Genomic DNA, 144179 nt, shown 5'->3' on the forward strand with positions numbered 1-144179 from the left:
TGACTACCTCTTGAAGCTCATGGAGAGAATGCCAAGAGTGTGCAAAGCAGTAATCAGAGCAAAGGGTGGCTATTTTGAAGAAACTAGAATATAAAACATGTTTTCAGTTATTTCACCTTTTTTTGTTAAGTACATAACTCCACATGTGTTCATTCATAGTTTTGATGCCTTCAGTGAGAATCTACAATGTAAATAGTCATGAAAATAAAGAAAACGCATTGAATGAAAAGGTGTGTCCAAACTTTTGGCCTGTACTGTATAAATAAATATATATTAGTAAAATTGGTAAAGTTATTAAAAGACTCCACAGTCCACCTTAAAAGAAAAAAAATATCAGTCGACCTTAAATATGCACACTGAGGGGGCTCGGTTGAGTGACGTCGCTCCCGCTGATTGGTTGAATCTTCGAGGTATGCGGGTATGCAAATAAGCGGGGTGGGCTCGTGGAAACGAGTAGGTGACGTCAGTTCCCCCTTCGCATAGAGCGAAACAAACATGGCGATAGACTCGAGTGGACGGGGGTTTACGCTAACTTTATTCGTCTTTTCTTGTGTTTTTGCGGGCAGGCAGGCCGAGGAAGTGCTGGCGGAGCCGAGAGTCACCCCCCGGATACTCGGCATGAGGCTGGAGACGAGCACGACTCCGGCTGGGACCACCGAGAGAGGGGTTATTCAGGTGACCGAGGGCAGCGACATCCAATTCAGGTTCTACGGGCTCGACTTGCGCCCGAACACTTCGCGACTCATCAAGTTCATAGAAATTTACTCCAGCGATAAAGAGGATGATGATTTCGGCACGGTTATGTCCCCCTTCAATAGGACTTGTCCCGAACTCACCAAGGATATAGAAGTAAAGGGGTCCATGGTTGTTACCAACCAAAACACCTCCGGGGTGGTCAGCCTCCGGATCAAGCAGCTCCGCAAGAGCGAGGTGGTGAAGGTGTTCGGCTTGTGCGTCCGTGACCCCCTGGAGAAGGAGGAGACGTGGTACCTGCTGGATGACCAGGACGGCAGAGTGCGGGTGGTGGAGGTGGCGAAGTCGTTGCTGCCCATCTGGCTGCAGGTGATCCTCATCTCCTTCCTGCTCGTGCTGTCCGGCATGTTCAGCGGGCTCAACCTGGGGCTGATGGCGCTGGACCCGATGGAGCTGCGCATCGTGCAGAGCTGCGGCACCGAGAAGGAGAAGAAATACGCACGGAAGATCGAGCCCATCCGCAGGAAGGGTAACTACTTGCTGTGCTCGCTGCTCCTCGGGAACGTCCTGGTCAACACCACTCTCACCATCCTCCTGGACGACCTCACCAAGTCCGGGGTCGGCGCTGTGGTCGCGTCCACAGTTGGCATCGTTATTTTTGGCGAGATCGTCCCGCAGGCGCTGTGCTCCCGGCACGGTCTGGCAGTCGGGGCGAACACCATCTATGTCACCAAGCTGTTCATGCTGCTAACTTTCCCTCTGTCGTGGCCCATCAGCAAGATCCTGGACTGCGTCCTGGGCCAGGAGATCGGCACCGTGTACAACCGGGAGAAGCTGGTGGAGATGCTGAAAGTCACCGAGCCGTACAACGACCTGGTGAAAGAGGAGCTCAACATGATCCAGGGCGCGCTGGAGCTCAGGACGAAAACGGTGGAGGATGTCATGACGCCCATCAGCAACTGCTTCATGATCCACAGCGACGCCGTGTTGGACTTCAACACCATGTCGGAGATCATGGAGAGCGGATACACGAGGATACCTGTGTACGAGCACGAGCGGTCCAACATCGTGGACATCCTGTTTGTCAAGGACCTGGCCTTCGTTGACCCGGACGACTGCACCACACTCAAGACCATCACCAAGTTCTACAACCATCCGGTGCACTTTGTCTTCCACGACACCAAGCTGGACTCCATGCTGGAGGAGTTTAAGAAAGGTTTGTGGAAATTATTTATAAGTTAGAGACACATCTAAGAGAGTGATCATTGAGGCAGTGCTGTGGGAGATAGTCGCATCTTTTACTTTAGTAAAAGTAGCAGCACTGCAGCATGGAAATACTCCTGCAGTCAAAATCTTACTTAAGTAACAGTACAAAGTATACGCATCAAAATATTAGAGATGTATTAATGTGTACATCACTACATAGAATTAGCCACTCTTACCAGCTGCAAAGAAGCTTAACTTAAAACCAAACATCATCATTTATTCACTGATTTATATTTTGTTTTACTAATCCAAATCTGCAAAGTAACTAAAGGCAATTAAATCTAGTAAGAAGTACATATTTGCCTCCAGAATGTACTTGAGAGGAAGTATAACAAGTGAAGCCACAAAATTATACTGAAATACTTGTACTTGAGTTAGTGAGGACAGGAGGCAGGGATTTGTGTCAGGTGTTGCTATCTTTCTCACCTGGAAAATACAGGAGGGGCAGAATTATCGACACCATACAGTAACCGTGTAATTTATGTGGGTGTAACTCATAGTATTTGGTTGTTTATGAGACTGTCAGAGGTGCAGGCAGTTCAGACACGGAGTGATGACACATGAAAGTGGCTGCAAAAGTCTTAAGTGTCAAAGTGAGTTCAGTGGCTTGACCTTTGACCTCTGTGTGGAATTGGCCAAGTGATAAAAGAAGTTTCCATCTTGAGGATTGGGGATGTGTTGATTTATCCTACCTGAGGTTTTGTTGTTTGTGTTGGTAACTGAAAGAATAACCAATACGTGGTTTTTGTTTTATGGGTTTTATTTAATCCAGAGTGTCAGGACGGAGTTCAGCCTCGTGCAATGAACCTGACATGACTCGGCTGTGGTTGCTATGTGCATCAGGCGTTTTATTCGGAGACAGTATCTGTCTGCCAGACTCCCTCGTGTTCAGAGTATCTGAGTTGAAGTCATATTAGTTTTACACTTCAAGCTGGCGTTTGGCTGGTTGTATTTTCTCTAAGGTTCAGGAGGAATACTCAATTAAGCTGACATCTTTATCACTCACTATGTTCTGCCTGTAGACATCCTTGGTAGGATCACAAAAAGAGAAAGGTTTATTTCCTACAGAGTGAGGAAATGGTGCTGTTAATTTAAAGCTGTGTCTCTGACTCAGCTGACAACACCACGTTGAGGCTTTTTTCAGGAATCAAATGTAACTGTGGCTGCGTTTTGCGATGGGCGATATCAAAAACACTTCCCTGATTTACTTCTCTGTTCTTGCTTTGCTGTCTTTCCTCTTTTAAAACACACACACACACACACACACGCACATGTGCACACTCCCTCTCTCAGGAGGACGTACAGACACTGACGCCATCCCCTGCAGGGATGTATTTTTCCTCTCTCAGGCATCTCGTATCAAGGTCACAGACAGTAGAGACACTTGCTGTGTCTATATCTCAGCGCAGCGAGGAATGAGCGATTGCCTCTCTGTCTCTGTAGTAGCATGTCGTAGTAATGAAGGTAAAATGTGACTGAAGTTTGTCGGCAGCATCAGCTCCATGTTCATACCAGTATGATGAATGCATCGTAACTTACTAAATGCTTTTATTTCACATCTTTCCACCGTGACTTATCTCAGATCAGCCGCTGTAGATTGACTTTTGAGATGCTGTAGTGGTGCACGGCGCTGTGTGACATTTGGCCAAGAAATGGCTCTGCGGCTCATCTTAGTAGACTTGGCTGGTGGGAGGGTTTGGCAACAAGCTGCAGTGCCTACACACACACACACACACACACACACACACACACACACACACACACACACACACACACAGAGTCCGGCTGCACAGAGAGTTGAAAACAATGTACACTGGCTCAAAGCTTGGCAGAGAGATTTACTGTAAAGTAGTGATGAGAACACTCAGTTTCAAAGTGTTGAGTTTGAGGTTTGTGAAAATTCAGGAGGCCCTCAGTGACGACGTTTACATGCACAACATTTTGCACAATATTCCCATTTACATGCAGCTGATCAACGTGCCCTAACACGTCGTTTAACAATATAGAAAAGTGGAACAACTGGACTGCTTGTGCCATTTTGCTTCTTTGCAGCAAAATATGATTTTTACAAAGTCTCACTCTTTCATTCCTTCAGCCACCTTCTTGAAAAGGTCAGCATTGGGATATTTGCGAATATCCAAAAACCTGTTAATATCAAAGTCTTTCATATTGTTTGAAAGTAGGTGTCTTTCTTCTTCTGACAGGAAATGTTAGCTTCTCTTTTTTGCATGCATCTCCACCCAAGAGCAAACTATTCGCTGGTTGGTTTGTGTACAACGCACAGAGCTGACCGTAAACAGATAAGAGGCATCAGAACAACATCAGCTGAGATGCATATTCTGAATGTGCTGATTCTGAATGTGATTAGGCCTGAAAAGGCCTAATTTTAAATATCCAAATGAAATATGCCCGTTACATGACCCGTATCAAATAAGTGTGCGTGTAAACATATTCAATGCTGCTCATTACTGGTGGTCAGACATGGACAACACTATTTTTTTTGAAGATCTCAAAGTACTAATAAACATTTTCACAAGAAATGATGTCAAGCAAAAGAATAAGGCTGCAACTAATGACTATTTTTATTGTCTATTAACATGTCCAGTAGTTTGTGGATTAACCGATACGTTGTTTGGTCTATAAATGTAAGAAAATGGTGTAAAACATTGGTAACAGTTTGCCAAAGTCCAAGATGACGTCCTCAAATGTCTTATTTTGTCCACAACCCAAAGATATCCAGTTTTCTGTCATAGAATAGTAAAGAAAACAGAAAATGTTCGCATTTAAGACGCAAAAATCAGAGAATATGAACTTTTTTTTTCTTAACAAGAACTACTCAATTAATTTAATAGTTGACATTCAATCAATTTATCGTCGCAGTTCTACTTGGTAAAAGCACTATGATTACTTTAATACCAGTGAAAGTCACGTTCAAGGTAAGCTCAGTTGAATTTAGACGTCAGATACAGTTTTAATTGCATTATCAAAAGGTATTGTACATTGACAGCTTACTGGAAATAAGACTCAAGTGCTCCAATATAAATGTGAAAACATAGCACATCTCAAAATTCCAACTCAACGAGGACAAAATACTCATATTCACTCATGTATTTGGCTCACATCACAATATGACTCAAGACTGAAGTGCTGTTGCTGTGTTTTGCAAAGCTGTGGGCAATGCAACTGCTGCACTGTCTTATGAATCTTGAACAGCTTGAAACCAAATGTTTGCAAAATGCATAAAGAGAACCTAACAGGTAAACTGCGAGGCACGACAGAAACATTTAGATAGAGGATAGTGTGGGTGTGTATGTTTGGAGCATCTGTTGCAGGTGAAGGTCAATGTAAATACGGGTAGCTCAAAAATTAACCCTGTGTTTCTGTTGGATCGGTGCAGTCCATCTAAATGTGGCCATTGTTTTCGCTTAGTCACTTCATCAACACTTTTACTCTGATTTTTGTAAACACAGAATGTCTAGTAGCTTGACTAACAATGAGTACAGTGAGACAGAGCCAGTGCCAGGTGGTTCATGTGAAGAGGCTTCAGCTCCAAAGAGAGAACTCCATAATCTGGAGGTACATAATCGAGGAACTGTTGAGATAATTTCCTCCTAAAGCAGCCTGTTTCCCTCTAACATTAAGTATGCTGAAGATGTCTCTGGATTAGAAGCTCCTTTTAAATAGGAATTGTGCAAATTTGCAGGAAAGCTCAATCAGTCTTCTTTCAGCATTGGCAGTATAAAAACAAAATCGGGGAGTGCAGAAAAATGGCGCCTGCCTACTTTTGTTTACACAGAATGCGCCTTTTTCGGGGCAATGGGGGGCGTGAGCAAGTAACAAAACATGTAGCTCAGCATGTGATGTAACAGTGACGTGGGAGGGAAGCCGCGGCTGGTCAGTCCTTCGGCGAACCCTCATAAGTTGGTCCGTCCTTCACCGTCCCCGTCATCTGACGGTTAATGGCCTCTTCGTTTGCGAGGGCAAGGAGGGCGTGCAATTCCTTGTCTCCCCAGTGGCTCATCTTTACAGTGTCTGTCAGGTTTGCGTTTCCCTCTTGCTACTAGCTGCTCATTCCTGCTATCAGCTGTTTCCTGTTTATCCACCGCCAGTGGCTCGCACGTGCAGCGTCATCAGCAGCTCCTCCCACAAGTCTTCAACAGCCCCTCCCGTGGCGGAAGGGCGCCTCGTTCTTTTTAACCCAAAAAGGTTCCGCCAATATGTCTACCCTACGAGGCGGAAAATTGGGCACCTTGGATCAGCTCGCCAATCCAGCTCTGTGTGTCTAAACGCTCTCAGCTTGCCGGCAAAACGGCCCAACATTCGCCGAAAATCTGGCAGTGTAAAAGGGGCTAGAGACTAACATGTGGGATATCTTTGATCCAGCTGTGTGAAATGTGTGAAAATTCATAGAATGTGATGAGGGGAAAGGTCCAAAAACTTGAGTTGAGTTTCCCCTCCCAGAAACCATGTAAATGCATAACCACTAGGTTTGAGTGGCACTTCATGCATAGAGGAGAGACTGCATGATGTATTTAGTGAAGAATTACCGGGCTGAAATGTGACTGTGTTATCTTAGCAGGTTGTTTGTGGTTGTTTGTGAGAGCAAATCTTATCTATTTCCTGCGTTTCACCTAAATCCTCATCAAGTGTCTGGTAGAGTTTTGCCTAAGAAAACATAAGGGAGATGATAATTTCAAATGTTCTTATTCAAAATGATAAGCAAACGGGCAAAGTCAAGAACATAAACAAGAAATTTATCTTAAAGACATGATAATTGCTTGCTGAAACTATTTAGTGGATGTTGAAAGTCGTACTTCGTTCCAAAGAAGTTGTAAAACAGTTCTTAGCCTCGACACTGTGACCGCGTTAATGTGGTAACATGCAGGCTTGATTGGCTTCTCCTCTGACCCGACTCCCCGCTTACATCTCAAGTTCCTGGAACTTGCTGCTTGGCATCAGTTACCACGGTGATGACATCCAGCAGCGTCAGTGTGTGTGCATGACCTGTTTCTTTAGGTTGTGCTCTTCGTGACAAAATCTACTCTGTCGGCACAAGATTTCGAACTGTTTCCCTTTGAAGTTCAGTTCTGAATCGAACGCTAGGAAAGTCATCAATACTTTAGATTCTGACATTTCTGCTTCACTCTGTGTGTGTGTGTGTGTGTGTGTGTGTGTGTGTGTGTGTGCGCGCGCTCAGCAGCCTTTTCAGTCAACATGATGTGACCTTTCAGGTGGACTATGAAATGACCTTTTTAGATGAGATGAAATTTTAATGACAGTGGCTGTCATAGCAGAAATAGCCACAGCAGACATCAAAGAAAAAAAGAAAGCATAGGAAACTTGTATGTGTATCGATATATGAGGATGTAGATCGTAGAAAATAGCGGTGCAGGTTGTAGAGCAGGCTGAGAGCTATCAAAATCCCGGATAAAATATGCCTCTCGTGTGCTCTTCATCGCATGCAGGGTGGTTTAAATTCATGCACTCTGGACATCAGGCATAATTTAGAAAACACACAAACACAAGTGAACCATGAATTCACTGGAGGCACATCACACTCTGTCAACAGACTGTCACATGTTGTACCCTCAAGCAGTGTATTGTAATAGCCTGCATTTTGGCCTCAGGGTCTTTAAATAGTGCCAGGATAGGATCAAGGGAAAGATGTATAAGACAATCCTTCCTTTGTATCTTTTTGTTCTAGTTTTACCATTTTTTAGGATTACTGTGCAGCCAAAAAATGCTATTGTGATTAAAAAAGGACAACAAACCTCATTTTCAGTAGCAATCTTATTCCTTACTGTAATCGTTTTAGCCATTTTAATCAAAATCTTGAAAACTTAAGTAATTAGTTGAACAGAATATTACTCGCCAGGTATTTTGGTCATCATTTTAAATCACTTTAAGCAAAATCCCACTCAAAAATCACAGGTACCTTCTACTCAAATGCCAATATTTGCATTGTACTTGTTTTGAGTGATTATTAAAGTTTGGCTTTGTCATTATATGGACTAAACGATTTTTCTGTTAATCGAGAAATTAACTTGCATATATGTTAATTATCAAAGTCATTGTTAGTTGCAGCTGTAGTTGAGCACACAGCCAGTGGATATCTGTAAGAGGACAATGTTAACAACAGCTCTCTAGTGATGGCACTGAATACTGCACATATGTGGGTCATGTAAACCGAGTGCTAATTCTCATGGTCACTTGAAAGTCACTAATGCAGGAATCAGTTTTGCATTTTGCATATTTGTTTTTGCCTATCACTTTTGGACTTTAAAGCCATGTACATAACTTTTTTCATGTATTAATAGCTGCCAGTGTGAACGAATAATAATGTATGTTAGAAACTGAGACCTTCCCCGACTTTTTCAGTTGCCTTTAACATCCTGTGGACCCTGTGACGTCTTTGTAAAGGTGTCGGGATGAATTTTCCGTGTGGATGTTCCTGAGTGTTTTGCCTCTCTCCAGCTCCACTACAGCGCTAACAGTGTGCAACAGCAGCAAATGTTAGCTAAGAAATGCAGTCTGCTAATATCAACAAACGACCAGCACCCACCACAACACAGAGTCCTCACTTGATGTTCCTGTTAGTCCCGTAGAGAAAAAGATTGGACTTCCGAGTGATGCTGGTCTGATCTCAGACCGCCCAAAGTCCCTGCTGTATCAGCACACTTGTGTTGGTTGAATTTGAGTTGCTACTGCAGCTATGGTCCAAGCTGCTTTCTGCTCCCCTTTTGGGAATGTAGTGTCCTGGTGGTGGGGAGTGAGGCGGAGGGTCTGGGGGCAGTGCTAACTAGCTAATTCTTGTCTCTTTTGTGACCTGATAAACCATCAGATTCAGTGCCCCATGTCACAATTTTAGTCTCCACTGGTGCTGAAAAGAAATCTCAACATTAGAGGAAGTGCTGACATGTGAAATTTAGTGTGATATTGTGGTTTTAGCAGGTTATGAATAACTAACGTCAGCTCGCTTGCTAATGCAGACAAATTGTGAGCTGGCTAACATAGCAAAATACAGTCAGATCAATGCAACATAGCTTAGTTGCAGCTAGCAGGCAACCTTAGCTTGCTCTCTAATGTTATTGCTAGCAAAATCCTACCTGAGTGGTACGCATGATACTAACTTATGTATTATGACAAATGGTGTTGATCTAGCCAACAATAAATGATGCAAGTGTACAAAGTGCATTGCAGGAATGAAGTTATTCTTTATGACTGTAATAGGGCTGCAACGATTAGTCGACTAATCGATGCTTATCGACTATTAAAATAATCGGTGACTATTTTAGTAGTCGACTAATCGGTTTGAGTCATTTTTCATAGAAAAGTATTTTAAAAGTACCCAAAATACTCTTATTGCAGCTTCTTACGTTCAAATATTGGCAGCTTTACACACTCTCCCATGACGGTGAACTAAAACCCTTTGGCGTGAGTACAAAACAAGACATTAGATGATGTAATTTTGGGGTTTGGGAGAGACAGAACAACATTTCTCAACATTTTAACACATTTTTCCATAAAATGATTAGTCGAGTAATCGAAGAAATAATCGACAGATTAGTCGACAATGAAAATAATCGTTAGTTACAGCCCTAGACTGTAATTTATTTTCCAGCATCTTATCAACATGATGCAGGTCAATCACGGTCAGCCTCATGTTTGTCACTGTTTTGGCCGATGCACAGGTGATCTCTTGTACCTGTAGAGTCTTGTACTTGTACTTTAAATTACAATATTTATCTGGCAAAAGTTAAATGTCTTGTTTGATATGGGACATCACAGGACAAAAGGCCACAAAGTTTTCCTGGTTATTTTTGTCGATATTTCAGTTGTAAATAAGTAGTTATTACCGCACTTCTTTGCACTATTAAGTATGGTTTGTGAAACTAAATAGGATGGGATGTGAGTGAGTATGCAGGTCAAAGACTAATAGACTAAACACAACATTCCTCTTGAACACTTTGAGCCTCTCCAGGAAGTGAACCAGCTTGTGTTTTGTTTGTGGTTGTCAGGACCGTCTGCATTGTCTGCTGTTTATCAGTGTTTGGTCACTTATCAGGCCACCCCACCCAGCCTCGAGGGCCCTGGCATGTGTGTGCTACGGTTTAATGACCGTTTGTCTGTTAGATAGTGCGATAGATCTTGAAAACATTGATATTTAAGTGTAATTTAGTCGGCCAACCACTGGTTTGATTCTGGCATGGATTAAAGATGTTTTTAAAGTAGGTCACAACACTTGTTTCAGATCGTATCACAGTGACAGAAGTTTTACAGAAACAGTTAGTTGATTCATTGATAAATGGGAATTTATTGAGTTATTTTTGAGGTTGTTTAAAAAATACAAACATTCACTGGCTCCTTAAATGTAAAATTTTTGTGCTTTTCTCTTGTGTTGGACAGAACAGGAACTTTGACACTTCGTACTCTGGAACCATTTGATGGCCGTTGTTCAGTAATTTCTGGCATTTTGTAGACTGCTTTAGGCTTGTGGAGAGCCCTTAAACTAGGCAACAGATTTGATGTAGTGGAGTAATGTCATCCTGAGCAGACCTTCTCTCTTCTTTGTTGCAGTAGACATCATACATGTTAAGCCCAGTTCAGACCAAAGATTCGCGACGAGATGAAACCGTTTTAGGACATTGCAGAGAAAAGTTGCAGCGGGGTGAACTGTCCTGTCTGAGCTCACCTGAAGTCGGCTGATGGTGTCACCTGCAACCAGTGTTGCCAGGTGGGAAATGTAGGATTATCGTACCAGAGAGTCAAAATTATCGTATTTTGAGGGAAATTATCGTACATCCGTCATAACCAAAATAACAATCCTACCAATGCGCTATAGGCAAATATAGTCACTCTAGTGTTTACTTTTTTGGTTTACTTTTTTTCCATTTTCCTTGCTTCTGTTTTTCCTCTTCTTCTTTTTCTGTTTTAAATCTCATTCTCGCTCGATTTCCTGACGGGTCCTAGCGCCTCGTGGGGCGGGTACAGCTGACCATTCAGCCAATCGTGCTCATCGTTCAGAGACAAACGCCACCCGTATCTCACGCTAAGCAAAGTGCGATTGGCTGGAAACATGTCACATGGGAACAGATGCCTTCAGGGCTCACAATAAAACTCTGGCATACTGATTACAACCACACATTCATGAAATGGTCAAATTATCGTACATTTGGCCTTTTTTGGGATTACTGATCGTACATTGTACGGAGGGCCAAATTATCGTACAAATACGATAATTATCGTACACCTGGCAACGCTGCCTGCAACCCAGTTTTTCAAATCACCAGCGGCTGGTTTTAGAAAGTAAAGCACATCACCTGTTTCAACAGCCAGTTGGCTTGTGTAGTCCGCTGGTGAAGTCAAAGTGACGGCATGTTCGCTTGCTGCGTTTTTGTTTTTCATTTTTCATCATTACTATAAATGCAGCTGTAGCCAGTATCTCACCATCACTATCCTCATTCATATTTTAAAAAGCTACAAATTATACTCAGCTACAAAATAAACCTAAAAAGCTGCAAATTAGAAAAGAAATACAGAGAGTTGTTGCATAGAGATGATACTCAGAATGGCACATTGCAAGTAGTTGCCTGTTTCAACTTGTCTCATTGCAAATCTTTGGTCTGAACTGTGCTTTAGTACATGTAAGTCCCTATGCGTGTGTGTGCCCCACTGGCTAGCTAACCGCCAGCACTCTGCACTGTGCTCCTACGAATGATGTTGTTGCAGATGCGTAACGCCCACCCTCTGCGTCTTTCCAGTTTAACACCGTTAGCTCTGTTAGCACTGTTCGCACAGTTTGTGTCGTTAGCTGCTACCTGCCAGCTCAGCCACTCTGTATTCAGAGTGCAGACAATCTTGGGCTGGATTCTGAATCATAAATATGCTCTGAATGTTTATACAGCTCCTTGAACTGTTTGCTTTGTCATGTGCTCTGACAGATTGGACTCAGTAACCTTTGAACCACACTTACACACCCATTTATGAGAGGGATCTTGTGACACTCCCTGCGTGTACACACACCTATACATATATTTGCTTCACATTTGACCACCTCCATTTACTACATTCTTTCCTCACCCCCTCGCCTGAACTCTTAATCTAACCTAAACCTAATCTTAACTCTAATCTCAACCTTTAACCCAAATCCTATACGTGAACCTGACTTTTTAAGACGCGGGGGATCAGGAGTGTTTTCGCCGTTGGACCCTTTAAGTATGAAAGAGCACATAGTTTTACAACTTTTTTAGTCAAAGATTACCCAGTCTCAGCCTGATAAGGTCGTCACAGGGCAGACCTGAATCTCCACTCCTCTTTTTGTATAATGGGTGTGTCTCATTCACTCACTCTTCCCTCCATCTCTCTCTCCAGTCACCCCGTTTCTCCGTGTCTCTGCCCATCTGCTCTTGTTCTTCAGATTTCTGTTTTGCCTATCAAGTAGAGAGCAGTTTGAATCACTCTCAGCAGCGACTGAACGTGATCGAATACTAATAATCTCTATTGCTGCAAGAAAAACTATTTTGTAGAAAGCAGCTATTGGGTTATGCAATAACCTTTATATTCACATGGAGGTGTGCCGGTAAAGTGAAAACATGGGAGGACTCGCAAAACAAGAATCTTGTAGATAACTGAACAGCCTGGAAACCAGCCCCTCCTAAATTATTCACTGAAAGCTGTTTATGAATAAATTGAGGCAGGAAATGGGCCGTGCAGTTGTGGCATTGTGCTTTGTTGTATTAATTGTGCAAGGTTCAGAAGATTGGAGACTTTTGAACTCTTATCTGCCTCCATATTTTCTTATTTGTTCAGTACATTTGTTATCTGAAATTAATATAAACTGTCTTCTGGACTCCTGATTTAACCTCGCCCATTTTCAGACTGATGGCTGTCAAAATCTACCCCTAAACATACAGTATGTGTTCAGTTTTTGATCTGAAACTCATCAAATATGCGGTACAAAGTCAGATCTGAACACTTAAATCTGTGTTTTGTTGAGGGATATGAAGGTAGGGCTAGCATTCGAAGTGTGTTAGACACAAACAAATTTGGAGAAGTGTTGAAATGGGTGTGGTATCTTTTATTGTGCGTCTTTGTCTTTTCAACATCAGGTTTAGTCCACAATTGCATAAGAAAATTGCTGTGTTGCACCCTCAAAAACAAATGAAACATCATTCTGATTCAGCATTTATTAAAGAGGGCCTATTATGTTTTTCCTCATTGTGTATATCTGTGTCATATACACAGTGTTACAGGATGTTCATATTTAACGTGGCCAAAGTATCAGATAATGACGTAAACATATGTAGAAGTAATCCCTGTGAGCAAAGATCTCAGGCTTCAGACCCCTCTGAATACTCTGCTTCCAATATTTTTTCTCGACTTCGGCTACAAACTGACGTCAGCTCGAATCAGATTTCTTTATATGGTTATCTACTCCAGGTATGTTACTGCAAGTGCTTACTTTACATAGACTGCTACATGTCGCTATGTGCTGCCGTTGGGGAAACCTGGAATCGTGGTGGCAGATGTGAATTTCTGTAAAGGAGAAAATACTGCTATACAGTCTCTCCAGGAGAGATGCCGTGTCTTTTAGGGCTGTAACTAACGATTATTTTCATTGTTGACAAATCTGTTGATTATTTCTTTGATTAGTCGACTAATCATTTTATGGAAAAATGTGTTAAAATGTTGAGAAATGTTGTTCTGTCTCTCCCAAACCCCAAAATTACATCATCTGATGTCTTGTTTCGTACTCACGCCAAAGGGTTTTAGTTCACCGTCATGGGAGAGTGTGTAAAGCTGCCAATATTTGAACGTAAGAAGCTGCAATAAGAGTATTTTGGGTACTTTTAAAATACTTTTCTATGAAAAATGACTCAAACCGATTAGTCGACTACTAAAATAGTCACCGATTATTTTAATAGTCGATTAGTCATCGATCAGTCGACTAATCGTTGCAGCCCTAGTGTCTCTAACCGCCTGGAAAACACAAGGACGCTACTCTGTGCCAACTTTCAAGGACATGGAGTGTTGCACATGGTTGCATCTGAGGTTGCTAAGCGACCATAACCAGTATCATAGACTAACCAGAAATCCTGAGTGCAGAGCCGATCTTCTTCCAGGTGTTGTTTTGTAAGCGTGTATTAGGGCAAAAATCTTGTCTTTGGGACAGATGTTCCACTCTCTGGGCCGAATTCACGAAAGGATTGCGTGGCTTTTGCGGACGCTAAACCGGTAAAAATGGAGCAAACAGATACCGTCTAATTCACAAAGCACAAAATTGCCCCTTTCTATGCAAATGAGCCTCATTGATAAACAACGTCTAATTCACAGCTCCTCTGTGGAAGCCTCTCGCCCAGACTTTCCAGTGATCGTGGCAGCAGTGATCGTCTGTTAAATCAGTCTGTAAATAATATTTTGACATTATTATTATAATTATTATTACTTTAATGGCATCCAAAGATATTGATGCTTTGAACAGGTGACAGTCTGCGGTCGTTCTCAAAATGCACTTCTGTCACGCAATTTATTTTACGAAACGGGGGAAACAAACGTGAACAAAAACGGTTCCATAATTCATATTAAATTCAAAAGATAACGAAAAAACAGCTACAAGTGAGAGGGAATAGTGATAAAGTGGTCAAACTTGGTCAAATCCACAGCCTCAACCCATCCGACACTGTTAGACAGACTCACCAGCAGACATCACTAGGCTACATGAGGGTATAGCCTACAGTATTCAGTACTTTGCCAAACAAAGTCTAATTAACTAATACCAGCGCTAATAGCCACACACAGTTAAGTGAAACAAATAACTTTGCCATGTGGCTTATTGCAATCAGGGGCAAATCAGGGGCAAACTGCACTCAGCTGCCAAACTTTGTGGGCGTGTTTGCGCTGGTATATCATTAGCGCAATATCCTTTGTGAATAGGACGTTAAGACGGAGCAAACTGTGGGTGCAAGTGAAGTGCAATTCAACGTGCTATCAGCGGCCGCAGTTCATTCTTTGTGAATTCGGCCCTCTGTGTAGGTCTGCACCAAAGTGATCAACTTCTTCTTCATATTTACCACGGATATATCTGCTGACTGTGGTTGGTTGGTCCTTGTCACATGACATGTGGTGTGCGCTGCTGTGTTTCAAAAGTTGAACTCAGTTTATCTCAGGGCACAGCTGTCGCGCAATGAACAATAGGTGCTTTAAAACGTGTGCACGCATGGCAGCATCGCAAGTCTACATTAAAAACAAAGAATTTGAGGGCGCAAAAAACGCTGCAAGTGTACGGCCCCTAAGACTACTGCTGCAGGACGGGGAGCTCTGTGCCTAGTAGTTACACATACACACGTTGACAGAGCTAACTGTTAGCATTACACAGCTAACGTTACCCAATGGTTATTGACGGGTTTAATGACAGAGTTGAGCCGTTTTGGTGTCAGTTTGAGATTGTCATAACCATTAAAGAGCTCTGTGTCGGATGTTAGCTACTTTGTTAGCTTGTGCTAACTGTGCAGAAAGCTGCAAGTAAACTTTCACATGTAGCTATATGCTAACGTGTAATCTTTGTTGCCAATATTGTTAATTTCACCCAAATTTCAGATCATATTCCTGCTGAAACGTGTCCTGTTGTGTTTAGAAGCTTTTTACTGGTGATTTTTCACAGTAGAAATTGCCACTGTTCTCCGTTATAGTCATTATACAGTCCAGCTGCAATGACGGTGCAGGGACGGCTTTTTTGGAGGGAAGCTTAAAGAGACTGGCGCTGAAATGGCGTGTCTCAGTCATAAGGTGAAGACTGGTGTTCCAGCACAGACATTATAAGGAAAATAAAGTGTTTTTTTTAACCATTAAAGCATGTAAACATGTTCTAGTAGAAACCCAAAATACAAGTGTGAACCTGAAATGAGCATCATAGGTCCCCTACAAGAAGTGGACGGAGTTGGAGTTGGAAAGATGGAGTGTCTGGGTGCCCAGTAGCTCAGTGGGTCGAGCAGTATAAAAGCAGTGTCCTTGCCGCAGGCTCGAGTCCAGCCCACGTCGTCCCCTCCTTCTCCCCCCCTCATGCTTCAAACTGTCCTGTCACTGAAAGCAAAAAGCCCCAAAATAATCTTAAGAAAAAAGACATGATGGAGTTCAAACTTAAATGTGTGTGATACATAAGGTTTTGTGTCCTCTTCACGCAGGGGTCATTAAGGCTTCCTGCTGTTCCTGTCAAACAAGTTAGGAACAGTAATGCTAGAGGGGTTAGCAGAACCAGACGCAGCTAGTACTCTGGGCAACCAGATTCAGAAGCTTTCTCTGCCACTGTCATTGTTCTGCAGGTAGCTGTGTGTGTGTCTGTCAACAGATATTTGACTTTCTGTTTTTTAAGAGACAACCCCTCAGGTGTTCTGCGTCACAGGGTAAAAGCACACGCACAAACCAACATTCACTCACTCACTCACGCTTTATATCAGCTGACTCCCTGTCTCCAGTGCTCTGATTTCTTTTATGGAAAGCAAAACTTGAATGATTGATTTAGGTCTGCAACCACCAGTGTTTTATACTCACTGTTGCGGGTGACAGCTTCTAAAAACACACTTCTTAATCTAAAAGACAGGCAGCTACACAGACGGATCATTCTTTCATCTCTTAAATAGGTTCAGTGCCAGATATGAAAATATATTCTTACATTGCCAGCTGCTATTTTTAGGCTATAAAACACATTTTGTTTCACACAAGAAGCACTTTTTTTCTCAGTTACTGTCACACCGTCTTCCTCGGCAGATTAAGTTTACACAGTTACAGAAGTGAAGGAGGTGGACAAATTTCCATTTTTCTGAGCACTTTATAGGGAAAGATTCACCCTGAAGTCTAAATACATATTTTACCTTTTACCTGTAGTGCTATTTATCAGTCTAGACTGTTTTAGTGTTAGCTGATCAGTGTTGGAAATATTCGCCTTAGAGACATCTGCCTTCTATTGAATATAATGGAACTAGATGTCACTCGGCTTGTGGTGCTCAAAGCACTAAAAAAATACATTTGAAAAACTCAACAGCAATGTCTCTTGACCCGGTTACTCAAGATAATCCACAGACCTTGTTGTGAGCAGTTTTATAGGGATGTGCGGTAACATTGGTACGTTATCGTTATTGGCCAATAATGGCTTTAAAATGACCTATCAGAATCGGCTAACATGCTTTTCTTAATTTGCACAATGAATGAATATTACATGCAAGTGCTGCACGATTAATCTAATCGCATTCACGATGTCAGGCTGTGCGATTACATAACCGCATAAAAGGCTGCGATTTGCGTGACTGCCTATCTTGTAGTGTGTGGAGTTTGTTGACATTACACCCACAAGCTATTCTGCTGTGCGCAGAACGTATGGTCAGGTGTGCAGCAGTGAGTGACCAACATAGACACTGAAGAAGAGCATGAGCATGACCATGAACACGCTGAGTTGGTGGTGAAAAAAAACCCAACGTCTATTATATGGTGATACTTTGGATTCAGGTACGGTGACCTTGAACAGAAAGACGTGCTGTGTAAAACTTTAAAAGTTAAAGTCGCCACGTCCCGCGACAACACGACCAATCTATATCAGCACTTGAGACAACACAGCACAGGGAAAAGTAGGAAGAGTGCATGCGAGGGAAAGCCGAGCCGTGTAACATTAAAGACAACGAGACAACTGAAAGCCACCAGAGCCTCATAAAACAACATCCAAGCACAGTTACACAAACATTTGTAAGTGCCACGGGGAAATCAGAGACTCCATAACAAACTATATAATAACAAATGCAAAACTGAGCAATTTTGCTCGGGCTCAGCCCACTTGACATGCTGCTATGTTGTGTTACGGCCTATTCACTTGCTGGAATTTGTCATTTACGTGACAATGCCTTAACACAACACAGGCAACTGAGTGCGTGTATGGTGCCATGCTGCGCTGCTGTGCGAGCAGCTTGACTGTGCGTAACAGTTGATGGTTATTTACACTGTCCATCACAATAACTATGTCAGGTCAGGTCAGTGCCTCCCTAATATAATGTAGGGGAAACAGTGAATCAAGCAAGAAGACTAATGATACCATTTATTATTATACTGTAATCGCAAATCGCGATATTGTCCACCACAATCCCAATCGCACATTTTTCTCAAATTGTGCAGCACTTGAAAAGTATTGTGTTTCAGGTCTCAATCTGCTGGTGGGCCATCACGATAAGAGTATGCATGTATAATATGATGTTAAATCCACGACAGAAGAGACTTGATGATAACTAAAATTAGGTGGGGATAAAAGTGGATATCGCTCAAATAAGTTGCCAATTGGCACATCAGATATTGGCAAAAAATCCAGTATTGTGCATCCCTACGTTTTGATGTATTGGACAATTTTTGCTCTACTGAACGACATCTACCAACGGTATAACCACTCAGAAGGAAGCGTGCATCTACTCATAGACGAGAGGCTCGTGCTCGTGACAGTGCGAGACGTAAATATTAATGGCGTCCTCCTCTGCTGAGCTGTAACATCAGTTAGCTCAGTGTTGCCAGGTGAGCTAGCAGTAGATGCATGCTTCATTCTGCGCGGTGATACAGTTGGTGGGTGTAGTTTGGTAGGAGGAAAATAGTTCCTACTTTAATTGTGCTTTTCTTAATAAAACACCATACAATCATTAATTAAGAACATCATGCACAGAAATGTAATATAAAAGAGACATAAAAGAAAGTATAAAAGAACAACGTTAAATATTTAACTTATCACTACACCACATTTTGCAAATTCTTTATTCTTTATTATTCAGGGTTCGCATTAGTTGCTAACACAGTAACGACCGGGGGTCCACACAGAACGCAAGACAAGATATTAAATGATCACATGATAAATAATCCTCAACATCAATAAAATTAAATGAAACAAAAACAAGAGACAATATTGGTAATCTCACATTCACAGAGTCTCCTCATCAGTGGAGGTAGCAAATGTGGCCTGTCTTGGAATATGGGTGGACCTGGACTTCACAAACCTTCACTCCGCCTTATCGAGACTCCAACAATCAGCACCTGGAAATCAGTAGCAGACAGTTTTCTCCCTGATTCTCTCCCTTCTTATCAGCCGCCTGCTGCTTCGCTCTCTTTTCCTGTCTTGTCGCTGTAGCTTGAAGTGCTGACGGTGCAACCGCAGTCCTCTCAACTTCAGCTTTTAGTGTGTTTGTTTTGTGTGTGTATGTGTGTGTGTCACACCAACACGTCCAGAGAGTTGTGTGCCATAATGATATCAGTCAGCATGAAGAACGAGCAGCTCAGCACAAATGACTGGATGTCTCCAACACAAGCACGCACAACTGCCTTGTCTATTTGTTTGAATGGAGGTTTTGCTACACATCATATTACATAACACTGGGCCGAATATAAACGTAGTATATCTCTTGTGTCAAAAACTATTTTGGAAAAAGAGAGCGGGCTGGAGGCATTTCAGTTTCAGATTTTATGGGCAACAAGGTCAGTTTGGTATCGGATTTTTGGTGCTTTCGCCAAGACGATACTCTATATATACATACTGGCCTCAATATTAACACATTTTCTGCACACAAACAGCTCGGCATAAGTTAAATAAAAATTTTAAAACAAAAAACAAAGAGAATGAAATCAGGCAACACCTGATCAGTTATTTTTATTATCAACTAGTATGATGAATACATCTTGATTAATCGTTTGTTTTAAAAGATGTGAGACAATTGTGAAAAAATGCCCATCAAAGTTTCGTAAAGGTTCGGACACACCAAACCAAGATCAAAGAACGAGTGGCAACAAAGGCCGACTGTTGTCTGTGTCTCAGCCAAAAAGTTGCACTTCAACACATCACAAAAACCACAGTGCACATACACTCTGCGCCTGCGAGAGGAGGCGGCGGTCGTCTGTATTCCATCCATCCATCCATCCATCCATCCATCCATCCATACACATCTGCCTATCCGATATTTTTTGGGGCATATTAGCCTTTAATCGATAGGACAGGCAAGTGTGAAGGGGGAGAGAGAGGGAGTGACATGCAGTAAAGGGGCACAGGCTGGAGTCGAACCCGGGCCGCTGCGGCAACAGCCTTGTACATGGGGCGCCTGCTCTATCCACTAAGCCACCGACGCCCCACTTTCCATGTCCTCTTGAGGATCCCCAAGGTGTTCCCAGGCCAGATGAGATATGTAATACCTCCAGCATGTCCTGGGTCTGCCTCGGGGCCTCCTACCAGTTGGATGTCTGTGTTCGTGTTTCAAAAAGGGAAACAGGAAGACTGACAAGACACATTCAAGATGCTCTTTAGTCAGTTAGCACATTAACAACACAATCAAGGTTGAAAGAACGAACAGTATTTACCGTGCGTTAGCGAACAATAACACAAACAGTTATGAGCTGTTTCTGCTAAGGGGCTCAATGGCTAAAAAATTATCTTAAAAATAATCTTAATCTTAGTTTGTTTCGATCTCGCGCCCCCTTAAATGTAGTCATTTTGTCCTGTCCTCACTTCTGTTTCTCTTGTTGTACACTTAGCCAAACTGCCAATCAGAGTGACTTCTGTCACTGACGAGCTCTGCTGGCTCCAACGTCGATTCAATATTCTGAATCAGCCAAAAAACCACTGCCAAGGGCCAACGTTGCGAGCCACACTGCATAACTCACCAACAGCCTGACATTGACCCATGGCCGACAGTCAGCTTGTTGTCTCAGGACCTTAAGTTGACATACAACAATACTAGAGCTGCAAGAGTTAATCAGTTGATTTGTTGAGGATTAGAAAAATAATCTGCAACTATTTTAACAATGGATTAGTTGAGGTTGCTCAGCATTCTCTGATTGCAGCTTCTTCAATTTGCTGCTTTACTCTGTTTTCTATCTTTTTAAACTGCATATCTTTAGGTTTGGGGGCCGTAGCTTGGACAAAACAAGACATTGGAAGAAGTCCCTCGGGCTTTGGGAAACTTTGGTGGATATTTTTCACAATTTTCTGACATTTTATAGAACAAATAGGATAATGAAAATAATCTTTAGATGCAACCTTTGATTGATGCTGCAATAACTTCCAGCAGCTGTATAATCCTGACTCAACGGTGAATCTTCTGTGCACTGTTTTGGTGTCTAATAAACCTTCAGACTTCAACTTTATGGTTTATATTTCATCTCCTCATGATGCTCTTTGGCAGCACGTCCACACCAATGCGCCCCCCTTGAATTTATTTTTTGTATGCAGTGCTGTTCCAAGTTTGAATCCAGTTAAAAACTTAACATGTCAACACCTCTGCTGTAGCCAGAAGTAGTGAGCATGTCAACACCAGATGCAGAAAATAGTTTTGTTTCAAACAATCAGAAATGAATCTGTTATGCAAAATAAAGCTGTGTCTTTACAGCCTTAAGACCAGAGTAGATGTAACTGCACCAGGCTTCAGTTTTAGCTGGAAAAACAGGTTGGAAGAGCTTGAGCTGTCCCACACAACAAGCGTTTGTGTGTGTGTGGACTGTATTTATGCAAGTGTGTGTGTGACTGTGTATGAGCGTGCATATTTGCAGCCATGCATTTTTGTTTCATCCCCGCACAGTGTGCATGTTTTGCAGCTGGTGGCTGTGGTCACTGCCGCTGATATGTGGCCGGCCGGTTGTGTTTTGTGCATGGGAGGTGTGCGTGTGGCATTCCTTTCCCATACAGACTCATCGCTCTCCCCCTCGCCCTTTTGTCGTCAGTGTTTCATGTCAACAAACAGGCCAGCTCGCAAGCTAGTGACGGAAGAGCCAGAGGGCAGAGAAACAGACTGAAGGTCACCCAACCTGCTGGGAATATCTGTGTGTGTGTGTGTGTTTGATTATTGATGAAATGATACTGACAAAAGCAAACAAATCCTCAGCTATTAAGAGCTGCGAGCAGGTTATCGAGTACTGGAGCGGACTCGATAAGATTGTGTGAAGGCAAAACCACTACATCACCTAGAAAACATGGCTCTAAACTGCTGAGGATGTGTGGAAAGGTGTTGTTCGTATCCTTGTCCATGTTGCGTTGTGTCAGAGAAAGAGAAGCTGCAGCCTGAAGCTCAGCAGAGTTTAGTGTTTGTGACAAAGGTCAACGTGTTTCTCGGTTCCTGTTTCAGCAAACTGCTCTTCTCTGCTCTCACACAGTTTGCTGTGTCCTGATTTTGGAGGAAATCTGTGGGTGTTCTTCTTTTTTTAGCACAAAATGTTAATAATGAAAGCCTTATTACAAGTCAATTATAACCCTATCTACAGTACAACGCTACTCATAGATAATCATTTAAGGCATTTGTTCAAGCAGAAACGTCAAACATTTTCTCATTCCAGCTTCACAGTTGTGATGATTTGCGGCACATATTTGTTTAAGTGATGGTAAACTGAATACCTTTGGATTCTGGACTGTTTGTCAGATGTAAACAAGCAGTTTCATGACTTTTGATCGACATTTTTCACAATTATCTGGCATTTTATCGACCAAATTATAAATCAGTTATCTATCAGATCAATTAATAATGAAAATAATACTCAATTACAGCCAAAGAGAGATTACAGGGTTCAACGCCAATTTGTTTTCTTTCCACTTGATTGGTTGGGCAAGTGGGTCAGCAATCTACTTGCCCAAAGGCAGTTATCAAATAACAACAAGAATTAAAAGTAATTGTCTTGTTTAATCTTTCGCCCACATCATCTCATGCTACCCAGCTAAACTTATGCTTCCAGGATAATTGAAATGTTCACTTTAGCTTGAGCTCATAAACTTTGTCTTTACATGGTTGCTATTTTCTTGTAAATGCCCGATTAGTACCTTACATGTGCAACTCTCAGGGAAGTGATATGGCTCACTCCTTAGCTGATTCTATCATCAGGTCTGGAAAAAACAATGTGTGAAATTCTTTTTCTTTTTTACCACTTGCTCGATCAATCAATCCCTGTTGTTGAGCCCTGGATTTATAGATGGATTATTGATACCCTGGGGAATATTGGTTTGTAATAACAGCCACACAGTCACATAAATTAATAAACTCTTGAAAGGACATGTGAGGAGGAATGTGTGCTATACATCATGAACTGGAGTTTAACAGTAAAGGCTGAACTGAAACGAGCCCCATGCACTGACACCAAAGATAAGTACTCTGTGTAGGTATTGGAGATAATGGCATGTGCGGGTATGGCAAGATGCTGCTTTGGTGTTGCATAGATCAAAATGAAATTGACTCTGGCGGTACGTTAAATTGGTAGTTTTTCCGTTTGTAGTTTCAGTACCTACATTCAGTCTGAAATTACATGATGTCGTCAACGTTTAGCATTATTGGCTCACTAGGTAGAGCGTCACCCTTGCACAGTTTCTCACTGTCTTTTACTTGTGGATGTGAGAGTGAATGGGTGAATGGCTGGAAAACAAACACTGAGAATAAAAAGCTGAGAGCAGTAAATAAAGGATTAGCGCACTAAACTGAGTTTATAGGAAAAAGTGACGCGAGTGTCTTCGGAGGTGACCAGTCTAAACACTTGCCAAAGTCAAGAAGCACTGACGGCGGTCATTGTCACCTCAGCTCACAGCCTGTAGACAGGATGAGTGATGGAGGGATGGATTTTACAAAAAAAAAAGCCCCTCACTCTGCTGTCATGTCACATTCTCAGTTGGATAAGTGACAGCTGTTTGTATTTTTGTGTGAGCCTGAGGTGAGCGTGCTGCACTGAAACACACATCTCAGCAGCTGCAGACACACAGGAGCTGGGTGACTTTGTGGATTTCTTTAAATTGTAGACTCAGCTGACACAGGTCAGACACCAGATGCATGAAGCAGCCTGTACTTGGCTGAACTTCCTTGTACACTGTGTGTGTGTGTGCGTTTTTTTGTGTGTGTGTGCTCTGAAGGAGTCAATAGACTCTCAAGTGACTCTCCAGTAACTGGGGGTAAGTATGTCCCCCGGGGTCCTACTTCCTCTGAAATATTGACTCAGCACCACAGGGAGAGGTCTCGCACACACACAGAGTGCCTTTTCCATTACATGATGTCTCTATTTTTGTTGCTACAGTGATCTTGTGTGGAATGAACAACGATGAGCCAATGAATGCACTCAGAGGCTTTCTTACTGCAGGACATTGTTGACTAACGTTCTCAATCCTTGTAGAATCACACCTTAACATTATATCACTCCTCATGTGATGTACCTCCTGATGAAACATGATGTTGAAGGTTGGAAATGACACATTAAGACATACATTTTAAGTTAGAATCAATTGAGAATCAGTGATGATGATCTGGTGTGCGCTACAGGTGTCAGCTGCCTTGTGTCAAACATTGAATGGAAAGGGTACCTAAGGTCATCACTAAAGACGCACTGTTTTCCAGGAAGTTTAAGCATTTCATGCAGTCCTCAAGTCACTTGCAGACCAATTAGGTCCTAGTTAGAGATGTCCACTTCAAGTTTATTTGGCCTACATTTGATCCAAGCCCTTTAATATTGGGTATCTGTAGATACCAAGTTTGTTCTGATACTTATTAGAATTTTTGGGACAGTGATGCTCAGTGAAGCATACATAGTAAAAGTAGTTATACTCATGGTAGCAGAAGGTATCAACGCATTCTCATTGAAGAGTTCGTAGAAAACTGACAAACTATTGGACCTCAGTACCAAGTGAGATAAGACGCTTTAAGATGAAATCATGGCTAAAATCAACCCAGCCTGTACCCATGAACTCAAACACTTGATCGAACGCTATGAAATCTTGGGAACTGCCCATTGGTTCGACATCCCATTGTTCCGACCATATTAAACTCATTGTTCCGAAGTCCATTCCGAAATCATCATGATGCCCTGTGGTTAAGGTCTGGTTAGGTTTAGGCACAAAAACCACTTGGTTAGGGTCAGGAAAAGATCATGGTGTGGGTTAAAATGAAAAAGAAAGTGACAAACACATAAGCCGTGAGCCTGCTCCGCCTCAAGCCGGTCGTGGCGCACCATACGCCCGCCGCGAGCCGTTCAGCACCGCGGACAGTCGGACTAATGGGATGTCGAACCAATGGGCTGTCGAACCAGTGACATGGACCCGAAATCTTGTTGTATGTTAATGTTGTAGTTGTATTATTGTTGCTACAGTTATTGTTGCGATGATTTGATGTTGTGTTGTGTTGCTGCTGTTATTGCTGAGGCCGTTGTGTCATGAATATGTTTGATTTTGTAATTGTGGTTTTTATACAATAGTGTCTCTTAGAGAGAGAAATTATTCTCTGTTTCCAGCCCAGGGACTACAGATGAAAGTTAGCCTATAGCTAACTCTGGTGCAGCTAAGTAGCTGTGCACTGTCCATGTGAAATAAATAAATAAATAACTAAAATAAAGTACAGTAAATAAACATCCTACGAAAAATGCATGCACAACAGTTCATTTAATATCCAATGAATTACCACCTCATGAAAGACATTACATCATTAGTCTCTATATACAGACTTTACATTCAGTGAATGTAGAGTCTGTAGGCAAACCCCGGAGATCTTGCCTCTGGAAGAAGAGCGGAAGAGCCCTGGTGTCCGGTTGTAGGCTGATTGTAGTCCGCATGATATTGACCGATCACGTTTGAGCCGGCTGCAGTTGTTGCCAGGTTAAACAGCCCGTGCGGTGAACTAACGAGGCGGAACATAATTGGCGTCACTGCAAACTCTGAATCCATCGCAATGGTTTAGCATATTTACTTATATATAAATGGAAGTCGGAAACAGAAATTCGCCTCCTCCGCCCAAATCAAACCGGAATGCCAAAAAAAGCTGAAGGCTGTATCACCGTCTGCCGGAAGTCAGACGCCGAATACAGCCGATGGGTTCCGAGAATTAATTAACATACAGTTACGTAATTAACACAAATTTATGAAGGTTAGCTTTAGGCAGTTAACGTTATAGTTAGGTTTAGGAAAAGAAACATGGTTTAGGTGTAAGTAAGTTAAGTTACTGAGGTTAGGTTTAGGAAAAGAAACATGGCGAGGATGTACCTTAAAATGACTCAAAGTTCACAAGCTTCCAAACTGAAAGTTTGTTTTTTTTTGGACCCATCCACCACCCCAACCTGCCTACTTTCAAGACCACTTGGGACTGCTTCTTGTTAACTGCCGTCAGCGCATTGGTCTCATGATTTGCTGCCTTTCAAAACATGTGGGATATGTACAAATTTAGGTGCATTACTTTTCAATGGAAAACATACGAACAGTTTGTGAGAACAGCCTTAATTTATACAATGTCAATCGCATGTGTGTCTGGCATATTGAAATCACAGCCATAGCTACCAGTCTGGCTCATTATATTTCACAAACTGCTTGATCCAAGTACTGAAAGGCTCTGATCATCTTAAATCATTAATATGATATGAACTTAAACTGGGAGAGTTTAGTTAGAGAAGATATATCACTCTGTTGGAGGTGCTGGAACTATAAAAGCACTCTGATTGTGCAGTGGTGTCACAGAGTGGACGTTCTTTCCTCACGAACAATCAGAGCATGAAAACAGATACACACACCCAACTTGTCATCAAGTTACTCATGGATTAAACGTTAATTAGCAACAGCTGATATGACGGAGGAGGTATAGCTGTAGCTCGAGCAGCTACGTGACTCACCCACCATACCTACATGTCAGTCCACAATCAGCCCCCTCACCCCTTGGCTTGGACGTGAAAGCCCTTACAAAAATGCTACGTTAGCGATTAGCTAGCTGTGGAGTGTTAGGCTAAAAGAGAGTCGGTTAAGGGTAAGGATAAGGGTTACATCTAGTTATTTTTAAGGTGAATCACGTCTTCATGTAAAATTAATTATAAAGTGGATTATTGCTGTGTTTGGCCTCAGATTTATTCACTACAATGACGTGTTGCCACAGTTTGTGACGTGATGACTGAACCTACGTGACCTCACTCGAATAGACAGACAGTGATCTCTGTGGCTCAGAGTTCTTCAGCTGTTGATCATAGGGTTGGTGGTTTGATCCCTGACTCCTCCTCTTTACGTATTGAAGTATCCTTGTGTAAGAAACTGAGCCCTGTGGTGGGACTGATCAGTCAGTTGATTGATCGATTAGTCTGTCAGATTGTACAAGCCATTATTAACAGTACCAAATGTCTGAACCTCTAAAGTTGGTTTGCCTCTTTTCTTTTTCTCATGAATGAGTTTTTGTCAGACAAAATAATCTCCTTGAAAGCATCAGTCTGTGCTGGGACCTTGTGAAAAGCACTATAGGCTAAATGATGAATGAATTTTCTAAAAAAAGATCCTCGATAAATGAACTTAAAATGAAACTAATCATCTCTCATGCCGTTACAAGAGCTGTTCAGACTGTTTGTAACTTCGCCAAAGATGAATGTCCAGCCTCGCGGCTTCCTCTCGAGACTCAAACGTCCAGACTAAATACACAGTACATCATCCGCCCACCCCGGCATCTCATGTCATGACATCACAGACTTCCACTGTAAAGCCGACCTTGTGGGAAATGGATTCCTCAAAGTCCCTCTGCGCTATTCATGTAGTAAAACCAAGCAAGGTCAAAGCTGAGAATGTGTGGAGTGTGTTTGTGTCATCGTGCCAACTGCGCCCGCTTTGCCAGGACATGCTGACATCAAGGACACACACACACACACACACACACACACACAACAAAGACAAAACACTTATAGCCTTTGGTCTTGTTTTAATTGCTGGTCATACGAGCTCTTTGTAAATCCCATTGATCTGCTGCTCTCTTTTTGGAAACAAAGGCAGTTGATGGACCTTTATATGATTTCTCGCTCTCCCCGCCTCGTCTTCTCTCTTGTTTTATCCCGACTTTGAAGCTTGTGGTTTTTTTGGGGGGGAGAATGATAATAAAAAGTGTCTGTATCAGTGTCCTCCTATATTTAGGAATCAAAGCGTCTCACCTGTCCTGGAGTTCAAACCCAATCTCTTAATGGTGTGTGTGTGTAGTTTAAACCAGTTGCTCTCATTTGTATTCCCATATATTTGTTTGGATGGAGGGGAGAAGAGTATCCACTGGGGGGACCAAACCCCCAGATATCCTCTGAGTGCTTCACTCTGGCAGCATCATTAATAATTCAGGGAGTCTGCAGCTGGCCAGCGTCCATCTGCACTTTGAACAGTTTGTCATGTGAAGAGTTCAGCAGGGTTTGTGTGTCTTAGCGTACACGTGTGTGTGGTTTTTTTTTTTGGTTTTTTTTTCATGTATAGAAACGCTTGTGGCCAAAGTCCAGACCCAACCCCAACTGTAACACATTAACAGGTTATTTGTGGTGTAAGCAGAGGGAGTGGGCTGATGGGTTAATGTTAGATCAGAGCTGTTATAAGATTGCCATTCATCATGATATGATTGTTTGTGGTGATGGAGGGGCTCGGCCAGGGGTGTATGCTGGACTGTACATACCTGGCCTGAATCATATCAGCTTCAAGAGTCCTGTAACGTGTGGCTACAACTAAAAGCTGTGATAAGAAACAGCTCTTTGTTACATGAGCTGATGTAAGAGCATGAACTTTTTAAGCATGAGTGTCATGTTGTATTAGAGCTGGGCTAGATCCCTTAAAAAAAAAAAGTATCATTAAAATCTCTGGCAGTTTGAGCGTATGTCACAGTCACACAGTTTATTTTTCATGACTGGGCGTAGTGGCTTATTCTACTGACTAAGAATTTTCCTAGTCGACCAGTAGTCATCATTTAGGGCCATATGTCGACTAGTCGGCTGCATATTTACGATATTAATTTAATTATTAAATGATATATTTTGGTGGTTTGAGTTGAAGGTGTGAGAAAGAATAGTATCAGTAACATTGTTAACACTGTGCTACATTACAGAGAAATACAAAACCGTACTAATGAACCTTCATTAATATAGGCCTATATTTTATCTACAAGTGCACGTCACACACTGAGCGAGCCGCCTGTTAATGACGCTGTGGGATAATGGGCATGTAGCTACTTCCATGTTTCAGATTATACGTCATGTTTGTAGTCGACCAATGAAGATGAGTTTACATATCACCTTGGGTTCGTCCTTCACCTTCTCAAAATGATCCCACACTTTGGATTTCCTGCCCGACATGTTATTAACTAGCCTGTGGAATAACCGCAGGTACCAGCCCTGGAAAACACGAGGTCGGGCGCTGGGTGCTGCTGCCTTTTTTGTGCCAGCATTCAGGTTGCATCTAAGATAGCTAAGCAACCTTAACAAGCATCATATAGCCTGTTGACCTGAAATCCTCAGTGCGGAGCTGATCTTCTTCCAGGAGCTGTTTATAAGTGTGTAGGCCTATCGTCTGTGGGACAGATGTAAAGCTCTGAGTAGCCCTGCACTAGCATGATCGACTTTTCCGTGTTTATCAGACTGAATATTTACTGAAGAAGGGAAAGATATCTGTCAGCTGTGATTGGTTTGTAACCTGACTCCTGTCTGACTGCTGAGCGTGGCCTCTTGCTGTGTCTGTCCTTTCACTGGACATGGTCCAGTCATACAGGTTTTGCCACCAGTGAAAAGTTACCAATGAAATCTTGCCGACTAATGACCTTTCTGGTCGACTATTAGGGGGCAGCCCTAGTCATGAGTACATAAAATATAAAAAGATTTCAGTTTCATCATAGATATATTAAAGTGTTTGATTATAGGGTTGCTTGGCCCCACAAAATTATACAATATATGGAGGAATCAGCATGGAACTTATGCAGAATGTAAAAAAATGTATTGTATAAAATGCAGTGTAATGAAAATAAATATACATGCCAACAACTTTAACATTTCTTCCTTTTCAAATCAAAGTATTTTTAAGATTGTTGTATAAATACAGTAACTAGAGCCTTCAGTATATCCATGATGACATTAAAATGTTCTTTAATTTTATGTACCCCTGACAGCAGAATAAATCACTTTACTCAAAGTATTCAATACAGCATCTCTCTATCAGTTTAATAAAAAGAGAGGCAAAGATTTCTAAATTACCTGGTATACTGTAATACCGCCCAGGCCGAAAGTTAATCATCTGCTCATTGAATTGCTTAAAATCTATATGCTGTCATATTGTCATCGTGTTTTTATTGAGGCATTACTTGCACATCACATCGAGCTCACGAATGAATGTCTTTCTTCTGCTTTAGGAAAATCCCACCTGGCCATCGTCCAGAAGGTGAACAACGAGGGGGAGGGAGATCCCTTCTACGAGGTGTTGGGGTTGGTCACCCTTGAAGACGTCATCGAGGAGATCATTAAATCAGAGATTCTGGATGAATCGGATCTTTACAGTGAGTTTATCGCGTCTTATTGTCACACTTGTTTTTATTGTATGTGCAGATGAGGCTATTTTGATCTCAGTTTAAGTCATGCAATAATTTATTACAGTTTTCATATCTGAATTATTGTTGTTTGTCTTTGAGATAAGCGTAAACAGACTATTTTTTAGGTATTTAGACGATTAAACACTAATTAACAGAACAGCTAAGAAAATCCTGAACAGCTTGGTCTCACTCTGCTTTTGATCCTAAATAAATGTATCTGCTGTTTGTCACTTCTCAGCTGATAACCGCACCAGGAAAAAGGTGGCGCCCAATAAGAACAAGAGAGACTTCTCTGCCTTCAAACACGAGAGCGAATCAAAAGTGAAGGTCTCTCCTCAGCTGCTGCTGGCCGCCCATCGCTTCCTGGCTACAGGTGGGGGATGGACTGCTGCAAGCAGGCACACACACACAGGCGTGCACACTCACTCAACACAGTGTTACAGCCAGTAGATTATTTATAACTTGTAAACTAAGTGTGCAGTTTAACATAGGTGTTCAAAATGTAGCCACAACATGAATATCCTCAGGATGTCAGGACGGGATGGACTCTGTCTTCTCGCCATCTGACAACCAGAGCAAGTCCATACATGCAGGGAGGAGGTTTAAATGTGTTTATTTACTCGGAAGGTCTATTTAAGATCCGCACAGTACGCCTGCCTGAGTACTCTGGACCTCTGCCAGCTGGTGTGATGCCTCGCCATTGCTACAAATCACTTGAGAACGTGTCGCAATCTGTCTGCTTAGCAAACGTTAGTGGATATGCTCTGCCAGCAGCAGTTAGCACTAGCCACTGCTAGCATGACGTAGCACTTCCTCATCTCTCACAGACACTGTGGTGGAGGAGCACGCCAGAGTCTAATACCTCTGCAGGCATAACGTCAGTGTCTGTTGACTGTGTTTCTGTTTTCTTTTTCAGCGTGAAGGTTTCAATTTTCTTTCCTGATTCAGTACACAGGGATGGGATCTTTAATTTCTCGTATTTCAGTCCAGGAAGTTTCTTTTCCTTTTTCTGTTGTTGTTCGCATCAATCATTATTATACCCTGCTCTTTTAGCCTGATCTCTGTTGCCATTGATATCTAATACAAGATGAGAGATATATTCCACACAGGTAAAGTCAGTGACTTAAAAGGACTTGTGTGTTTTGCAGCAGCAAGCTCTGTCAGTCTGTATATGTTTTTTGGCGCTATAAAAAAAAAGCAGGAAACAAACCAGGAAGATATAAAACCCACAGGCCATGAAAGTGACATAAAAGTCATTGAAAAGTCTATTCAACCTGAGTCAGAAACTTCAATCCTTCTTCTTCTTCTGTTTTTTTGAGTGAAATGGGTGAACTTGTTGACTTAATACGTAAGCCAGAATGAAAGGAGTTTGTTTGCTTTTTCACATGATGAATTCCAACCTTGGTCATATACGCCTCACCTCTCACTGTGTGTCGCATAGGGTTTTGTTTGCAGGGTGGACTGTTTCTTTGTTCTCAGTTTGGGTGGGGTCGAAGGCACTTATGGTGGAGCTGTGATTGCAACAGCCCGGCCTGTGACAGTTGAGAAATTCATGTTAACCAAATACATGTCACCAGATATTTTTAAAACAAGGAAAATTCTCATTAATCAACATCACTGTACATGTGCTTGTGTTAGCTAGAAGACTAGTGTCACCACTTGGACTGCAGAAAGATGATGTATCCAAAACTCAGTCTTAAATTATCTTAAAAAGGTCTTTAAAGGCATTAAATTTAAGGGTAAACATGTACACTGTAAACTGTGGAACAGTGTCTGAAGACTGATTTACATTACGGCTGCTCATGATTATTTTAATTACTGATCATCATCTATGAATCGTTTTGTCTTACATGCAAAGACTGAATGTATTGGAAGCTCTAATTTGTTTTATTAATATATATAACGTCCTTCTGTGTCGTGTAAACAATGAGATGCTTAATGTAGTTTTTGACTTGATTACATGACACGTGATCCTTGTAATTCTTTTAATTCTATTTGTGAAAGCTCAGTTTAATGCTGTAAATGTATTACGCTCCCTTGTTAAGTGCAGGATTACCTGTTGTAGAACAGGTGTACTTGGCACATCAGTTTATGTAATTGTTTGTTTTGTTTTGTTGTACCACACACAAAGACATGAGTGACTAATTTAATTGTCATCTGAATGATTGATGTCAGCAGCTTGGTTGCGATAAGAAAGCACGTGGCACTCAGGTCTGTTCTGAAACAAGTGGTGCATCATGAGAATTTAATTTTTTGAGTACTTTTTATTGTCATCATATCATTTTATGCATCTTACTAATTTCGATGTTCATGCACTGATGACATTTCTTTCCTTTTTTAAGTGAGAAATTATCTGAATCGGTGTGTCACGCAATGATACATCAAAAAAGCTCTGATGTTCAAGGATAAATATAAATAGATAACCACAATTATGCTACAGGTTTGAATTTTAAAGTATGTTATCGTAATTTTGGTGTCATGGAAAATATCTTTGAGTCCATGTCATATTCGAGGTTCTGCCTACTTTATATTTCATGGGTCATAATCAGTTTTTGCGTGATGTCATTTTAACTCTTGTTTTTTAATCGTCTCTGATGAATGCACTTATCATTTTGTCCCAGTTCTTGAAATTACTTGCCCTTAGATATGGGGGTATTGTCTAAATTAAAAACACAAAGCGGGGGAGTACCATCATTCTTATCGATTCAGATCATGCCTAATTTGTATCTCCATGCAGTTTTAGTTCAAATTTAGAATTTTTGATTGTGTATTGAACCATATCTGCATCCAGAAATATGTTACTATGCTTTCTGTGTTGTGGGCCAGTAAAAAAAGTCTTAATTAATGCACTCGTCACCTAAAAGTAAAACTCTTCTCCTCTTCTCCTGCAGAGGTGAGCCTGTTCAGCCCGTCTCAGATCTCAGAGAAGGTGCTGCTGCGAGTCCTGCGCCACCCCGACGTGATCCAGGAGATCAAGTTCAACGAAAGCGACAAGCGCTCGCCCCATCACTACGTCTACCAGAGGGGCAAGCCCGTCGACTACTTCGTTCTCATCCTGCAGGTACACAATAGTTTTAGGGAAGAGGAGGGGTGAAGCTTGGCTTTTCTGTCTGTGAGTGCTTGTTGCTTCAGTGTGGGTGAAATAGCAGGAGTTCAGCTCACACTGCTGTGTGTTCTCCCAAAGCAGATCGATTTAAAACAGACTGGTGGATTGAAACACTCTCCCACACACTCATATATACACCAACACATATGCAAACAGGACAATATCTTGTATTTTTAGCTCTCAGATGATGTAGCCTCTGTTTTTGCTGTCAGATTTAGCTGCAGTATGTTGTGTCTTTGTTTTGTTGATTTGTCTCAAGTGCGCAAATATCAACTTTTTTGGATGTTGAATGTTCCTTGTTTGAGTTTAGATCCTTCTTGACCGTTGGAATCTGATCTTCAGTTTGCCCGGTTGTCCTGAAAACAGAGATGGCGAATATGAACCTGGTCCCACAGAATATACATGAAATGACCACGCCCTGTTAACACCGCATTACATGATGGTGATGTGTTGAGATAATGTACTGACACCATGGAAACTGTGCCAATGGAAAGTCAATTAGGATCCTTCGTCATGGTAACATAAAAGTATCCGGTAGGTCTAAATCCACTGTAGTTTAGAGCAATTATAAATCTTTGTGGGATGAGTTAAAAGTCGTCTTCCATCTGTTGGCCGTTCAAATGAATCTAGTGCTGGAAAATGATTTAAATATTTTTATATATTTAGGCTGTTAATCTTATTTATGCACAGAGCATCAACAGAGAGGCTGAGGGAGGGAAGGAGACAGAGACACTTTGTCCTTGTCTTGTGTGTGAGACGTCTGTGCTGTCGCTGCATTTTTTAAAACCGATCTGTCGCCTGCATCCAGGCGACAGATCTAGACTACAACTACCAAGATGAACAGCGATGCGCTATGATCCACCTCACACACAAACTAGCAAGCAAATGCTCACGTGACACAGTCAAGAAGAAGAAGAAGAAGAATACTTTATTAATCCTTGCGGAAATTATGTTGTCACAGCAGCAGTATCCCTCAGGCAACACACACGAGACATAATGAACGCAAACAAGACAATAATGATAAAAAGTAATACAGCATAATGGACAAGTAAAAAGGAGCAGGTTAATAGGTATTGTGCATTAGCTACTGAGCATTAAAAAGTCTGATGGCCGCAGGCAGGAAGGACCTCCTGCTACGCTCAGTCCTACATTGCGGTGGTATCGGCCTGTGGCTAAAAGTGCTCTGGCTAAACACCTCCAGGTTGTGCAATGGATGAGAGGCATTTTTTAATATACACTTAAGTTTTCTGAGCATCCTCGCCTCAGCCACCTGCTGAACTGAGTCCAGCTCAGCTCCAATGGTAGAGCTTGCCTTCTTTACAAGTTTGTTGAGCTTGTTTCTGTCTCTGGCACGGGCTCCTTCTCCCCAGCTCACCGCACCAAAGAAAAGTGCACTGGCCGCCACAGTCTGAGCAGCTCTCAGCTCTGTCTCCCACACATGCAGCGCAGAACTGTACTGCACGTGCTCCTGCGGTAACTCATTCATCTCGCAGACTGATTTAGTGTAGCACGTGCAACATATAGACCGATGTCACACTGTAGACTTATTAACAGACAGATTAAACAGAGGAGCAGCTAAACTGTGAGTGAGTGAGTGAGTGAGTGAGTGAGTGAGTGGGGCAGAGCTGTGCTGAGAGAGAGAGGAGAGATGCACACTAGTATGCGTTATGTAATGTACAACAATGTATGTCGATATAAACAGTGTTGTCGAAATTAATATCTTGCTGGATAATTTAAATAATTATATCGTACATAGTTATATCACCCAGCCCTTGTAGTATCAAGAGCAAGAAAGTCTGAAATGTGGACTTCTTTTCACTCGACTCACTTAAGTGCTGTCCGTACTTCCGCCATTTTACAACCTACTTATGTCCCATACGAAACAAGCATAGTTGTTTTAACTGAAAAGACAATATTTTTCTAACCCTAACCCAGTAGTTTTAATGCCTAAACTCAACTGTACAACCACCATGTAATTCCAACACAATAAATGCAACCACCATGTAATGAGGTGTTTAGGGGTTGTGGTAATTTCAGGTATTTATGTGACATCCCGCTGTCAAATAACCATTGTCACTAATCACTTTGCGGACTTCTCATCCATGTCGGTTTAGCAGCTGAGATTTATATTATAATGTTTTGTTTCTTATAAAAACAGAAGAATGGAACTTGGTATAATTTTGTAGCGACCCAGTGCACAGGAAGAAGTAAAAGTTGTAAAGAAAAGACGAATGAATAATGGCCGGTGAGCAATGTCCAGAACACAGTTACAAAAGAAACCTAACAGCAGTTTGTCAGACCCCACTGTGGTGTCATCTTGCAAAATTCAAAATAATAACCCACTAACGTGCTCTTCCCCTCCTGACGTCCACAAAGACCAGCTACATACGTCTGACAGCCTTCTGACTCACTGTGATGAACACATCGTGGCCTCTGAGTGACATATCCTCATTGCTTCAGCCTGGATAAAAGTTGTGCAGCTTCGATTATAAGACTGACTCTTCCTCTTTCTTCCCTTGACCCTTATCTCCACCTCCTCCCCCGTTTCTTCTCTCCACCTGTCAACTCATCCCCTCACCGAGTGCATCTGGAGCTTAGCAGTATTGATCCGCCTGCCTTGTAGTTAAACGCGGCTTTGAGCTACAGTTTGTAACAGATGGCAGTAGGCGTCGCACGCAGCGCTGACCCAACAGGGGTCTCGAAACTGTTGGTAAAGCAAACTGTGTTGGTGTTTGCCTTGGTTTTGTGTTTGTGTGTGTAAAGCAAAATTAAGCTGAGTCACTGAACTACACAACATCCTCCAAGAGTGCTGTTAACTGCCAATAAGAAGTTCCTACAAGGAATCAGTTATTGTGTTTTTACAGTTGATGTGATAAAGGAAAGGCTCAATAACTCCCTCAAGGCATTAAATGGCTGTGAAATAGAAATGTCATGTGATGTTTGGGTTGAGAGTACGCTGAGGGTTGCAAAGGGTCTGGAAATTTCCAGGAAATGGAAGTAAATTTCTGACATAAAAATTGGATGAATTGATAGTGAACTTATTTGGGGGAAAAATACACATGAAATCTGACATGGTGGAAGTCCAAGTGTTGATTGTTTTTCTTTTCTATTAGAATGGTATACAGTTATGTCCGCTTCTAATCTGGTAAAAGTCTGTTTCTGTCTGCATATGGCGCAGGAATGTCACAGTACCAGACATTAAGTAGTCAATACCAATACTAGTGAAATTCCACGATTCTCTATACCTTGTTCGATACCAAGGTAACAAAACAATAAATCCCAGACAAGATCAAAAATTTTTAACGCTCAGAGACGTATTTTGAAGTGAATCATACACTTTTTGACTGTCTGAGAGTTCATCTGCTGCTTGTAGATCATAAGATAAGATAAGATAAGATAAGAAAACTTTATTGTCCATTACATTTACATGAAATGGAGATCTGTCTTTGGCATCCGGCATAGAAAATACAGCATGAAACATAAAGCACAATAAATAGAAGAGGAGACTGTGGTGCATATTTATGTAGAAATATATTTTCTCTTCTTTTTTTCTTAAAAATTTCTTATGCATTGTTATTTATATATTTTTACACTACGAGTAGACGCTCAGAGCTTCATCATGCAGCTTGCGTTTGTAGGACAGTGTTAAAATGTGGCATATCTGGGGCGTCGGTGGCTTAGTGGGTAAATTGAATTTCTCCTCAGGGGGATTAATAAAGTAAATAAACTTAAACTTAAAACTTAACTTAACTTAAACTTAAACTTAAACTTAACTTAACTTAAAGCAGGCGCCCCATGTACAAGGCTGTTGCCACAGCGGCCCGGGTTCGAATCCAGCCTGTGGCCCTTTGCTGCATGTCACCCCCCAAGCTGAGGTGAAGGTGTTGCTGCAGCTGCACTTGTTGCTGCCTTCCACGTCTTCTTGTTGTTCTCACATGCTGGTAGGCAGTCGTCTTCTTCCTTTGGCACGTAACGACAGACTTGAACACTTGTAGGCATTTATGCTGCCCTGTCAGATCTGGAAAAATTGCATCCCTGGTTGCTGCAGTACACAAGATAAACCAGTATTGTCACGTTGTCAGAATTTTGGCAGCAACTTGGTACCAAAGCATCGGTGAGCAAATAACCCCTATACTTCCATTTTATTCCTGTTAATCCCGTAAATTCTGATTGACAGTTTTAACCTTGAATATTCCTGCAATTTCCAACCCTAGTTGGAGTTCATGAGTGTATTTTCATGAAAAGCAATAGGTTCAGAATTTTGGAAACATCTCAAAATTCTTCTAATCAGTGTTTACATTACAGAGAGGGCTGGTGAGGAGGGCGAGGTAGAGCAGGTCATTCACTAATCAGATGATTGGCAGCTTGATCCCCGGCTCCTCCATGTCTGCATGTTGAAGTATCGTTGAGCAAGATACTGAACCCAGATTGCTCCAGATGGCTGTTCCATCGGTGTGTGAGTGTGTTAAAACTGAGTAGCAGGTGGCACCTTGTATGGTAGCCTTGGCCACCAGTGTGTGAAGGTGTGAATGTGACCCATAGTGTAAAAAGAGCTTTGTGTGGTCGGATGACTAGAAAGGCGCTATACAAGTGCAAGTCCAAAACTTTGAGTTGGGTTTCTTAAAATAGCATTCAAATCAAATTTAAGTGTCCTGTCATCTGTGGTTCTAAATGTATGTGTGGATATAAACACGTCAGTAACACATATACGATCAGTCTGGACATGTGCATGGTGTTTTTTATGCGTTGTGACTGTGTGCTTCCTTGGAGTCGTATTGATTTGTGTGCTTATGCTTAAATTATGTGTGAATTTGGTGTCAGATAGTTCAGTGATTTTTAGGTCCAGCAGTGTTTGCTGCACAGTCCTCAAAGGACAGACATCTCCTGCCACATACCTCTGGTCAGCCACAAAAATTACAACTCTGAGTACGATAGGAACTGTAGAAAAAGGCCCAAATTCCTCTCCAGGTAGTGAGTTACATTTTTATAAATCTCTTTACGAGGTTTACTTCAGGGCGGCAATACTCTCTCTTTGTCTCTTCCCTCATAAATATGTCCTGATTTTTCACAAGCTGGATAAAAGCCAGCCGTTACAGCAGCCATTGTAGAATAAGATAAGAGACATAATTTGTGTTTGTAGTTTGACAAAATTTCAGGTTGTCAAGCTCACATCAGTTACGCCAAAGATAGCACACAGCATGAATTGAATTCCCACTAATCTGCAATCTGCAGTGGTTGCATATATTGTGTTGCAGCTGAGTCTGTGAGTTGTTTTAACAACAGTCACTTCTGATCCAAAGTCGATCAACTCTACAAGGAGATTAGCTGGCTACTTTAAGGGTTTTAAGAGCCAGATTTGGTGGAGTGCCAAGCTGGAGGTGGTTAGAGTCACAACAGCTCAAAATGTTTGTAGTTCGGTCCTGTATGGAGCATGTCAGAAGACTGATTTTGGGTAAATTACAGCATGTTCTCGCCCACATAGTCTTCGTAAAGCAGTCCTGCGTGATATCTGATTCAGCAAATATTAACTTGACCTTTATTTGAACTTAATGTCTCTTAAAGATTTACAAGCCATCAAGTGAGTGATTAACAATGAAGCCACAGAAAACTGCACACAGAGAATTACACAAGGAAAGAAGCCGTTAGATTGTGGGTGTGTGAGAAGTTAATGTGGGAATCAATTTGGGGAGTTTGTTCCTGACCTCTAAGAAAGCCTCAAACTGCTGCTGTTGTTTTGAGTTTATTGGTGGTCTGTAATGAAGAAAATGGGGCAGTAGGAAAAATCTTGTAAACACTGTGAAAGAGTCTATAAAAACTACACTACTACTAAACCACAGTGAAAATCTGATCAGCTCTCTCTTTATTCCTCCAGTGTTCATTCATACCAGCTGCATGGGTGATTATTCAGCACGCTATAGTTACAGGATGTGAGTAAATAGGAAGTCCTGCGTTAACGTCCTGTCATTCAGTGCTTTTACACTGTCGGACAGTATAACCTGTTCAGCAGAATTCACTCTCTAATAGCATTGAATGATGACACAGATGGGGAATAAATGGATGAATTCACTATGAGAGAGAAGGGTTGCAAAAGGTTGGAAAATTCTGGTAAATTTCCAAAGAAGTTGAGCTCAGGAATTTTGTAATTTTGGCTCCATTTCAATGTATTTATTGTACCTTTTCTTAGCGAGCTCATTTTAAGGGAAGATATACATAAAATAGCAATACTAGGTCAAACATAATGATTTTAATGCTGCAATATCTAGTCACCAAAACGTTGCAGCGTTAAGATAATTATTTTTGCAAGTTAGACAGTGTGCGGGACTCTTTCTACAAGTTTTATTAGTTTAAAGTATCCCCATTTAATTGAATTGTAACCATGCACTGCATTCAGCAGCATACCCTTCCATCACATGTACAGGTTTAATTAATCTATTTCTAATCATTCTTTGTCTTAAACATTTCTTTTATAAATTATTTGTTCACTTAAACCCTAACAATGTTAAGCTAAGTGGGGCAAAGGGGTCAAATGTTTACTTCACCCTATGCAAATTATTTTGTTCGTGGTTATCAAATTATAACAAAGTCTTACCTTAGTTAGTTCGTAGACTTTTTCATTGGCATTTTCTCGTTTACGAAGCTATTCTTGGCCTACTTACAGCATACTTATGTGTGTACATTAAGCAAAAAATTGAGAATGGCTCTGCTCTCCGTTCTCAGAATGCAATTTTATTGTCTGTACCAACGATACGTACAGAGTTTGGCAAGCATTTAAATATGCAGCTCCTTATATAGGGGATCTTCTGCAGAAGGACTTAAAGTTGCACTCTTTGGTTCCTCCCGGCTGTTTCAAAGCACTGTTGCAGGTTTTTGTACACAGTCACAGTGTATCTTAGCAGGTCTTTGTAATCATGTGTAGTTGCCCTTTGCTGCACGGATCATTTCTAGGATATATTGACATACATTATGGCTTTTCTTTGTTGTAATCTTATTCTGTATTTTATATCGCCTGTTTTAGAAAGGTACATTTTTATTTTGTATGTATTTTAGTTCTATGTTGTCTGTTGAAGAAGAGATTTTTAGTCTCAAGGGTTTTTCTGGTTAAATTAAGGATGAATAAAAAAATTTGTTGTCATGACAAACAATCCTGTTTTATCTGCCTTGCTGTCAAACTTGTGGCAACTGCACAATATGTAGCTGGAGTTTCGCCCACATCCTCTAACAGCACCCAGCTAAACTCCTGTTCCCAGGGTTGTCGAAATGCTCGCTTGCGCTCCAGCTCGTAAACTTTGTCTTTACCCAACACCAGTTTCTTTTAAGTGCCTGATCAGTGCTGTGTATGTGCAGCTCTCAACAGAGATGAAAATGAAGTGAGATGGCTCGCTGCTTAGCTACTTCCATCATCAGCTCCAGAAAAAACATTGTCTTTAATTGTTTTTTACCACTTGCCTGACTGGGCAGGTGAGTTGCTGGATTTCTGAGCTGGATGTGTCATTGTACTTGCCCTGGGCAGTCCTTTTTGTTGAGCCACGCTGAGTTTCATTCAGCCCATAATGTCAGCGGAAATTTAAAGAACCTTTTCCATTTAGTTATATCACTATGTGGTATGTATTTACAAATGATTTGATTTATTTGGCATATTAATGGATTTTGTCTGCTTAAGTTTTTAACTGCATATGACATGGTTAATACAGCCTGAAAAATAACCCCTTTATTTTCATCTCATTCCCCTTATATCCTGTTCATTTCCATGGAACATTTCTACTTTAAATGTTCCTGGAATTTCACAACCCCAAGCAGGACCAAGCATCCCTTCATTAAGGCTTCAATGGCAAAATGAATTTTAAATTTCATTAGTGATGCAGCCTGAGCAAGCAGGGATTTCTTTCTCTGTAAATGTGCTGTCATGTCTGAAGTAAGCATTAACGTTAAACAAAGTGATAGATGAAGTAGGGCTGGGCGATATGACCTCAAATCAATATCTTGATTCATTAAACATTTTACCTCGGTTACGATATTTTGTTTTGGGCCCTCATAGTTCACTGACAAGCTTTGTACATTAAATATGCTCAATATGCGCCCTGTTCAGCGTCGTCTTCGCAAAAGCCAGAATGTGTCAGACACGACATTTCTCTTCGGTACAAGCTGCTCAATTTGCTCAGTTGGCTCGGTGAGTTCTCCTCCATGATGCTTCCAGGTTGCGGACAGGACGGGACGGAGTCACGTAACTACACACGCAGTAGTATGTTTTTAAGGGGACAGAACAGGAACACACACAGTGGGGAAAGTATTTACAGAAAGAAAAAATAAACAATATTACTGACATAGGCAAGCTGCATGGCAGCTGGAGTCGGTTTAGATTAATTTTCGATTAATTGCCCAGCCCTAAGACGAAGCCAGCAATGACATGTATTCCACATCTGAAAAGGGCGTCAGTAAAGGCAGGGGGAGTTGAAACGGGGAGAAGAGGAAGGACAAATGAGGTTTCAGACAGCTGTGACCTTGGACCGACAGACTGAGAAGGGAGGAGAGCTGCGCTGCTGGTCCTAAAGGATATGCTCTTCACTAATTGATCCCCATTATATAAGATGTCAATAGAGGGAGGGCACCACTCCCCTGCTGTCATTCAGCTGTCAACACACTTAACACACTCACACTTCAACCTGAGCATCTCCACCTCCCTCTGCAGGCGCACACACTGTAAACACACAAAACTCACACAGCACCTGTCCGGTATCCACTCTGTGTACACGTACATGCGCTCTCACATCCCACGGGGTGGGAAAATTACGGTTCATTGTCTTAATCTCACTCTTTCACACACTTTCATTTCCCACACGTCGGTTATGTCATTGTCCCCAAACAGTCATTAGCTGGTTAGTCCAGTAATCTGGGGATCATTTCAACTTTCTCCCCACCGCTCGCTCCTGGTGAGATTTTCACAGTGGGAGGCCGGATATCATTGAGGATGTTGTGGAGAGACCCCACATGTGGAGTAATCCGCTGAGACCTTTTTGGAGTGGGGCGGCATTTAGTGTCAGCTTGCCAGGGAGGGAATTTTCCACCGGAGAAAGAGAGAGCGATACTGTCAGAACCAGTCGTTATGAATAGTTCTAGCTAGTGAGTGTGACTCTGCAGAAAATCCTCTGGGTTTAAGTTAAATTTTAAAAGTAGTAGATGGACTGATATCCTGTCTTTATTCTGAAGGCTTTGCTGTCTGTCAGGTGCCTCAGATTATGTCTAATTCAGGTAAACAGCATTAAATTTAAGATCTTAGACAACATGAGATCCAGGTGGTTCCAGGTGTAAACCCCTCTCCTCACTGGGATTTTACATAGATACTCACTTAGAATAGAACAGGGACTATTTTCATTAGATCCTGTGCTGATGAATATTTTATACCCGTAATTACAGATACACTGCAGACAACTCAATAAATTATTAATTTCCAGTTTCTCTGAAGAGTCTTTGACGAGCTTGTGTGCGGACAACTTGGAGAAAATTGGGAGTTTGTGTTCTGCTCATATTTGTCCTGTAAACAAAGTTATACACTCACATTCCAGGAGCGCTTATTTGGAAAGAGAAGAAGGGGAGAAACAGACAGAGAGAGGAGGAGTGGGGAGAGAGACAGAGATGCACAGAGATTGTTTTAATTTGACGTTTGAGAACATCAAACTAATTAAAAAATATCTGCTTAATAGCGTGGTGTTGGTGTGGAGGGAGTGCTTGCAACTTTTTTGCATGTTGAGAACTGAAAATTAATGACTTGCTTCACAGAAGTAAAACCTCGTGTAGACTGTTGAAGTGGAACTTAATTTCAACTTAATTATAATTTTCATGCCTGCGTGCTGGTGATAGCCGTGGCTGGAGGCATTATGTTTTCGGGGTTTTCCTTTCATCCCATTCTCATGAACACAATATCTCAAGAACATCTTGAGGGATGTTTTCAACTTTGGCACAAAAGTCCACTTAGACTCAACGATGAACTGACTAGATTTTTCAAAGGTCAAAGGTCAAGGCCACTCTAAACTCGTCTTTCTTATTCTTGTGAATCCAATATCTCTTGACCTTGCATCTGTTTCATTTTAGTGAACTTAATATCTCAAGAGGGTCTTGAGGGAGTTTCTTCAAATTTGACACAAACATCCACTTGGACTCAATGATGAACTGACGAGATTTTGGTGGTTGTAGGTTAAAGGTCAAGGTCACTGTGACCTCATCTGTTTCATTCTCTTGAACGTGATATCTCAAAAACACTGTGAGGGAATTTCCTCAAATTTAGCACAAACGTCCACTTGGACTCAGCGAAGAACTGATTAGAATTTGGTGGTCGAAGGTCAAAGGTCATTGTGACCTCACAAAGCATGTTTTTGGCCAAAACTCAATAATTTATGCATGAATTATGACAAAACTTCACTCAAATGTCTAATAGGAAGCCTGTGCCCAGGGTGGAGGATTTGAAACCAGGGTGTGGGAGCCCTTCTGTGCGTGGTTTGCATGTTCTCCCTGTGTCAGCGTGAGTTCTCTCCAGGTGCTCCGGCTTCCTCCCACAGTCCAAAGACATGCAGGTTAATTGGTGACTCTAAATTGTTCGTAGGTGTGAATGTGAGTGTGAATGGTTGTCTGTCTCTATGTGTCAGCCCTGTGATAGTCTGGTGACCTGTCCAGGGTGTACCCTGCCTCTAACTCAGTGTCAGCTGGGATAGGCTCCAGCCGACTGTGATCCCCACCTCTTTACTGTGACTCCTCTTTACTCTTTACTGTGACTCCATATTTTTCTTCAAAACTCCTGAAGTCCATCACTCTTTTGTTGTGTTCTTCGTTTCTTTCTTTGTTTCTTTGTTTCCTGAACCTCTGACTGAGCTGTTGGCGATAGAGTTGCATTTTCAGTATTGTTAGCAGCAGGTTTTGCTGAAAAAGAAGAATGCACTGAGTAAAAAAGACAATGGCCCTCATTTATATGTATATAAAAAAAGGTAGTACAGAAAACTGAAGGTACGATTAATTCCACACAAAACTCCGCATTTTTTTATGGAGGCTGCGATCAAATCTCACGTCAGGTCTCAACTTGTGTATGCAAGTTTGAGTCAGCGTGAACTTACAGTACAGCATAGTAAGTTAGTAGACCACATTCGGACAGGCATTTATGTATTTGCAGCCACATATTAATCACTTAAATTGTACAGCTACCACATGGATGCACTCTCTCTATCACAGCTCGCAGCTGCCTGGCTCTTTGGGACTGGCTCCAGGCTGATAGACGGATGAACACCACTGACAAACCAAAGTGTGCTCAGATCAATTATCATTAAAACATCATTAAAAATAAATAAATAAACCCTGCAATGGCGTAAATATTTAAATACTAGTTGCCTATGGGTTATTAAATTTTTACTGGTGTCTGGCTGGAACACAGGTGGTGCGTCTGTGTCTCCTTCGCCACCTGTTATGCCTTTTCTGTCTTCCTTTCATGGCATCTTTCATGCCGCCAAATAGAACCAGGTGGTTGGATTCGACCTGAGACATCAGCGTTTCTATTTCTAGCTAAGAAAAGTATCTCCTCTCAGCCGTATTACGCCTCTCCATGTCGCAAACTCCCGAGGCGAGGCCCTTAAACCAGGAATATATTGGGGCGGGATATGTAAATGTTTTCAGCCGCCACATTTATCAGCACCTGATCGTTCCTTACCTTTCAGGAATCCTGCACAAACCCTATCGTAAGATGATTTCTCGTATCTACGCAAAAACTGTCCATCAGTAGGATAACAGTGCAAAGCTGCATTTGTGGATTATTCTTTAAAACCAGGAACCAACAGAATGACTGCTGGTACCGGTACTGAGGCACAGAGGTTCGTTGTGGTGCTCAAAAATCAGACCTGGCAAACTGACAGAGGAAAACGAGCGGAGCAAATGCTCCTGATTATATGTATGTTTGATGTGTGGGAGTCCGATAGTAGATTCATGAGAACTAAAATCCTCAGATACACATAATTCAGTGTCCTTGTTCCACTCCTTTTATAGTGTGTGTACATTTGCGTGTGTGTGTGTGTGTTTTGCTGGTTGTGATCTTCACTGTCAGCAGACAGGCCGTTTGTTTATGACCAGTGTGATTCATGAGTCTATAAAGATGCTCTGTTACTCTCACAGAACAGAGTCAGTTGACTCGGGCAGAGTTAGATCATTGTTGTGTTTCCAGCTTCGGGAAATGTATGGAAATTTGAACTCGGTCACTTCAAGAATTTGAGCAATGTTTTGATTAGATCAAGTGTGGATGAATGGAAAGAATGATGTTTAGGCCATATACTAAATTAGCTGTGTTGTCTTTGCTTTGTCGTTAACTGGAAAAAAACATTTGGGAACCATCACACCACTAATTTGTGGCATTTCCTTTCTTTGTATGTCTCTGTAAGTTTCCTGGTGGACAGTCTTTCTAAATCTCCTTTTAAGTACCAAGCACCATACGGTAACAGGGTTTGTACAGACAGGGGCAAGTCAGATTCAAGGACTCTGAGGCAGTCATGTTTTATTGGGGCTGTAATCAACCGAAGAAAATCTTGGTGCACTGAAATTCTACCTGCTCCTCAACCAATTGCTTCATAGTTTAAAACATTTATCTCATGTTTCATAGAGTCATTTATCTTTCTGTTCTCAGAAATATTCAAGTACCTTTTCAAGGACAAAGTTAAAAAAAAATATCTGAATTTCAAAGTATACCAGCACTTAAATTTCTGAGTGTACATCAAGTACCTCAAGCACCTTGTATGAGCCCTGTTGTATAGACAGCTGACATGTACACCATGAAGGCCTGAAGAAAATACACTTACAGAAGATACAAATACAACCTTGCATGTTTCCCACCAGGTACAATTTAAGTTTTTTTTTCTGCTCGACAGCTTTTTTTATGATCGGGTAGTTTTTAATAAAGTGCAAGGCTTCACCTAATAATCTTTAATAATCTAACATTCAATTATCTGAGATAAAATGATATCATTAGACTGATTATTCTGTGTGACCAGAACAAAATCCCACCCAAATATTTCTACATTTATAATAAGATAAAACGGGAAACTCATATTTCACAAGCTAAAGCTGAACAGTTACTCAGTTATCAATATTATCAGTGATATTATTAATGTTGTGCATGTGGTCGAGCGTTTAAACTCTGTTGTTGATGTTACATTCCTGGATAATTACGTCACAGCATATTTGTGAGCAACTCTTCCTGTTGTGGACAAGAGCTGGAAGAATGTCTGTCCTGTGAGAATAAGAAATATTCCTGGACTTAAAAGGAGGCAGTCTGTGTGTGTGTGTGTGTGTGTGTGTGTGTGTGTGTGTGTGTGTGTGTGTGTGTGTGTGTGTGTGTTGAGCTCTGATGAGCCCCCGCAGAGGTCTGAGGAGGAAATACAGTCACAGGTTTCTCAATAACTTATAACAAACCAGTAGGGGCCTCCGCCTGAAACCACACACACACACACACCTCGGGACTGTGTGCGTACGTGCGCATGTGACATTGTGGTTGTGTGAGCGTGCGGTCGTGTGTGCGACAGCCTCCGTGTTTAGTGGTTTGTGACCATGTGTTTGTCATAAAATGAGCCGCTGACTTCAGTTAATGGTCGGTGTCAAAACTGAACAGTTTGTGCAAAGTCACTGAGTCATTTATGCTGTAACACACACACCACACACTTACACACAGTGAGATGTAACAATGTGAGTCAGTGTTCACGTACATCATTCTAAAGCCTGGTTTGATTTGAAGTGTCGATGGTGTGAGGTCTCGCGCACACACAGACAAACAAAGCATGGTTTCGTATTGCCTGGTTTTTGCCAGTGACCTGTATTTTCCTTCACGTGGAGGCCCTGTTCTAATACTTTAACCTCCCCTCCTTGTTCAGTGACAGATAGAGGCCCAGTTCCAGCACTTTCCTGATCGATGCTTCCTTGTTTAGTGAACGGATGTCTCCCTTTCAAAACTCTAAGGGTGCTTTCAGACCTAGAGTTGTCTTGCTTTGGTCCGAATCAGGGACTAATTTTGTTCTCACGGCAGCACAAATGCCTTGTGTGAGAAAGCTGCTCTTGATTGGTCAGAATTTCCATGTGGGAAAAATCCAGGAAGTAAACAAAACGTTGAAGAAGAGTACACTTGCAAGATAATGTGACACTTTCTAATGTCACAATGGAGGGACAACTACGCAGGTTGATTTTAGCGCTGCTCATCGTGGACTATATTGCTGTCATTGTTCATTTTAGTCAAACCATACAGTTTGAAAACGAGGCGCAGCTCCAACTAGAAAACAATGTTTTGATGCATTGGATGTGCTGAATGTGCATATTAAGGCAGTACAGGAGGAGGTGCACATTAATAATCCTCCAGGACTGTAACATGCTCATGTTTAACCCAAACAATGTGTCATGTGACTGCACCTTCACCTACACCTTCTCACCACAAACAAACCGCACCAGAGTTCATTTGTAACTGGACCAAGACCACCTCTTCAAGAAGGTCTCAGTCAGGTTGCTTTGGTGCACACCTGAGTGTGATTGCTGTGTTCACACCTGCCCAAACCAGCCACACTTAGGAGGCAAACAAACTTGAGTTTGATTGAACCGAACCAAACAGAGCAGGTGTGAAAGCACCCTTACAAACTCTCCTTTTTGATTAACTGTCAAGGCCCAACTTCAAGACTGTGACTTATCTCTCAAGACCTGGTGTCACTTAATTAAAATGTTTCCTTCCTCATTATCCTCACAGACATTCTCAACCCAAAACTGTCTTTTACTTAATACTTGCGCTTACCTGTGCAAATGTAGGTTAACCTAACTCACTCTAGTAACCATATTATGACTATGACGTCTGCATGAGGAACAAACGTACCGTTATACTAACCTGCAATACTTGAACAGGTAAAAAGGTGATTTGTCCAAAAGTCTGTTTTTGATTTGGTGAAAAACTGTGTTGAAAAGGTGCTAAAAAGCGTCACGTGAAGGTGTCTTATACCTGTAGACAGCCTGATTATGCACATGCAGTCACTTGGCTGTTGAATAGTGTCAACAGTGTGCAGAAACTGGTAACATAAAATTTAGTTGAACACCACTTTAAAGTGATCTCCCTTATTTTGTTTTGGTTACATCTGTAAATCCGGAGAACAAACACAGTTTGGCTAATTCCAGTTCCACTGGGTGTTATTTTCATAGTTGTTGACATCATTTCCACTCGGTGATAATAACACTGTAGTCACTGAGAACATGGCTACATTGGGAAAGAAACCAGATGATTAGGGAGGCAGGTTTTTAAACAAACAAACCCCAGACTGTTTAAACACATTTGGAAGAGAAAGCAAAGGCAAACAGTATAATTATCAGCACAGTTGTGGCTGTAAACATCCATTGTTGTTAACAGAACAACTCTCAGGTGGGCTCGCTTTCAGTTAGACCTTCAAATAAAGTGGTTTAGATAATCTGACAAACATTTGCTTGTCTGAACATCGGATGCTTCTGGAAAACTTCATTATCTCTGTAACTGTTCAGTGTTAGCATAACTGAATGGCCAAAACTATACAAATAATACCTAAGTCATAATAAACTGGACTCAAACTGGAGTATAGGCTAATTTAGGGAGTCATTCCTTCTCTAATGTTCACAACATTTTACAGTTTTGATCTCCAGGCCTCATTTCAACACTTTAACAAGCTCCCTCACCTCACCCTCTTACTTCCCCAAAGGCTCTGCCGTAGTACTTTCACTGACAGTCCTGCTCCATCATGACTTCACCTTTCTGCCGTCTCTGACCTTCATTTGTTTTGTCACTGAAATAGAAACTGCTCAGACTCCTCAGTCTAGTTTTACTGATCACTCAGGGTCACACAGAGGGTTGTGTTTGAAAGTTGTTGGCGCAACATACATCACCGCCCTTATGCGCGTCAGTTTGATGGATAGAGTCTGTCAGCGGGTGCACAAAGTTTGAGCCCACGTTGTTTTATGAGTCATAATGCACTGACTTGAACTTTGGCCAAGACCCACCCACAGCGCAGGTCCTCGCACATGTCTGAGCAAAAACACACAACCAGGAACTCACACTCCTGCTGAACTTTGAGCGGAGTTAGAAATGTGTAAGAGATGGTGCTCTACTGTAATGATGTCAAAGTACCATGTCATGTGAGGTTTATCACCATCTTCACTATCAGTTTTCATAAAACCTGCGTGCTTGTATGCTTACTGGAGTTTCCTTGAGAAACATGGGTTTAGATCAATTTGAATTTAAAGGTGTCCTGATCAATGACCTTAAAGAGGGGTAGAGTTAGAGTTTTTACAGAGGCACGCACAAACCGAGTGTTATGACAAATCATTGGCAAGATGAAAATGTGTTTTCCTTGTAAATAAAGTTAGAAAATTGCAATAACTATCGTATTATCTTAGTTTAATGTCGTGTCAATGTACTATGGTCTTTTTTTTTAATAGTAAGCATAGCAAAAAATATCACCACTGGTATGCTGATGTCTCGGTACCTCTTGGTAACTAGCTAGCTAGCTAATGATACATTGTTGTTTATGTGTGCATGACAGTCCCACATTATGACATATTTTCATGTTGCATTCTCCGTCTTTTGATGGCTCATGACACCTGAAATTTGTTACCCCTCCTTGAACATCAGTGCAGACTGGATTGGAGCACAGGTTGAGTGGCCTGGCATGAAGCAATGTCCTTTCGTATTATTGACTTCAACAAAGCAAAACAAACAACAAAGTTGATGCATTTGTAACCGCTCCTTGAACATCAGTGCAGGGTGGGAGCACAGGTTGCTAACGTTATCCGACAGAGCACCGCTAGTTGCCCTTTTTTATTAGTGACTTGTTGCATTCCCCTGCTTTTGATGGCTTATGATGCCTGAAACTTAAATTAAGTCCTGCAGCAAAGTTGATGCATTTGTTACCCCTCCTGGAACACCAGTGCAGGCTGGCAGGGTAGGATCACAAGTTACTAACGTTAGCTTACAGAGCACCGCAAGTTGCCTGGCATGAAGCAGCGTTCTTTTTTATTAATGACTTGTTGCATTCCCCCGCTTTTGATGACACAAGACACCTGAAACTTGAATTAAGTCCTGCCGCAAAGTTGATGCATTTGTTACCCCTCCTCGAATATCGGTGCAGACAGGATTAGAGCACAGGTTGCTAATGTTAGCCTACAGAGCACCGCTAGTTGCCCATTTTTACTAATGACTTGTTGCATTCCCCCATTTTGATGGCATATGACGCCCCATATTCAACTAAAGTCCTGCAGCAAAGCTGATGCATTTGTTACCCCTCCTCGAATATTGGCACAGATGGGGTAGGAGCACAAGTTGCTAACGTTAGCCTACGGAGCACCGCTAGTTGCCTAGTAATAAAGCAGTGTTCTTTGACTTGTTGGATTGATTGATAACGTGAAACTTAAGTTGTAAACAAATCACCGGAGTCCATGCTTTTCTATCTTCATCAGATAAATGACAAATTGTGATAACCATTACTGCCATAGTAGCTTTTGTTAGCGTAAACCATCAATGATGATGATCATACTGATGACATACAGTACAGGCCAAAAGTTTGGACACACCTTCTCATTCAATGCGTTTTCTTTATTTTCATGACTATTTACATTGTAGATTCTCACTGAAGGCATCAAAACTATGAATGAACACGTGGGGTTATGTACTTAACAAAAAAAGGTGAAATAACTGAAAACATGTTTTATATTCTAGTTTCTTCAAAATAGCCACCCTTTGCTCTGATTACTGCTTTGCACACTCTTGGCATTCTCTCCATGAGCTTCAAGAGGTAGTCACCTGAAATGGTTTTCCAACAGTCTTGAAGGAGTTCCCAGAGGTGTTTAGCACTTGTTGGCCCCTTTGCCTTCACTCTGCGGTCCAGCTCACCCCAAACCATCTCGATTGGGTTCAGGTCCGGTGACTGTGGAGGCCAGGTCATCTGCCGCAGCACTCCATCACTCTCCTTCTTGGTCAAATAGCCCTTACACAGCCTGGAGGTGTGTTTGGGGTCATTGTCCTGTTGAAAAATAAATGATCGTCCAACCAAACGCAAACCGGATGGGATGGCATGTCGCTGCAGGATGCTGTGGTAGCCATGCTGGTTCAGTGTGCCTTCAATTTTGAATAAATCCCCAACAGTGTCACCAGCAAAACACCCCCACACCATCACACCTCCTCCTCCGTGCTTCACAGTGGGAACCAGGCATGTGGAATCCATCCGTTCACCTTTTCTGTGTCTCACAAAGACACGGCGGTTGGAACCAAAGATCTCAAATTTGGACTCATCAGACCAAAGCACAGATTTCCACTGGTCTAATGTCCATTCCTTGTGTTTCTTGGCCCAAACAAATCTCTTCTGCTTGTTGCCTCTCCTTAGCAGTGGTTTCCTAGCAGCTATTTGACCATGAAGGCCTGATTCGCGCAGTCTCCTCTTAACAGTTGTTCTAGAGATGGGTCTGCTGCTAGAACTCTGTGTGGCATTCATCTGGTCTCTGATCTGAGCTGCTGTTAACTTGCGATTTCTGAGGCTGGTGACTCGGATGAACTTATCCTCAGAAGCAGAGGTGACTCTTGGTCTTCCTTTCCTGGGTCGGTCCTCATGTGTGCCAGTTTCGTTGTAGCGCTTGATGGTTTTTGCGACTCCACTTGGGGACACATTTAAAGTTTTTGCAATTTTCCGGACTGACTGACCTTCATTTCTTAAAGTAATGATGGCCACTCGTTTTTCTTTAGTTAGCTGATTGGTTCTTGCCATAATATGAATTTTAACAGTTGTCCAATAGGGCTGTCGGCTGTGTATTAACCTGACTTCTCCACAACACAACTGATGGTCCCAACCCCATTGATAAAGCAAGAAATTCCACTAATTAACCCTGATAAGGCACACCTGTGAAGTGGAAACCATTTCAGGTGACTACCTCTTGAAGCTCATGGAGAGAATGCCAAGAGTGTGCAAAGCAGTAATCAGAGCAAAGGGTGGCTATTTTGAAGAAACTAGAATATAAAACATGTTTTCATGTTTATTTCACCTTTTTTTTGTTAAGTACATAACTCCACATGTGTTCATTCATAGTTTTGATGCCTTCAGTGAGAATCTACAATGTAAATAGTCATGAAAATAAAGAAAACACATTGAATGAGAAGGTGTGTCCAAACTTTTGGCCTGTACTGTATCAGCGTCTCGAAGGGTTGTTTCATTTCGTCTGTAAATAATATTCAACCATTATTCCTCTGTTGTGAGTGGCAGAGGGGCATTTGAAAACAAGGGGTAGGATTAGTATCTGTAAGGTTGTAGAAACTGTTCTATCCCACGCTATCTGACAGTACAGTGTGTATTCTGTGTGACTTCTTACTCCACCAAGTTAAAATGTTTAAATGCTTTATGTGTCATTTTAACACACTCCCCCAAAATTCAGCCTGACATATTTAGTCTCTTTGGACGCTTTGTTATCTTTACTAGAATTAAAAATAAAGTTCTGTGGGTTTGAAAAATATGTCTGGCTGCACAGGGCGGGCTGCATTGACTGTCCTTCCGGCAGGTCAGTGATTTAAAACTCATAATTATTTATGACATCAAATATTTATTTCTCAATATGCAACAGTCGAAATTAATGTGAGTTAATCTGCCTAATCAGGACTGTGTAGGTGTGTAAAATTAGTGAACAGTCACCTGCTCAGAAGTTCGTGACACTGCCTTTGTCCCAGCCTCACCCACTTCAAACCGGTGAGAAAACCAAGGACAGACACACAGTGTATCATGTGAAAATAACTATCACATTTACATATCTAGCAGATAATTCTGTGTTCAGGTTGCTCATAGTGATAAGCTGAAACTTTAAGGAGTTAAAATCCAGACTAATGAAACCCTTAATGTTCATATGATGTCATTTGTATCGTAATGTACCAAAAAATTAGATGTTGAAATAATTAGTTGACTCCCACAGGGTGTGATGAAGCATTTAGCTTAATTTAAGACAACTTTTAGACTTTATTTACTAGATTTGACAAGTGCTATACAGATAAATGATCACTATAATAGCGCATACTGGATTTTGCTGAGGAAGTTTGTGGGTGTTTTTCCATTTATCATAAACAGAAATTATAAAACCAGTGTTGTAACTGTTCAGCAAGTGTTTCTCAGCACATTGTCGTCTGTAACCACCTGTCAGCTCCTTTGTTCATTGTCTTACATCATCACGTGTGAAAGTCTGCCGTCCTGAAGTGTGACCTTTTGCACATAGGCTTTGACGCAGGGTTTATTGCAGATGTTGCGGACTGAGACTGAGGAGGCTGTGAAGAAAAATCCTCCTGCAAACTCCACAGTTATTCCTCAGCTGAGACATAAGAAATAAGAATGATAAAAGCCTGAGAGCAGGGCTGGTTGTCTGAAATATACTGCAAGTGGTGGACCATGATGACCCATCCATGGCCTCTTTTTTGAATAAAAGCCCAATGTTGGTGCAGTATATTGTTCCAAGAGTTGGCAGGCTGTACTGTCAGTGCAGATCTGGGAAAACGGGTCTGACCGGAGCACCGGCAGGCTTTACACCTCTCACTCCTGTCCTCCGCCTCCCCTCTGTTTCTATTCTTTCTCTCCTCCCTCCCCCGTGCCTCCCTTTTTAAATTAAACACAAGCCACGCAGCAGCATGGATGACTGCAAATCACCCAGAGTCAGCCCTCTGCATGCTCGTGAGGCATGTACGAGTTTTTTGTGTATGTGCACGTGGTGCAGGCTGAAGAATTTGACCCTGGCCAACACTCATATACACGCAGAGCTGACCATATGTTGAGAGGTGATTAGCATCTTTCCAAATCTGCTCATATACTTTAAGTGGAAGAAAGCTGGCGACAGAGCCGGGGGGGTTGAAAGTCACGCTGCTGTAACCTTGCATACTTGAGGGGGCAACTGCAGAGTAGATGCTGGATAAATGTAGGATTCAGAAAGAAACATCAGTGGGCCAAATTATCTGATAGATAAGTTTCCACCGCATCCTGGTGGTTGATTCTTTTTTATTTGTTTGTGTCTGTACCTTTGCAAAAAAGCAGATAGACCAGAGGAGGTTTTCAGTGAATATCTGCTCCTTTCCACAGCAAGTTGTCCTTGAACAAGGCATTTGACCTCTTATTACTCATCAGCCAAAGGTAGAACCCTGTAGTTGCACTGAGCGGGTGTGAATGTGTGTAACTGGATGAATTTGGATCAGTGCGTTTCGGCAAAGGCATTCACCTTTGCCTTAAATTAACCTTTATAGATAAGATAAGCAGTAAATATCTCCAAACATGTTGACAGACAGAAGGGTCGACACTCTGCACAAAACAGCTTCAGAATCAAACCATTTTATTTATTTTTTTTAATTATTATTTTTAATCAAAGCTTGTTAATGAAACACAAAGGAAAGCTCTTTCATGACAACTTTCGCTCTTATTTTGTTCCACTAGACACAACAGTATATACTACACATTTTTTGACAGGTTGCTGAAGCAAAGACTGCAAATATTTATTAGTTCCAGTTTCTAAAATGTGAGGGTTTGCTTCATTTTCCACTTTCACATCACCATGAATTAAATATTTGTGGAGCTGCACTGCAAAATGGAGATGCTACGTTTGGCTCTGAGTATGTGTTGACATGTTTCATGAGTTTTGTTGACATTTTGTAGACCAAACAATTGATTAGTTAAAAAAATACACTAAAATGACATTTTAGATGATGTTCATTATTTGCCGGGATGTTGGAGGGATGGTATACGGCAAAAAAGAGATGCAAAACAGTCAGCCTCGTGCTTTAAATGCATCGTCAGCGTCAGAGTATCGTTCATGTAGATTAGGGTTCAGTTGTGATCAGTGTTGGCGGCGGCTGTGAAGCGTTTGCTGTTGAGCCGCGGGGAGATGTCGTGAGCTTAATTCAGCACAGCGTCTGTGATGGGAGCAGCCTACTTTGTAACTTCAGTGACAGATACACCACCACCACCACCCCCTCCTCTGTTCCTCCCCCCACTGCAATATCCAAGCCAGGTTTCTAAATTGGCACACACCCTAAAATAGCACGAGGGGATGGTTATATCAGATCGTTTATGTTTGTAAATCTCTCTGTTGCACCAGGAGAAATGGACACAGAGCTTAGTAATGGTTGTCCGCTGGTTTTACATACAGATGATTAAAACGAGTACTTGCTTGTATACTTAAAAAAACTCTCAATTTCTCCTTTTAACTTAACTGCAAAATCCCTTAAATTTCTTCACATGTATTCCCTCTGCTTGTTCCAACACTTTTATGATGCTGTATGGGTGAAATATTAACCTAACATGTGATAGATTTTACGTCTGCACTGTTTCATCAAAGGGAAATATTCAAGATGTTTTGTGCATCATTTTTAGTTTGTATCCCTGCAGCCAGTTCTGACGTATTTGATATGTCTGGAAATGTCAAAATCCTGAATTTAACATCATGTTTAACAGGTTTAAGCATGCACGACGTGACTTTTTGCTCCACGATCAAGCTTCTGCAGAGGAATAACTCATGTTGAAATGTCTAAAATGAAATTCTAGCCTAGAATTAAAGATCTTAAATTTGCTTTTCTAATTCAGTCATCGCTGTTTGACACATCGAGCTCCGTGCACTCTCGTTTGTCCCTTTCCCTTTTGTTCCTCTTTTATTTTACCACCTGTTCTGCTTTCATCAGCCCTGTGTGTGTGTGTGTGTGTGTGTGTGTGTGTGTGTGTGTGTGTGTGTGTGTGTGGAGGGATAGATGGAGGGAAGGAGGGATGACAGTGTGGATTAACTGTGCTGTGTTGTTGCTGCAGTTCACACATTCCAGCGGGCCGATTCAGGCCAACTCACTGTACCAACACAGAGGCCTCCTTAACCCCCTTCTGTCCTCTCATCATCCCCCCCTCCATCTCCCTCTATGACTCTAATATCTCCATCCCTCTGCTAGGTTATCTTTACAGAGAACATGTAGCAGCAGGTCCTTCGTCTCCTCATTTGCATCACATCATCCCTCTGGAGTCACATCTCTTTTGAAATGTGTGAATTCTGAGTGCTTAATTCTGTCTGATCGAGGCCAAAGTAAACATGTTTCCTCCCACAAATGATGCAGAGCCTCTCCAGAGAACAATCACTGATGCATACTGTACGCCACCTTGTTTTGACCCATGATTGTAGCTCCCTCTAGAGGCTAAACTGTGTAACTCCACAAAAACTGAACGTCAGGGTTACAAGGCAGTATCATTGTTTTTATGAGTTAGTAATCTTCTAGTCCAGTGTTTTCTGTGGGTCTGTTTACAGCTGCTGCGATTACTCAACGAATAGATCGACAGAAATTTAATCTGTAACTATTTTTATAATATTTTTTGTAATTTTTAAGCTAAATTTGTTGTTTCCAGATCCTGAAATATCAGGATTTTAATGCTTTTCTTTGTCATCAGGATAGTAAACCAAATATTTTGGGGTTTTGAACCGGTGGTCGGGCAAATTAAGACATTTGAAGACATCACTTTGGACTCTGTGAAATTATTACGGGCATTTTTCACATTTTCTGACCTTTTGTCGACTATTTACTGACTCCGGACATGTTAATCTGCAGATTGACTAATAATGACAATTGTTTGTTGCAGTTTTGTAAGATTCAAACCTCCACATGTTTCAAGTTTAAAAGCGCCTTAAGTTTTTTTCCCACATTTAGATTTATTTTTGGCGTTTCAGCTTTATTAGATAGGACAGTCTAGGTGTGAGGGGGTGAGACGGGGGATGGCATGCATGCTGTGGCGGCAAGGACATCACCTTTGTATAAGGGACACCTGCTCTACCCACTAAGCCACTGGGTGCCCCATCCCTTCTTTATTATTGTTATTTTTCAGTATATTAAATATTTATCACCATCTCCCTCTCTCTCTCTCTGGGCTGCTGGTGTCATATTATGTTACACTTGTCTAAAGATAGCTTTAATAAGAATCCTGCTGCAAAGCGAAAAGCAATTTGTGGAAATACTGAGTGACCTTGAAGCCTTTTTAGACTTGATAGCAGTAAAGCTGCAGCCTTTCCCAGCCACAATCTGAATATGTGATGTCATGCTGATGCATAAATGCATACTGGAGTAGTACTAGTGCCATAAGTATTAGTAATAAGTGTGGTAAGGGTGCAGCAGTAGCTCAGTCCATAGGGAATTGGCTTGGATCGCCAGCTCAGGTCCCCTCACAGACCAGGCATGGAGTGTGGACTGGTAGCTGGAGAGGTACAGTACTAGTTCACCTCCTGGGCACTGCTGAGGCACCCCTGAGTGAGGCACCCAATGAAGTATGTCTTTTTCGTCTTTGTAACAATAACGTAAACTTAAATAATGAATTTCTCTCTCTGTCTGTGTCTCTCTGTCTCTGTTGCTCCTTCAATCTATTCCACTTTGAAGTTCGACTACTTCTGCAAACTTTCAGCTCCAGAAACCTTTCAACAACTGTCACTTTATCCTGAAAGAAGAACACAGTACAATAATGAATGTGTGTGCATGTGACTGTGAGAATGATGCGACGAGCGAGAGTGTGTTGGTGCATGTGTAACGTTTAAATGCTGCTAAATGCTCCAAAAAAGTTTCGTTGTATAACACATAATGACAGTAAAGGATCTATTTATCTATCTACGAGACAGTCTGTAAAAACACATGTCCCCCCTTCCCTTCTTTTGCCTCAAATGGCATTGACTACAATTGGCAACAGCCAATCAGAGTCTCTAACGCAGCTGTCAGTCATGTCATTCGCTCCGTGAACTGCGGTCCTTGATAGAGTAACAGTTCAGAGGAAACAAGGACATTTTTACGCTTTATTTGCAAGGCAAGAAAGATACGTTTTAAAGTCAATTTTAATTAAATTTTCATCATCATTTTCAAGTTTTAGCTTGAACCCACCTGTAATAACTGGATGTTGTTCCTACTGTAAGAGTCGTAATGTGTCATATAACACCAGTGTTTGTTTCTGTTTGTTTTTCAGGGACGAGTGGAGGTGGAGGCCGGCAATGAGAACATGAAGTTTGAGACTGGACCTTTCTCGTTCTACGGTGTCATGGCGCTCAGTGCTCCCACACTGGGTGAGTCCAGAACCTCCATCTCTCCTCTCCTCTCCTCTCCTATTAATTATTAATGCACTTTTAATTAATCCACAAAGGTTAAATTTGTTTTTGCAGTGTAATGTCTCAGGTTTAAATGCCTCTGCTGCCACCTAGTGGCAAAATTTTAGAGTACAACAGCCTGTTCTGCTGACATAATGTTTATTTAGTTGAATTACAGTGACTTGAACGTTAGTAGTGTCGTAACCATATTTTTTTTTCAGTGAGTATCAGTAATCCTGTGAATTCTAAGGAATAAATAACTGATGATAATGAAAGATACGAACTACAACTATGGATAATTTATGTTTCTTTACCTCCATTCACAGTGCATTACAACAGAGTGTCATTCATCAGCATGAGAGCACATGCTTATGTTTATGTGGCTGCTTCCTTTTTGCTTTTCCACAACAAAGCATCTTAGGTGTTTTTTGCAGGTGCTGCTGAAGGTCTGTTAAAACTAAAAATATGCTGCAACACATCATCTCTCTGCAGGACATTTTGTCACAGTCACTGAAACCACTGTGGTCATCACTCATCGATATATAATGCAGATGGAGCAGCTGCAGATAAATCATTAACACCCATAGAGGGACAGTGGGGGGACATACCGATGAGGCCAACTGCAGTGCAATATTTACAGATCTCACCAGTTTAAACAGCCCCATCTGGTGACTGGTGTGAAGGTGCTCACTGGACTTTATGTGTGTGTGTGTCTTACTAGTTAAATGTTTTAAATTCATTTTATTTTATTGGCTCGACTGAGGAAGAAATGTAAATGAGACAGAGTCAGATGCTAAAAAGGCACCCTAGATGTTTATTTTTTAGACTTAAATTTTATCAGAATAATTTCTTGTGATCAGGGTTTTCTTCTTTTAGAGAGTCCTGGCCTAAACCGCAGCACATTTCAACCCCATAGCCAGACAAATATTGGCATTGTACATTACTGCAAACCACGGATATGTTACATTTTCATGTTATTATGCAGCAGATAAGTTAAAACTTTATATTTCAGCAACACTGTGGTTAACGTGGTAAGGTGAGGCACAAAAAATGGTGAGGAAAAGATCATGTTTTGGCTGAAAATTCACAGATTTGGTGGCACAATTGCAGCTGTAAACTTAGTGATGTCTCTGTGGCAGGCCGCTAAAAACACCCACGTCAGTAAATCTTATACCGTTGGAAAGCGTGATTGTTTCCCTTTTTAAATGGTGCCACATTTGTAAGGATCCCACATGCATTTGTGGGATGAGCAGCAGAGTTCAGTATGTGGGTTGCGCCCTTGAAAAAATTGCCAAATCTTCTCTGCCAATGCCAAACAGCCTTTTTTCTACTTTTGCTATTGACTCTTGTTTTGAGCTGCTTGTACCCCCAGGTGCTGACAATCATGCGCCCAATTGGCACCTCATTGTCAGGAACTGTGAGCATGGGCCCTGCTACAATGGTCAGGTGGTGTCTGCTCCAAGAATCGGCATGCCACGTTTGACTGATCTCATCTTACGGACTGTTTGTAGGTCTGTTGGTTCTGCTTTTAATGCTCCGGAGGGTGAACAGTGAGGGGTCGGGGTGGGAGGGGCCCTTTATGATCCAGCAATGAGGCGTCTCACCCAAGCGTCACACCATCCACTATCCTCTTCACTTCCTGATGACAAAGTCAGCTTGTATACTGCGTCACTTTAGAAACATTGATGTTACACGTCTACAGAAATGTACAATGCCTAAACTTTTCTCTGGCGTACCACGTGGGTGTCATTTGGTCTTATGACTTTAATTAAGTGCCTGAAGTTTGAGACAGTGTAAGATGTTTTCCATGACACCATGTGTTGTGTTTTCATCTCGTAAACTTGTGGTAAACATGGAGCACCCGGTCCATGTAGCTTAAAATAAATGCAAGGATTTATTTCTGAATATAGCAGATATAATGTGCACACACACACAGTTACACTTCTCTAACATGCCCTCCTTCTTTGGGTTGACCTTGATGACCTGCTTGTGAACATCTGTCAACAGATGTGAAGTCCCAGGAGGGAAAAGTGCTCTTTGGACTGTGTGAAATAAAAACCAGAGCTTTTTGGTCTAATTTAGGAAGGTTTGATTTGAGTTTACTGATGGAGGCTCACATTGACCTTTGAACTCCTCCTCCTCTTGAGCACTTTCTTTCTCTTACACACAAACTGTCACTCCTTTAAAATACAGAAAGTCACTCTTATCTTTCTCCTATCTGCCAGTTTTCCTCTGTTTTGTTTCTGTTGTTCAAATTCAGCTTCTCTGTCCGTCTGTCTGTCCGTCCGTCTGTCTGTCTGTCTGTCCGTCTGTCTGTCTGTCATGTCTCTGCTTTTTCAAAATCTGCTCCTCCCTTTGCTTTCGTATGTCTGTCTGCTGCTCGTCATTAGGGGTGTAATGATCTATCGATCTGGATCGATATATCGATTTAATGATGAATGCAAAGTGAAAACATCGATCCATATCGTCATTCTGAGGATAGGCTTTTTATTTTGAAAGTCTGTCACTGTCAAACAGTGGCAGGCAGACGGCAAGCAGCCGAGAGACAGACAACGAGGATAAGTTAAAAAATAAGGACCAACAGACAGAGCTCATGGCCTATGTAAACAGTGTTATTACGAGATAAAATACGACGTAACGTTACCTGCCTGGACGAGCGTCTCATTCCGCTATAGCTTCTTGCTTTAGCAACATTAGCTGCTCTGTTTTAACAGTGTTTGGCTGAAAAAATGTGCATGCAGGCTGAAATTCAAGCGAGCTGTTCTGTCTGGAGATACAGTGGCTTAAATCACCAGTGAGGAAGAAAAATAATAACGTTACATGGAATTTGTTGAGCTATGAGAAGAGGGAAAAAAGTCTGCTATACTTTTGTTAAATGATCTTGTTGTTGATCTGTGTTTTATGGCTGTTTGGAGGAGTTTTAAAACAGATAGGAGAAAGATGATGGTTTGGGATAAATGAAAAGATTTCTTCCAGAAAGGTCTCTCTGTCAGAAAGCCCAGAAAGTTAAAGGGATAGTGCACCCAAAAATGAAAATTCAGCCATTATCTACTCACCCATATGCCAATGGAGGCTCAGGTGAAGTTTTAGAGTCCTCACAACACTTGCGGAGATCCAAGGGGAGAGGAGGTAGCAGCACAACTCCACCTAATGGAGGCTGACAGCACCCCAGATTCAAACGTCCAAAAACACATAATTGAAACCACAAAATATCTCCATACTGCTCCTCCGTAGTGATCCAAGTGTCCTGAAGCCCCGACATAAAAAGTTGTTTGGAATAACGTCATTTGAACTCTGTTTTTAGCCTCATTGTAGCCTGTAGCTCTGACTGCCTCTCTGTACACATGAGCGCGGTGCCCATGTCTCACAGTCTCGCGAAAGCGCACACACGTGAGCGCGGTGCACAGAGGTGCACTGTAGTCAGTTTTAAATGAACTTAACTTATTATTTATGTGTTGTTTTTATCTGTTATGGCCAAAGGTAAAAAAGAAAGGGGTGGCAGTGTCCTCCGTAATAGACGTATCAAATCAAAATCGTATCGTGGCAGACTTTTGAATATCAGAAAATATCGTATTGTGATGAAACTGGTGATTTACACCCCTACTCGTTATACAGTTTGTTTCATCCTGCGTAGTTTGTCCTCGTGAGGCCCTGAAGGAAAGATGAGCAGGTCAGGATTTTTTCTTTTGCTGTGTTTGACATCTTCCATGATGTGTTCTGTGACGCTGACCAAAAGGGCTGAAAATAAATACTTTAATGTTTCATACCAGAGTGTGTCCTTAGCACCAAGTACGAACAGCTCGTCTGACTTCTCTATATTCATATGGATATTTACTGGTTAAAATCAGACATTTGCCACTTGTATGTTAGTTTGTATGAGGACATTTAACATTTAGAAAGTTTGGTGTCTTTTGTTAAATAAAAAAGACGATCTGCTGCAGAAGCTTGGGTATTTAATCGGCACTAGTGCAGAAAATTTTGAGTCTAGTTGGTGTACTAATCAAAACATGAAAGAGATAAGGGTGTGTCTTGTCTGACCACTTTTTATGTCCTGTAGGTCTGTAATAGAAGCATTTAAAGACACCATGAACACCTCACTTGACACACAGACCACCAGATGCTGATCCCAGAGTTGCTCTTTCCTTTCTTCCTATCCTGTTTTTCATCTCAACACTCAACAGCTCTCTCTTCCAGGTGCTTCGGGCAGAGACAGGAATTTGGGATGTGCATAATTTTTTCATTTTCCGAGCTTCCAGCGTCAGCCTCATTCACCCATTTCACCAAAAACGACTGTCACCTTCAAACAGTGTTTTTCTGACGTGTGATGTTCCTGTTTGAGATTGTCTTCATGTTTGTCGCATGTCCTGGCCCGGTCTGGACGCAGATCTGTCTCTCTGTCTCCCACTGTCTCACTCGCTCTCCCTCCTTCCCCTTCATCCCCCTCCCCCCTCTGTCCCATTGATCACCTCCTCCCTCCCTCCCTTCCTTCTCTCCTCTCAGTGGCTGCACCTCGTCCTCGTCACCTTTCCTTTAAGAGGTTTTCTCTGTTCTCTCGGTTGCCAGGTAAACTCCGGCATGTCTGGGTCCTTTAACACCAAGGACGGGTGGGGCTCGGGAGGAGGGTGGGTGGGGCTTGAGTGGGCGGGCAGGCCTGGCGCTTGATTCGCCAGGTTTAGCTATGAAATTTTTTGTTGTCATAGAGGGTGGATTAATGATCACTGAGGGCAGGTAGTTGCTCTTCGCTGCTCTGTATGGGCTGAAACAATGGATTATGGGTTGCACCTCTTTATGCTCCCCTATCAGTGATACTTTACCACCTATGACTTCACTGATTGCAGCCAATGGTGCAGCAGTTTTACCCCACACACAGCAGTGCAGCAGCAGTTTTCTCCCCCGTGTGATTCAATGTAGATTTACCCTTTAAAGACAGAGAAGAGTTACAAAATAACAACTGCTTTTTGGGAAATAAGCTCTTTGTTCAACCAAACAAAAACCTACTTTACATCTAGTTTTACTGAGTCAACTTTAATTTGCATGAATTTTGCAGAGCAGGTGAGTGGGAGGCAGAGAGGAGGTGGTTGGTCAGTCTATTCTCAGCAAACACGTGTAGGTGGAGGTCAGCGTTCATGTTACTGTGCAGCGTGAATTAAGATTTACTTTGTCACGAAGAGGTTTGTCTGCTCAGACTCAAATTTCCATGTGTGTGTTGGCCAGCAGCTACAATTAAACTGCAGAGTAGAAACGCCAAAAATATGTCACCAGTGTTGCCATCACGTAGTGGTGACATGTAACTAAGTACATTTACTCAAGTACTGTACTTCAGTATAATTTTGAGGTGCATTAACTTCTAACCTACACATTTCTGTGGATAAATATTGTATTTTTTACACCAAAATATTTATTTTTACAGCTTTAATTACCTTGACAGTCAGTCAGTGTAGCAGTTTATTTTGAACATATAAGTCGCAAATAAACAAAATAATCATACGGTAGTAGACAGACATAAAAAAAACAGGTTCCTAAAGAAAGCAAGAAAACTGAAAACAACATATAATTATTTGATTTAAACATCAAAAAATCAGTTGGAGGAAGTACAAACTTATTTATTCCCAGCCATTCTCCATAAATTAATAATAGTCAATTATGTATCTCCTCATCAGTATAAAGCTGTACAATAATTAGTTCTTCTAGACCTTTTCTAATATATTAAATTATTACCAATAATATTTGTCTTACAGCAAGATATAAATAATAACAAGAACATTTCGAAAATAGAAATTCTTATATACACATATATACACAAAACTGATGGTAATAAATAAAAGAATAAATAAAGAGATGACATCATTCATACAAAATATAAATCAACTAATATATTAGAAGTGAAGCTACCCAGCAGTATATAAATTAAATTAAATTATTTCCACCTTTACAAGCTGCAACATTAAAATGACCACATTTAATGCACCACTAAATAAAGTCAGGAATATAAAATGTTTTGTTCTGAAATGAAAATTACAATTTTAATGCAGGACTTTTACACTTGTAACCGAGTAAAAGTGTACGAGTAAAACATCTGAACGCATCTTCTACTGCTGTCATTACATACTTTGTCCAGAAGAGAGCGCTCACAAGTTTATCCTTCAACTGTAAAGAATGTTGCACTGAGTACTTACAGGGGCTGCAATGGTTCGTTGATCAACTGATCAAACATTTAACTATTGTTTTAAACAGAAAAACCTTAAATCGTCTGCTTTCAGCCTCTGAAATGTGAATATTAGCAGGTTCTCATTGTCTGCTTTGATGGTAAACTACATTTTTTGGGGTTTTGGACTGTTGATGGGACTAAAATAGAGATTTAAAGTTGACACCTCAGGCTCTGGGAACATATTGTGGACAGCTTTAAGTATTTTTTTGATGATATATAGACCAAACAATTATTTGAGAGCACATTTAGCACAAAATGAAAGTAATCCGCAGCCCTTGTACAAAATATCTCAAATATCTCACCCTTTGGTCATATTAACCAAAGGGTGCACTCACCAGCAATCATTTTACTTATTACATTTACGTGCTGTATGTGCACAACAGTTTACAACAGCATATTAGACTTCAGATCCTTGAAAATTGCAAGCTGCAACTGGTCTGTCTTGTCTTGTCTGCTGTGGTAATGTCTGTAAAATCATATTAAAGATATGGACGAGGAAGGAGGGCACATTAGGGAAACAGTTGATTTTTATTGTTGTAAGAAAGCACATTAGAGTAATTTAATGACAGGAGAAAGAGATGAAGACATGATATGATTCTCTGGAGACTGGTTGATGAGACTCAGGGGTTCAAGAAAGAAGATTTTACTTTGTTGTTCTGAAATGGCAAATTAAGTCTGTATTTGAAGATGCAGGAAACAGGAGAGCTGTGCAGCTACATGCCAACACTACAGTCAAAGCATTAGAGCTGCAGCTAACGATTATTTTTATTATTCTGCCCATTATTTTCTCAATGAATGGTTTTGTCGGTAAAATCTCAGAGAATGGTGAAAAACACTCCCAGAGTCCAAGGTGACATCTTAAAAGGTGTGTTTTGTCCGACTAACAGTCCAAAAATCCCAAACTCTTTAGTTTATTATCATGTATGACAAAGAAAAGCATCAAATTCTTACATTTAAGAAGCACGAAACCAGCAAATATTTGGCTTTCTTGCTTGAAAAGTTAACAAAAATGATTTTAGATCATCAAAATAGTTGCCAAAAAAATTTCCGTCAATCAACTTTTCAACAAATCAACTAATCGTTGCAGCTCTTCTTAGCTTTGCATGGGAAAACAGAAGCATAGAGGGGACGCAGAGGTGAAACGGGCACCACTCGTGTTGTCGCAAAGTAAAACCGGGCTCAGAGTACTCAGGCATTTTGGGCCACTTTTTCCCCGACCAACTCTTCCTATCAGTCAGAGGAGAAATGCGGCACGGGATCTTGGTCGGTACAAATGTTCGTCCTAGATTATCTGGTAATGTGAGAGGTTTATAGATCCAGGCATAAACCTCCTGAACTGCTCAAAGACTACATCTGCTTCTCCATGAGATCACATGAGGTGGTGCGTTCATGCTCCCTCTGGCACAGTATCCTCAATAATATCCCGTAATGTGTTTACTCTTTAAATCTTGTTGTATGGTCATGTTTGATTTTAAAGAGAAGGACATTTGGGGAGTTTCTCTTTATGTGCACGATGCTACCTGATTTCAAAACTGGTTATGATTTTTAAACTCTGTAGTCTGAGCCTGGCTGGAGAAAGTTGACCAAAGAGCTTATCTAACAAAATGTCAGCACAGTTGTGAAACTGGCGGGGCACTTGGGGACAGGAAATGATCATATGGTACCTCTAAGACAAAACGGAGAGGGATAGGACAACATCATGAGACACCCAGATGGTCCTTGAAGCCCCTCGAGGGCGTTAAGCTGTCCGCTCTTTGCAGCATCGACTTCGGGTTCATCCTAATAGCTTCAGATGGTTTCCTACCCTTTGTTTTACATCAGTATTTGGGTGGTATGAAGGAGAGATCGTCGAGCTATTGAGATGCAGCCTGGGTTATTTATTATTTTTGGTTAATGTTGTCCTATCCGTCGCTCTCATGGTGTACTATAAACTCTAGTTTTCAAGACTCAAAGTGAATTGATTGCTGACGTAGATTGTAGTCCTTTAGAGCACAACAAATAGTTTTTAAAAAGCCATATCTTTCTCTTAACTTGATCACAAATGCCCAGTTCCAAATGTAATCCCAGTTCCTACTCAGTCTTATAATTATGGATGAAAATGTTTGTCTTTTCATTATAAGATGTGGCATTAGGGTAGGAGTGTTATTTGGAATTGGGTCCATCACTTGTCCACCTTGATTTTTTTAAAACACTAACTCACTCTGCGATCACCAGTTCACAAGTAGAAGTTTGGTTGCTGTAAAACATTCACTGATTTCTTGAGTACTGAAGATCCAGTAGGTAACTCCTCCATAGGTTTTAATACTAGACAGAGAAGTTATAAACCATCAAATAAACATGTTTTTTAAAGATGCGCATAAGGTTTTGGTATATTCCTCTCTGAGCTCAGTCCTGAGAGCACATGATCTTAATCGTCTGTCCACGTTTCAAAATAAAAACTGGAATCTGTTCTTATCACGTTCACATGGACGTGTATCTAAATATTTGTGAATATAAAACTTTTGGCTGCGTCAGTTCGTGATGAGTAATGTGACAGAAGCTGAGAAAATGGAAATTCAAGAAACCGTTAACGTCACGCTTTATTCACAAAATAAACAGCTCTTCACTTTGTGAGGTAAACGGCAAAATACACATTTAATAGCACAAATATTTAGATGTTATTCTGACAGGCTCGTTAATCTTATTTAAGTCTCCCCAACAAAAACAGGACTCTGTTAGTCGGTCTCAAGAGTGCTAAAAAAAAGGCCTCAGAAACCTGTTGTTGCTGCAGAAGCTAAATAAGTATTGAGTCCTTTGCTTAGGAATAGTTGTGAAGTTGTAGGAAGGCTGTCGTCATGAAGTCAATGTTGGGGGTGGACCAGATCTGCTGAGAGGCCTCAGCACCCCCTCAGGAAAAAAAATAAATAAATTGAAAACTAATTTTTTATTAGTTATTATATACCCGTGTAGTCATGTCCTCATCATCCTATGATATTATTCATCATGAACAAGTATATATTTACAGTATACTATGCCTAACGCAATAAATAAAAGCTACTGTTACATAAATAATTGACTCTTCAGCACTCATATTACATTCTACTTTTCCACATTTTAATGCATTTGAAAGTAATGAAATAGAGAGAAGGTATAGTGTTATAATTTAGTGTGCTCACAGCAGTTGAGTAACGAATTCTGCTGGGGTGCAGCAACGCCACTTGAGCCCTTTTTGCCCAGAGATCGTGCTGTAGGGCCACTACGAAGTCCCGTCTTTATACCCCCATTGCATTTTTGTACAGAACCAGGGAAGTAAAAGAGGCGTGACAATCATGACATGTAACACAACAGGGTAGGCCTCTAGTGTGACATATAACAAAAGGTGTTGGCAGCGCTTTATAAACAATAATAATAGCTTAGCATGGCAGTAACAGTCATTTACCATCCCTGTTATTCAGCGGTTAATCTCGTCCTCAGCTCAGAGGGTAAGGAGCTCTCGTACCTCATTGTTTTCTCAATTGGCAGACATTTTTGCCAAAATTCTTCTTCTTTGAGTTAGCTGCTAACTGCTATCCACTGCTTTTTAAGTCTCCCGTGTTGGGTCATACGTGTGACATGTCAAAACATCACACTTGCGCTCCACACGATCCCATCTTGCCGGTCGTTCTATTTATATTGACTTCATTTCGGCGCTGTTACTACCTCATATGCTGGCTTAAAGACGAGACAACTCTGTCCCCTGGTTCTGCGATTGTACCTTTAACACAGAACGGCGAGGTGGAATAACTGCGTGATATTCCCGCCTTGAAGAGGCAGTGTAAAAGGGCTTTGGACAAACTGAAAACACTAGAACTGGTAGTTAATTATTACGATTAAATTTGCTCATAATTGTTTAGGACAATGGTTGCCTGTCATAGCACGCCCAAAAAACAACAACAATGTAATTATATTTTTTAATCAGTATATTAAGGGGGACATTTTGACCACATGTGAATATTTGGGAGGGATGTGTTCCCCTCAATATGTGTTATAATTACTGCCTTAAGTTGCAGATGTAAATAAAGAGAAGTTGCCTACTGGATCTTAACAAATAATATCTTAAATATATCAACATAATAAATACTGCCTCATGACTGAGTGAAATCTAACCACTAACTAGAACATTAGCTGTAGATATCCAGGATTAACTAGCTAGCTAGCTTAATTTCCTGAAAGCTAACGCAGTTGACGTGTCCAGGTAAAACAGTTTCCTATGACTCACTGAGGCCCCCTGCTGGAAGACTCACACCTACTGGTAATAATACACAGCAGCTGGTAAAAAGCATGAGTGTGAAGTGTGTGTGTATGTGTGTAACAAGTTGGAGAGTACGTTTTGTTTTGATGAAAACGAGCATGCTCAGCAGTCAGTTGGGTAGAACACATGGCTGTTAGTCATTGTAGTTTCAGTCTGACCGAGCAGAGGTGATAAAAAGGAGGTATTTTCTGTTAATATTTTTTACTATTGTCAGGAAACTGTTAATAATGATGACTCAGAGTTCTGCAGTAAAAGACTTGTCATTTATTGTGATTTCACTGAATTGAGTGTTTTCTCTGGGATGTTGTCCTCCTTTAAAGCTGCAGTTGGTAACAATTATGAAAATAAGTATTTGTCATATTTGCCTCGCTACATACACAGAGTTATAAGAGACTAGGGGTGTGTCATGTCATCTTGTTCACCATAATACCAGTATCATTTTTAATATCATATGAAAAATTCATATTGTGATGCTCACAATATTTTGACTTGTTGACATTGAGATCATACTGTTACCCACGGCAACAACAAGCATGGCTGAAAGCGAAGTTACTACCAACTCTGCGGTGGTTCCAAAAAGAGGAGCAGCTTCAGCAGTGTGGAATAAACTGTGGCATCCCGAATGTTTTATGAACAGCCCCGGACTTCTCCATACACCTTTTTTTTATTTTTCTTTTACTAATTTGTCATATCATCAAGAATATCAAAAAAATACCCTGAAATATTGTGATATTATTTGAGGGCCATATCGCCCATCCCTATATGAGACGAGAAAAAAATCATTCCCCTCCTTCTCATCTTAGTGCCTCACATGGCACTAGGGTACATCCACACATACACCACTATTAGCCTCCTGTTCACTTCCATTCAGTGCAAGTGAAGTTGTGAATAATTTGCATCTTCGCATCGCATGGAGTTCAACTTTGGTGAACTTTGACTGGCGAGGTCACAGCCTCAACCAGTCGCAAAGGAGTATGTGTGGAGGAGACTAGATTGTTGCCATGTTTAACCAGCTGATATGGTATCGCCATGAAGTACAAACTGCCCCCACTGTTGCCAACTCCTCAGTAAGAAAAGTAGCTATTGGCTGTCCTAAAAGTCGCTAAATGACGTCATCGCCTAATTTGCATAATTGTCCATATGCATGTAATTGTAATGGCTGCTGTAGGAGAGAGGAAAAACGTCATGGGAGAGACAAAAACTGAGTAAAAAAACACCCTGAATGTGTTTAGAACTACAAATGAACCTTGTTTCAGTGATTTATATTAGACAAAGAAAATTTTACATTTACAACCCGCCCTGACTGTAAACCAGGTCGGGATCAGCCAGCGGCGGTTCCGCGCATGCGCGATTCACTTGCAGTCTGGATGTGGAGGGGTTAACATCTCCTGCTCTGACTGCTGCTAGGAGGGAGGACTGGGCCGTCTGTGAGTGATTTGGGGTGAGAGAGGAGCCCACGGCAGCATCCGCTGCTCGTTGAGAAGAATAAGAATGATACGTGCTCTCACAACAGAGTCTGCAGAAGTCTTCAATAACATCAGAAAAAGTCGCTAGATTTGTCGCTAGTCGCTTTTTTGAAAAAGAGTCGCTAGAGGGGTCTGAAAAGTCGCTAAGTTGGCAACACTGACTGCCCCACATAGGAGATTCGGCCTGGTTGCTGTGAGTCAGGAGACAGACTCTCTCATTTTACAGCTAAACAGTACACGAAAACATGTTTATGAAAACATTTGAGGTGAGACATTGGTAAAGCAGTAAAAAAAAAAAATCTTGATTCATATGTGATCAGTGCTGCCTAGTTTGACAGTGTGACCTCAATTTACGAGCAGTGATTGACACAATTGACGGCTGCGTTAGAGACTCTCGACTGATTGGTTTAGAAGTAGTTCAAGACGATACTTCTTTGTGAATATAGTGACGGTTTCAGCCAATATGACAAAGTTATTTTTTGTAAAAGTTATCAACTGTAGCTTTAAACCACCCAAAATGGAAAAATTGTTCACATTTGACCCTTTAACACCCGGCCCTGTAGAGACAACATATATGTACACACTGAAACAATCAGCCAATTAATCTATTGAAACACTTTTCAGGTAACAATTGCAAAGATCTGCCGTTACTGGCTTCTTAAATGGAAGTATTTTACAGTTTTTATATTTTATATCACAGAAAGTTGAATTTTGGGGGGTATTGGACATTTTATAGACCAGATAATTAGTTAATAAATCAAGAAAATAACTGGCAGAATAATCAATAATGATAAAAGAAAATGCAGTGCCTTGTTCTTGGATCATTTAAACCAGTGTTTTTCAAATGGGGGAACGGATACCTCAAAGGGTACTTTAGAGTACTGCATAATTCCTAAAATAATTACACTGTAAAATGTTCACTAAAAATGTAAATGTAATCGAGTTCATGTTTACACTTGTCATCTATGTGTTTCTATCAAAAATAGTTTGTGCTGGTCAGAGAGTAGTCTGCTAGAAATAGTGTTTCAGAGGGGGTGCGTTACTGAGAGCAAGTTTGAGTACCACTGATTTAAACAGCTGGGTTTTTGATTAGATATGACCAGAAAGCCATAATTACATTTATTGTATGTTTTTATTTCTTGTAACATTTCATAGAACGTCATATTGGTGAACTGGTTTTAACTCCCCTCTTTGATCACCTGCAACTGTGGGTCATGGACAAAATAAATTAAGCTGCCCTGCCCGAACGCGGTTTAAATAAGTTTACTTTTTAGGGATGTTAGTATTTATGATAATAACACTTCCCTTTAACCCCATATTTAGAATTTATAAACACTGTTTGAACATTCAAAAATAATCGATAAGACACTGTAGTGCAGCTGTCAGTATGTGTAAGGACATTTTCAGGTGTTTATGAATGTATTCTTCAACTAATAGGACTTTTTCTATTATCGGTTTCTATACCAGCCCTCAGGAAGAGTTGTAGTTGTTCAAAAATACATTAATAAACACTTATATCTGCTTACAGGTCCATTATAGTGTGTTATAAACCATTTATTAAATGTTTATGTACTTCTTTACATATGCTTTTATTGTACAGGAAACCTCTGCATAGTGCTATAGCAGAGCTGAACTCCTCCTTTTACATGTTACCAATCTCGTCCTAACCTGAATAAAATGAATTGCGTTTGAGTGATTACAGTATTTAATCCATTTAATTTCCACCTCTGTTATTAAAGGTTCAGTGTGTCAGATTTAGGGGTTTAGTGGCATCTGTCAATGAGGATTGCAGATTGCAACCAGCTGAAACTTCTCCTGCTGAGGGTTTCATTGGTGTTCATTGTTCAGGAGGATTTTACCAGGAACCAAATTATCTGTCGAGGTTTCTTCCTCTCCAAAACAAATGGACACTGTGATTTAAACGGGTGAAACACTGAATGAAGCAGTGTCATGTTAGAAAGCAGTGTGCGGCCTGTCTGCTATGAGCACCTGCTAATGTAATGCTCACCTTTTTTATGGTCCAGACGTTCAGGAGACTTTAACTGGGAGCCGAATTATCTGCAGAGGTCTCTCCCACTTTAAAATCAACAGACCTTGTGATTCAAGCTGATTAAAATCCTGAAAAAAGCAGTTTCACATAGAAAAATCTATCGAGAGCCAGTGTTTGGTTTGTCCATTCTGGGCTACTGTAGAAACATGGCGGTGCAACATGGTGATGTATTAAGCTGCCCTCATAGATGAGGACCTGCTTCCTATGTTGATATAAACAGCTCATTCTAAGATAACGAAAACAAACCATTTATATTTTTAAAGAACACTAAAGAAAACATACTTATTATTTTATATTCTGTTTCTGCCAATATGTCCCCCTAAATCCTACACACTGTACCTTTAAGCTGTTTGTTCGTTTGCATCCTGCACCACTCAGCTTTCAAAGAATACACCTTCAATGTGCTGGATGTGAGTAGATGACAAATTTGGTTGATATGAGGCATCTTTGAGTCACATCTTGTTATGCTGTTGGAAAGTTTTGTGTGTCACTGCCCTTGGGTGTGAGACAGACACCAGTTTGCAGCTGTGATAGTGAAACAAAGGGTATGTAGTAGAGATGAGTGTGTGTGTGTGAATAACTTAACATTAACCTCTGTTTTTTTTTTTAGCCCCTTCTGTCTCTGTTGCTCTCACGGATCTAATTTGTTTAGATGCTATTTTGTGCATTCATTACACTGTGTCACACTAATTACTCATTCATATCATTGACGTTAACCTGCATTTGAACACTGCATCTTGTGCTGTCGAGGTCCTCCATTGATCTGCATCATAGAGTCCTTATTTCATCAATGGCTTTGAAGCAGTTGTAGAAAGCTGCTTTCTGCAGTGACAAACAATTGACTGTTTGATGTATGTATGTATGTATGTATGTATGGATGGATGCAGGATGGGCTGATAGATTCTGTCTGTTCGCTCTGTTTTAAACGCTGTTAATAACCATTTTCCTTTGTGTGTGTGTGTGCAGAGTTTCGTTCGCCGTCCCACCTCAGCGGGTTGAACCGTACTGCCTCTCTGAGCGGAGCTGACCGGTCGGAGTCGCTCTCCGTCAGTGGCAGCAACAGCCAGCTCAACAACAGCATCCCCTCGCAGCAGTACACGCCCGACTTCTACGTCCGAGCTCTCAGCGACTTGCAGTTTGTCAAGGTTAGTTATAAATTCAGTCTAGTGGGAGTGGGAGCAAGTGAGTGGAAACCAGTCATACCATAGCATCGTATGGTATTGTATGAGTATTTATACCACAGCCTTGGTTATTTATTTATGGTTACCAAATCAGTCTTCTTTCAGCATTGGCAGTATAAAACCAAAATCGGGGAGTGCAGCAAAATGCCGCCTACCTACTTTTGTTTATACGGAATGCACCTTTTTTTTTTTTTTTTTTGCTTTGCGTTTGTTTGTGTTTCCCTCTTGCTACTAGCTGCTCGTTAAATCCTGCTATCAGCTGTTTCCTGTTTATCCACCGCCAGTGGCTCGCACATGCGGGGTCATCAACAGCTCCTCCCACAAGTCTTCAACAGCCCCTCCCGTTGCGGAACGCCGCCTCGGTCTGTTTAAACTAAAAGGGTTCCGCCAATATGTCTACCCTATGAGAAAAAATTGGGCACCTCGGATCCACTCGCCAATCCGGCTCTGTGCGTCTAAACGCTCGCAGCTTGCCGGCAAAGCGGCCCAACATTCACCAAAAATCAGGCAGTGTAAAAGGGGCGACTGACTGCATATAAAGATGGACTACGTGTCTCCACTTCCTCCAGCCGTACAAACATAAGCCAAAACATCCTAGATATGGCAGCTAGCTACCATCTTATGCTGGTGACGTCATTTGGAGCCAGAGTCTACACAGTAGCAATCTCCGTGATATCAAGTTTCGCCGTCCAACCAATCGTGAGCAGCGCCAGTGATCACAAGCTCTCTGATTGGCACACACAGCTGTCAATCATGACATCAAACCCCCTTTTTATAGCATGAACAACCATGGTTATAACCAAAATGATCTGAAAAATGAACACTTAAACAAACATCAGCATAACAACTACCCAAAATTTGGGTCTCCAACAGCAGGTCCGTGACCTCCAAGGGGTCCTCAGAGATACTGCAGGGGGGCCGCCATAACTTTCATTTAATTTACAGTTTTAAACATTAATGATTTTGATTTATTTATTTTAATATTTAAAAAGAATAAATTTGTAGAGAAAAAACCCCTACAAAACAGAGACAAACAATAACAACTTAACTTTACACCACTGCACTTCTTAATACCTTATAACCAATATTACTTTGTGTATAAAACAAATTAGAAAACTGAGATTTCCGACAACATCATCACCCTGAGTGTGTTTTACATTCCCTCTAATCTTTTCTGTACCTTGTGAAGAAACCGTCTTTGTACCTCTTTGTAAACTGTCTGATATCTTTACTTTGTTTTCTTCACCCAGTGTGTTCCACAAAATAATAGCCTGTTGCCAAAGAATCCTTGTGCTGTCATGTGAGCCAGCTTAAGGTTAATCATTTGTGCTCTAGTATCTGATCAAAATGGATATGATTCAGAGTAAAGTGATACTCTGGATCAAGTCCCGGGAAATTTTCCTGCTCTCTCAACACTCTGCCTTATTTGTCGTAGCATTCTTTTCTCCAGCACCTGTCATGATAAAATCCGTGTTTACCAGCAGCAAATTCGAGGCAGGCAGAGACATGTGAGCTGGGATTGTGAACACTGCACACAAGAGAGAGAAATGGGTTTTCTCTGCTTGCTCAATAGCATTTAATTTCAGCATGAAGTCAGGACCTGCTTTACATAAACATACAGTCATTTAAATGCTGTTGAATGAAGCAATAGAACTTAGCAAAGACAAATTAAAAACCTAGATGCACAGACGTCCATTAACCTGCAAAAATAAATAAATAAGTGCTTACTGGTTTGAAGTGTGTTACAGTGTAGTGTATTTTTTCCAGGGATAGATTGTTTTCATTCAGAGAATTTCCTCTCTTCGTTTATTTGCAGTGAGTTAGGAAAGAAGATGAATATAACACATCTGTCTGTTCAGTATATAGCTTCTTATTTACTGTACAGACGTAAGAGTGATATCAGTGTAGTCTAATCTCTATAAAACGATATTTGCATGTGTATGTATGCAGAGTCTGTGAGCGATAGGACAAGATTTTGATATCGTAAGTGTTCTAGTTTCTGTTTGTCGTCCAACTAGTGTTGACCAGTCATGTTTGAGCAGCAAGTAAACAGTGTGTATGGAGAGCTGAAAAGGCAAAACACAATTGCAGCCAGTTTCTCCAGGTTAGGTTGCCTTCAGTGTTCATCTTTCGGGAGGTTTTTAGCAGGAGCAAAATTATCCACAGAGGTCTCTTCCTCTCCAAAACAAACAAGCCAGGTGATTAAACTTGTAAAAACACTGAATAAAGCAGTTTCATGGTAAAAATCAATGTTTCTCCTACACTTTTCAACTCGTTGGGAAGAGGCTGCTAGCCCAGGTCCTTTTAATCTGTGCTCACCTTTTTTCACTGATAACTAAAGATACAGACGTTCAGGTGGTTTTAAGTGGGATCTGAGTTATCCGCAGAGGTCTCTTCCTCTCCAAAACAAATGGACTAGGTGATTAAAACTGTTAAAACACTGAATAAAGCAGTTTCATGCAGGGGCTGGAGCCGAGCTGCTGCTAACGTTAGCTTAGCTTGTTTCTCTGATAACTTAGAATCCAGACGTTCAGGACGTTCTTACCAGGACCTGAATTATCCACAGAAGTCTCTTCCTCTCCAAAACAAATAGGTGATTAAAACTTTTAAAAACACTGAATAAAGCAGTTCATGAAACAAATTAGAGTTTCTTTGATGCTGTTTGGCACAGCAGGGGCTGGAGCGGAGCTGCTGCTAAAGTTAGCTTAGCTTGTTCTCTGATAACTTACAATCCAGATGTTCAGGAGGTTTTTAGTGGGGGCTGAATTATCTGCAGAGGTCTCCTCATCTCCAAAACAAATCGACAAGGTGATTAAAACTGTTAAAAACACTGAGTAAAGCAGTTCATAAAACAAATTAGACTTTATCTGATGCTGTTTGGCACAGCAGGGGCTGGAGCGGAGCTGCTGCTAAAGTTAGCTTAGCTTGTTCTCTGATAACTTACAATCCAGATGTTCAGGAGGTTTTTAGTGGGGGCTGAATTATCTGCAGAGGTCTCCTCATCTCCAAAACAAATGGACTAGGTGATTAAAACTGTTAAAAACACTGAATAAAGCAGTTTCACGCAGGGGCTGGAGCGGAGCTGCTGCTAACGTTAGCTTAGCTTGTTTCTCTGATAACTTACAATCCAGACGTTCAGGATGTTTTTAGTGGAAGCTGAATTATCCGCAGAGGTCTCATCATCTCCAAAACAAATGGACTAGGTGATTAAAACTGTTAAAAACACTGAGTAAAGCAGTTCATGAAACAAATTAGAGTTTATCTGATGCTGTCTGGCACAGCAGGGGCTGGAGCGGAGCTGCTGCTAACGTTAGCTTAGCTTGTTTCTCTGATAACTTAAGATTCAGACGTCTGCTGACTAAAATCCTTCATTCGGTTAAAATATATAGTTAAAAATGACCATAAAATGTGGCTTAAAACTGGATAAAGAGTCAATTTATGACAGCTTCTGGCACACAACGCAAAGAGGATATGACACTGCTGTCAGATGACGGAGACCGAATGACACGGACGAGTCCCTGATTAAAATTAGAGATTTTTCGGGGTTTGAAAATAGTTGGAAATGTTTGGGATAATGTAAGTACACAACACAGCAAGATATATGACATCGGTCTGGTTGTTTTTAGTCATTTTAATGTGGAAAAGTTACATAATGTATCTTTAAATTTATCTGCATTCAAATAGAGTGTGCCAGGGCTGACGTCAAAACCCGGAAGTTTAGCATCGCGCTGGTTCCCGCAAGAGAAAGTGAATGTGATTTTTGCATTGCGTTTTGGATTATGTCAGAAAATAAGCTCTGTGGCTAACACAAGTTTATGATACTTACAGGTTTTGTTCGGTGAGATAATCTTCACATATGAACACCTTTCATGCCGCATTTGAAGCTTAAATGCGATCGCCAGAAGTAAAAAGCTAACGTTAGGCTTTAACGGACTACATGACTACTCCACGGTCGCATGACTCTTGACGTCACCGCCACTAAGCTTTCAACTGATTTCGGCCGCTTTATTTTAAAAACATTGTTTAATGGGGAAATCAGACTGTTTAAGCTAAATAAGAAGCTGTAATGGCGGACTGCCAGCACTCTCGCCTGTTCGGGGGTGATGATGTTTAATGTCCCCGACAGGGTTTGTAGTCGTATTGAGCAACTTGTTAGCAACTGCCTTTTTTATGACACGTAAAAGCTTCAGAATTCACAAATAGGGTATTTACTGACGTGTTTTATGTCGTAGAACAAAACCTGAAACTCGCTTAAGCTTTTGTTAACCACAGACCTTATTTGAGGCATTTTACCAAAATCCCATTCAAAAAACGTATTGACTTTTAGACGAGAGAACCGGAAGTACTAAAAGCGCTAACGGAGTTCCGGGTTTACTGGCACACTCTATGCAGATATCAACATTAGCCGAAATGAGCGGTGCAAGGAAAAGGATATCTTAGCCTGCGTATCTGCTGACTACACTGTAATATTGGCCGTTACTTTCAGAGGCTTATCATCGTCAGACTGATAGCTGATGGTTTCAAAGACCGGATCTTAACTAATTCATTCAGCATGAGAGCAAATGTTCCTCTTCCTCTAAGCTTTACCTTCAACACCAACCTTCAGCTTTGATCTCCCTCCTCTTTCCTTCAGATCACACGTGCCCAGTACCAGAACGGCCTGATGGCGTCCCGTCTGGACAGCACGCCGCAGTCCCCAGAGAGCGGCCACAACACGATCCGCCTGGATCAGACCACTCCCCCCGCCACTGCCAACACCACCATCACAGACCTGGGAGCGGACTCCACTCCGACGGAGAACGGACCGGACGAGACAACGCTCCTCCTCCTCAACGAGCAGAACTCACCGCACACAGCCAACCACCACAGCCAGCTGGAGAACAGCATTTGACGCCCCGCCCCCCTGGCCCGACCCCCTCCATACTCTTTGCACGCATGCACTACTACGCTCGAATGTATGCTGAGGAGGGGAGGAGTGTGTGTGTGTTTGTGTGTATGAGTGGGAATGCAGACACACTGACATAAAGAGACAAGCCATGTGCGTGCATATTTTGTAAATATGCAGCAATTAAACACACACACACACACACACACATGCACACGTTTCCATCGTAAACAGACTCACCACAAACCCAACACTCACCTATGGTAGTTCATCGACAGAACAGAGTGTCTGTACGTGTGTGTGTGTGTGTTTGTATGTGTTTGCACGTGCTCCTTAATGTATTAACTGACGACAAAGATCTGAAGGACCTGCTTGTCTGGACCAGGATGCTCCTCCCTCTCATGCCCATCAACGTTTTTCAGAGGCCTCGCTGATTTGCGAACCTCCTCCTCTGTGTGTGTGTTTTTAAATGTGTATGCGTGTGTTGCTTCCAATCACTGTCCCTAATCAGAGACTCAGGGAGACTCCGCCCTCTTCCTCCTCCTCTTCCTCCTCCCCTTTGCCGACGTACATACAACATACATGCAAGTGTGGTCCAACCCGAAAGCCGCAAACCAAACCCACCGCCGCATGTGTAGCAACCCGCGTCCCCTCCTCACCATCCATACAGCTAGAAGACAAAGACGACCCGAGCATGTCAGCGGAGTTCAAACAAAGTAATATATGTTCCGTAGAAATTTATAGTGAGATATTTATTGATGAATTCTGTGTGAGACGGACTCGTGTTTCGAGGGGGGAGGCTTTGAGGTGGATTTCTTTTATAAATTTTTTTTTCCTTCTTGTTTCCTGGATAGAAGCAGTAAGTAGCCGAGAGCCTTTATCCCAGAGTTGTTAAGAGATTTAGCAGCAATAGACAGCCAGTCTGTATCGTGATTAAGACAATCAATATGATGATTATGAATGTGTTGAATTAAATGTGTAGGGTACGTTAACTGTGGCCCCCCTCATGCTCTCAAACAGACTCCTCTCTGTGAAAGGTTTTCTTCCCCGGTGCCTCGATTTTTAGTTTCACCCACGACGGATCTGAAAAGGCAGGTCGTGCAGAGAGCACTTTGAATTGGCAAGCCCTTTCCTGCTTTGTAAGCGAGGGGTGCGTGTGTGTGTTTGTGTGTGTGTGTGTATGTGACCAAAATGGCCGTCACCAGACTTGGTGGGAACAGAAACCACAAGAGGGAAGCTTGATCACATTCTGACTAGAATATACTTTAAGAAATCTGAGACTTTATTTATTGAGTTCGATACGTGTGTGTACATATATTATTGTCGATGACGGGGGAGGAGAAATGAGATTTTTATTTTTGCCTCATTGTGAGATTTTACATGTTAAATGTCATTTTGCATTCAGTGGTTATGTTTGGGTTTCCTTTTTTGTAAATCAGTTTGGGGGAAGGGGGTCACTCCGAACAGCAAACCTTATTGTTGTTTGTATTTTTGCAGCCAAACACGCCGCTTAGCCCCGACATCAGCCAAATTTTTTTTTCTCATGGGAAACAATGTTGTATATTTTCTAATCATCACAATGCATGTTTTTTCACAGAACCGCACACACTCCAGATATATTTTACTGTAACTTCTGAGGAGATTTTAAAGGAAAAATCTTTCCTGAAACTCTTAAATGTTGTGTCTTGTGACAGATTTTTTTCTTTGCCTGATTTCTAGCAGAACCACAGTGGTGTTTCATAGATTTTGTTTTAGTGATGTACAACATGAAACATAAGTCATTCATCAGGTTTTGTGTTTGAAACCAAAGACAAACAGCTGCTCTATAGTCTTGTTATTTCTGCGAAGACATCTGTGGTAGGGATTGAGTTCCACACTAGTAACTACATATACCAGAATGCAATGCAGCCACAGGAAAAGTTGTGTTTTCACCATTTTCTTTGTCTTTGCTTCTGTCAGTATCACTACTTTTTTTTCACACGTAAAGGGTTGGTTCGGTTTTTTTTGACCTGGACCCTTTTCTCCTATGTTTGCTTGTCTACGTGACAAATGGGAACAACAGTTTTTTTAATTTGGTCATGTATTGAGCGAGAGAGCTGCAGTCGGAAGCAGCAAAACAGGATGCAATGTAACCATTAGGGGCATTTGTGCACTGTTAATTTACATACACTAAAAGTGTTTGTTTTTGCCACTGACAGGCTCAGATTGCTATTTCAAGTGTCAGACAGCTTTAAAGAACAACCCGGTCTCACTCCAAAGTCGTCAAAATTCAACGCTTGGGCGGCATTAGACACTAATGACAACATCGGCATGATTCACGTTATAGTTTAACAGTGCTCAGTGGCATCGGGGAAACACGGCTGGACAAGAACTAAAGTGAAGGCGGCGAAAGTCTGAGTAGGGCGGGTGGGAGAGTTGGTGGATGGGTCCAAGAAACACCAACTTTCACCAGGGAGAGCGGTGTTCGCGTCTCGCAAGATTATAAAGCCAAACCTTGTTCTTTTTTTCCTACACCCAACCACGTGCATTAGATGTTGGAGGAAATAAAAATGTCAATTTGCGGTGTTGTACCAATGTAGTTTGTTTATTTTGAAAGAGGCTGTATATAAACTGTAAATTTCCTGTGAAAACGCAAGTTTATTTTGGAAGAAGACAATTCATGTAACAGGCAGAACTTGTCGGTCACCGACCAACACACCCAGGGTACCTTGCATGTCGTATCTGGACGTGGAAGGTCCATGACCAAATGTCGCTATTTGCCGAGGTTTGAGTGAGAATGTGTTGTATGGACTGGTTCCCTACAGATAAATCTTTTGTTTAACCAGAAACACCCCTGAAATCGGCGTTACCATTTCCACCAGACTCCATTTAAATAATCAGTAATTTTATCATGTGAAACACACTTCATTCAGAGTTGACAGAAACAAAATAAAATGCACATAAATCATATTGGTTTGTCTTTCCACTGTTTCAACATCCACCAACTCTGGTTTGGTTGAAATAAACCCTTAATTCACCCAGTTATAGGTGAAAATACGCTGGCTCCATACACGCTAAAATTACTGATTATATAAATGCAGTCTGTTGGAGGTGGCGAAGGTGACTTTGTGCTGGTTCTGGTTGAACAAAATGGGTCTTACTCTTTAACAAAAAGGTCCGTCTCTGTAGGGATCCTTTCCAGAATATTGTCAAACACTTATTTAACAATCTAAGCCTGTCAGTGGCAAAAACAAACACTTTTAGTGGATGTAAATGGATGTTGCGACCTGTCAGTTGTAGCACTGTCGCTCAATACTGGACCAATTCCTAAAATTGTTTGTCTCAAATAATCACTTAGACACATAACATGAGAAAATAAGGTCCTGGTTGAATAATACTTAACTCACCCTTGAATACACATAAATCACAGGTAAATGGGATTCTGGGAAATGTAGGACATTGGGTAAACAACACAGAGTGTAGGTGAAGTGGGTTCACCAAAAACAATTCCATTATAACACTTAATTTCAGAGGCACACTGAAGATTTCTGAGTTTGCAGACGTGGATTTTTTTTTCTCTAATGTTGCTACTTTCCCAAGATCCACAGTGTCCGATTCTCTATCAACAGTCTTAAAATTCCACTTCTCTCGATGAACAAACAGTGTAAAGTTTTGCAGAAGTAAAACTACTGAATCTCTGTTGTGGTTGTACTGAAATATGACATCACCTTTGTCCTGTTTGTTTCATCCTCTCCTCTGCAGCAAATATTATTCGTTCATGAAGAGCCTGAAACTGGATCCCTCCTGTCTTAAAAGAGGAATTCTGAAGCACTTTTATTTCCTTTTTCTAATTAATCTGAAACAAAAAGCGTGACGACACTTGGTTTCATTTCTATTTTCTGATTGATTGGCATGACTTGGTATTTTGAAGTTTTCACACTTGGGAAAGCGTAAATGTCACAAGTGTTTTTAGAGAAGACAAAGAGAACAAAGCTTTTGTACTTTTGAGTCAGTAAATTTCAGGCTCCTCTGCTGATGTAATTTTTTCAAACATTTACATAAATTTTAGCTGAAGAGTTTGCCTTTCAAATGAACACATAAATATCATTCGAAGCAGGCGTAAAGTAGCCATGGGTATTTATTTATTTTGTCCCTTTTTGTGATGTGTTTTGAGTATGAAACGACTTTCTGCCAAAGACTCCAGTGGTGACGATCTAAAGAATAATGAGACCAGTTGTTTTCTGGGCTGATGCAGTAGATCTGAGCTGCTCTGGTGTTTTGTCCTTTCAACGGTATGCCAACAATTTATCTACAAGTTGCAATTATTTTAATGCTTTGTCAGTTAACATGGAGAATACTTTATTAAAGTCACGGTCGGTTTATTTGACCTTAACGTTGGAGGTTGTTATGGAGGCTTGTAACACAGTGTGCCTCACACTGCCTTAAAAACACTTCAGTTTGAGTCTGGTGTCCAGTTTACCTGATCCTTTAATACACTGTGGTACTGTCCAGTTTGATTATGTTTCAACTGGGAAATGGTCACAGTTACATATACTTAAATGTGGAGTTCAGCAACACAAAAATCACAGCAGACTGGATTTTTAGGAGCTTCACTGGTTGAGTTAAACCTCAGTGGGCGAAGCAAGAATGCAGCCAAAGTTGCTTTACTAGCAAAGAGGGCAAATGATGGAAATGTGGTTTTAATACAAATAAGATTAAAAACTAAAATGCTGCTTTTTAGGCACTGGTAATTTTGGGTGTCCCAGCCTGTTCTCATCCCCAAGTCGTCTAATACAGATGCTTGGTCACGCCCCTCTGTGTGTTGTGAACACCAAAGGCACCCTTTAGTGTCTTTTTGAGACACACCAGGTTTCAACTCACTGCAATGTGAACCCATCCGCAGCAATTCTTTACAGAGCAACTGACGTAAAATGGAGAGTCAGAAACTCCACGTATGGCAGGAGAGATGGGTCAAACAAAACAAGACTCATGGTTAATGTCCTGGGTGAATGTGATATTAATTCACGCAGCTTTGTCGCGCACTGACTTCATTTGAAAGACGTTTTTACATCACCTTACGTTATTGTCATGTAAGAAATCTACTTGTTTTAATCTGAAACATGATGGGTTTTTTTTTCTAAATCTAACCAAGTAGTTTTGTTGGCTAAACCTAACCGCACAGTTTCGCAGCACTGACCACATGTAACAGTGTGTTTCAGCTGTGCGTCACAAAGATACGCTAAAGGGTGCATGTGTGTTGCTATGAGACACCGAGGGGTGTGACAGAGCATCGGCATTTGACGACCTAAGAATGAGTACAGATGGTGTTCCGTGACAGTTCCACTGTTTTACGTTTAATTATCGACCTAATTTTTTGGATGAATATTCATATTGTAAGTATGAATAGATCGTTTATGGCAGATTTAAACCAAAAACAAAACTAATTTAAAATTTAAAATGATTGAATTTTTCACGGGCAACTATTGCACACTGTGTCGGCGAGTGGTTTCTCACAGCTGATGACTCTCGGTCTGTTAGACTAGTCACCAAAACATGCTTTTGAAAATTATAGCTAGCTTAGGGCTACAGAAATATAAGGCACTAGAGGTAGTTTATTTCATTTGAATCGCCAGAAAAAAATGTTGGCATTGTACGTTTCTTTAAACCACTGATATGTTACATTTGATCATTAGTATATAGGGTAGCACTGTGGTTAGGTTTAGACACAAAATTGTTATGGTGAGGTAAAGATAATGATTTTGCTTAAGATACCTTTTTTTGGTGGCACTAACCCCACTGGAAAAACACCCATGTTTGGTGGCTTAAAAGCAGCTGGAAGCAGCAATAACTCGCTAAATTACAACTGGTTTTGTTGTTTGTTAGTTTCGAGCAGTTGTCTACCGAGGTGTCACGCCATCCACCATCCCCTCCAACTCACCAAATTTTTTACAGAGTGTTTCTTTAATTTTGAAAAGCAGCAACATTTTCCCAAGGTTTAAAGTCCATGTTCTTATATCCCAAAGATAACTGGGCATCTACTGTACTGGACTGTTGTTAGCATTCAAAAACCACAGCTCCCATGAGACTTTGATAGCATGCTAACAGTTAAAGCCCCAATTGTGCTTTTGGTCACATATCGACCCCAGTGTAAATCTCAAGATTGAATCTATCATCCTGATTTAACCTGTTAAAATCTCATCTAAATATATATTGTTTTAATCTCGCCAGGTGATAAAATCATTGCTGGGGGCCAAACCAAAGTTGAACTCAAAAATTTCCACAAGCTCTGTACTGGAGGCTGTGGCTAATTACTGATGCACTCTGTGGAAATATTGGATTTAAGGATTGGTTTCTCCTTGAGGGAAGCATTGCATCATTTCGGACAGACTTCCCTGTCTGGGAGCTTACGGAAATACCTTAGCCTGCCTGATGACAGGTACAGGAAAAGTCAGGTGTCTGAACAGAGGGCTTTGTGACTCAGTCATTCAGCAATGTTAGGAGTGCTGAGGTCACAAATGGGACTGGCACTGGATGACAATCATGGCATACATTGTTTTTAAAGGATGTTACAGATTTTATTGTCCAGTTCAGTAGACGCGTATTTATCTTTCTTATCTTCATTTATCTTTCTTTTCAAAAGAAAACCCAATCTGAGAAGGTCCCACTGAACACAAAGGTAGTGATTTTATTTTGAAAGGTACTTGATGTTTAACTCAACCAGCGGCGTTTCTTCTGCGACTGCACATTGTTCTCCTTTTTGGCTTTTTTCAAAGGCTGGGTTTAAGGAAGTTGACTCAGTGCGGACTCGTGTCTGGTTTAAAAATAGAAGCACTTTAGCAAGGAAAGCAGTATTTTCCCAAAAACCCACAAATTTGCCAAAGCTGCCAGCTCAAGTTGACTGGTGTTCATTCCTGAACTATTTTTGACACGCACTCTCATTTCAAAGGACTGTCTTTGTTCATTTTGTAGATTTTTATGGCTGATTGTTGTTGTTTTTGTTTATGTGGCCCCTCCCTCCCTCACCTGTTTTAAATTGTACCGGGTTTGGGTTCATTATGTGTGTGATTGTGTGTGTGCGCATGAATGCCTGTGAATCGTATTTTTTTGTACCTCAGAACACTGTCAGTAATCATGGTAAACAACAATCTTTTTTTTTTTTTAATTTGTCATGAATTGAATTTGGGAACAGAGCGAATGGAGCGACCAGCGTTCGGGAGAAATAAACTGATTGTCCTTCATTCTCTCTGGCATGCTGTAACTTAAAAAAAAAACAACAACAGAGAAACAAGATGTAAATACTGTTTTATAATTTCTGTCTTAATGAGTTTTGAAGATGAAGAAAGTTATTAATAAACCTGAGATATATTTCTCTATGGAGCTTTGTGACTGAGTTGATTTCCTCTCAGGACTTTTACACTTTTATTTATTCCACAACAAACAGATAAATAAAAGTGGATAGATAAATGAGCAAATGACAAATAAATAAATGAGCAAACAAGCACACTCTGGTAAACATGACTTAAATTCAGGTATTTTTAATTCACCAAAACGTAACAGGATTTGTTAACTCTTTGATATTGTTTTGTAAGTTTTAATCCTTTGATAATATTACTCAACTATTATTTGGTCGACAGTCAATAGTGCTTCCTTTTTGTGCCAAAGTTTGATAATTAGCTAAGATGATTTACAAAACTGACAACCTTTGCTGCTGTCACAAAGCAGTCGCCCGATTCTTGAATAGCAGCCTCGTGTTGTGGAAAATTAAACATGTTGCCAAGACACAAATAAGTTTAAATAAATTAATTCAATTGAAGCAAGTTTTGATATACACTCACTGGCCACTTTATTAGGTACACTTTGCTAGTGCTGGGTTGGACCCCTTTTGCCTTCAGAACTGCTTTGATTCTCGGTGTCACAGATTCAACAAGGTGCTGGAAACATTCCTCAGAGATGTGTGTCCATATTGACACGATGACATCACACAGTTGCTGCAGATTGTCAGCTGCACATCCATGATGAGAATCTCCCGTTCCAGCACATCCCAAAGGTGCTCTATTGGACTGAGATCTGGTGACTGTGGAGGCCATTGGAGTACAGTGAACTCATTGTCATGTTTGAGATGATGTGAGCTTTGTGACATGGTGCGTTATCCTGCTGGAAGTAGCCATCAGAAGATGGGTACACTGTGGTCATGAAGGGATGGACACGGTCAGCAACAATACTCAGGTAGGCTGTGGTGTTTAAACCATGCTCAGTTGGTACTAAGAAAATCTCCCCCACACCATTACACCACCAGCAGCAGCCTGAACCGTTGATACAAGGCAGGATGGATCCATGACGCCAAATTCTGACCATCTGAATGTGGCAGCAGAAATCCAGACTCATCAGACCAGGCAACGTTTTTCCAATCTTCTATTGTCCAGTTTTGGTGAGCCTGTGTGAATTGTAGCCTCAGTTTCCTGTTGTTAGCTGACAGGAGTGGCATCTGGTGTGGTCTTCTGCTGCTGTAGAGCAGGTGTACCTAATAAAGTGGTTGGTGAGTGTATTTTATCAACTGACTGGCAGTGAAGGAAAACTGACAAAGGTTCTCTCTATTTTTACCAACTGCTTTAGGTTGAAAGAAAATAGTTTTTTTAATATATATTTTTAAAATCTCTATATTTATTGATATATCTGGTTTTATTTTTGTCCCTCCCTTTTACTGCCCTTTGTTGGTCTCAGGCCTCCACTGTTGTTACTGATGAGCCTAATGTAATATTTGAACACTTAACTTTGAGATACACAATCATATTTTCAAAGTTTTTCTTGCTGAATATGTTTCCTTCCTCCTTCCTGTGTGGCGTGTGACATTCTTTGAAACAGATTTACTCACCTGCATGTGTGATGGTAAAACCAGATAACATTAATTGCTGGTGACACATGCTGGTTGTTGATTGCTGCCAGTGTGGCAGGTCTGTAGGACGCGTGTGCGCCGGGTGTGGACGAGGAAGTGAAAACAGCAAGTGTTTTAGGAAGTGGGTTCAATTTTGCTCTTGAGAAATCCCAGAGATGCTGCTCCTGTCTGCTTACATCACTGGGAATTTTGTTTGTCAAACTGGTTCCACAGGATATTACTGACCCGGTCACGAACAGAGATGGAGAAAAGATTAATGTAACTATACAGTATTTAATTACGCTGATGAAACTTCCTTTTGTTTCTGAGGGTGCTGTTACAGTGGAAAAGAGATGGTTTTATTTATCACGAGGTTCATTAATTGGACATCTCATCATCATCTCATTATTGTATTGAATTACATCCACCACCATTTCCCCAGAGGGCTCAACAGAGGATTTAGGGAGATTCCCACAGGTTTTATTGCCATGTTAGCCCAAATTAAACATTCATAAAATCGATAAAAATCAGCAAGACATCAGTATGAAAATACTCCTGCATTCATAATTTTACTGTAGTGAAATTAAAAAGTATTACCAGTAAAATGTGAATAAAGTACCAAATGTAAAGTACTCAAAGAGAAACTAGCCTAAACAAGAGCAATTAAAGACAAATTTACAGATCAGCAGTGCACTTAAACAAGTAATGATTCTTGTCTGTATTAATATAGAAATATAATATAGCATATCATGTAATTAAACAATCTAATGTGGAATTTATACTTTTTGTATGCTGAAACCATTTCCCTCAGTGGAAACAGAGCTTTTATTTACATTTATTTAGTTTAGTTTAGTTTAGTTTATTTAATTTATCAAGGGACAGTGTGCAATAGCATTAATCATTTACAAGAAATGAGGAGATGCACCAGATTTAGCTATCAGTGCTAATTTCCATCTGTATTCCCAACATATAATTCACAATAGACACAGACCGCAATCTAAAATACAAAGGAGAAACCTAAAACAAAGATGAACAGTGGACAGCACAGAGACAATACAGACATACAATTTCCACATTCAAAATGACCAAGTTGTTACAGTGCAGGGAGGAACAACACACAAAACACTAAAAGGCAGTCCAAGTAGAGAAGAGACACAGAGAAGAAACAATAAATTATAAAGACAATAAAGCTTCCACAAAAATAGCATTTTAAGTCTTGTGTGTGATTTATCCTGGCTTCATATGCGCAGAAGAAATCTCTGCTGGTCGCTAGGCTAATTTATACAATGTAAATGTAATGTGTAATGTGTGCTAATAACGTTAGCATGTTATATTTGTTTGGAAAATGTATTTAGTATAAGACAGTTGTTTTGTCAGTGAACCTTGTGAGTTGTAATGGAGCCAAATTATGCGCCATTACTTTTGTTAAATGTTGCTGTTGTCCCTGGTTTTATATAAGAAGACACAATCGCTAGCTGCTAGGCTAATTAATACAATGTAAAATGCCATAGGCGTGTGCTAATAACATTAGCATGATGTTTTTGTGGGGAAAATGTGTCCAGATAAACACACATTAAACACACATTAAACATGGCTTAATAGCTACAATTTCAAACACAAGTACACAAATCAGCTTCACTATAACTCGCAGCATTCACAGACAAACACTTGTCTTTATCTGGACACATTTTCCCCACAAAAACAACATGCTAACGTTATTAGCACAAGCCTATGGTGTTTTACATTGTATAAATTAGCCAACATTCCCCAGGGATAACAGCGACATTAAACAAAGGTAACATTACAAAGTTCGGCTCCATTACAACTTATAAGGTTCACTGACAAATCAACTGTCTTATACTAAACATGTTTACAAACAAATGCAACATGCTAACGTTATTAGCACAAGCCTATTGCATTTTACATTGTAGAGATTAGCTTAGCGAATAGCGGACATTTCCCGTATTCATATGAAGCCAGGATAAATCACTTAGAACGACTTAAAATGGTATTTTGTGGAGGCTTTATTGTCTTCACAATTTGAACAAAAGTAAATAGAAGCTTTGTTTCTACCGAGACACTGAACTGAGTTCACATCTCAACTATGGTCCATTCTGGTTATTGAGACCAGTTTTGAATTTTTGCAAAGTTTTAACTTTTTTTTTTATATATATATAGCTAGTGTGAAAGAGTTTGTGGAGTCATTCTTGGGATTATTCCATTCCATTCATTACTTTGTGTCTAGCAGTGACTCAGTGAAGTGTCTGTCTCCAACCAACATAAGAGTGTTCAGCTGTGCTCATCAGTTTTCTTTCCTTTTCTTTTTTCTTTTGGTGTGTGTGTGTGTGTTTTTCCATAGGTGACACACTCTGGTCTTTAGTTTTAAGATATTTTGGGGGGGCTTTTTGCATTTATTTGACAGGACAGAATGAAAGGGAGAGAGTGAAAGGGTTGACATGCAGCAAAGGGCGGTGGGCTGGAATCGAACCTGCGGCAGCTGCGACAAGGACACAGCTGCAACCCTCTGGTTTCTTTTTACGGGGTTTTGTAATGTGGCAAATTTTTCACATCATACGGTGGGAATTTTTGTAAAAAGGGACAAGGGACCATTATGGAGTATTACTTGAGCATCTGATTTCAAATTCAATTATATCATTTGGGCCTAATTTTGATTTGTAATTTACGTTTTTCTGACTTCATCATTTTGTTAAAGTTAAAATTGTCTCTGGATCTTGCTGCCTTCCAGTCTAAGATGATATGAAACACAAGAAAAGTGATCACTGTTAACTATGTCCAATCAGTCCTGATAGTTTCATCCAGGGGTGTGGTGGTCGTTGATAAGGTGGGTGTACTAGTAGGTAGATGGGTAGGTCACAGAGGAGGAAGTAGGTATACTCTCCTATATTTTCAATGGTGGGTGTTCTGTAAACTGCCAGAAAAAGTGTTGGGTATACCCCATATAGCTGAGTGTACCCTCCACTACACCACTGGTTTTAACTTTTTACATTGTAAGTATTTATTGAGTCGCAATTTTCCCGCAGTGGTAAAATTTCAAAATTGTGACCCATAACACAACTTAATATATTTTCAGATTTCATTAACACCATTGTGTCATTTCCACTTTTGCTCACGTCCGCCACTTTAATAAAAAATAATAATAATAAGGGGATGTGAAAGTGCTGCTCCGACACTGATAAACAGGAGAAAAAACTTGAGTCAGCAGCCAATCAAGGGGAGTGATTCACGCAGAGGAAGTGCACGAACATGTCAATGTGGTTAAAAACACACCCTGTTTATTACAAGCACACACACACACACACACACACACACACACACACACAAATCAAATCTTTCCACTGCTTCCCTGTTGATCAGGTATCAAAACAAGACAGTCCTTAGTGGCTTAGTGGTAGAGCAGGTGCCCCATATACAAGGCTGTTGCCGCAGCGGCCCGGGTTCGACTCCAGCCTGTGGCCCTTTGCTGCATGTCACTCCCTCTCTCTCTCTCTCCCTTCACCCTCATCTGTCCTATTGATTAAAGGCTTGAAAATGCCCAAAGAAAATCTTCAAAAAAAAAAAGATTGAAAGACATTATATAAAGAAAAGCAGGAGTGACTGTGGCTCTGTGTTTCCGTGGTCGGTGGCTTGATTCCTGGCCCTGCAGTCTACATGTCAAAGTGTCCTTGGGAAAGATTCAAAGCTTTAAAGTCCAATCGATGTTTTAGTGTGTGTGATTGTTTATCTGATGAGCAGGTGGCACCTTGAATGGCAGCCTTGGCCACCAGTGTACGAATGTGTGTGTAAATGGGTGTGTGGTTACTCAGACTAGAAAAGCGCTATATGCAATCTATTTACCATTATTTTTTTCACCGTGAAGCGCAGAAGTTAGCTCTGGACTCCATATATCTGTGTCCTAAAGGCAAGACAGTTTTGTTTGTGTAGCATTTTTCAACAAGGCAGATCATGTCTTCTAAGAAAAGACATACATGAACAGCCCCATATTTAATTTGGTAACAGGAAGTGGCAAACAGAAAAGTTTTAAACCTCAGTTTAAGAGTTTTCAGGGAGTTTGTCTAAGCAGATACAGACGAAACGGAGTGATACCACTGGAGACTGTGGGGGCAGGGTAACGTAGTTCAGGAGAAAATTTAAAAGAAATTTAAATAATAGCAGAATGGAACAAATTGGTAATATAGTGAAAAGAATTCTTCGTCCACATGTTGGGATCATAGCGTCAACGGTCACGCCTCAGTTTAATGGTACAATATTACAACCTCTCCCACCGTCGCTTGCTCTTGTGTGAAGCTTTTGATTCTGCCGTCTCGTGCCATCTATTGACTGTATCTATGCCGTCATAAAGGACACATGGAAGTATGAGGGCAGTGACGTGTACAGCGTTTGAAATGGACGTTTCTATTTTAGTACATAAATGGAGTATAAATCAGCCATAAGTCTGTTAGTTTAGCTTAGTACAAAGACTGGAAAACCAGGCTGGTCTCACAACCAACTTGTCGACTCGTCGTGGTCTAACTATTTTTTGGCCCCAAATATTTAACTTCCTGGAGTCTCTGCTGGCCAGCCACAGAGCCACAGGTCGGTCCGCCACTTTGGTCCTCACTACAGGTGTATAGATGTATAGACTGACTTGAAATTTGATGCAGACATTAACTTGTTTTTCAACCAGAAATCGCTTTGTTTCAAGTCTGGATTGTGCCACCAGTTGCGGGTATTCTAAGCCAAAACCTGATTTTTTTTTGTCCACACCGTAACCAATCGGTTTTGTGACTAAACCTAACCACACATTAACCTCAGCGTTGCTGAGGGGTAAAGAAACGTGAAGTTTCATTGTATGCACTACGTAGTTTTGTACAACTGTCCCCAACCTCAAACAACTGTCTTTTAGCTACCATTCTCTATGTTTCTAGCCGGGATAGTGCCACAAGATGCAGTTGTATTTTACCAGGACATCGATCCGTTTCTGGCCGCGATAGTGCCATGAAAAGCAGTAGTTTTATACCAGGACATTGCTGCATATCCAGCTGTGGTAGCGCAACAAAAAGTGGTTGATTTTTATTGGGACATTGTTCCATTTCTGGCCGCGATAGTGCGAAAAAAAGCAGTTGTTTTTTACCGGGACATTGCCCTGTGTCTGGCCGAGATATTACCACAGAAAGTGGTTATTTTTTAAGCACACATTGTTGCGTTTCCGGCCGCAATAGTGCCAGGTAAAGCGGTAGTTTTGAATCGGGACATTGCTGCTTTTCCAGCCAGGATAGTAGCATGAAAAGTGATTGTTTTTTGTTTTGTTTTTTTAAACTAACACAACGTTTTTTAAGCCAAAACCTGATTTTTTCCTAACCATACCCGAGTGGTTTTGTGGCTAAACCTAACCACACATTAGCCACAGTGTTGCTGAGACGTAAAAAAAAAAAAAAAAAAAAGTAAAGTTCATCGTATCCGCTACATAATTATGCACAAATGTAATGTATCTGTGGTTGCAGAAATGTACAATACCATCATTTATTCTGACCATTAGGCTGGACTGACCGATTTCAAACTCCAAGTTCCAACAGTATTCTCCCCTGGCATGCAACACTGTAGGGACATCAGCTTGATGGAAGTTTAAATAATTGAATCCTTCTTGGTCAAAACTATTGTAAATAATATATTTGTTGTCTGAATTATACTGTTATGATGTCAAAATAGCCATTATTGAAGAAAAGAAGAAGAACAACAATATAATAGCTGGTTAAAAACTTTGGAACTGTAGTATATATACTCTGTTTTGGTTCTGTTTTATAATTATTTTTAGTTTTATATAAAGCACACTCAGCATATGATGTAAATGTAATTGCAGCCCTTTCACCTACAGACAGTCTGAACTCACACGGGCTGAACTCTGGCTGGGAGCTGTGGATGACGTAGCTTCTCCCCCTGCATCACACCCCAACAGGGAAGTGAAGAAATATCAGATTCAGCCGCTATTATGCAACTCTAAACAACAAGCAAGTCTACTACGGCTGGTGGAATTTTTTCACATCAAAGCAACCACAAAACCCCAAAGAGCTTGCTCAAAGATGTGAGAAGTTTAGGTCACAGAGGATAAGAAAATTTAGCATTTCATAAAAGGTGTGTATTTTTTGGTATTTCTCAGGAGTAGAAAATACTTTCACCCAGTTGTGACAAATCTCTATGTATCTTCATATTATTATATCATATTATATCATTATTATGATCATTATTATTATTATTATTATTATTGTTATTATTACTACTATTATTAGACCCTTTACATTTTAAATACAGGGTCAGTTGAGTGGTGGAGAATGCCTCCCTTACTTTATTTCAACATCTTATGACCCAAGTGGTGATAATGCCCAAACTTTTACTCACTTTTACTGACTTTCCATCAGCCTTTAATACTGTGCAGCCACACAACCTTAGACTATTTTACCTCTGATGTTTTTTGGAAATACATTTAGTTAGATGAGATTTATACAACTTTTGTATTACAAAAAAAAAAAAGGCCCGCTCACTGTAACGACAAAAACTGGGGGGTAAAAATGCAAATTTGACATACAATGAGAGGTTATCATCAAGATCTTGATGTCAGGATGGCGCCTATTCATTCCAATAGAGGTGCTCGTCTGGCACGTACATGGATGTATTAAGAGATCTGCATACAGCATTGACAGTGGGGCCCTTTTCATTCCTATGAAAGGTGCTCCGTGGTGCATGAAGCCAAAAAACTCCAGTTGCGCGGTAAGAAATGTCCCAGGTGATCAGCACTGTGTCTGAATCACTGAGCCCATAGAGCAGGTGCGCTACAGACTCACAGCCACTGAGCACGGTTGAGTGCGACTGAGCAGCCAGCTGGTGCCGTCCGAGCAACTGGCTTCTGGTTCACTCCACTAACTGTTATCGGACCAAATGGATTAAATCTTGATAGAGGAACAAGTAATTTCACAGGGGTTGTGACACTCAAAAAATCTTAACCCACTGATTTACAGACGTCTCTTTCCCGAATGTAAGTCTATGGAAAAAAGTCTTTTTGGCTCATTGGCAAGACGTGACAGACGCCAGGAAATAATGGCACCAATATTTGGCCACAACAAAAATTGATTTCCAAGCCTGGCACACTTCCCGCCAAAAAAAAAAGTTTACATCTTTTGGGTTTACTTCCATGAAATGTGGCCCACTGAGTATGTGCAGCAGTGTTTCTCCTGCTGGCCCTGCCCAGGTTCCTGCTCAGCTAAAAGACTTAACATTGTGATGACATCATGGATTTTTCTTGCCTTAAAGAAAGTTTTATAAATCTAAAACATGCATGGATCCTTCCTGAGTAAAAATATATAATAGAAAGAATCATAATGGACCTTGATTGCAGTCTAACGTGTCCTGTCAACAGTTTTACAGACATCTCTTTAATAATAGTCTATGGGGAAAATGCTTTTTGGGCCGCAGATATAACTGCAGCTGGAGCGTCTACGTAACCTGCTGACCTTACCCTACATGTCAGTCCATGAGCAGCCCCCTTCGCTCTTGGCCCAGAATTGGAAGCCCCAACAAAAATGCTAAGTTAGCAATTAGCTTGCTATGAAGTTTTTAAAGAGAGGTGGTTAAAATTAAGATAAGGCTAATGGTAAGGGCTGCGTATTGTTACTTCTAAAGTGAATCTGTCTTCATGTATAATGGATTATAAAGTGGATTATTGCTACATTTAGCCTCATGTTTGTTCACAACAGTGTTGAGTTGTCACACGGTTCAGATAACCTTCACGGTGGTGGGTTTGTCTTGAACTAGTGATGGGTGTCGTGTACGCTGCAAACGCAGTGTGTCTGCAGCTATACATGTCGTAATTTTAATTTTTCTGCCTCAATACCGTGAGTGGCCACTTAGTCTGGGGCCGTTTAGTGGCCGTTTTGGTAAGTAACCAGAACCAGGGCGAGACAGACAGGATCTGGAATTCGATGGATGGCGCCTTTCCGTCAAAATAAAAGCACCAAGCTAATAAAAATGTGATGACACTTTCTAATTTAAAGAATATAATTTACAAGAAAAGCCCCAAGCCATTAAGTTAACCTTTTCTTTTATTGTATTTAATTGTATTACAAGTTACTGTCTATTTCAGTTGTCTGTTTTATTTAATAGGCTCTTGATCCTAGTTTGTACATCATACCTGTAGTTTGTAAATGCATTTTTTCGATAAAGTTTGGGGCGGTGGGGGCGGAAGAGAGAGGAAAACTGTGTGATGCTCGCCATGTAGCATGCTCTATTAACCACAACAACAACAATATGGCATCGCCAACATCGCTACCTGACAATGTTACACCTGTCAAAACGGTGAAAGAGGATGCGACGAGACGATGGTGCGCCAAAGTTTTACTTTGGTGAACACTTTTACTTTGGTGAATTTCTCTAGACCAGAATCCAGACAAAATTCAGAGTGAGTGGAAACCATGCTCTTCGCCATACGTGAAGAGCCTGGTGACGCGAGGCTAGTGGCCACTGGGTAAATTGGCTGCAAGGCTGTGGGGCGTTCCTGGGGGCCAGGTTAATGACACCTGGACCATCTGGAGTCCCCGCTGGTTGCCTGGCAACTTCTAAGAGTCCATCAGCACATAAAAAGGCAAACTCCTGTTTTCACACGTACGGATTAAACAAACGAGATACAACATGTTAATTAGTGAGCTTTAGAGGTGCTAAGCTAACCCTCTAGCCTACTTTCTGTAGCATTAGCTTCATATCGAACTAGCTGCCATACAGATTCCCTGCCACAAAGAGAAGTTTAGCTCCCAAAATGTCACTGTTTTGGTTAAAACCTCGTACACTGAGGATAACCAGAGTATGTATAAAAACTGGCACATTATACAATTTGCTGATGACTCGGTGAAATGGAATGAAACAGGAACAGGGGCGTGATGCTGTAGTGAGTGACTTTGTGTCATGGTATCATCATTCCTTCACCTTAATGTGATGAAACTGTAATACAGTTCAGGGTCCTGCAGTCAAGCATGTAGACAATTAAAAATGTCTTGAAACAACTCGAAACAGAAAACGGTTTAAATGGTTTAAAATGTTAAATTTGTGAGAAAGCATAAAAATGTTGTTATTTTCTTACTAAAACTGATTTTTTGTGAGTATGGCTCCACGATGACTGTTTTATTGGAGTTTCATTGAATCTGTTTTTCAGGCTTTAGATGTTAAGAGAATTTGGGGTAGGTCTGGTCATCTGAAGGATTCTTTTTGAATCCTTTTTGTCTTGCTTTAAGATGGTTTCATGACCATTTCTCACAGTCATTTATTCATTTATTCCCCCTTTGAGTCGAATGTACAATCTCAGGTAGACAGATGCATACGTTTGGGGAAATCAGAATCTATCTATCTATCTATCTATCTATCATAAAAATATTCTTAAAAAGACAATATGTTTATAAATGTATAACTGTTGCATGAAATGGCATACAAATCTGATCCCTCATTCATAAACAGTGCGTGACACTGTTATCTACTGTGTGTTTCACAATCACATACTGTACAGCAGCAGTTTGTAAGTTACAGTATTTCATCATCACAGTGGGCGTGGACATTAAGGCCATCGCACTTCCTTTCAGCGCAGGAAAATCCCTGTGGCGGCTGTAGTGAGTGTGTATAAAAACCATGCAGGTCAGTACAGGCAGGCAGAATAACACTGAGAGGACAACTGAAAGGATCCTAGCAAACAAACTGAAAACAAATTCTACTACTTTTATCCACTGACCTGCACAGGTAAAATGACTTTTCTTGTCTTTTCTTTTTGTTTTTATGATCTAGAGCAGAAAAATATGCTCCAGATTAAAACAAAAAAGGATCTTTGCTATATTTTTGTCAGTATAAACTGCTGAAGAATTCATTTTGTTGCTGTCAGCTGGAAATGTTTGCACTGCAGCTACAAAATTTCAGCTTTACTAGATCATTTTATGTTTTTCAAATCCCCATTCAGTCCAGTGTGACTGTGTAAGTGCCTCATAGTAAAGTGTAGTGAGTAGTGAGTCACTGCAGCAGCAGACAGAGACGTACAGTAGCCTTTACAACAGAAAGTAAAAGGAAAAAAGATCATATTTTAGATATAAAAAGTTCAGTAAATGCTGGTAAAACGTAGAGCTAAATCCAGCTGTAAATGTTTCTATAAATGCTTCATGATTCAGTGTCACTGGAAATCTCTTTCTATCTCCCTGCAGACTCTTCTTAACTCAAAAAAAGATGGAATCCCAGATGACATGCAACGTTAGCGAGATGTGGAGCTCCAGGATGCCTGAGGGACTGGAACTTGAGATTTCCCATCATCCACTGACAATGAAGCACGTGGCCAACCTCATCATCGCCACACAGAGGTTTAAGGGCATTATCTCAGAATCAGTGCTGGGCACTGAATTCAGAGATGAACATCTGCTCAGCATCATGCTGGAGAGCATCATGGAAGGTAAAAACACAGACTTTATTTCAACACTACCATAAAAAGACACTCACTGGGCTCATTGCTCTGTTAGAGTTTCAACTCTGCTTCACTTTAAAGTTCCTAAAAGGCTGAGTGGATCTGTGTATATAAAAATGATGATGTGCTGCCTTCTAAGTAGTTTACCATTAGGAAGAGTAGGAAGTGACTTACTGATAGGTAGTGAACAGTTTACATGATCTTGTTGGCCTTCAGATACAAATTGTTTATCACCCAGATACCAACAACACCTGTGATTTCAGCCCCTACACATCCGCCTTCACTCTTTTTGTGTTGGTGTGACTGTATTTCACTGACCTACTTTCCTGTTACATTTGCCGCACCTATTAAAGTGACATCTTTTATTGCTCCATAGAATAAAACGACCAAAATATACTGTCTGTGCAGCTGTACATTACTCAGGAAGGTACTCAGATTTATGACTTTCAAGGATCGCTTGTGCAGGAAGAGACTTTTGCTATTGCAATTCCTGTTGCTTCAAAATCGCAACATGTCTGATCAGATGTGCCTCTTGTTCCCTCAGAGAGAAATGTGTTCGGTTGTGAGGCAACTCCACCGACTGATGAGGATATGATCACCAGGACGCGCGAGTACGACTGCACTGTGGAGGACGAGGAGAAGAGGAGCTTAGTTCGGGTCAATAACAGCCTGGTGCTCCACGCAGTGATGCTGCAGGGAGGAACTGATCTCAAGCAAGGTAATTGCATGTGACAGTTAGATTGAAAATCACTCTCTGGGTCATGGTAGATGTTTAAATTTGGGAATGACAGGTTTGTAGTTCATCTTTCACAAAGAAAGTATGACAGAGTGTGAAAATAGTCTTTCAGCTTTCATTAAACAGAACCTGTGTCCTTTGCTCTCTCCTCAGTTAAACTGAACATGTCAATGTACTTGCACCCTGCACCCAGCGTTGAGGGCAGAACTGTGGCTCTGGGCATCAAGGGCACACAGTATTACCTGACTTGCCGTAAGGACGGTGCCCAGCCAACCTTACATCTGGAGGTAAGACTCGTTCCATGAATCTAACATAAAGATTAAAGGGTAAACTTCAACCCATGTGCCACATTTTTAAAGCCAAAGCAGTGACCAAAAAAACCCACTTATGAGATCTTCCTGGTCATTTAAATTGTCATATTCTGACAGAGACACTGCACGTGTATAGATGAATTTACCTCAGACCCAATGTTGTGCAGTGTGATGGCCAAACCCTCTGACCTTTATCTTTTCACACCCTCAGACGATTACCAAAGACAGCCTGGCATCAATCGACCCGAACAGCGACATGGTGCGGTTTCTCTTCTACAAGCAGATCTCTGGGGTGAATGTCAGCACCCTCATGTCTGTTGCTCACCCCAACTGGTACATCAGCACAGCAGAGGCTGACAACATGCCAGTGGAGATGTGCCAGGAGTCCACCAGCCGCTACAGAGCCTTCACCTTCAGTGCAATCAAGGAGGAGACACCCACAGCGTGAGGTGGATCTGCATCTGAGGGCCCAGCGTTGATCCTCTTAAGAAGAAGATTCAATTGTTGAATGAGTGTAAAATATTCTGCACTTCTTATTATTATTATTTATCTATTTATTTTTACAAAAGTATTACCGCTGTCTGCTGAAAAGACTACTGTAAGTATTACAGAGCGTCTATTTACTGTATGTACCAAGTACACAAAGTAAAAATGCTTGTGTGTTAAGTCGAGCTTCACCAGGAGGTGGCACCATTGTGCTACCAGGTGAGCACCCAGTTTATTTATTATGCTGTTTGACATGGCGTATTGATGCTTTTATCTGTTAATTTAATAATCTATTTATGCACCATTTAACATATATATTTATTTGAAAATCTGCTTACTAATGATTATTTATATGATGTGCTGTGAAATATTTAATAAATCCTTATAACTTATTTGGATTTGCGTTTTGTGTGCTTACTCGGGATTTGGTAAATGAAACAACTCATAAAGGACTTTAACAGGCATTAGCTGCAGTCAACCAGCTGATGCATTTGTAATAATGAAACAAAATAATTGACAATAATCTTTCACTTTGAAAGTGGCCATTCTGCAAGAGGATTTTAAGTATATTTTTCTAGTAATACTTTTGCAGTATTTTACACACAGTATGATACAATTTTTACTGTAAAAAACAAACCCCAGTTTGGAATCTACCACTGACTTGGTTTGTAGGAATACACAACATCTTTACATTTCTTAGAATGACATGAAGTCTTTTAATGATTGTAGCTCCATGATGACTCTCTGTAGCTGCAGTTGTATTTAATCTGTTTTTCAGGCTTTGGATGTTATCATATTGGTAGGTTTGATGACATCTGAGGGATTCCTCTTTAATCTTAATATGCAAAGATACTAATAATTTAAAATGTAATCTGCAAATAAATTAGGATGTAGCTATTTTTATGGATTAAGATAAAATTTTATTGATTCCCATGGAGGAAATTCACAAGCAACCCAACAGCAGTCTAGCCGAAATAAAGCAATCAAATGATCCACCTTTATCAGTAATGAACACATGCATCAATAATTATAATCCAATAATAGCATAAAACATACTTGAAGTACCAAATGTAAAAGTAGTCATCATGCAGAATTGCTCATTTTAGAATAACATATATTATAATACTTTCAGACCTGTGTGTTTAATGACAAAAAGAGTGGAAAAAACTGAATTTCCCCTCAGGGGGATTAATGAAGTATATAAAATAAAAAATAAATAAAAATAGTTTTGTACCTTAATTTAAGTAATGTTTTGAATTATAGACTTTTACTCGTAACAGAGTATTTCTACACCGTGGTATTGCTACTTTTACTTAACTAAAAGCCAGTTGCACAAACATCTTAAAGTAAGATTTTCCCTTAACGTCATGCTAAGGCTTTCTTAAAATAAATCAGTTGCACAAAACATATCCTCTCCTTCAGGTTTCCTTAAAATGGTCACTCAAGTATTTGAGGTTTTCTCCTTATCTTGGTCTTACACTTAAGGAATCCCTTAAGGTTAGTTAAACAATTGCACAAAAGAGTTAAGGTATCACAAAAAGCTGTTAAAAACCCACCTGTACAGACTGGCATGTGAACAAGATAGTACAATTTTGTATCTGGGTATGTACAGTCAGGTCCATAATTATTTGGACAATGATACAGTTGTCATCAGTTTAGCTCTGTACACCACCACAATGGGTTTTAAATGAAACAATGAATACCTGCTTAAAGTGCAGACTCTCAGCTTTCATTTAAGGCTTTTTTCAAAAATGTAGTATGAACCGTGTAGGAATTACAACCATTTCTTCACACAGTCCCCCGACTTTAAGGGCTCATAAGTATTTGGACAAACTAACATAATCATCAATTAAACAGTGATGGACTGAGAGTCTCATCCTACTCTCTAATGTGCTATGTGTGAGCTCAGTCCAGCGTGTTCTTTAATGAAGCAATAGGAGAAGATATTCGGTCTCAGTTAATGTAGTTTATTAAGCAGTAAAGGAATAAAATTACACAGCTCTGGGTCTCAACTTCACGTCCCTGACGAACAACAAAGGTGTGTCAGTTCACGAAGCCTGACCTCCTGTCCTTTCCCTCACCCAGTATATTTGACCGTAACAGAGTGTCATTGTGCACGTAAGGCGTTGTCCTCTTCTCATTGGCAGTTCCACTTCCTCCTTCACCACACCACGCCCCTGCCTCGTGTTAATCTGACTCCTTCCCGCTGGCGGTGGGGGCGTGGTTCCTGTTTTGAAAGACAAGAGAACAACACAACTCCCTACACGTGCTGTACCTTACTATCTGTATATCACTTTCTATTCTTTTTACCATATATGAAACTAATTATCTAAGCACTGCGGTATGTGCTCCTCAGACTTCATGTCTCTTCCTCTCCTGTACTTCTCCACTTCTGCAAAGCAAACACATTCAGATCAGCTGAAATCATCTCAGTATTCTCATTGTTCACACATCTAAAACTTATATAGTGAAACACAACTTATAGTAAAACACATAACATCATTCTATTCCCAACAACAGTCAGTTTTAATACTTGGTTGCAAATCCTTTACAGTCAATGACTGCCTGAAATGTTGGACACATAGGCATCATCAGATGCTGGCTTTCTTCCCTGGTGATGCTCTGCCAGCCCTTTACTGCAGCCGTCTGCACTTCCTGCTTGTGTTTTGGGTGTTTTGCCCTCAGTTTTGGCTTCAGCAAGAGAAACGCATGCTCAATTGGATTCAGGTCAGATGATATGACTTGGCCATTGCAGAACATTCCACTTCTTTGCCTTAAAAATGTCTTTGGTTGCTTTTGCAGTTTGCTTCAGGTCAATGTCCAACTGCACTGTGAAGAATCGTCCAATGAGTTTTGAAGCATTTAGTTGAATCTGAGCAGATAATGGTGCCCCAAACACTTCAGCTTTCATCCTGCTGCTCTTGTAAGCAAGACAAGACTTCACTAGAATAAATACAGAGGGTTTATCACAAGATGCAAACCATTAGTTAGCCTTAAAAATGGAAGGCCAGATTAGAGTTTGTCAAAAACCATCTAAAAAGCCTGTACAGTTGTGGAACAGCATACTATGGACAAATAAAACAAAGATCAACTACCAGAATGATGGGAAGACAAGAGAAGGAAGAAAGGAAGGAACTGCTCATGATCCAAAGCACACCACCTCATCAGTGAAGCATGGTGGAGGTACTGTTATGTCATGGCCATGTATGGCTGCCAGTGGAACTGGTTCTCTTGTATTTATTGATGATGTGACTGCTGAGAAGAGCAGCAGGATGAAAGCTGAAGTGTTTGGGGCTACATTACCTGCTCAGATTCAACCAAATACTTCAAAACTCATTGGACGATGCTTCACAGTGCAGTTGGACATTGACCTGAAGCAAACTGCAAAAGCAACCAAAGACATTTTTAAGGCAAAGAAGTGGAATGTTCTGCAATGGCCAAGTCATATCATCTGACCTGAATCCAATTGAGCATGCGTTTCTCTTGCTGAAGCCAAAACTGAGGGCAAAACACCCAAAACACAAGCAGGAAGTGCAGATGGCTGCAGTAAAGGGCTGGCAGAGCATCACCAGGGAAGAAACCCAGCATCTGATGATGCCTATGTGTCCAACACTTCAGGCAGTCATTGACTGTAAAAGATTTGCAACCAAGTATTAAAACTGACTGTTTAATTGATGATTATGTTAGTTTGTCCAAATACTTATGAGCCCTTAAAGTTGGGGGACTGTGTGAAGAAATGGTTGTCATTCCTACACGGTTCATACTACATTTTTGAAAAAAGCCTTAAATGAAAGCTGAGAGTCTGCACTTTAAGCAGGTATTCATTGTTTCATTTAAAACCCATTGTGGTGGTGTACAGAGGCAAAATGATGACAACTGTATCATTGTCCAAATAATTATGGACCTGACTGTATGTATATTTATGAGTAAGGGTGTGTGTATGTACGCACATACAGCATTTATGTGTATGTATGTATGTATGTGTTTATATGTGGGTATATATTATATTTTATGTATATTTATATTATACTTAAATTGCATTTTCATGTTTTACTTCGTTTTCCCATGTTGTATGGTATTGCACTGTGAAGCACTTTGCAACTGGTTTAAAAAAGTGCTATAGAAATAAATTGTATTAATATTATTATTATTATTTATTTATTTCATTTTATTATTATTATACTAAAAAACTAAAACTAATCGTGTTTGGTGCTGCAGTTAACTGTTAACTGTGCCTGTATGTACCTCTGTTTACATTCTCTGCACCAATCAGGGCAGGATGTCCGCGCATGCGTATCATATCTTTGCAATTTCAAATCTACCAATCAGAGAAGTGGAGGCGTTAACCCCCGGCAATTTCAAACCCGGATGCGCGAGCTCGGTTGTTAAGAAGTTAACGTTACTTTAACGTCTGTTGAACCACCATAACAAGTCTAACGAGCCATTTTTACATCTAATTTGGACAAAGTCGAGAGAAAACACTGAACTGTGACAGATATGGAAGAAGCAGAGACCATCCCGATACTTTCCAGAAAAGGTTAGCGGGCGTAAAGTTGCTTTTTTAAGCTAGCGTTCGTTAAGTTTGTGAGCGTTAGCTGCCCTGTGTAAGCTAACCCATGTTAGCGCTAACGCTAGGTAGCAACTGTGTTAGTAAGTTAACTGTGGGGAACTGTTTTCTTGTCTAGCAGAATTTATTAACGGCTAGTTGGCTTTGTAGCGTTATAATGGGTACGAGGAGTTTTACATTATTCTTGTTAAAAGTCGTGTGTTGTCAGCGTAACGTTAAGTTAGCAGAATGTGCTCCCTTCTTCTGATGCTGCACTTGGATGACAAAGATGGATAAACAATGCGACATTGCTGCATAATTCGGTCGCTGTGCCTCTTAGTCTTTTTCACCGGCCTCCTAATAACGTTACTTTGTGAATAAGCATTACAAACCGGATGAGTATCTTATTTAAAATACAGGACTCTGGTTATGGGGCGTTTCTCATGTTGGTACACATGTTCTGTGAAGGCATGAGTGGATCAGTGTAACGTTAGCTGAAAACATGTAATGCTCTGCCAGGCATGTAATCACCCCTTAAAGTTAAAGAAACTAAAAATAGTCTGGCAGGCTTTCATACAAACAAAGAACATCGCTGGATAGATTGTGGCTAACAGAGAAATAAGTTCTAAATTATTTGGATGAACGAATGACTTTATTTCGAGCAAAACAAAACAAACAAAACATCAACAGACATGCTCCGAAAGGAGTAGGAAGAAGTGTACACTTATATAATCCTATTTACTTTGTTATTATTCATGTCTCATTTAAAAAGTAAATTGTCAACAAGTGTCCCAAACTAATTTACAGCCATTCATACAGATAAATAAAGGACTGCCTTTCTCATATATTATTCTGTCCATTCATTTCTGTGAGTAGTTTGGTATATAAGCTTTAACAGTGAGGGGGAAAAAATACCATGAGTGCAAGACTCAAAATACACACTTTAAAATATTAAATTACATTAGGTTAACTGTTCGTTTGAGCTCTCTTGTGCAGTTCCTCCTCTAAATTTAGATTTTCCACAAGAGTTGACATGTATCGCAGCCAGATGGCAGCAAGTGTGTGTGTAATCTTCAGCTCAGTTACTCATACATTTGGAACGACACCAACATAAACTGAAGGAGCTTTTCTTGATGGTTGGTGAAAGTTAAGTGTCAGTAAAGGTGAATTATCTGCTGTTGTTACAGTTGCTGTTATTCTCGCCCACTAATTTGATAATTGATTTATCGGTTTGTGAAGCTTAAAAAAATATCTTTGATTACAGTTTCTTAAATGTGAATATTTTCTGGTGTCTTTACTGCTCTATGACAGGAAACTGAATATCTTCTAGTTACTCAACAAGACATTTGAGGATGTCATCTTAGGCTTTGGTAACCATTGAGTGATATTTTTCACCATTTTCTGACATTTTATACAGGAACAACTGATTGATTAATTGAGGAAAATAATCGATTGCAGCCAGGGTTGGAAATTAACTTTTTGTCCACCTGCTACTGTGGCTGAGGTTTCCAAAATCTCCCGGCCACTCAGTAGATAACCATTGTGGGGGTTTTTTTGGCTGGGGTGCGAAGCAAATCAAGCAGCCACCCAGCATTTAGCTGGTGCTAATTCCAACCCTAGTTGCAGCCCTAGTCAGCCTGATGTCAAGGTCGCCATCTGCCCATGTCAGTGTGGACCCCTTTGTGGTCACCATGTGCAGCCCATATTTTTGCAACTGCAGCTCTCCATAGACTTTCAGTGTAAAAAGTTTGTACAGCCTTAACTCAGTGTTTCCCATACATTGATCTTGTTAATCTTGTTTCATTGTAGAACAGAGTTGCATGTGCATTTGCTCAGCCTCAACTTGCCCTGCTCTCTCTCAGGTTATCAGACCACATGACCCAAGAGTTAGCTAGCTAGCCACTCCATGGTCAGTCTGCCTTGTTCCCTGTTGCTGTGGACTGCTCAACCGGGATGAAGCTAGGGAGCATTTGTCGGCAGCTGTTGCAGTTCAAATGCAGTCAGCGCAACCCCCCCCAGTGGCATGTCCCACAACACGCTGGTGGCCAGCTGCAGCACTGGATATAACCTGTGTAAAATAGTCAGTTGTTGCAGCTATGGCAGCTATGGCTGCACCTAACGATTATTTTTATTGTTGATTAATCTGTCAATTTATTTTCCCGATTAATTAATTGGTCGTTTGGTTTAAATTGTCAGAAATGTGAAAAATGTTGATCAGTGATTCCCAAAGTCCAAAATGAATAAGAGTTCTGCATCTACACTGAATATACACTATGTTTGTGTGGACACATTTATTAAGTGGTACAGTATGTGGCTGTTTATTAGGCCTAATTTTTCAGATAAAACACGTGGTGTAAATCTTTAATATAGAATTTATAGGTAAAGGGATACTTCTAAGATTTTCAACCATTTTTGGTATCATAAAAATTGTGGGTAGTATGTAAATTAACTACTTAAAACTTCCCTCTGTCATGCCAGCGCCCAGGTCTCCCTGCTCATTTGCCAGCGAAAATGCACGATAAGATGTGCTCAGCCTTTGGGCTAACGCTCAAACCACAAATTGTGCTTCCTCTTTTTTGTATGCTTACAATTATTTTAGCTTACTGTGTAGTTTGAGATTGCTTGTTAACAGCTGTCCACCATATTGTTTTCTGACGGTCGGCCAAAGCCAACTTACACTACTACTACTACACTAAGCCACTAGCAGAAGCGTTTGTTGCTATGGTGCGGTGCAGTGCATTCTGGTAGTTGTAGGTTTTCTGCCTCTTGAGCAAAGGAGAATGCCACAGTCGTTTTCCTCTGTTTTGTGTAGTGATGCAACACCAGTTTAAAAAACATTTTTGTCTTGTCTAGCAGTGAAGTACTTCTTTTAGTATAATGGAAAGTTACAAGTACTGAATTTCTGTGTGATTTTCTGTCATAGAGCTGCGTAAGCAGAAGTTGATGGAATACTTGTCAGGAAAGGGAAAGCTGAAACAGCTCAACTCTAAGTAAGAAAAACGATCATCTGCATTACGGCACAAAAACATTGTGTGTCATTGCGGTCGCTGGTGATGTTGTAATCAATGTAACTAAATTTATCTCGACAGGCCATACCTCCATGATGACATCCAGGTTAAGAGGCCTGTCACGTCTACACAAAAGGTGGGTGTGGCTTTACACAGTTAATAAAGTGTAAAAAACATAATTTCAAAAGAATGATGTCAACATTGACTTCGTGCTGAGTTGGCCTGTTACTCATAGTGATTTGTTTCACTTACAGTTTTCCAATTTATGTTTTTGTTTTTACAGGTGGTCATGGAAAAAGAGAACACAGCTCCAGCGGACAGATTCAGATATGAAGGCACAAAAATTCAAACTTTGGCTGCTCAATCCACAAAACAGCCTGCCAGAGAAGCATTTGGTGTTACTAACAAAGTGAATATAAAAGCCAACATCCCAACTGGGCGGCGAAATAACAGTCATACTGCTGCAACCTCTGGCCCAGCACAGCCAAAACTTAATCAAAACCCTGTGCTGACAAGAACCTACATCGTTGTGTCGTCCAAATCCAACTGGAATGAAGCCACCCATCCTAAAAAGCGGCCAGAAACAGGAAGTCCATCTTCAGGCAGAATCTCTTCAAATGCAGCTCATACAGCTGCTACAAAATCAAACAGCAGATTCAGCAGGAGCTCAAATGCTACCAGGTCATGTCCAGTGAAGACAGCCAGTATCAGGATGAGTCTCGGCCCCATGGTCAAAACAAAGACAGGACTCATTCCTGCAGTGACCCAGCCAAGAAACACTCAGAGTCAAAACTTAAGACACACCTCTGCCACAGCAGCTGATACCACCATCGCCACAACTGCTTCTGTAGCTAATAAGGTACGATCCAGCTCCTTGTCATCAGCTTCTGTTTCCCAGCGGTCTGCTATGGCTCAGAGAAAAACATTACCTGCCACTGCTCTAAACAACCCTGTTAATGAGAGATCAACAGCTGGAATTAAAGTTCAACAACAGAACAAGTTAAACTCAAAACCACTTTTGGGCAAACAATCTCAGCCATCTTGCAAGAGTCAACTAACATGTGGACTGAATTCGGTGTCCACCTCCTCCAAATGCACAGCAGCACCTATTAAGCCAAAGGGAAGAGAGGGGTTGTCAAAAACTGTGAAATCAGCTGGCCAGCCCACAGACAGGTGCACAAAGCAGAGATTCGAGAGTGGAGGGCAGAAAAATGGCCAATCACGCAAAGTTGCTGCTCAGACATCCTCAGGGCCAACGAGCAGGTGCAGCTCCAGAGCAGTCAGTGGGGTTAGGCGTGCTGCAGTGGCTGAGCTGCGAGGGAAAACCATGACATGTAAAGAGACCGATGGCAAGAAGGGTTCAGCAAATGCCCCTCCACCAAAACGAACAGGCGCTCCAGTTATGTCCCAGACAGTGCCACGGCCTGCACGGACCATCAGCCACACCAGTCAGGGCACAGACACAAAGACGCCAAAGGTCCCTGTCAGGGTCCTTCCCCAGACTGAGGGAAAGAAGGTGACCGCTGCCCAGGAGGAAAGAATGTAAGTAGACGAGTACAACTACTGGTAAATGTGTAGCATGAAACTATGATACAGCACCATTGAATCATTACAATGTCAGCATCCACTGTACGTGACCATTGTTAAGAGTTTGGCTTGTGACCGATGAGTGCCACAGGGACACTTATGATTGGCCAATCAGCGTCTAATACCATTAGGAAAAATTGCCATTAAGGGCATGAAATTTAAAATGTTTATTTTAAGATACATTTAACAAGACTTCACCATAAAAACTTTATTTTGGTTAGTAGCAGAGAACAGCAAAATGACTGTCGTAAACATTAACAATGACTAAAACTTTTTACACTGATGAAAATAATAGGTTATTCTTGCATTATTGCATATGTTCCAAAGCCTCTTAGCTTGTCACACATTCAAAAGCTGATAAATTACAAATTAAAAACAAAATGGTACCGCAAAAGCCTACACAACCGGAGTGAAACAGGCAAATGACGAATAGACAGCACTGAGAGGAGGCGGGGCTTTGGGGGCATTGCAGTGGTGTGTGTCCGTGTGTGTGTGTGTGTGTGTGTGTGTGAACTCTCTATTGGAGAGAGGAGAGAATGTGAAAGTAGTATCCTCACTGTGGAAAATTAGTATTGAGTACTGAATTGGAATTAAAATAATCATAATCGATATGTACCAATAGACAAGGCTGTTCTAAATCCACATTTTTCTCGACATCATTTCTTTTACTTTGCACCGCCTCACTCTGAAAACCCTGGCAAAACAAGCACGTTGACATGGCTACGTTTTTTGATAAGGTAAAAAGTTACAATATTCATAAACCGTTGTGGCAGGTCAAGAATTTGAAAACTAAAGAATGCTTTGTCTGATTAGATCGCTGGGCATGTACAGACAATGCTTTTGTTGTTTCAACATCACTGTGGTCTAGTGATTAAATGTGGCCTGACAGAAATTAAACAAGCAAGCGTCATATTCAGTGTTTGCTTCAGCAAAAGGTTTTAAATAGTCTCCATGCTAACCAGAGACACCCTGCTTGCGTTTCGTGAAGTGGAATCTGAACAGACAAATGTTTAAATCACAAATATCCTCCTATATTTGCTTTTTTTTAATCTGTTTTTTCTTTTTTAATGTGCTGAGTCTTTTGGATTCCTGCTGCTTACGGTCTGGCCCTGGTCACTACGTTTTTCTAAAGCCCTGCCCTCATCTAAGCATCGTGGGGTTGCACGCTCATAAACGTCCTGAGTGCAGAAAAATAGGAGGAAAATACTAGCAGAGAGCAGAGTCTCTGCAGATAAATACAGCGCCACACACTGAGAGTGGGTCATAGGTGATGATTGAGAGGGATTACTTCTGTATTAGTCCAAACATTGTTGGTTTAGGAAAATCCTGCATAGTGTATCTTAAAGGGAGATTAAGTTTGGCAAACATACCTCAAGCTTTACAAGTTTTATGGAGCAATACTTAAGCCTTGCTGTACAGCTGTTAGAAAATCTAAATATCGCATTGGTAGTCTGTATCAGAAGATGCTTATTAATGGAGATTTCCCAATCAATTTATTTGTGTCCCAACCCAATCTGAGCTAGTGATGAATCAGATTTGATTGATAGTGATAAAGATGCACACACATTACCCTAGTCTATGGACCCGTGGACACAGACATACCAGCAATCTGGCAGTTTGTTTGAACCGGGCACTCAAAAATATTAATGATCCACATCAATATGCAAAGTGTTTGGTGTATTAACAATACTCAAATAATTTCTCACATATTGTTTGTTAAATAAGTGGTAAGTTTCAAGATAAATGCATACACAGACTCGGAGGTTAGAAGTGCCAACAAAATTTGCACTGATTGGTCGAACAACGAGATGATTTTCCTTTTAGTTATGAAGAAGAAACAAGAGTTGTGTGTCCAGGCGTGAGGGTGTCAACCTCAGTTTGTCCTGGGACTTCTGTTATTCTTTTCTCTCCCAGTGTCTCTCTGCTGTGCTGTCCAATGAGGTAAATAATGTTGCCTTTCAACTATATCCTCTGCTCTGTTGTTTGGTGTCAAGGAGAAAGCTACGCGAATGGCGGGAAGCCAAGGGCATTTCCTACAAGCGTCCTCCAATGCCGGTGAAGCCTCAGGTTAGGCGCACTGTGGCTGTGCCCCAGCCTTTCTGGGCAACCATGAATGAGGAAGACGAAGCCCACTCCCTCATCTGTGCCATGGACCGATCCCTGGCTGACTGCATCAAATTGCTTGGAGAGGTATATGGACTGCAGCCAGGATTTTTTTACTGGTCTCTTTTAGTCTGATGTCACCTCTCACAGGATGTTACATCTCACTGGAAGTTATGTGGTGGATGCACTTTAGAGGGTGGGAGTGTGCAAGGACATTGTTTCATGTGGCTCTGTATAAAAAGAGATTTAACTGAAGAGAAATTAAATCGATGTAAGGCAGTGGTGTAACTAATTTGGACGCACTTCAGAGGGTGGGAGTGTGCAAGGACATTGTTTCACATGGCTCTGTATAAACAGAGATTTAACTGAAGAGAAATTAAATTGATGTAAGGCAGGGGTGTAACTAATTTTTCTGGCCATGTTGGTAGGCAAAGTGTTTCTGAAAGACCAAACTTGAAGACTGGCTTGTGGCCTGCTGTTACACAGGTGCCTGAGATGAGACAATCATTTAAACATGCACAGTTTGACACAGTCTCTGCTGGAAGGTTTTGAAAATGCTGCACTTGTTTGTGTAAAGAATAAAAGAAAAGAACTTCAGAGAGAAGTTCAAATCATGCTTCACTGCGTAAAGTGGGCGTAACTTTCAATTTTGGGTAGTTGGATGGTGACTACATCGGACCACACAACAAACACCTCAGCTAAAGCATACTGATACCCTTTCTCTCATTGTATGAACTTGATGTAAACGTGCCTCGCACCCACAGGGTTGCCCTCCAGACCAGGTGAGGGAGGTCCTCACACGGCTGCCAGCAGTGTCCCAGAAGTTTACCAAATACTGGATCTGTCAGGCCCGCCTGATGGAACAAGAAGGCAACCTGGATGTCCTGCCCATGTTTGAAGAGGCTGTTGGTCTTGTGGTGGAGGTAAGTCATCCATGATATTCTCGAAATAGTGTGTGTTTACGTTCAGTGAGCGGACCTTGGTGTATTACATTTACATATGCGCCAGTGTGAATGAAATACTTTGAATTATCATGTGTTTAATTCACTTGATTCTGTAAATTTATCTAGAAACTGTTTCTCAGTAAAATTTCCCCCCAAAATAGACAACATTCTCTAAGGATTTGCAATATGATGGCAAACCATACAGGGGTTGAGCTAGTGCGCACGATATCAGGAAAACAATATTAATGAATATTGCAGTGGCGATATGACTTGCGATAAATAAAAATATACAGTTACAGGTATACAGTTTTAATGTCTTTCTGCTTTAGGTCTGGGCTGCCAACATAGACCCTGGACAATGAATAGCCTATGCACACTGAATATAGAAATAAAATAAAATGCAGGGAGCACCTGGGACCCACAGGTGCTCATTTGAGTGGGTCCCCTATAAAAAAAATGTGTTTTTTGACATAATAGAGTGTTAAATTGTTTGATGTTATGTGGTTCTAATTATGGTTATATCCATTTATGTTGAAAATGTATCTGAAAGTTAAGTAAATCCCAAATCTTAAAACTTTATCCACACAACCACTGAGTGTATATGTATTTTTACAGTATATGTACAAAACCTTATACAGATGTCACATCTTGAGTTTAGAGAGCACCAAAATCTACCCAGTATAAGATAAATCAGATGACTGAGTTGTGATTATCTCATAGAAATATAAGTATTATGCATAATCTATAAAAATGTCAACATTTTAAGAAATTTGTTTTTTTCTCTATAATTCTGAGAAAAGCTTTTATGTCTTCTTTTCACTTCTTGAGACCACACAAAATGGGAAACAACAACAAAACTCGCCTTGTGTGAGATATATGATATATATGGCAAGAAATGGTGGCCTGGACTGTAAAACATCCTCGACATGAGTCAACACATTATCGATCAGTAGCACAATCACATTATCCCCTGGATGGTAAAGCATAATTGTTACTGAAGCGAGTGACAGAAGCATTTGCTGTCACAGCAGATGTTGAAATGTAAAATAACAGGAATGTCTCTCGTAATATCCTACGTATTCATGAATTTGGATGTTTATGAACCTTAAATTACAAGGTTATTGTCTACCAGTGTTCTCCGGGGACCTTCGTGCTGCCCTGCAGCCTTTACTAGGAATCAGTGGCTCTGAGCTTCATAGAGCCAGGGATGAGAGCAGGTGGGCGGGTGAACAGTATGTAAGTCAGATCTGTACAGAGCACCAAAACAAAATGCTGACACATCATGGACAGTATGATGATAACATCCGAAACACAAGTTTTACTCTCAGCGGTTTCTTCTGGAGAAATACTTAAAGGAGAAGTCCGGTATTTTGCACTTGGACCCCCATTTCTGTTTTTTATGATGAAATAGAGTGGCTAAAACCAAAATAGTGACGATTGCTCCTTTTTGGAGAATTTGGCTTTCCCCTGCCTGGCTTAACACTGCTTTCTATGGCCATGTGTGAATCTGTCCTAAAACCACCCTAAACATTCGTTTTCAAAGCCATGAAACTCACCGAGTGGTCAGTGGTGTTCGTTGATGTTCTGACATAAAAATCATCGCAAACTGTGGTTAGCCATAACAAAGAAGCTAACGTTAAGAACCAGGCTGCTGCTGCTGCTGCACAAATCAACTCCCCTTTACCGTCGTTTGCCCCAGTGACCAACGTGACAGCTGCTGCCAGCTGCAGTGCTTCACTCTAGTCAAAAAAAGGGCCGTTTTGAGTGCTGTGTCCAGACACAAAGCCCTAACTGCAGAGGAGCAAAATTGGTTAATTCTCACTTACACACAAGTGCTCATTTATACTTTTGGCCTGGCTCCTTATTTTAGGAAACGTGTCAGAGAATGGTCATGAACATTTACTTCAAAAACATTGGAAAAGTTGTCTAAATTTATTATTAAAACATGTATGAACTCTGAACATGAGAGGATGGACATTTGTCAACCAACCGGTTAATCACAAAAGCTGATATATCACCTGATAATAAGTTATCACAGATGCAGTACTTTTGATATTGTGTGTATGTCAGTTGATAAGTAAAAAAAAAATTCAGTACAGAAATGCCAAAGATATACTATGTGATTTTATGTTTAGAGACATTGATGCCATTCCACAGTTTGCCCTCTAGAGAGCACTGACAAGTTTATTTTTCAACTGGAAAATGTCCTGCTCTGTGTTTACTTCATATACATCAGAGGACTTGATTCATGTCGTCAGCCTCTGGTCAGTATTTAAAATATATATTAGAAGATGGTAATATTATTTAGAAAATATTTTTGCTGATATTATCAACCAGAAAAGTAATGCACTGCTTCATTAAACTGCTTGTCATATACAAATTCAGACTATTGTTATTGAAACATTTACTTTGTAATCATCCAATCAATCAAACTTTATTTGTATAGCGCCTTTAATACATTAAAAATGCAGCACAAAGTGCTTCACAGAATAAAAACAAACAAAAATAATACATACATATTGAAAACCTGCCCCTCCCACCCCCACATATAAACACACACACACACACACACACACACACACACAGTCAATATAGTCAATAACATACAGAATCCCAACAAAATTATCCAGTGTAGTGACCCTACTGTCATTACTGAGCAGCACCAATACTATCATTTTGCTTGATCTCTGCCTGACCTCTCAGTGCATGGCAGCTAAGTCTTTATCATCAGTGATAGGCCAAAGCAGCAGAAACCCTGGAAGTGGAAACTGCCGCTACGCTCTGATAGCTGACTCGGTTTCCGCTTAAGAAACAAAACTTATCTCAGCTGACATTATGCGGTTTCTTAATTCTAGTTGTCACAGGGAAACACGGCCACTACAGCTGACTGCAGCAATATAGAATCATAAATTGGAAATTGAGGTTGTTATAGACATACTGTCACATGAATGACTATGTATGGAAATAAAGTTAAAAACAGGTGCCATGTTTTACCAGTGGTGTTGACAAATACTGTAATTTGTGATTAGTTTTATCATATGTCTGTTCAACTCAGAAGCTCAATGAATATAAATAACTTTGTAGAAATTGTAAGATGTGTCATATTTAGTCATTAATGCATCTGTCGCCACTCTGACCAGCAAATACGTGTAAACTGAAAGTGTAGGGTTTTTAAAAAATTTTTTTAGCATGGTGCAATCACTCCCCGATTTCGCAAGGGGTTTAATCCTTTCGGGAAAACCTCAGGTGACAGTTTGAAATGTGAACATTTTCCTGTTAGTCGCTGTGAGTAACATTAACAGATCTGTTTACATTGCCACCACTGCTGCACTTGCTTTTTCAACTGTCAAATGCACCGAGCCCATGCAGCCACTATTTTAATGTCTGTTTAGAATAACAACAAAAAAAGAGTTTTGATATGAATAATGATTGTTGACCGACACTTCACTGCACAGTTAAGCCTTTTTATATTATTCCTGACAGCTTTAATGGTTGACATGAGATTAGAATCAACAGTTTATGTTGTTTTGTCATCTAAAATCAGTAATTTCTTCTCTATGTTCCTGTTAAGTTTATGTCCTTCTGTTTTGTTGCAGCCAGTGGATGAGCTGCGGACTGTGGTGTTTGAGATTCTGAAGAAAAAGGATGAGATCCAAGGTAGTTGGCCTGCATGCCCTGTTTGGAACCACTGTAAATTTCAACCACATTTCTGGGGTGTAGTAGACTGGAAATTTCCGCTCAGTAGTAGTAGTCATCAACCTCCAGTCTGGCTGGCTCAAACTGATAAGCATCTATGATTACAGACCACTGTGAGGACATGTTTTAACACTATATTCTCAAAGCACTTCATCGTCATGGAGGTCTGTTTTTAGGTCATTTTGTGTATGATATTGTTCCCCCATTGCGTTTAAAACTGATATAATCAGTTTTTTATGTAATAGGAAAAATCTACATATCATGTAAAAGGTGTGGCTCGTAGAGACGAACTTACACAGAATTATTACCCAACACTGCAGCCCCTTCAACTCTATGGAGGGTTTTAACTCATTATTTTAGTTTTACAGCCTGCAGCATTACTGTTTCAGTTCACACTCCCTCATGTTCCTCAGCTTAGTTTTCAGTGAAAAGCCCTAAAATCCAATTGCTTGCTACATGGCTAGCTTGAGCTAAAGAAGAGTAAAGACAGGACATTTGTCAGGCGGACACAAAAAGACGCACAAATTAATGCTTATTTAATTGATGTTGTAATTTCAACAGTGAAATCTAAATAAAATGCACATTCTTACAAATGATAAGGTTTTTCTGAATAAGATAAATCAGATGTTTATGTTTTTGTCAGTGTCCGCAGAAAATGAGAAAGAGGAGGACCAAATTCCAACAGGTGAAAGCACTCCCGAAAGTATCAACAACCTGATGATGACCCCCAAACCTGTGAGAGCTCTCATCTGGGGAGAGAAAGGAGACTCATCTGTAGTCAAGTACAAGATCACAGCAACTCCTGGGTATGTCTCAGTCATTAGTACAACTTCCAGCAACAAATTTAACATCTTAATGCCGGCCAGTTTGTTTAAGTGTGGAGTAGAATACATTTTGTTAGTGATCCAGACTTTAAGGAAAAACCTGGAAATTATTTCACTGTTGAGTCTTAAATCTGTAACATAAGTTATTAAAGGTGGGGGAAAATGTATACAGCGTGACAGAATCGTATCATCACACTGTGCCAAGTATTGATTTTTGTATTATATAAACAGTAAATAATGAAAATATAGATTAAACTTCAGGTAGCCTACTTGAATAATTTAATTAATTGCTTTTACTGATACATTTTGCTGCTGCTGCAAAAAAGGCTGAAGTGGTGTGAGCAAACTAAAAACTTTATCTTATTAGATAGAACAGATGTTGACAAAGTTTTCCTCTGGGGACATAATCTACAGTTGGAAAAAGGGTAGTATATTGCAATGTATTTTATCACAATACTCAGCATATTGGAACATATTTAAAATCGGGATAATATTTTATCGTGATTTAAGTATTGTGATTATATCGTATCATGGATCCTCTGGTGACTCCTACCCCGAGAAAGGTATGAACATAGTTTACATTTAGTAATTTATGTCATCTGCATTGTAGAGTTTTATTAGAAGATAGGATTGACCACTATGGTGACATGGTTGGACTCTTGGCTCACAGTGCAAATAAAATCTGTTCCCACCAGACTTGGCACACAGGACATATTTTATCCATTTTTGAGGTCTCACACAAATCATCACTATGAATTCATCTGTAATTAGTGACAATACAGATGAGCGTGAATTTCAACTTTGGCCCTAGTGGCTGAATCAATTAAATGGCAGGCAGCGAGGGACAGACACAAGAAATAATTCAAAGTTGAGGGTGAATACTTTGCCTGATGTCTTCACACTGGAAACATCTGAATGAAGAAAAGAGATTCAAGCATGATGAGTTTCCAATGCTCCTTTTGAACAGGTAATGTACTAGTTAATAGTAAGATATGTGCCTACATGTCAAGATAAAGTACCGTTGTATTAAATTTGCTACTGATGTTTGTTTGCATATATTCGTCTTTCATTTTGAGTAGTTAAGATAAGACGCAGTTACACATCAGCTCAGAGATAAAATTCCAATAGCACTTCTTAGGAATGTTCAAAAATAGAATACCAGTTTTAAGGTAAACTGTGATATGAAAATTGATGGTTATCGACCGTATACATTTATTTGCTTATCTATGATATTGGAAAAAATATATATATAACTGGATGGAGAGTGTCACCTTTATTATATGTATTTTCAAAAGGGAGACTTAAAAAAATGTCTCCAAGTTTCAATAATGATAATAAAATGTTTGTTCAAGAAAAATAACCCGGATAATATAATAATTGTTATGTCAAACTGTGAAACTGTGATACTTGAGACGGTCACCGTGCCGTGAAAATCTCAAACCACAGCAACCCTAATCAGTACGTGACAACAGATTGTGTCATCATGGCGCCCTGCCACTAGTACATTAATGCGTAGGAAACTGATTAGTGTACATGTGACTGATTAATCATTCCCTCTCTTCCTTTGGAAAGGGAATGCAAGACATGACAGGTGTCATCTTTGCTCCCCCCCCAGATAGTTGTCTACTTAACACACCCTCACACACATATATGTTTACACAGTAACACACGTGAAAAACAATAATCACAGTCACTTGTGTCTGCAGACTATGGAAAGGGGGAGGGCTGAGGAGAGAGAGGAGATGATCCTGAGGCTGTCATGACCTTCTGTACTCACAATAAAGTCACAGTTATTTCTTGATTTCTTTTCTTTCTTTTCCTTCAGTGGACCGCCAAGCCAACAGAAGGACCCAGCGCGAGTCAACGGCCACGAGGTTCGCTTTTTCACTCCAGTTAGACGCTCAGTCCGAATTGAGAGATCCTCTCTCCAATATCCCGCGTCCCTCCAGGATCACGATCAATGTGTAGCGTCCTACAATGACCTGATCTCTGAGGAGGATACTGAGAGAAGTGAGGAGCAGACGAGCAGGGAAACCAGCCCATCCGCTAACAATACGCCTATGTACGTCTACAGACAGAACGAAGCACTTAATGACAAAGTGTTCGTTCAGCTAGTCTATGATGAAGGCGTTTAGCTGTATGTGCTCACTTCATCTACACCAGTTTGCAGACTATGTTCAGCATTTATCGCTGTTCATGGCAGGGTCAAAAAAAAAAAAAAAAGTCAAATGTATGTACATACTTTTGTGTAGTTGTATTTCACCCTTTCCCTGAACCCCAGTGAGTTTTAGCCTTGTAAAACTAGAACCTCACATTTTAGACAATAAGCTGTTTTTTTACAGTCAGATATTTCTGACACTTGCTTATGAAGAAGTTATTGGGTTTATTCATTTTGCCCCTGTATTATTTTAGCCCATTAAATAATGTGGTGTACATAGTAATGTAAAATAAATGGCTGTGTTTTTTTGAACTCATGGATATATCTTGTGCTTTATTCATTTTTATCTAGCAGGTGGACTCTCCTATCAAACAGACACCTGTACTCCTGAAACCACAGCCAAAATTAGTTTACTGTTGTGTGTGCTGGACAAAGTTCCATGTCTGAGTTGTTGTTCAGATATGATTTGTCACATTTGCCTTTTATCTAAAGCATCCAAGCAAAACAGCATTTATGACATAACGAAACTTGGTTGCAAGAGTTTTACCACACCTTCAAATGACAAGCAGTGAGCAAGTTAATTGGAACCAAGACTGAAAGTCACCATCATTTTAACGTGTGATTATGCAGGTGTGGTATGTCTGCATGTCACCTGACGCACCTTACCGCTTTGATGGCGAGAGTCTGAAATTCCACTGGCTGTTATCTTACTATATAATGATGAAAACTCTGTCTGTGCGTCTGCCTGTCTGTGTGTCTGTTCCACGTTTTTCTCCTCACTGACTTGGTCAATCCATGTGAAATTTGGCACAGTGGTAGAGGGTCATGGGAGGATGCCAATGAAGCAATATTACATCAATTGGCAAAAGGGGGGCGCTATAGCAACCCATTGAAATTGCAAACTTTGAATGGGCATATCTCATGCCCGTATGTCGTAGAGACATGAAACTTTGCACAGAGATGCCTCTCCTCATGAGGAACACATTTGCCTCAAGAACCCATAATTTCCGCTTATATAGATTTTCTGCCATTTTGAATTTTTTGAAAAACACTTAAAATCAATCTCTTCCTAGGAAGTTTGACTGATCTGCATGAAACTGGGTGAACATAATCTAGGGACCAATATCTAAAGTTCCCTCTTGGCAAAAGTTGGAAAACTTACTAAACTGAGCTTCTATAAGGCAATGAATATTGCAGAGGGCGTGGCTCATCACATAAAGGTGTATAACATCTCAAGGGTTTCACCCATCACCACGCAACTTTGTAGGCATATGACCACACATAATCTGAGGGGACCCCTCCATTATTGACCCCATCAAACAAAATGGGGGCGCTAGAGAGCTCATTTCTTATCTAGGCCTAACCGCCATATGGATTTTTACTAAACTTGGTAGATATGTAGAACAGAACGCCTCAAGGTGACTGGAGAAATTTAACTCTAATTGGCAACTGGGTGGCGCTATAACAACAGAAAAATGCTTTAAAATGGCTAAAATGTGACCAATCGCTGTGGCTGAATGTTGTTGTTTTTCTTCTAATTTTTGGTATGACAGTCATGGTATGGTATGCTGTACATAATCACGGAAACTGTCAGTGTGTCATTCTGTCAGTCAGTCGTTCTGTCTGTCCCATGTTTTTCTACTCACTGACGTGGTCAATCTATGTGAAACTGCACATAGGCATTGAGGATTGGCATAGGTAGAAGGTGACAAAGCTACCAATGGACAGAGTTGGGTAAGGGTTACTTTAAAAGTAATCAAAGTTCTTTACTGCGTTATTTTTTTAAAAAAAGTAACCAGTTACTTTACAAAGTTACTCCCTGAGAAAAGTAAGTATTTTTAAAGTACTTTTGAGTATTCTACATTTCCTATTGGGCAATGGACCACAGGGCGCTCAGCCTACATTTTTTGTCTGCAAAATTAAAGTTACGGACCACTTGCCCTTCACTAAGATCCAGTTCTCCCATCACAGCCGTCATTTTGACCAGTAGAAACACAGAACGATCTGCTGCCGTAGACAACTGAATGACAACAACACCCCAGCGTTTTTAATATTTCCTCTAGGGATGTTACCACACAGAGTAAAAAGGGGAAATGATGGTGTGAAACAGCAGAGGCACCTTGTCAACCCGGTGAGTAGGCTACTGTCATTAGCATCAAGCTAGCAAACAATGTTATTTCTTCATAACAGATACCGACATAAAGTAATAACATTAACAACGAGCGGCAGGGCTTTTACTCACCACAGCTGCAGAGGCTCCCAGCTTCATTTGAAACAAACTACATTATAGACTGTCCATTATTTATTAATCCCTCTGTATTTTTATATATTTACTTTTTATCTGCTCCCGTTGTCTTTATAAAGTTAACACATTGCGCCGTCATTTCAAACTCAATACTTCCTGAATTTGTTTCAAATTAAAAGCCCCTTATAACCTCGGCTGAGAGAATCCCTCCATTTTCTAAATAGGCTATTATTGTGAAACACTTGTAGGAACTTGTGGAGGATTCAGTAGCTTGAATGTTTGCATACGGTGCTTCAAATGTAGCTCCTGCCATCTGCTGCCGCTTTTAGGTGACTACAACAACATTTTGGTTGGCACATGAACAGACACAGTGACTGAAATAATAGTAAAAGTAATAAAAATAGGACAAGAATAACCCGATGACATGAAAGACGACCGGGGATAATTGGTGAGTACTATCGTGTAGTGTGTCATGTCTGTCGGCCAAGTCACGGCACGATTTTACAACTCCATAATTGTGTGATGTGACATAGTGACTTTCAGAACGGGCAGAAAAGTCGTGTAGTGTGTACCAGGCATAATGCAAGTCCTGAGTCTGACCTGTCTGTCAGCGAGTCCTCCCCCATCTATTGAGTCGTGGGTATTTTACTGAGGGATCCTGCGTGTTTTGCCAGCATTTCTTCTACCACATAGCTAGCCACAAGCTTCGTGGCTTCTTTCGGACTGATAGGTTTAACGTTATCTCCGTTATTAGAACCTAAAAACAGTTGTTGCTGTTTCGGAGCTGAAGGACCGTAATGGAAGTAACTGATGGCTTGTTTGAAAATGTACTCAAGTATTTGATTACTCAAACAGCAAACTAACGCGTTAGGCTACTCATTACTGCAAAAAGTAATCAAAGTACTCTGCCCAACTCTGCCAATGGGTATGGACTAGTCTATGTTAAAACTTGGGATTGTTTAAATTTGTGTGTTTCAGGTCGCTGTTGTTGAAGAGAACTTTTAACGATCACCGCCAGTATTGTGCTGTACAGTTATCTTTATTTGGGGTATTTGAGGGTACAGTTCTGATTTCATGCTGCTTTTACTTGAGATGTGGATTGCAGCTGGCCCCACAAGGTTGGAAAGCAAGTACAAGAAATAAAAAGCGCAAGGCAAGTGTGTAACAACGTAACTCAGTTCAGTGGAGTCATGCCCATATATGTCATGGATATCCTGTGTGGGAGGGCACACAAGTATGTGTTCTTCATTTTGTATACTAGTCTTAAAGCAGCACAGGTGTTGCCTGGGTGGTGTGCAGCTCCACTGTCTCATTTCTACTTGCAGTCTGTGAGAAGGCATCCAGAACCTTGTAAAAATTAACCTCAAATAGTCTTCAGCATTCAGTATATTGCTGGTATAAAATGGATAGACAGATATATCTGGGTTGACGGCCTGGTAGGTCTTGTATATTGTTCTCTGTTGATTTTAATTTCCCAGTCATCTCCCTACAGTCACACTTTAAATAATCTCGTTCCTCCTGTATTTCAGATATATGTGAGTTCATGACTTGGTTCTCCTTTCAGGGTTCATAGAAAACCTGGAAAAGTCATGAAATTTCACAGTCTCATTCGCCAAGCCTGGAAAAGTCATGGACTTACTAAAAGAAAATCATTGAAAGTTTTGGAAAAGTCATGAAAACTTGTGTGTAATGAAATTAATTGTTACAGTAATCTTCCGTAGATAACTTTCCATGTCCACTTCTGCGGCTTTAAAAGCGCAGATGTTCTTATATTGTTTTACACACAATGAGTTTGTAATCAAATGCATTAAGAAAAGACTTATGGTATGATCAGTTCTGTTTTTCCTCATGCTTAAAAGCCAGCGGCAGAAAGATACACAGTAAGTGTTTGTATGATTGTGCCCGTAGTTTGATGTATTTAAAGTGAATATGAACATAACCGACTATTAGAAATTGGAAAAGGTTGCTGATTAATTTTCATACAACAATTAACATTTGGAGTTAAGTATAGTTTAAACTTCTGTTTGTTTCATATGTTGTGAACAGTTTTGGAAAATCTTTTTTTATGGGTCCTTGAAAAGTCATGGAAAAGTTTTGAAATTTTGTCAGTGAAAATGTGTGGGAACCCTGTCCTTTGTTATTTCAAGAACATACCACAGGTCGGCATCTTGCATGCCATGACGCTGCTTTATAATGGTCAGCCTCCAATAGGCAGCTTAATGTAGGTGTATTAGACCTCACCCAAGTGTAGATTTCACGCAGGCAGTGGACTTGGGTCACATAACTTGACTCAAGTCACAAATTTGAGGGCTTGAGACTTGCTGAACTAACGCTGATAAAGGACTCAACTTTGACTTAGTATTTGTGACTTGAGACCTTGACAGGATACTTGAAAAGACTTGATTTTTTTCATTAATATTTTCGTTTTTCTAGACATTGAGAAGTTAGGTTTTGTTTTTGAAACGTGATTGTTGATTTCTAGTGCAGTGTGCTCAATCCTGGAAACCTCGTAGGACCAGCAATGACCAACACATGAGGCAGCTATTGTAGTGTAATGTACTGATTCACTGAAGACATATACTGTACCTTTTAGTTGACTTTTAAAAGATACGTGTTGAAGCAGTGTACTCTGTGCATTGACAAATTACACACTGGTTTATTATTTCATGTATTCCTATGACACACACGCTCACTGAGCATTTAAGCATTGTGGTGGAGAAGTACCTAGGCATCATTTCTAAAAATAGCATGAGGATGGGTTCAGAAAACACTAGTGGAAAATTAGGGGAATTACAGCTTGTCCTGAGAATGACCCTAGTAAGAGGAGGCGGTCTTAGATCTAGGAAAAACATTACTCAGCAGAAATATGACACCATTATGGTGGAGAAAAAGTGATTCAGCAGAGGTGGGATATGTTACGATCAGAGCCAAGTGAGAAGGATTAAGGGAAAGAGATGACTCAGCAGAAATTCTACGATAAAAGAGCGAGCGCAAACAAAGAAATTCCAGCCTTGCTCCGGAGCTTGGCTCATTTGGGTTGTGATGTGTTTGTTGCCTGCGAGCACATTAAACTCAGTTGCATCTGATTCTACGTGCCTCCAGTGATTTTTTTGACCTCTGAGTATTTGAGTTTTTGATATCTAATGGAAGATAAAGAAAGTCCGTTTGAGAGGAGAAGGGCGAGGTCGCGAGCTAACTGGCCCGGCTCGGGACCTTGACTTTTTTGCTTCTACACTATCATGGCCAGCTACACAAAGGGTTAAGTCCCTCTTGTTCCCATGGAAGTGCAGGTGCAGAGGGAAGAGTGTATTTGTATGAGAACGGGGATGATGATCCGGGCAGCCGTTCTCATACAAATACACTCTTCCCTCTGCACCTGCACTTCCATGGGAACAAGAGGGACTTAACCCTTTGTGTAGCTGGTGGAAATTATGTTTGACATAAATGCACAGGCAATTCATATCAAATGAGCATTGATGTCAATTTTAGGTAATCAGAAAAGTGGTAGGACCATAGCCCCGCCATCCCTAACATAAATTACAGCCATGAGCTACCGTTTGACCAGCCAGGAGGTGAATAAGTTAGTTTAAGAGACATTCATGTCTCTTCCTTTGTGGGTTTTGTGACAGATGAAGTTGGAGCTGCAGACCTTGCATACCACTATTCTTACGACTGTCATCAACAACATAATCCTTGAATCCAAATTGTATTTTTGGACTAGCCACCTTCCATGAGTGTATTTGTATGAGAACGGGGATGATGATCCGGGCAGCAGAGCTTTGAATGATTTGAAGCCTGTTGATGAGTTTGGTTGGAAGGCCAGAGAGTACTGCATTACAATAGTCAATACGAGATGTGACAAATGTATGGACCAGGACCTCAGTGCTGGACTGGGACAGTGATGGGCGGAGTGTGGAAATGTTGCGGAGGTGGAAGAGAGCAGTCTGGGGAATATTTTTTATGTTTGGTTTGAATGAAAGAGTGCTGCCCAGAATGACACAGAGGCTCTTGACGTCAGTGATGATGTGTTGGATGTGGGTGTTTTGGATTTTGGCCAGGATCTTTTGAACCAGTGAGTGGGGCCTCGGTTTTGCTGCCATTGAAGATGTATGAATGTGTACATACAAACATACCTGTTTGACTACATGTACACTCATGAGTAAAATACAGTAAACTTCAAAATATAAAAGTGGGATGGGAATAGAAGGGTGATACATATTTTAGAGTTCCCTTACTGCATTTATAAACTTGTTGCAGGACTCAATTTATTTATGAAATTGATTAAATTTATAAATAAATGTTGGTCTTTGCAACCTCCGTGCATTTGTGATTTGTTCCACCTCACAGTTTCCATATTTTTTTAATCCAGATGTATGTTGGAGGTTCAGGATTCGACCGTCTAATTGTGATACATTTAATCACAGCCCTCAAGAGGATTTGTAATAGATACATTTTCCCTCCCCATAAACCCTTCAGGGATTGCTCCAAGGAGAATCACCCTTGGATACATGGGGATATTTTGATGGAACACTACTCTCAGGAAATCTAACACATCCTTCCAGAAGTTGCTTAACTTTGGCGGGACCAAAATATATAAATGCGATTTTCAGCTTGTGGGCCACATTTTCACCAACACTTGTCTGAATTGGATGGAGCCCAATTTGCTTTTTATTGCAGGGTCCAGGAATGTAGTTTTCCTCCAGAGTCTCCAGTTATTTTGACTCATAAAATGACTGCAGGATCTTTACTGCAGTGAGCCATCTTTCCTGTGGTCGCTAGCTGTGTGACTGTCTCTGCATCCCCCTCACATAAGCACCTTTTCCACTGCACAAAAACCCCACGAACACCCATCAACATCTGGCTTTTTAATGTAATGGAAAAGCTTACAATCATCATTCACACCTTAGCGAAGTGACACTGCAGTAGTCATGGGTATTTATTGGCTTCGGCTTTGATTGGCATTGATAGAAACACAACACCATTTTTATTGTTGCCAGGCAACCACAACAACACCTCCTTACACTAACCTTCGTGTGTAATCAATCTACTGTTTTTCTCCCCAAGTGATAAGCATTTGGTTCCTAAAATGGACAGGCAGAGGGTACTTGCTGTAGCTCTGGTTGAAGGTGAGAGGCTGTCAGTAAATAGTTTTTTGGGTACAGGGAAACTGAGATCTGTGTGGGTACATGAGCCCCTAAAAGAGAGGGTGGATCACGGGGAGTACCACCAGTTGGTCCAGGAGCTTCACCTCTGTGTGGGTACATGAGCCCCTAAAAGAGAGGGTGGATCACGGGGAGTACCACCAGTTGGTCCAGGAGTTTCACCTCAGTGGGCTGTTTCCAGGCATATTTTAGGATGCCTCGGGGGCAGTTTGACAACCTGTTGACAGCTCTGGGTATCCAGCAACAGGTACCACCAGTTTCGTCTCCATTGTTTACCAACTGTCAACTTGTTGTCGAGACCACAACGAAAAAAGAGATGACGTGGGGCGTTTTTCTGCTCTGAGTCACAGCGCTCCATTGAATACACACCCACACAAAAAGGCATATACATCTGATGCAGAGCCATGCACACAGCTATGGTCTACTGACAATGGGAAATGAGTCTATAGCCTATTTTTTATCTGGTTTATGCGTGTTTGGTGGAAAAGGGGTATTATAGACACCTCTCTGTTTGGCACTGTGTCCCTATTCAGGATGCTTCCCTTTGAAAAGCAGCAGAGGTGGCTGTGAGTTTTACTTTATTGGAGTTAGGGAAGTCAACAACAGTACTTCTGTTTTCATTTTAGAGCTAAAAGGCTATTTTAAAATCTCAGATTCCCACACTCCATTGTTGATCAATTAGAATGCTTGTAATTGACTGCCACAAAATATAGCACATCAATAAGATTTATAAGGTCTAAGCAGGCTGCAACTGTTTTAAGAGTAGCTTTTTAGCCACCAAATGTGGGTGATTTTAAACAACCTGTCGTCGCTTTTCCACCAGGGATACTGCCATGAAAAGCGATTGATTCTTACTGAGCCATCGCTGTGTTGTCTGTCATGATAGTGACATGAAAAGCAACTGTTCTTTACTGAGACTTTGCTGTGTATCTTGATGGAATTGTGCCCCCCAAACTGGGTATTTTAAGGAAATTTTTTTAACCATGAACAATTGCTTTTTGTGCCTAAACCTAACCTTAAATAACCACAGTATTGGAAATGTAAATGTAAATTTACAACATATCCACTATATAAATCTTACTTTAAATACTTTAAAACCCTACTGTTAACTTATAAAGCTCTAAATGGTCAAGCTCCGTCATATCTTAGAGAGCTCATAGTGCCTTATTATCCCACCAGAACACTGCGCTCTGAGAACGCAGGGTTACTCGTGGTCCCTAAAGTCTCCAAAAGTAGATCAGGAGCTAGAGCCTTCAGCTATCAGGCTCCTCTCCTATGGAATCATCTTCCTGTTACGGTCCGGGAAACAGACGCCGTCTCCACATTTATGACTAGACTTAAGACTTTCCTCTTTGATAAAGCTTATAGTTAGGGCTGGCTCAGGCTTGCCCTGTACCAGCCCCTAGTTAGGCTGACTTAGGCCTAGTCTGCCGGAGGACCCCCCTATAATACACCGGGCACCTTCTCTCCTTCTCTCTCTCTCTCTCTCTTTCTCGTATTCTATTACTGCATCTTGCTAACTCGGCCATTCTGGATGTCACTAACTCGGCTTCTTCTCCGGAGCCTTTGTGCTCCACTGTCTCTCAGATTAACTCATATCGCAGCAGTGCCTGGACAGTGTGACGTGTGTGGTTGTGCTGCTGCCGTGGTCCTGCCAGATGCCTCCTGCTGCTGCTGCCATCATTAGTCATTAGTCATACTTCTACTGTTATTATACACATATGACTATTGTCACACATGTATACTGCCAGATATTAACACATACTTTCAACATATTGTACCACAGTAGCCAGAACTATAACTATAATATTATTACTTTCAATAATGTTGTTGTAAGCTACTGTTAATACCTGCATCTCTCTCTCTCTCTCTCTCTCTCTCTCTCTCTCTCTCTCTGTCTCATTGTGTCATATGGATTACTGTTAATTTATTATGCTGATCTGTTCTGTACGACATCTATTGCACGTCTGTCCGTCCTGGAAGAGGGATCCCTCCTCAGCTGCTCTTCCCGAGGTTTCTACCATTTTTTTTCCCCGTTAAAGGGGTTTTTTTGGGGGGTTTTTCCTTATCCGCTGCGAGGGTCCTAAGGACAGAGGGATGTCGTATGCTGTAAAGCCCTGTGAGGCAAATTGTGATTTGTGATATTGAGCTTTATAAATAAAATTGATTGATTGATTGATTGATAAATCTTAAAAAATGCATTCATGATTTGCGAAAACATACAATATCCACATTTTTTCTGGGAATTGGGTTGGACTGTTCAGGATGTTAATCTGTATTCCTTATTAGATCATAGAAAGAATATCTTTTTGTTTGTTTCTTTGTTTTTGTTTAGAAAGTTGCTTTTTTGTTTAAGGATCAAAAATATGCAAGTCTGAATATCATGATATATTTGACAACATACATTTTGAAACTTGAAAGTTGAAAGTTTTTATGTGCTTTCATGTTCCTTCTTTTTGCAGACATCACCAAAACTATGATATGAAACTGCGAATGTCATACATTTAGGCTAAAAAAAGAATGATCTTTAGGGAGAATATTACTCATAGACACTATCAAAGCATGTTTCATTTCAGTTTCACGGGTAGTCACAAGGCATGACATGTTCTTTGATTTCTGTGAATGTACATTTAGATGGATTCTGTGTACACTTTTTGTACTTGTTACAGTTCTATTTTCAAAGTATTACAATAATAAGTTGCAAAACTAGCATCCTATTTGGCAACCTGGGCTTTCCCAAGAAATGAATCACTGATATGTTGGTAAGTACTGGATTAATTCATAACTCTCCAAACAAGCCAAACAGGTCCTCGACTATTGAGTGTTACTTCTCTGATTCAAGACAGTTCAAAAAAGGCATACCATATTTTATTATTTAAAAGGTTTGTTTTGCTGTATATCATATTTTGAATCTACTGGGCAGTTGATGGGCTTTGAACTCAACTACTCAACATCTGAAAAAGATTTTTTTGCAACCCATCGTGCCCACAACTGAAATTCTTTCTGTGCATTTCAATACCCATGTTACCATACATATAGTATGTCAGATATTTAGTTTGTCCCAATACATAGTATGTTAAATGCAGTGTGCTAAAATAATTTCTACTACATCTGGTCTGATTTTGCAACACGTCACGTCGACTGAACCGCAAACACATGACAGCTCATTGACAGCTCATTGGCAGCTCATTGGCAGCTGTCAGAAGTCGCAGTGATGGATGACCTTGCATTCATTAACAGATGACCAGTGGAGCAGTAATAATATGTATATTGATTGTTTAAGTGAACAAAATAATAATAAATATTACAAACAACAAAAGGACATAACCATAAAAATAACAATGGCAGATGTAATTTCACTGTCGCAAATATAAAATGTTTGAATCTACAATGTTTGCAGTTATGACTTTAAAGTTAAACTACATTCAGTGCAAAGTAACAACAGCAGATCTCGCCAGTTTGATCTCCATCTCTGGTGAACTCCATAAGTGGAATTTGTTTTATCTCCAACGTAATGGATATAATAGCATAAAGGTAAAAGTTCAGTGCATAATGTTATGAGAAAGTAGTATGTCCCGATTGTGTGCATACTGCATGCAACAGTACGTACTTTTTGTGGGCAGCTTTAGTACCTACTAAAAGTAAAAAGAAAAAGTATTCAATTCGGAATGCACCCTTAATTTTTTCTGGCACAAGTGTTCTGCAAAAATCTTTTTTCACTTTTCAAAATTGATCAGTTTCTGAGTTACAGCAATTTTCTTCTCATACTATATTAAGTGTTTTGGTAAATGTGACCACTCTTTTTCCTTATATTTTAGGAAAAAACACTCATCCCATGTGCCTAAAGTCTAAATAATGACGCAATGTTAGCGTTCTTCCTCATTTTTAAAAAAATCCTGACTTTGGCTATTGATAAAAGTGTGAGTTTTCATGTTTGCTGCACATTACAAAGTTGTACTTTTAGATACTTGCACAAAGTATGTCCATACCAGATTTCAAGACTTTAGACCACTCAGAACAAAAGTTGGGGTATCTAGCCATTTTTTGTACCAGACTGTAAACATGATTTATCTGCTGTGAAGTTGGGCCTTTTACCACGAGTGTCTGCGGGGATAAACTGACGCCTGGAACCAACCTTCAATCAATCCATCAATCAATCAATTTTATTTATAAAGCCCAATATCACAAATCACAATTTGCCTCACAGGGCTTTACAGCATACGACATCCCTCTGTCCTTAGGACCCTCGCAGCGGATAAGGAAAAACTCCCCAAAAAACCCCTTTAATGGGGAAAAAAAACGGTAGAAACCTCAGGAAGAGCAACTGAGGAGGGATCCCTCTTCCAGGACGGCCAGACGTGCAATAGATGTCGTACAGAACAGATCAGCATAATAAATTAACAGTAATCCGTATGACACAATGAGACAGAGAGAGAGAGAGAGAGAGAGAGAGAGAGAGAGATGTAGGTATTAACAGTAGCTTACAACAACATTATTGAAAGTAATAATATTATAGTTATAGTTCTGGCTACTCTGGTACAATATGTTGAAAGTATGTATTAATATCTGGCAGTATACATGTGTGACAATAGTCATATGTGTATAATAACAGTAGAAGTATGACTAATGACTAATGATGGCAGCAGCAGCAGGAGGCATCTGGCAGGACCACGGCAGCAGCACAACCACACACGTCACGCTGTCCAGGCACCGCTGCGATATGAGTTAATCTGAGAGACAGTGGAGCACAAAGGCTCCGGAGAAGAAGCCGAGTTAGCAAGATGCAGTAATAGAATACGAGAGAGAGAGAGAGAAGGAGAGAAGGTGCCCAGTGTATTATAGGGGGTCCTCCGGCAGACTAGGCCTAAGTCAGCCTAACTAGGGGCTGGTACAGGGCAAGCCTGAGCCAGCCCTAACTATAAGCTTTATCAAAGAGGAAAGTCTTAAGTCTAGTCTTAAATGTGGAGACGGTGTCTGCCTCCCGGACCGTAACAGGAAGATGATTCCACAGGAGAGGAGCCTGATAGCTGAAGGCTCTGGCTCCTGATCTACTTTTGGAGACTTTAGGGACCACGAGTAACCCTGCGTTCTCAGAGCGCAGTGTTCTGGTGGGATAATATGGCACTATGAGCTCTCTAAGATATGACGGAGCTTGACCATTTAGAGCTTTATAAGTTTATAAGTAACAGTAGGGTTTTAAATTCAATTCTGGATTTTACAGGGAGCCAGTGCAGAGAAGCTAAAACAGGAGAAATATGATCTCTTTTCTTAGTTCCTGTTAGTACACGTGCTGCTGCATTCTGAATTAGCTGGAGAGTTTTTAAGGACTTACTAGAGCTACCTGATAATAGAGAGTTACAGTAATCCAGCCTAGAGGTAACAAAAGCGTGGACCAATTTTTCTGCATCTTTTCGGGTCAGGATAGGCCTAATTTTCGCAATATTACGCAGATGAAAAAATGCAGTCCGTGAGGTTTGTTTTAAATGAGAATTAAAAGACAAATCTTGATCAAATATTACTCCGAGGTTTCTTACGGTAGTGCTAGAGGCCAGAGCAATGCCATCTAGAGAAACTATGTCATCAGATAAAGAGTCTCTGAGTTGTTTGGGGCCAAGAACAATAACTTCAGTTTTGTCTGAATTTAACATCAGGAAATTGGTGCTCATCCAAGTTTTTATGTCTTTAAGGCAGTTATGGAGTTTAGTTAATTGATTACTTTCTTCTGGCTTCATCGATAAATACAACTGAGTATCATCCGCATAACAATGGAAATTTATAGAGTGATTTCTAATGATGTTACCTAAAGGAAGCATATATAGAGTAAATAGGATTGGTCCGAGTACAGAACCTTGCGGAACTCCAAAACAAACTTTGGTACATAAGGATAATTCATTATGAACGTCAACAAACTGAAAACGATCAGATAAATAAGATTTAAACCAGCTTAGTGCAGAACCTTTTAGGCCAATTAAGTGATCCAGTCTCTGCAGTAGAATTTGATGGTCAATTGTGTCAAACGCCGCACTAAGATCTAATAAAACAAGAACAGAGACGAGTCCTTTGTCTGAAGCAATCAGAAGGTCATTTGTAATTTTAACTAGTGCTGTCTCAGTGCTATGATGCACTCTAAATCCTGACTGAAATTCCTCAAATAAATTATTATCATGGAGAAAATCACACAGCTGGTCTGCAACTACTTTCTCAAGGATCTTTGACATAAAGGGAAGATTAGATATTAGTCTATAGTTGGCTAACACCTCTGGATCCAGGGTGGGCTTTTTTAGTAGAGGTTTAATTACAGCTACCTTAAAAGACTATGGTACATAGCCTGTTAATAAGGATATATTGATCATATCTAATATATGAGTGTTAACTAAAGGAAAGACCTCCTTAAGTAGCCTAGTTGGGATGGGGTCTAAGAGACACGTTGATGATTTAGATGAAGAAATCACTGCGGTCAATTCTTGAAGAGAAATCGTGGAGAAGCAATCTAAATATATATTAGGTTTTACAGCTGTGTTTGAGGTTAGATAGGTACTATCTGAGGACAGGAGGTCATGAATTTTGCCCGTAATAGTTAGAATTTTGTCATTAAAAAAGCTCATAAAATCATTACTGCTAAGGGCTAAAGGAATACAAGGCTCAATAGAGCTGTGACTCTCAGTCAGCCTGGCTACAGTGCTGAAAAGAAACCTGGGGTTGTTCTTATTGTCTTCTATTAATGCTGAGTAATTGTTTGCTCTGGCATTGCGGAGGCCCCTCTTATAAGTTTTGAGACTGTCTGTCCAGATTAAATGAGATTCTTCCAGTTTGGTCACCAATTCCTTTCAAATTTTCGCGATATTTGTTTTAACTTACGGGTTTGAGAGTTATACCAAGGAGCGAACTTTCTTTGCTTTTTTAACTTCATTTTAAGAGGAGCTACAGAGTCAAGTGTTGTTCGCAGCGAGCCTACGGCACTATCGACAAAATGATCAAAGTCGGTACAGGAAACCTCTGTTACTGAAGGACTTGGTATTGAATTTAATGACGGAGTAATCCTTTACTTAAATTTTGCGACAGCACTATCTGATAAACATCTAGTATAGTAACTGTTGCTGAGTGACGTGTAATCGAGTAAAAAGAAATCAAAAGTAATCAGATAATGATCCGATAGCGAGGGATTCTGTGGAAAGACTTTTAGGTTATCAATTTCAATTCCATACGTCAGAACTAGATCGAGGGTATGGTTAAAACAATGAGTGGGTTCATGTACACCCTGACTGAAGCCAATGGAGTCTAATAATGAGATAAACGCAGTAGCCAGGGAGTCATTATCAAGGTCGACATGAATGTTAAAATCGCCTACAATAATAACTTTATCTGATTTAAGAACTAAACTGGATAAAAACTCTGAGAATTCAGATACAAATTCAGAATACTGGCCAGGAGCACAGTACACTATAACAAATAAAAGTGGCTGCATGGTTTTCCAGGTCGGATGTAAAAGACTAAGAACGAGGCTTTCAAATGAATTATAATCTAAAATCAAAACCTGATATTTATAACCTTTATTAAGCTTATTTCATGGAAATGTATGACTCCAGACAAAGTAATATAGTAGAATAGGATGTAAAAAAAAATCATCATACATTCTCTATTTGTTCAGTTTACATTAACGTCATGTCCTTCTCCAGACCAGCTTACAGCATTCAGATCCACTACCTCTGTTGGCCACTAGAGGGAGCATTCCTCAAGTGGCTTGTGAGGTTGTAACACATTGCATTGTGTAGACATCTTCCACGCCCACCTTTGGTAAATTTCCTGCAGCAGTTTGCATCACTGCTGCTGAATCATAGAGTGCTATTCTAGATCACTAACAGAAGGATGACGCACCACACCTTTGACACATGCCTGTGGGTGCTCTGACAAAACAGAAATATAAGCACAAATTATGTCATTTTTTCCCCAATTACGTTGATCAGCAACTTTGTGGAATGCATAGAGCTATGGGCCTCCAGGGCCCTAGTCTCGCGTGACCAGCCTCCCTGGGAGTCTGGGGACATTTGTCTTTCGTTTGGTAATAGAAATGGGTGGGGAGATCCAGACTACGTGACGGCGTTGCCATAGGTACGGTGCGTATGTTACATGTAACAGAGACGTTGCAGCTCTGCAATATAGCTGAATCAAATGAAATCATATCCATTTTAATCTCTTCTTGCGATGCACTGAACACTTCCTTTTCTGTTGTACTACGGACAACAATTCGGGAACAACAATTCCAGTGTAGGCAGGTGTAAGGTAAAGCTAATCAGCTGTTGGTCGAGGAAGTACGGAAGTACACGGATTTGGATCCTCACATCACTGCCACTGGGAGCCAGCGCTAGTTCTATTCTAACTTTCCTATGGGAATGTCCACAGACGACAGAGTCAGCCAGCGTGCTGACGTCATCTGCGTCTGTGTAAGAGACTACCAGGGCCCCTGAAAACAAAAGTGTAGAGATTGTGGATAACCTTGGTTAGCTTTCCAATGTTCAGAAAGCCAGAATCAGGTATCTCGGTGGCAAGGTCGTCCAATATAGATCAGGCTGCTATCCTCGGAGAAGCAGCAATATCTTGTCCTTTAAAAGCTTAAAAAAACACAGCAATGGGTCCCCACAAAACACCCATGTTTGGTGCTGCTGGAAACACAGCAATGGCTCGCTAAATTACAGCCAATTTTGTTGTTTTTTGGTCCTGAACAGTGGTCTGCAGCTTGGCAGGCGTCTCACCAAAGTGTCATGCCACCCACCATCCCTTCTACCTCCCCATAACGTGAGAAACATTGATATGATACATATTAAATGTGCAAATATAATGAATTTGTGGTTTGCAGAAATGTACAAGGCCAACATTTTGGCTTGGTGACTTAACTTCTTTGCATCACTTAGTTCAACTCAGTGGACGAGAAGAGAAACAGAGGTGAGAAAAGCAAACAAAAAGCTGAAGTCAAGAGGGCTTGAGATCTGGTGTGGAGAGTTATTTTCTTCTCGCAAGCGTAGAACGTACATGCTGTTTTGTTTAAATTCTTTGGCGTGTGATTAAAGGTTTAAACATGTCTTTTGGCCAAGACCCAGGGAATGCAAGCTGATACCACAGTCAACCTTTGTCGTCACTAGTTCTTTGATGTCGGTTTGGTTTATGTGGCAGACAATTAATGTTGAGTCTTTAGTGTCTTGGATTCTTTCTGAACAATTCATTCTGCGAAGAAAAACATTAAAACATAATGCTGTCAGCAATGGCGTTTACCTCGAAGGTAACTAGTTAAACCATAGACGTAAAAATAATGCATGTAGCTATGGTGACGTAACCAACTGGTTTGTGAACTCCTGTTTTGAAGCCATGAGTTTAGCATTTTGGCCGTCGCCATCTTGGTTTTTTGGAGCCAGAAGTGACCATGTTTGGGTGAGAGGAGTGGATCTGATTAACAGCTGATATACATGGAGCACGGACACAGCGTGTTACATCAGCAGATTTTTTTTTGTCTCTGTAGCATGTAGCTGCTGCCAGCTTCACTGTGTGTGTATTGAGTTTTGCCAAGTGATAATGCAGGTGGTTATGGAGGATTTGGAAGCATATAGACTGTATTAAAGTGACACTTACCTTTCTGGAAATTTTACACTTGTCTTTGTTTAGGTTATAAGCTGATGGCACACTAAAATGTAAGTGAATTCCACCAGAGATAAAAACTCATAATTATACCATTCTCATATGGTTCTAAGAAAGCTCCAACCAATGCAATGATTGGCCGAGCGTCCTGTCTGTCTTTCCCACGTGGAGGCCTCCGACTGAAGAAACTGTTTGCATAACATTATGTTACCTTGCCAACGCCTACATCTATCATAGACACAATGAGGATGTAATGGAGGAGGAGGGAGTAGGCCTTCTTGGTGAAATGCAAGAAAGGTAAGAGAAGCTTTAACTGATAATGAATTAATTAATGTAGAAACACACACAAGGTTGCTCTGCTGCTTCGCTTTGCCTCAGATTGCAGATTGTAATCATTCATTAGCAAAGTTTTATGTGGTTTTTACCTGTTGGAGGGAGGTGGAGCCGCACAGAGAACAATAAATAAACCAGCTGTGAAAAATTAATGTTGAGCAGAGATAAGAGACTAAAGCCATTTTTTGTACCAGACTGTAAACATGATTTATCTGCTGTGAAGTTGGGCCTTTTACCACGAGTGTCTGCGGGGATAAACTGACGCCTGGAACCAACCATCAATCAATCCATCAATCAATCAATTTTATTTATAAAGCCCAATATCACAAATCACAATTTGCCTCACAGGGCTTTACAGCATACGACATCCCTCTGTCCTTAGGACCCTCGCAGCGGATAAGGAAAAACTCCCCAAAAACCCCTTTAACAGGGGAAAAATGGTAGAAACCTCAGGAAGAGCAGCTGAGGAGGGATCCCTCTTCCAGGACGGACACACGTGCAATAGATATCGTAACCTTAAATGGCTGTTGTCAAGTTGGCTTCAATGTTCAGCCCTAGAGTGGGCAAAACAAATCAGCAGAATATAAATGTTATTTCTGAGTGACAGGGCCAAAAAAATAATGACTGAAAATCCACAGTGCTAGGAGAAAGGGGGGATCGATGAGGGCCAACAGGTCATTTTTTTTGCCCCATGGCCCCCTTGTGTGTCAGTCCGGCTCTGTCTGTTGAATATCTGGAGCAAACTGCAGACTCCTTATCCTTTTATATGGTGTATATAAGATTAGATTAAAGCTACAATAAGGAGAGGTAACGAGGTGTGTTGACCCAGAAAAATAATTGGCATACAGTGAAAATAAAATACAGCATAAGGGAAATTAAAAAATATGACCTATTCTTAAATAGACAGCTTATTTTTCCCTTGCTGCATCTTACTGTCAAAGATGACTCAGTATGTGGATCTCCCTACACCCATATCTCATGTCTAAATTATAAAAGTGTTTTGATTCGTAACAGATTTTTAGGCGTTTGAACAATTCAGTTACTGGTCCATCCCATCGTCGCGTCCTGCTGGCTGTGGTTCACATTACGTAGCGAGCGCTTGTCGTCAGCATGTCCAGCTATTTAAAGAGTTCTCGTGCAGCGTGGAGAGCAAACTGCACTGCTGCACCCTACTGCCTTCTCTGTCAGCCTCCGGCGCTCAGGCGTTTACAGCTTCACAAGACTTTATCACTGAAGGTAAGTGACTGTTGAATTCTTTCCAGAAATGCACACTTTGCATTCCTCTCCTGTGTAATACCTAGGCTTTGACACTGTGTGGTGTTATGGCAGCACTTTAATAAAGTTACCGAACTGCGTGCATCTTCACACTTAATTTTGCAGCGTGATAATAGTCGGTAGTAGTTCCAGTCTGCAATAAGTTTAAGTAAGGAATCTACTTTGTTAATGCGAATAGAGAGCATCTAACTTTTACTTTAAACTGTTTTCCTGCGCGTCTCGGCGGGCCTAATCTGCTTGCACCACGAGGCTGCTGCCAGAAATGTAATCTTGCCAGTAATAATGACACGGGGATTTGATCCAAACTGCGTGGCACTGCAGCAAGAGACTCTCCTCGACATGTTACCTAAGACTGTGAGCTAAAAGTACAAGTCCTTCATTCGAAATATTATTTAAGTTAAAGTACAGAGTAAGAGTAAAATGTACTTAAAGTAATCATAAAGCAAGAAATTAATGTTGGTTATTATATTATTGCAGTATAATGTTACAAAGTACAATTTTGACATACTTGGACTTGAGTATTTCCTTTACATTTACTTTACCAATTAAGATTTTACATACAAAACACATGAATCATTTTTTTGAAATATGATGCACTGTGAAAACTGCTCTACCCATTAACAAATGATGTGTCAATTAATCCCTGTCTTCAATTAATCTGACAGACATTTGCAGTTTGGACTTTTGGTGATTAAAAAACATTTGAGTCGTTTTTGGTTTTTTAAATACATATAAACACAAGTCCAGGAGCGGACGACATCATGCAACTGTAGCTGATACATTTAGTTGAGTGTCGTAAAATTAAATAGCAACTATCTTGAAAATCAATTAAAAGTTTTTTTAAGCAAATATTCTGTGCTTTCATCCTCACAAATGTGAAGATTTGATGAAGATTTGAAAATCGAATATCTTCATGCTCTGAACTGTTGGTTGGAACAAAACAAGACATTTAAAGACTTTGTCAGAGGTTTTGGGACATTGTAATGGACATTTTTCATAGTTTTATGACATTTTATTGTACAACATGAGTTGTTTAAATGTTTTACTAGTGACAATCAAAGATTATCATTAGTTGCTGCCTTTACATGCAATAGAGGTCCCCGACTGGAATTGAACCAGAAATATTGTGTCTACATGGTATGCATCTTAATCTCTAATAATGTGTTTTCGCTGTCTTCTAAATGTAGTGGAGTAAAAAGGCTCATGTTTGCCTCTTGTGTGTAGTGGAGTATAAAATATGAAGCAAATGTACTTTGTTAAGTCGCACCACTGTATTTAGCTTTGACTCTTGAACAGTTGTGTTTATGAATGGTTGGATTTTTTTTACTCATGTAAACCTGGATACACTGGCAAAAATCCATTATTTTATAGTGGATACAATAAAACACAAGTATAGTTGTGATGGATTACATCATACTGACAAGGAGTCAAAAGTCCAGTAGAATCCTGAGTATGTTGCCAAGGAAGATTATCTGTACGGAGGTGAATTTTATGACATATCTGTGCCTAACATTTGAATCTGTGTGGATTAGTTTACCAGTCTGGTGTGCAGAAATACACAGAGCGCTGTATAGAAGCAATCGAATCCAATTCAGTTATAAGTGCAGACCAGGCAGACAGTAGATTCGACAAATCGAGTGCACAGTGATTACTGCAGGTAATTCAATCAACTGAAGGAGCAGGAATTTACAACCCTACAAACTGGTTTTACTGGCAAGCAAACTCTTAGTAATCTTAACCCAGTCAATGAGAGTCAGACTGAGTTGGTGGAAAGAGAGCCACATATTTATGCCAAAAAGAATACCAAAACTTCACTGAGCCACTTGATCTTAAACTCTTCTCCACTCAGCTGCAAGCAGGTTGACAGTCACTGATCCAGAGGGACCATACCTTAGTAAGTTACATAGCTGAAAGGTAACGAGACTGAGACAGCTCAGAATACAAAGTGTAAAGACAGTTTTCCCCAGTAATTAAATGGGACACTTCAGTGCAATGTTGTCTAGGAAAACTTTCTTAAGCACTGCAGATTGTGTCTCTGACTTATTAAAGGTTTTTCTATCCTTCCCTTCATGTCAGAACACCACTGAAAAGACAGCATGACGATCCACAGTATGGCCAAGCTCTCTGTTCTGAAGGTTAAAGTTGGGAAATACGTGACGGTCCGGCAATTTACGGATGGAGTGAAGCTGTGTGCTTGTGATAGTCAAACAGGTATAACTATTTTCTGGTATGCCTCACTATTTTGAATAGTTATTTATTCTTATGGCAAATATATTGACTCAGACACAAAATATGTTGTCTTGCTTCTGTCCTCAGAACTTTTAGTCAACATATACACCCGGCAAATAGACAACAAGAACCAGATGGCTTTCTGTTTCCACCATAAAGGTGGTTGCTATCTCCTAAAAGTGGGGAAGACGGGAATGAACCTTGAGGTAAACATAAACCTTTGACTATATACTATATGTATATTTTTTTGTATAAACAATGTCCAGATAAATAATGACCTTGAAGGTGCTGGTGAAATCCATGGTATACAGTACAGGCCAAAAGTTTGGACACACCTTCTCATTCAAGGAGTTTTCTTTATTTTCATGACTATTTACATTGTAGATTCTCACTGAAGGCATCAAAACTATGAATGAACACATGTGGAGTTATGTACTTAACAAAAAAAGGTGAAATAACTGAAAACATGTTTTATATTCTAGTTTCTTCAAAATAGCCACCCTTTGCTCTGATTACTGCTTTGCACACTCTTGGCATTCTCTCCATGAGCTTCAAGAGGTAGTCACCTGAAATGGTTTTCCAACAGTCTTGAAGGAGTTCCCAGAGGTGTTTAGCACTTGTTGGCCCCTTTGCCTTCACTCTGCGGTCCAGCTCACCCCAAACCATCTGGATTGGGTTCAGGTCCGGTGACTGTGGAGGCCAGGTCATCTGCCGCAGCACTCCATCACTCTCCTTCTTGGTCAAATAGCCCTTACACAGCCTGGAGGTGTGTTTGGGGTCATTGTCCTGTTGAAAAATAAATGATCGTCCAACTAAACGCAAACCGGATGGGATGGCATGTCGCTGCAGGATGCTGTGGTAGCCATGCTGGTTCAGTGTGCCTTCAATTTTGAATAAATCCCCAACAGTGTCACCAGCAAATCACCCCCACACCATCACACCTCCTCCTCCATGCTTCACAGTGGGAACCAGGCATGTGGAATCCATCCGTTCACCTTTTCTGCGTCTCACAAAGACACGGTGGTTGGAACCAAAGATCTCAAATTTGGACTCATCAGACCAAAGCACAGATTTCCACTGGTCTAATGTCCATTCCTTGTGTTTCTTGGCCCAAACAAATCTCTTCTGCTTGTTGCCTCTCCTTAGCAGTGGTTTCCTAGCAGCTATTTGACCATGAAGGCCTGATTGGCGCAGTCTCCTCTTAACAGTTGTTCTAGAGATGGGTCTGCTGCTAGAACTCTGTGTGGCATTCATCTGGTCTCTGATCTGAGCTGCTGTTAACTTGCCATTTCTGAGGCTGGTGACTCGGATGAACTTATCCTCAGAAGCAGAGGTGACTCTTGGTCTTCCTTTCCTGGGTCGGTCCTCATGTGTGCCAGTTTCGTTGTAGCGCTTGATGGTTTTTGCGACTCCACTTGGGGACACATTTAAAGTTTTTGCAATTTTCCGGACTGACTGACCTTCATTTCTTAAAGTAATGATGGTCACTCGTTTTTCTTTAGTTAGCTGATTGGTTCTTGCCATAATATGAATTTTAACAGTTGTCCAATAGGGCTGTCGGCTGTGTATTAACCTGACTTCTGCACAACACAACTGATGGTCCCAACCCCATTGATAAAGCAAGAAATTCCACTAATTAACCCTGATAAGGCACACCTGTGAAGTGGAAACCATTTCAGGTGACTACCTCTTGAAGCTCATGGAGAGAATGCCAAGAGTGTGCAAAGCAGTAATCAGAGCAAAGGGTGGCTATTTTGAAGAAACTAGAATATAAAACATGTTTTCAGTTATTTCACCTTTTTTTGTTAAGTACATAACTCCACATGTGTTCATTCATAGTTTTGATGCCTTCAGTGAGAATCTACAATGTAAATAGTCATGAAAATAAAGAAAACACATTGAATGAGAAGGTGTGTCCAAACTTTTGGCCTGTACTGTATGTAAACATTTATATACATTGTGTTTTGTGTGTTCACAGCAAATCACCCCATCCGTGTGTCCTTCACGTGATGAGCACTGGTTTGAGAAGGTTCAACAGAACGTCGGCGATAAATTCGGCCTGCGATCTGTGGGAGATTCCAGCAAATACCTCTCATTAGATGCTAATGGGAAAACATTAATTGTCTGCCACAGTGAAATGAACGTGTATGGTCTGTTCACATGTTATAGCAAAGCCTAGAGGTATGTTTTCATTATTCTATCCAAAGTTATTTTGTGTTGTACTTATTTCTTCTGTTCTATATTTCATCTACTTTTACAAGTTCTGAACATGTGTCTCCAGAACGTGTTGCTTCTCTTTGCTTCTGGCAGTCTGTCAGAGCTTCCTGATTTATTTTTCATAATTAACATTTTAAGTTTTTTTGAAGACATGGGAATACCAATAAACTGAGAGCAAGAAGTAAATTATAATAACTGATATACCTGTCTAAGTTAACACAGAGGATTAAGACATACACTAAGAAAAACACTATATTAGTATATGTACAAATAACACAGGTTACAACTTCTGACGGATTTATTACACACAGTCTTTGTCCTTGCAGCAGTGTTTAAACATTTTCCCTTTGTTTGAATGCATGACACTCTATATAGATACAGTTGGTATTTATTTGAACGTCCTTTAACACAGAGGGGAAAAACACAGCATTTCCTACAATGCTGAAGTGTTGCTTTGTGGCTTTCTGCACATTAGATATAAAAGAATCCAGATTTAAAGAGTATTTTTTGACTTGTTGACTTGACATGTTTTTGTGTCAAAGTAACTAATTGCAACAACATTTTTTGAAATTACTCCAGTAGTGAGCCAGACCAGTCTCCTCCTGCTCTTAGCTCCATGCATTCACTCTGAATTTCTGATTCACTATCATGCCTCTGTTTATTCATAAAACCGGCCCTCACCATCCTTCTCTGTGTTCTTGGTTACCACAGGCATCCATCATCAGCTCAGCTTCATCTTCTACATTCCATGCTGGGACAGATACCTTCCTCTGGACCAAGCAGACAGTGCAATTCTTTAGCTAATGTGCCGTTCATAGGTGGCTAAGTGTCTTTTCATTAACTTTATTAAAGGGGTGCTCTTGCAGTTTAGTTCTGTACTTCCATTAAGCCGGGGGACCTGGAAGAGAGAGATTAAAAAGAAATGGTCAACATTGGGGCAGCAGTGGTCGAGATCTCATTATTTTTAATTCCCAGTATGGGTCAAGCTCAAAAAACACTGGATCCCAAACTTGATCCCAAATCTGATTTCATTTCTTAAGCCTTTCCAGCTGGTAAATATTGTTAAACTTGTGTTTCAAACATGACGCCCCAGTTTGTAACTTTCTGTTAAAAGTTTGAAGCTCCCGGACGATACCTGAGTAGTTCTCCGCACGACGAGTAAACTCATCTTTATGTGAACAATTAGTAGTGTTTCCCTTTAATGTGAAAATGTTCCTCAAATGCTTTTGATATGATGGCATTTGACATATCTCTACTGAAACAGATTTGTCGGGGTTCTTTGATGCAGCAATATTCATGATCCAGTAGGTTTTCAAAGTTTTAAGGACTTAGAGCTAATTTAGGGAGCCAGTATCAGGAAAAGTGCAGTTGCGAGTTGTCCACCAAAATCGCTAACTTTAGCTAACAGCACTGTCATTGATGACAGAAAGTAAAAACCACCAGTGGCCATACAACCAGGAGCTTTCTATAAGCTGTCATTTCTAACCTGATAGACAGTTGTTAGGGGGGCACAGTTTGATGCAGTCTCCTAGCAGTGTATTAAATGTAAGCTATTAAATGTGAACATATTGAATGTCTCCCAGATGATTAAAATATACTGCATGCATTTCATGTCATGTTCGGGGGCTGCAGTAAATTTCTCTGATGGCCACCATCGGCCTGCGGGCCAGTGAATATCATTCATTTTTCACCAGTTACAATCACGCAGTTTACCTAACACCTGCAATGGCTAAATCCATCTTAACTCATGACAAATAATATTTAATGCACATCAATGGTTGCTGCACGCCTTTCAATGTCTTATCTTGCTGGTGTTGGAAAAGAAAAGCTTTATATGTATATTTAAATGCATATATATTTTGGGGGGGGGTAATTGTATTTTATACCATACTAACTGTAAGTGTAAATGTAACCACATCTTTTAATAAACACTTGTATATCTTGAATGGTGTCCTGGTGTCTTGGAAAGAGTAGTCATGTGCGAAAGTTTGGAGAAGTGGTTATTGAGTAGCGCAGTGGTGGAAGATGTGCTTACATCCTTTTTTAAAGTAAAAGTGCAAATACCATGATGTGAAAATAATCCACCACAAGTAAAAGTCCTGCATTCAAACCTTTACTCAAGTAAAATACGTATCAGTTAAATATACTTAATTTATGAAAAGAGAAAGTACTCCATATGCAGTATAATTTTCAATGTCAGTGTTTAACTATAATGTCTGATGTGTTTGGATTAATTTTACAAATACATTCATGTGTAGATTGCATTTTACTGCTGTAGATGTTGAGGGTTGTGCTCATTTTAACTCTTATATACTGTTGGGTAGTTTAATTTACAGCAGTGCATCATATTCTATGAGAACAGTTTGCTTAAAATTAGTTTAGTTTGAGGTGTGGCCATCCTGTGAAAAACAATGCATCTAAAAAATCAACTTGTCATGTAGTCAGAAAAACACTTAATTTCATTTATTTAACTCATGACCATATCACACGGTATAGAGTACGAACATGACATTCAATAACAAGATGGCACACGGCGTGCTAAAAGAACAACCAATGTTACTTAAACAAAGGAAGGCCATTCTTCAAAAATGCACAAATTTACAAATTAATTTTGGGTCATCTGATTGTAATAACAAAGTTGATTTAAACATAGATGGACAATTTAAATAATACTTTGGCAAATATATCTCTCTGTAAGTCTTTAAACTTACACTCTGACATTCAAACAAAATGTGATACTCATCTCCCACACAGTTATCATCATAGAGGTTACAGATCCTCTGGTTTCTGTCCAGCCCTTTATATCGTCCAGTGTCTTTAGGAACTCTAAAGTT

The 144179-nt window shown here is 40.6% G+C and overlaps 3 protein-coding genes and 1 long non-coding RNA gene across 5 annotated transcripts; all 4 read left to right on the forward strand.

Moving 5' to 3' along the window:
* The first annotated feature begins 429 nt into the window (after nucleotides 1-429).
* Nucleotides 430-79193, forward strand: LOC117252584 (metal transporter CNNM4). Of its 2 annotated transcripts, XM_078170515.1 has the most exons (9): nucleotides 430-1909; nucleotides 30081-30224; nucleotides 30496-30630; nucleotides 33149-33318; nucleotides 58356-58452; nucleotides 62974-63036; nucleotides 68895-68951; nucleotides 73434-73612; nucleotides 78282-78687. In XM_078170515.1, the coding sequence occupies exons 1-9, from the start codon at nucleotides 496-498 to the stop codon at nucleotides 78537-78539; spliced, it is 2517 nt and encodes an 838-aa protein (XP_078026641.1). In that variant the 5' UTR covers nucleotides 430-495; the 3' UTR covers nucleotides 78540-78687. The 2 variants fall into 2 exon arrangements, with proteins under 2 accessions (XP_078026641.1, XP_078026640.1); XM_078170514.1 differs by lacking the exons at nucleotides 62974-63036; nucleotides 68895-68951 and having other exon boundaries at nucleotides 433-1909; nucleotides 78282-79193.
* A 17838-nt stretch (nucleotides 79194-97031) lies between these two features.
* LOC117252862 (interleukin-1 beta-like) lies at nucleotides 97032-99783 on the forward strand. The gene is made up of 5 exons (XM_033620092.2): nucleotides 97032-97152; nucleotides 97605-97846; nucleotides 98403-98576; nucleotides 98748-98881; nucleotides 99117-99783. Exons 2-5 carry the CDS (start codon nucleotides 97627-97629, stop codon nucleotides 99351-99353), a joined length of 765 nt encoding a protein of 254 aa, XP_033475983.2. The 5' UTR covers nucleotides 97032-97152; nucleotides 97605-97626; the 3' UTR covers nucleotides 99354-99783.
* Nucleotides 99784-103767: 3984 nt separating this feature from the next.
* ckap2l (cytoskeleton associated protein 2-like) lies at nucleotides 103768-118569 on the forward strand. The gene is made up of 9 exons (XM_033618933.2): nucleotides 103768-103928; nucleotides 106861-106927; nucleotides 107027-107081; nucleotides 107229-108487; nucleotides 110527-110722; nucleotides 111400-111558; nucleotides 115176-115236; nucleotides 115919-116081; nucleotides 117925-118569. Exons 1-9 carry the CDS (start codon nucleotides 103889-103891, stop codon nucleotides 118232-118234), a joined length of 2310 nt encoding a protein of 769 aa, XP_033474824.2. The 5' UTR covers nucleotides 103768-103888; the 3' UTR covers nucleotides 118235-118569.
* An 18132-nt stretch (nucleotides 118570-136701) lies between these two features.
* Nucleotides 136702-143291, forward strand: LOC117252126 (uncharacterized). Its single transcript, XR_004501297.2, has 5 exons — nucleotides 136702-136860; nucleotides 138976-139110; nucleotides 139216-139334; nucleotides 141107-141309; nucleotides 142057-143291. It is a non-coding gene; the product is annotated as an uncharacterized LOC117252126 (long non-coding RNA).
* The last annotated feature ends 888 nt before the right edge of the window (nucleotides 143292-144179 follow it).

Source organism: Epinephelus lanceolatus, chromosome 9, assembly GCF_041903045.1.
Source record: "Epinephelus lanceolatus isolate andai-2023 chromosome 9, ASM4190304v1, whole genome shotgun sequence".
Taxonomy (NCBI): Eukaryota; Metazoa; Chordata; class Actinopteri; order Perciformes; family Serranidae; genus Epinephelus; species Epinephelus lanceolatus.

Bases quoted from the DNA above. Each gene is read 5' to 3' on its own strand.
- LOC117252584 (XM_078170515.1), top strand. From the start codon at position 496: ATGGCGATAGACTCGAGTGGACGGGGGTTTACGCTAACTTTATTCGTC. The intron at 33,319-58,355 runs GTACACAATAGT...TTTGTTTTTCAG, and splicing joins ACTTCGTTCTCATCCTGCAG to GGACGAGTGGAGGTGGAGGC. The intron at 68,952-73,433 runs GTAATAATACAC...GTGTGTGTGCAG, and splicing joins TGGAAGACTCACACCTACTG to AGTTTCGTTCGCCGTCCCAC.
- LOC117252862 (XM_033620092.2), top strand. From the start codon at position 97,627: ATGGAATCCCAGATGACATGCAACGTTAGCGAGATGTGGAGCTCCAGG. The intron at 97,847-98,402 runs GTAAAAACACAG...TTGTTCCCTCAG, and splicing joins GCTGGAGAGCATCATGGAAG to AGAGAAATGTGTTCGGTTGT. The intron at 98,577-98,747 runs GTAATTGCATGT...CTCTCTCCTCAG, and splicing joins AGGAACTGATCTCAAGCAAG to TTAAACTGAACATGTCAATG.
- ckap2l (XM_033618933.2), top strand. From the start codon at position 103,889: ATGGAAGAAGCAGAGACCATCCCGATACTTTCCAGAAAAG. The intron at 103,929-106,860 runs GTTAGCGGGCGT...TTTCTGTCATAG, and splicing joins CCCGATACTTTCCAGAAAAG to AGCTGCGTAAGCAGAAGTTG. The intron at 108,488-110,526 runs GTAAGTAGACGA...TTTGGTGTCAAG, and splicing joins GCTGCCCAGGAGGAAAGAAT to GAGAAAGCTACGCGAATGGC.